The 110,008-nt window shown below is 34.0% G+C and overlaps 6 protein-coding genes and 1 pseudogene across 6 annotated transcripts; 5 read left to right on the top strand and 2 right to left on the bottom strand.

Moving 5' to 3' along the window:
- Nucleotides 1-16,259: 16,259 nt before the first annotated feature.
- Nucleotides 16,260-22,066, bottom strand: LOC145569213 (uncharacterized). Its single transcript, XM_081628566.1, has 4 exons — nt 21,703-22,066; nt 21,188-21,590; nt 18,609-18,736; nt 16,260-16,961 (listed from the first exon to the last, which is right to left on the bottom strand). The coding sequence occupies exons 1-4, from the start codon at nt 21,796-21,798 to the stop codon at nt 16,503-16,505; spliced, it is 1,086 nt and encodes a 361-aa protein (XP_081484692.1). The 5' UTR covers nt 21,799-22,066; the 3' UTR covers nt 16,260-16,502.
- A 17,677-nt stretch (nt 22,067-39,743) lies between these two features.
- On the top strand, nt 39,744-41,158 carry LOC145569212 (ethylene-responsive transcription factor ERF061 pseudogene; annotated as a pseudogene).
- A 2,632-nt stretch (nt 41,159-43,790) lies between these two features.
- LOC145569211 (uncharacterized) lies at nt 43,791-50,426 on the bottom strand. Its single transcript, XM_081628565.1, has 17 exons — nt 50,295-50,426; nt 50,042-50,178; nt 49,912-49,962; nt 49,631-49,806; nt 48,895-48,972; nt 48,699-48,810; nt 48,211-48,295; nt 48,062-48,113; nt 47,901-47,962; nt 47,713-47,828; nt 47,469-47,590; nt 46,923-46,991; nt 46,754-46,811; nt 46,444-46,517; nt 46,186-46,234; nt 45,821-45,900; nt 43,791-44,071 (listed from the first exon to the last, which is right to left on the bottom strand). Exons 2-17 carry the CDS (start codon nt 50,163-50,165, stop codon nt 44,009-44,011), a joined length of 1,371 nt encoding a protein of 456 aa, XP_081484691.1. The 5' UTR covers nt 50,166-50,178; nt 50,295-50,426; the 3' UTR covers nt 43,791-44,008.
- Nucleotides 50,427-67,447: 17,021 nt separating this feature from the next.
- LOC145569210 (putative polygalacturonase) lies at nt 67,448-73,306 on the top strand. The gene is made up of 5 exons (XM_081628564.1): nt 67,448-68,002; nt 70,375-70,495; nt 70,585-70,759; nt 71,199-71,269; nt 72,481-73,306. Exons 1-5 carry the CDS (start codon nt 67,679-67,681, stop codon nt 73,116-73,118), a joined length of 1,329 nt encoding a protein of 442 aa, XP_081484690.1. The 5' UTR covers nt 67,448-67,678; the 3' UTR covers nt 73,119-73,306.
- Nucleotides 73,307-83,006: 9,700 nt separating this feature from the next.
- Nucleotides 83,007-83,852, top strand: LOC145566862 (inactive serine/threonine-protein kinase ZRK12-like). Its single transcript, XM_081626144.1, has 2 exons — nt 83,007-83,178; nt 83,305-83,852. The coding sequence occupies exons 1-2, from the start codon at nt 83,007-83,009 to the stop codon at nt 83,850-83,852; spliced, it is 720 nt and encodes a 239-aa protein (XP_081482270.1).
- A 4,528-nt stretch (nt 83,853-88,380) lies between these two features.
- On the top strand, nt 88,381-89,571 carry LOC145566861 (uncharacterized). The gene has a single exon (XM_081626143.1). It carries the CDS (start codon nt 88,381-88,383, stop codon nt 89,569-89,571), a length of 1,191 nt encoding a protein of 396 aa, XP_081482269.1.
- A 15,358-nt stretch (nt 89,572-104,929) lies between these two features.
- Nucleotides 104,930-106,758, top strand: LOC145566860 (uncharacterized). The gene is made up of 2 exons (XM_081626142.1): nt 104,930-105,056; nt 106,421-106,758. Exons 1-2 carry the CDS (start codon nt 104,930-104,932, stop codon nt 106,756-106,758), a joined length of 465 nt encoding a protein of 154 aa, XP_081482268.1.
- Nucleotides 106,759-110,008: the final 3,250 nt, after the last annotated feature.

Raw genomic sequence — 110,008 nt, 5'->3', positions numbered from 1 at the left:
GAAATTAGGAGCTGAACTGAACTGAACTGAATTGAACTGAATTGAGCTGAACTGAACTGAATTGAACTGAACTCAGCTGAACTGAACTGAACTGAATTTCAACGTAAGAGAACAGACCCTTAGATTAAACCGCTAAATAAACTATCACTTGTAGAGTTGTAGGGTAAAATGATTCAATTTATAAAATTATATACGGAGTACATATCTATGTACTCCGTTATAGATTGGAGTATTAGGTAATGTAATTTTTTTTTTTTTTTTTTGATGGGATAGGTAATGTAATTTCGTAAGTAATTAAACATTATCATCTTAAGTTTGAACAAGTATAACATAAAATTTTTTTTTTTTAAAAAAAAAAGCTGAATACAATGTTTTGAGGATAAAATTAAGCTGCCAAATTTTATACTTTGGATAGGAAAAGTGTGGACTAAAAGCATGTGCAGCATGAGAAATACAAAGATAAAATACCACATGAATAACTACCGTTTTTTTAACTCCAAATTTACACTGGACCGACATACTTCACTTAATTAAATAACTTATCTCTTTAGCCTAAATTAAATATTGTTGTAACAAATAATCAATAAAGCAATGCTTAAGAATCTAAAATAATACTAAATTAAAAAACAAAAGTCTAAAAAGAAAAATAAGTGCCTCTAATTTGTCCAAGTGTGGCTACAAAATGAAGTGGAAAAACAAAATGACAAAAGTATAGTTAAGTTAGGCCGTATTTAGCATTCCAATACGCCTATATAATTGACGCTTAATTTTTGGGGTGTGCCGTAAGTTAGCTACTTGTCACACTTAAATAAGTTTCATGTTATATTGTTCAGAGGTTAACGTATAATAGTAAATACAACCGTTTGAAATTACAGGATTCAGGTGCTCGATCACGTACGCGCTGTAATTTCGATCAGGTGACGAATATATAAATGTAATCCCCTGTGTTTATCCAAATACTCAACGTTATTCAATAAATATTTTCGGACGTCCAGAAGAGACGTAAAGAATGGATGATGTAAATGAGATATGATATCGGGTATTAGTACCACTTAAGAGTTCAAGTGACTAATATAATTGATATTCAACGCAACAATAATAAAATTAACATACTATCCTTGTTATATACTAATAAGGGTCTATTCCGACTTAATAAACTGAAGTAAATTATTTATGAGAGAAGGAAATTAAAAACAGAATTGAAATTAAGTTGAAGAGAATAGGTTGTAGTTTATAAATGCATTGTTCTTTAAAATTTATGAAAGACACAATAGAAGGTCTTGTATTAGATCAATCGATGGTAAGATGGTCAAATTAATTAAATAAGATATTAGTAACAAATGAATTTACTTGTAAGTTGCAAGAAAAATTACCCAAGAAATTATCCTTTTAATCACCAACTTTTAACTAAGTAATACTCGTATATGAACCAAGTGTTTGATACAACAATTTTGACATTGTACCATGATTGCATACATTTTTCTAGCAAAAGTTACCCTAGTTGGTAACATATTTACTATCAAGTGTATGTATAGGAAACATATTTACTATCAAGTATATGTATAGGAAGTACTTCAAATTAAAGACACCGTCTCATATAAAATCTTGACAAATGTAGGCATTAGTACCGAATCTATGTAGTTGCGCACATGTTTGTAGTTATGTATGGAGTACTATAGATGTGTAAACATGGTACCGTGCAATTGTTATTTGTTACTCTTTTATTATGTAAAAAAAAATTGATGAGCAACAAACTCCGTAAGAAAGATTTGATTAAGTTAGAATCAAGATTTGTCAACTTCACATTATTACTTTCTATTTCATTTAATAAAAGTACTTTTTGTCAAAGACACCGTTTCACATAAAACCCGCTACCCAAGTGTAGACTTTCACGAATATTATATACAAATATGTGTGAACATAACTCACTATTGTTCTTTCTTGATTTGTTACTCTTTTTAAAATGTGAAAAAATTTGATGACAACCAACAAAGTCCCTAAGAAAGATTTGATTAAGTTAAAATCAAGACTTGTCGACTTCACAAAAGAAGTACGTACTAGTTGAGGTGATAGAGTGATTTAAAGAGCTAAAATAAGTAAGGGTCTATTTTAGAAGTACAAAAGAGAGTAGGATAAGAAGCTACTTTAGAGTAATCGTAAACTTTAAGTCTTAAAATGTACAACTAAGATTGGGCAATGGTGGTTGCAAACATTTTACCTACACAAATATTGATTCGGTTTTATCATATCGGACCACCTCTTCTTTAAGATGCTGTTCCGAGGCCGTAACTTCGATGTTCCCCTACTTAGTACGTGCCACGATTGTTGACATTTCAAAAGTGATAATGGAAGTTTGGTGACTAGAAAGTACACTCAATAGTGAGAATTGATGATTGAAAATTTGCTACGTATAGTAGTTGCCATTTTTTGTTTGGTTTGCAATTACATTTTCTCCGTTGAGAATTGGTTTGCAATATAAGAGATTTTTACTACAAACAAATTTAGTAAGGTTACTTTTTACTATGGATTTATTCATCTTTTATTTCTTCGATGACGTAGGATAATTAGCACGAGTCATAACTTAAATTTTAATATTCTGTAAGTTATATTTTTTCTTGCAGTCGAAAAGTTCAAAACATTTCCATAAGAACCTCGAGTGGACTTTTAACATAAGAATCTCCACCAGACTTATTTATTGACAATTATTCTTCATTTTCTTTCTTTACATGGGTCAATTTGTCTCAAATCACATATGTACATGTTATCCTGTACGTATACAATTTGTTATGTAAGTATGATTGAGAACATACTTCGTACTTAATAACAAATTTACTAAGACATCTTGCACATGCTATCTAGTATTCTAGTTTCTCATAGTCTATATCTCTTCCAACCAAAAAGCTAGCTTCATCTCTATTCACACTAAATACTAAAAGTCTCACTCCTCCATTAAACAAACATGAAAATTCCAAAAATTGACCATTATGCATTACAATTCCCTATCTCAATACCTTATCCCCTTGAAACAAACACCCCATAAATTTACAAATAAGAAGGACAATCTCATCCACTAAATAATTTCCAAGCCTAGGCGTATATGTGGTGTTGTATACTTGTATCATGTGTTACCTCAGCTGATTATTCTTGGGATATCAGATCATGGTATCAAATCCAGGCTTACGGATATAAAACACGACGTATATTCTTGGGAGGATTTTAGCCATAAGCATTCATAGAAAATAATGCAACTAAGATAAAGTACGGACACATTAACAATTTTTCTCGCTAAGAGATTCTCTTAATATGTTTCAATTTTCCTTTCCTTATTAAAATAATGCAACAAAAAAGGTTTACTTAAACAAAATATTGAGAACAGTATTTTAATTTTATTTTCGCACTTATACACTTTAATATATTATATCTTCATACATATCAATGCATAATACTGCTTTAAATATTGATTAGTACGTGATAAATATGTATGTTCTATGTTCTTTTACTATGGAAATGTTTATCTCTTTTAATACATAACTAGCCTTTTGGCCCGTTCAACGAACAGGTTGTAGCTCATTTTATTTTTCTTGAAATGTGTTGCTTATTTGTGTTTTATGTGTCGGTGATTTTTTGTAATAATTTGCTTAATTTTCTTACTTCTAATTTGCAAATTAGGAATATATAAAGATTTTAACATTAAATAATTTCTTATTTTAATTTTTACATTAAAAGGGATATAGAGAGGAGTACAACTTTTTTTATAGTGAAAATGAAATACTCCATTTTCTTACTCAAATTTGCAAGTTAGGAATGCATAAAGACTTTAGCATTCAATAACATTTTATTTTATCTTTTACTTTAAAAGGGAGTATAAAGAGGAAATATATATGAATGTGTTATGTGGCATATGGGTGAATTATGATGACATGTGTCATATAGGTGATTGTGGTTTATCTTTTTAAATACTAAGTATAGATACATAACGTTAGTTGGTAGTCTTGATACAAGAAGTTTAATTTAATTTGAGCACATGTGGAGTATTAATGAACGAAAAGGAGCACCGTACCCATGGCATGCAACCATCACCATTGAATTAATCATTGATGAAAAAGCTGACAAGGTCTCCAACAAAATAGGCCACACAACAAATGAAATCCGTGAGTTACAACATCCAAACAACCCTTAACCTATGTGCACACTTTTGATTGGTTCCCTTGCAATTAGGGATGGCAATCCAATCCGAATCCGACCCTACTCTGCCCCGATCCGAGGTAAAAAATCCGCTTCGAGTCCGAGAAAAAAGTAATCCGAGTTCGACTCCGTTAAAATAATCCGAGTCGGAGGAGGGTCGGAGTCGGATCCTAAAAAAAATCCGAGAAAAAAATCCGACTCCGACAAATGTCCGACTTTGACGGATTATCCGACTCCGACTCCAATAGATAGTGGATTTTTGTGTGGGTCATGGTGGCATTGGGTGTGGGTTGTCAAGGCCCAAATAGCCCAACATCTCAAAGTATATTAAATAATGTAAAAGAAACTCGGAGTCGGGTCGGATCGGAGTCGGAGGTCGGATATTGAAGTCGGAGTCGGAGTCGGATTTCGGAGTCGGATGTCGGATTTAACATCCGACTTCTTGTCGGATCGGAGTCGGATTTAGCATAATCCGCTCCGAGTCCGACCCGTTGCCATCCCTACTCGCAATTGAGTAGTAATTAAATTATAAATTATAAAATATAAAGTAGAATGTATGACACAAATAATAAATGGTCATCTACTTGTATTACTACTATCAACATGGTCTTAGCAACTAACAAGCATGTCATTGAGGCATGCCATATTGCCATGATGTGTGGTACTAGTTATATACTTCGTACTTCATTTAGCACTTTCTTTTCTACAAGATATCCCTTATATTATTTGCTATGACACCAAAACTCCTAAAGTGTAACCGCATGCACTACATTATACGCATTACCAATCATTCTACGGCTTTATGCCTTCAACTTTTATCCATTTTATAAATTTTCTTTTCATCTTTTACTCCTTTTTTGAGTGATTCACCCCCATGGAGAAACTATATTTTTTAAAATTTATATCATAAAATCTTTATATATATACAAGTATATATTAGAAATTCTAGAATAATTTAAATCACTTATCCTAATTTAAATCACTTATCTATAAGGCATTATTAAGCAAAACATCAGTCATAATATAAAATGTAGGTTGGTTATTAGAAATTCAGTTCAGTAAAAATAATTTCAGTTTAGCAAATATAAGGTGAAGTGAACGGGGCCTTAGTTTTTGAAATGTCAAAAAATTAATCAACTTAGGGCATGTTCTTATTTATTGAACTGAACTGAACTGATTGGAGTTGAACTGAATTGAACTGATTGGAGCTGAACTGAACTGAACTGATTGGAGATGAACTGAACTGATTGGAGATGAACTGAACTGATTGGAGCTGAACTGAACTGAACTGAACTAAACTGAATATTTTATGAGAGAAGGAAATTAGGAGCTGAAATGATTGGAGCTGAACTTAACTGAAATTAAGCTGAAGTGAACAGGCCCTTAATAAGTTATGCCATTTTGATAACTTATATGCTCAATGATATATACCCTAGTTTCTTTATGCCTCATACATAATAATTAAACTACATCGCCACATGAAAAGCTCTAACATACAAAAATTAAAAGATTTCACCGATAATATCAAAAGACTTTTAGTTAATTTTTTTTTTTGTTTTTTTTTTTTTTTGTTTTTGTTGTTGTTGTTGTTGCAAATAAAAATAAGTTCAAAAAAATACTTAGAATATAGTTTATATGTGTCATTCACACTGACGCATGTCATCCACAGATCGATAATTTGATCAAAAAATCACAAGTATATGATACTCATAGATACCCTCTAGGCCTCTAAAATTCTAAATAGACGCTTTGCTATGTGCACGTGAGGATCACATCATTCAATTAATGAATTGAAACACACTTGACCCCATATAGAAGATATTCGGTGATATTTTTGATGACCCTATAAAAAAAAAATGGAGTGTATTATCTTAATTATGGAAGGCCCTCATGTCCCAAATCATCCCTAAGTTATTTCACCCATCCAATCGAATTTATAAGACATAATTAGTATTGCAATCAAAATCAAAGTAAAGTTTAAAGGCACCAAGTACCACCGCCATTACTATCCTACTATACTTTTCATATGGTGAAAAATTGCATTATTAGTCACGACGCGAATAGGATTAAAATGGCTTTAAAGTAACAACGTATAAGTAGTAATGTGACAAGAAAAGTTTTATAATGAAATACATGTAGTCTTTCGTATCTAAGTTATCCATCACTATTATTTTACATTTTCAGTTTCTAAATTTAGATTTTCAGATAACTATAGGAAAATAAAACATGGCATAGTTACACTATCTTCATATATGTTATAAAATACGCCCTAAATTTAAAGGGAGAATTGAATCAATTCAATTTCATCCCTAATTATTTTTTTTAGAGCAATTCAACTTTATTTTACTTGATCATTTATAGGTGAGATTCACTTGGTTTTCGACCAACCAAATATGTCCTTTTTGTGATCAAGTAGTTTCTTATATTTAACCTCTTTGGCCGAAGTCAAGGGTCTAGGTTACATACACATTTATTCACTAGCATTGTTAACTCGAAGTGGAAGTTCACCCATGAGCCAATCACGGAAATATAACGCAACTTTTGACCAAACCTTTTCAAATATTATTCAAATCAAACTATAATATAACAATAATCATCATGTTACGCCTAAATTTCAGTATAGTGCACTATTTTCTACTTCCAACTAGTGTTTTCTTGTCTGATTCTTTTGTTTGTCGTAATTTGATGATTGTCAATCTTATATTAGTGGGCGTGTCTCTTTATCTCGTTAAATCACTGTTGCATGCACTTTTAATTAATTTAATTTCATGCACAAACATTACCCACATAATTATTTGAATTATGCATTGACGTACACAAGCACTCACAAATCATAATAATTAGAGGTCACTCTCTTAATAATTATTGTCATTGATAAAAAGGTACTACATGTATTTATATTTTTCTTTTTTGAACTCAAATTGTCTTAATAAACATAAATAAAAGTACATATGTACAAAGATAATTTATGTGGAGAAAGATTTCAATATCTTAACTAACCCCGCAAATAAATTGTGATTTGAACCGCTAATTATATTTTCTAATTAAACAAATTAAACTTGATAATGCATAAACGTCATCATTATAGGGTTTTTTTTAGGGTAAAGAATTAAAGTTTATTAACAACTAAAGTTCAAGATGTTTTTTAGAATACAATTTCGATGTAAGTATGCTGATAAAACTATTCACATTTTCGGATTTCCAGAATAGTCATCAGCCCTGATAGTACCTTGTATACAATGAGTATATATATAAATAAAGAAGTTCAAATCACACGAAAATCATTATCACTTGTGTATTAAGTTACGAGTTTAGATACCAAATCTATGTTATTTGCAACGAACTTATGATTCGTCTTTTGTTAAAATAAAATGTGTAGAATGATCTTATAGCAAAATTCCTAAGAAAATTAAAATTGATTGTTTTCTATATGAAAGGGGAAACTTTAGTGAACCATTTTCAAAAGGGAAACAAATTAGTCATAACTTGGAAAAGCTATTGAAATTAGGTGTATATGCTCTAAACTCTTTCGAAGAATTTCGTGTAAATTTTGAAATTATGCAGGAAAGTGAAGTCATTTTCCAACTAATACCACAAAATTATTCCAGAGGTCGCGCCACTAATTCATTATAGAAATCCTAATACAGTCGTTATCACAAACATATTACGTAGTATAGTAATTGTATATAACAACTAGTATTATTTGATTGAATTGATGAGGAGCAAAATAATATACTACTATTTGGTAGATATATCACTTACTTGATTAATTCAACTTTAAAATGTGATTCTGAAGTTTCATTCACAGAATCATTTTTTAAAAAGTGAACATTATTTTATTTGTTTATGCTTTACTTCACTCAACTAGTGATCCAACGTCCCAAAAACCAAAAGATATTAACAATAATGGCATTTACGAGAATGTTGTTTGGGTGCAGAGACTAGTTGGTCTTAGACTAACTTTTTGTATTTTTAAAACATGATTAGTGACTACTATTTTAGGGCTACCTTTTAATACATATATATTGTCATAACTCTTAATGACTTGACAATTATTGATAAGGATGTGTTGTTATATCGAATGGTGATTTGTTAGTCACATTCCTAGAAAATTGATCGAGTAGGGTGACAACTTACCTTTTTAATCAGCCTAACGAAACCTCTATTAGGAGAGTTATGATCTATATTATTGTCCAACACATACCTTATCTCAAATTGGAGTGCAAAATTACTTTGGAGAACATCAAATAAGATTTCTACCCAATAACTTTTGTTCAACAACAAAAACCAAGAGATTTGACAAAAATGATGAATTCACTGCGGAATATATAAACTTATAGAACTTTGTAAGCTAATATTTTTCATGAAGACAACTAATCAAGAGAGCATATGTACTTCGTATAAGTTATGATTTAATCATGAATCCTCGTTCGGTCAGTACGTAGCCCTCACTACTTGGACTAAAACCCTAGGTTGTTGTTGACTAAAGCTTTTACTATAGATGGCTAACAACTAAAATTACTCCAATATCATGAATGTAAGTGTTTGCCAAAGAAAGTTACTTAAACAAAAAACAAATTAAAGGCAAAGTTTCTTACGAAGCATGCAACGACGATGGAGTACGTAAATGGGGGATAAGAGTAGTATCAAATGAAGAAAGATTGACTGACATTTCAGAATCATCAAGACTTGTTCAATCCTCTTTGAGCCCCACAATTTTTGGGCACCACTACACCCATGCTTCTCACTACTCTTTTATTTTGTATGGAGTACTTGTTTACGGAGGATAAACATTTAGGTCCTGTTTAGTGTTTATTTTACCTTAAAATAATAATATTCAGTAAAAAATAATTTTAGTTCAGTAAAAATAAGTTTAGTTTAGCAAAAAATTATTTCCATTCAGTAGTAATAATCAGTAAAAATAATTTCAGTTCAGTAAAAATAATTTCAATTTAATACAAATAATTTCAGTCCAATAAAAATAATTTCAGTTAAAAAAAAATAAGGTGATGTGAATTGGGCCTTACAAGGAATACTCCGTATTTTTCATTTATAAAATTCATATATTTTAATTTTGTTGATTGTTGATAAAAAAAAAATTATATATCATCGTTATAAATTAGCAAGATTTATGAAAACTATTACAAAGTATTTTTTTTTTTAAGGAAAACAACTCACTTAAATTAAATCAAACCGAGGATAAAGCATCCATAGTTACATATGGTGAAACTTCGTGTGGACAATGATTACCCACACTTGTTCGGTGAGACTATTACAAAGTACTTAATGTTTTGGATAGTATAACAAATAATATATACAACACAAATATTAGAACCAACAAAGAAGAGAGGGGAAAAAAAAAAAAACCTAAACCAAACATCTATAACAAGGATTGATGCAAAAATTTTCGTAGTATTATAAAATTCATATACTTCACCTTTTTTTTCTTGACACCATATACTTAATACTTCACCTTATGATAGGCTCGGAAGTATATCTACTAGGAAGGAGTTATAATTCGTTATAGCTGGAATTGTATATACGTAGTATAATTTTTTTTCCCCTTCAAATAATCGAGAAAAAGGAAAAAACGTAAAAAAGAGAGAGATTAAAATAAAGGCCGACACACAAATCTTAAAGAAACGTATGTGTAAACTGTAATGGATTTCTGGGCCCGAAATTGGTTTGTTTTTAGTCCAGTTTTATTTTGTTAGATTTTGCATGACATAAAATAAAAATAAAAAAGTTAAAATAAAATAGATTATGCAACGGCACTTTTTGGATTATCGGGCAGGGGCATGTTACCAAGATAACCGAATCCTACTTGTGAGTTGTGTGTTGTGAGTTGTGAGTTTGTGACACTTCATGCTCCTTGTTTAAACTATTTTCAAGTTTCTATGTCTCCCTATTAGGAATTACCGGAGTGAAATATTTACTGTTATATGGTTATGTCAAAATAAAAAAAATAAATAAAGAAAAATTATTGTATCTACATTCACAAGTATTTATAAATTATAATGTACAGTATTACGTAAATTTAGGTTAATTAAGTATCAAAATATTAACAATTCTAAACATATTTGTATACTTTTCTAACACCTTTTATAATTTGTTGACAATCTCTTTTGTACATGTTACATGTATGTTCGTTTATATGATAGCACATGAGCATATATATATATTCAGTTCCATTCATTCATTTGTCAAGCTTATGTATATGCTTGTTTAGTTATTGTAAGAGTAATCCATTATTCAATTCACTGACCAAGATATGATGGGATCTTGTTATATTCAATTCATGTTAATAATAATTTTTGAAATAATATATGAAGTAAATCTTTTAATTTACAATTATTATGTATACTTTGAATGTTTGGTTAAGTATTTATATTTTTAATTAAATCGAGGGGTTGTTTGGTTGGATCTTTTAAAAAGGATAAGCTAAGAATGAGTTACAATCCATTCCCATCAATTTTATTATTTGGTCAATCTTTTTAGCTATGGAGCCTCATATCAGGAAGGTTTTGATTCTATACATGGACACCCCTCTACAAAATTCTATTCTCACCTCACTTCCTAAGATTTAGGATACGTGTCATTGACGAAATATAAAAACTATTTTAGCAAATGATCTTCCAATGTGCCATATCATCAAACCATTGTAATACTCATAACTCATTGTTTAACACTAGTTGTCATGTAATCGTAATTCATGGTAAATAACGGCCTGATAAGCCGGCGAATAAATGGAGGTGCCACGTTACCGTGCTCATAAAAGTGGGCCCCAATACCCACGTGTTTCCTACTACTGTAGTACACAAAATTGTAAAGCGACACCGTTGCACGTGCTACAAACACATAAAGTGCCACGTTCACTACTTCACGTGCTGCCTATTAAGCATCAACCGCAGCGTTAACACTATTTAACAGGGAGTCTCTGTCCCATAATATAGTTTTTATTTGTGTTTTTTTACGGTATTTAAGAAGTATGAGGAAAAAATCAATAAAGTACATAAATAAAAGTGAAAAGTATAATCATACACAAAAGTTAGAAAGAGAAAGTGGAAAAAAATACAAGATATGTGCAAAATTCAAGGGTAAATTAGAAAGTACAATAAATAAAGTTAAAAAAAGTGACTGTATAATAATCATTATATACTATCCAAAAATTAAAACAAGAACAATATTTTGGTTCTCCAAAATAGAAAAGCAGGAAGTATATTATGGGACAGAGGGAGTAATTTAATAAGGCTCAAAATATCCTGTTTTTACTATTTTAGAAAGTTTTACAATCTACATAATTACATAACTTTTTGCTTATTAATGAAACTTAACTTTTAATGTTTTTCTTGCTCATGTAAAGGAGACAAAGAGGAGAGGATGAAAGTATAGTAAAGTAGTTAATTATTTGGTAAAATGCAACGTGCAAGTATTGTGTTTCCAAAAGTAATATAATAAAGCTAGTTTAATTAAAGGTTGTGTGAGATTTATTCCATTGGGTAAACTAGTACGAACTACGGATTAAATGATTAATTGTTTGATCACGATCTTTACATGTTACTTTCAAGTTTCATCGTGTTATATTACTAATTTAATCTAAATAAGCATATAATCAACTATAAAATGATTTCATTTTAAGAATATGGATTTAAAGCCAAATTTGTGTGTCATATCAGAATTTAAAATTTACTTATATATAGACTTTCTTTTCATTAAGTAGCATAAACAAGCATAATTGCGTAATTAAGAGCAGGTAAAAGTTTTGCTTGCAATTCATGACAATCGTCAATTGACAAATGAAACTAGGTATATCAAGCTTAACGTTAACTACATATTTCATAAAAATTTACTCTTTGTGTTCTCTAAATCAGCTTGAAATATGTTCTCTTAGCCGTTGAAAAAAATAAAATAAATAAATAACACCGTTGAAAGTTGAAATATATACTCCGTACTTGAAAAAAATAGGATCCATGTTGTATATATGTATATATTTTTACAGTGGGTTTGATCCCACAACTATGATTTTTCCATTAGGGGTCTGTTTATATTTATTGAGATGAGCTGAACTGAACTGATTGAAACTGAACTGAACTGAGCTGAAATGAATATTTTATGAGAGAAAGAAATTAGGAGCTGAACTGAACTAAACTAAACTGATTGAAGCTGAACTGAACTGAAATTAAGCTGAAGTGAATAGAGTCTAGATTAAATTTTATTGGGTTATTTCTTGCATTATATGGTAACATGGATTAGCTAGTACTCTAGTAACTAGTTAGCTACACATACATGCAAAACATATATAGATTATGTTTTATACATCTTGCCTAAATTATTTAATCTGTTTGTTTAAGCTTATGTCAAAAAAAAAAAAAAAAAAAAAAAATAATTTAGTGGACTTTCATGAATATTTTTTTTGGAATTTATTTTATTACTCTGTATAAGACTATAAGTTATGAACCCTTGTTATAAACTTATTTTTCATGAATTAAATGGATATAAAGATAATCAAACGAGGTGTGAAGTTCTTATTAGCACGTACATACATGGATACATATCCATCTTTACGACTTCAATCATACAGTGAATATTGATTGATAAGTTTACATTGTTATCTAGAGTGGCGTGCTAAATTCATATACTAAAAGCTTAAGGTAGAATAAAATGGTAGTACGAGTAACAAGCAGGGGTGAACAAAAATTCCGGGTATCCGGAATTGGAACCGGCGGGTCCGAAATTGGAATTGGACCCGGTGGTTCCAATTCTGGGTAATAATTTAAGGACCCGGTTGTAACCGGTTCCAACTCCAATTCTTAATTTTTCGGAACCGGAACATGTTGGGTACCCGCTTACCCAACATACATTGAACTAAATATATTTAAAAAAAAAAAAAAAAACAAAAATATGTTGAATGTAACTAATTAGTAAAATTAAAAAAATAATATTAATATTTAACATAAATAAATTAGCTTATTGCATATAAAAATATTAATATTAAACACTAAAAGTGAAAATAAACCAATAAAATATTATGATTTGTATTATATTTTAACACTTATGTATAAAAGTGGATACTCGGAACCGAAACCAGTACCCGGTGGAACCAATTCCAATTCCTAAATTTTAGGACCTGGTTGTACCGGTTTCAATTCCGGTTTCAAATTTTAGTACCCGGTCCCAATTAATTCCGAGTTCAAATCCTAAAATTTTGACCGGGTACCCGGTTTACTCACCCCTAGTGACAACATTGGAGATGAGAGTCGAGTGGATGGAGTGAAGGCATGGGTCATGGGTGTGTCTAGGTGAAAAAGACTGGCAATTCAAGTACCAGAATATAATCGTTGTCACAAACATTAAACATGTGTGATAGATTGATTGAATGTATTTCAAGCAATTGATTGATTGAATGTATTTCAAGCAATTGATTGATTGATCGATCGACAACTCCAGTTCATTACTTGGATGTCTTCATGATATGTAGACTTGAATTCAATCATACTCGTAGCGTTACTTTAATTATTAACTTCCATCATATAATCACCTTAAGTATACTCCCTATAAATAGGGCTTGATTGTTTCACTTCTATTAGTTTAATTTTAAATGTAACTTTTAAAAGAAGTTGTCAAGTTGATAATTAATACTACCTTTGATTTTTTTTAGTTGTAACTTTGGGTATTAAAATATTCTAAAGTTGCAACTAAAAAAAATTAGAGGTAGTATTATGAAATTGCACAGTAAGATGATAAACAAGATCACAAAATAAACTTTTTCTTATGTGTTGTATTTATGAAGAGAATATTCAATTTCATTATTATTGAAATTTATATGGCAAGGGAAGTATCATATGGCACTTATACAAGCATTTTTTTATTTTTTATTTTTTTATTTCTTTGTAAGAGTCTTTAATTTCTAAATTCGATCATTAGAAAAATTCTTACATACTACGTAGTTCACTGAAGAGACTTTATCATCAGTAAAAAATAATTTTTATTTTGCTTTTCTTAGAGTAAATTTTTATAATATATTATATGGTAACAAATCTTATACGTAATATTTTGTATGCATTACCAAGTATTTATGTATATATACCGCAAAACGCGTCTATTTTATTTAGAACTTATATAAATCAAACACAAAATAAATTAAAAATAGTTAAGGGGTTGACAGTTGTAAATAAATGTCAAACCGAATAAGATCATAAATAGGAAAGAGAGAAGAAGATTGATTAAGGGCTCCAGCAGTTTAAATGAGAGCAGAATATTTGTGTCATTGTGAAACATTTCATTTATTGTGCATGTAGCATGTGTTCGTGCATATATCCTGTGCAATTCGTGTAAGTTGAGCATATGTGAAATCATGATACACGTCATATGTAGACATAACCAAAATGCAAGAAGTATATCTATTTATAGAGGTGCCACGTTAAAATCTCAAGTAAAACTAAAATTCCACCAAACAAGTATATAACACAACATTTTTGGTGTTTATAGCACGTGGTCAGTGGGATTTTTTTTCATTTAATCCAAAACTCTATCATAATAAAATATGTTAATGTCTTTATTGGTTATTTTGTATAGCTTATAATCAGTTAATTAAATCAATCAATACAATCAACTAACCAAGATGAGTTAAAATGATCAGTTCTAGCTTTTATCTTTTCATCAGCATGACCATTATATTTTTTTATTACTAAAATGTGTGTGTGTGTGTGTGTGAGAGAGAGAGATGGGTTCATTTGAGTTACACAAATTTATAAAATAATAAAGTGTAACATATACTTCCTCCGTTTCTTTTTAGTTGACATGTTTTTTTAGTCACGTTTGTCAATTCATAAATTTAATCATTAATATCTTTAATTAACAATAAGCAAAGATGGTGAAAAGTTGATATTTTGAAAATATATATCATGACGAATCTAACAAGATCCCACATGACTCTATCTTTCATTACATATAAAGCACAAAGCACGGTCAAAGAGGACGTATAAAGCACAAAACACGGTCAAAGGAGAGTATGTGAATAGTGCTAAAGTCCAAACGTATCAATAATAATAATAATAATAATAATAATAATAATAATAATAATAATAATAATAATAATAATAATAATAATAATAATAATAATAATAATAATAATAATAATAATAATAATAATAATAATAATAGCTTAGTCTCTTCATTTACATTAATTTTGAACTTGAAAATTTATAATTACCAAATCTCAAATGAGTATAATATACATATTAAAATCAAGGTAGCTTAATTTCCACCAACAATCAAGGTTTTTTTTTTTTTTTTTGGGTAGAGCTACAAGGACGAGTGATGAAAATCGATCCCAAAATTCCTTAAAATTGGAAACTCTAACCACCTAGACCATCACTCACTCTCAAGCGATGGAATATATGATCCATCCATCTAGAGATCAAAGTTTACAATCAATATTTTAGGTAACTTACATTTTACAACATAGTCACTGAATCGAAAATTTTAACTTTTGTTATCCTTGAAATTTGTTTCTGCAACCTACCGAATATAGCCTGATATTTAGGTTACACTTCTTATATAGTCTTCATTTGTACATAACTAAGTACAAAGAACACATTATACTAGTATCCAAAACCTAAGATCAAATATCGTCTAAATCATTTTAATTTTGTAACTTTACACCTAAAACTATATACAGTATCTCATGATTTAACATGTTTCTTGTAACCTTCACAATCATAATGGACGTCTTGACTAGCACCGCAAAAGGCCAAACAGTTTGATCTAGAAATCCTCAAGGCCCACTACATTTGCACGTGAGGAACGGCCCAAAACAATGTACAACGTTCAAAACTGGCCCACTTCAATCATAGAAGTTGTTAAGGCTAAATTATTTGGGTCATGGCCCACCTCATTATGCCAAATTGGTGTGGGTCATTTAAAGCCCACTTAGGTCCACAACAAACACGTGCGTTCATCAGCCAGGACCCCATGACATTTTCTGATTTTCAGTAAAAACGGTAAAATAAAAACGGAAAATTTCTTCCTATTCCCCTTATTTTTGGGGTGTAATAAGTATAGAAACAAAGTTACAATGTTACACATACATAAACTTTTCTTTTTACAACAGGCTACAACGAATCCTCGACTTGTCACGGTGTTTTCATCTCAAATTCATCGTCTAGAATGTAATACATACGAAGTAATTGACAAATACATAAGGAAAACGAAACGCAAAATATTAATAAATTACCATGTAACCTCAAAAAAAACTTTTAGTTCATCCATCTTTTGTATTTGTAATAACTATAACAAAAATGAGATGTAGAGCGAAATCAATCTTTCCAAGCTTCCTTGTTAAGGCGTCGAGAAGCAAGTCCCCTAGATGAAAGATTTGGTGTAACAGGCAATGATGGAGTTTTGGGTGCCTCTTCGTCATCCCAGTGGTCATCCCAACTGTCGTCCCAACTATCATCTTTCTCTGGACCTAGTTTTGACGCTACTGAAAGTGGTAGCTCCGTGTTGATGGTTTGATACCCGTTTCCTTGATAGAGCTTCTTACACATGCCAGAACACATCCAAGCAGATCCAAATACCAAAAATGCAGACAGGGTTAAGAGTATCATGCACTGAATCCTGGTCAAGTTGCTGAAATATCTGAACTTGAAAACATAACGGGCTTCTATTCTAGATTCGCGTGGAATCAACTCCTTGAAGTCAAGGGTGCAGCGGGTATTCTCTGTTGTCAACAAAATTAAGCTATCCAATGCCTCATATGCCACAGTTACCTTAACCTGCAAAAAAAAAAGTTATAAGAGATCAAAAACATGATAAATTGTACATTAAAGCCACAAGGCATTAAAATGCATTGTTTTCTCTTTTCTGTCAAATACGACTTTTTTGAGACCACTTCAATGTATGAAGAATAAAAATCAACGTTACAAAACAGCAAAATATCATGAATTAATAGATTTGACAATGTGTCCAGAGTCTAACAACCTAGAATTATGCTGATGGGTCTCTGTTCATGAATCATTTGTAACAATGGCAATGTGACAAAGGTTACAGAACAAAAATTGGATTTGGTCATTGTATATAAAACTTCTGATGATAATGAATAAATACATGTTATCAGGTTAAGGGAGATAGAGCAAACAAATAAATTTTTATAGTCAGAGGAAGGATGGGGTAATGCTGATAGACATAGCATAAGATATATTTTATAACAACACTTAAAAACAGAAAATCTGTCAAACAAGATGACAATTACTTCTTTAGGATTAAAATAGTCCAGAGTCTCTAGACCAGAAAATTTACAAATTATCATAAAATATAGTATTGTTTAAAATTCATAATTGGCAAGAATTTGAGGTTTGCTGTCTCTAATTTCTAATCAAATACTGAGCCTGCTTCATTTCACTCCAAGAAAAAGGCAGTAAGTCACCAAGATGGACTGAAAAACTGTAGTCAACAGATTACTGGCCAAAAGAAGCAAGCTTAGAAACCAGCATACATGATAACCTGGAGTAACTTTAAACGAGTAGCTAAAATATGAGTAATCAATTACCTACACAAGTTCATCTCTTGACCAGGACATCTTTCAACTAGGTAAATAACAGGAACACCATATGAACCCATGAATTATTGGGATGAAAAATTGCGAAATTTGATAATAACAACTTTGAGCAACAACACTCTGAATGATACAAGGCAGCTCAGGGGTACGTTGAGCCTTCAGTTTGCGTGTTACACTTTTCTGAGGTTGTGAATTAGATCAGCTAAAAAAAAAATTCCTTCGTTTCACAATTTTATAACACCTCCCCCCCCCCCCCCCCCCCCCTCTCCCCCCCTAAAACCTCACTTTGAAAGAATCATTTTGCCTTGTATTTGAAGCTTTTCAAATTGTTATTACATTGCTTCTCAAAGCTATGTGTTATTTAGAAATTTGGACTAAGATATTTGGTAATTTTTTAAATATGTAATCCCTATGGCAAATAATTTGAGCACTTCCTTTTTCCGTTTGTCCAGATATAGGTTGAACACTCCTTTAAGTTCTGGCATGTAATCACCATTATTAAAAATTCATTCTATTACCTCCGTTTCAAATTATTTGTAACGATTTGACATAAAGTGTGAGTAGAAAATGTCTAATCGTTGCAAATAATTTGAAACAGAGGTAGTATATAAATCATTTCTTACCAAGTAAAACTCTTTTTGGATCCAGTAACTCCTTTTACATCTACTTACAAAATTTACATATATTTTGTACCCCACCCCAGACTTTGTGCACTAATGAGCATTCAAACTAATGTGCAACAGATGTAGTATCATTTTCTCTTATGTTATTTCTGAGCCCATTAATTTCCTAGACCCGCTATGGATAATACTCCCTCCGTGTTTAAATAAATGAAACCGAAGAAATTTTCACAATTTTAATTCACCTTTTTGTCTTCTTTTTGTTGAAGCTGAACTTTTGTTTCCTCCAGCTGAACAAATTCAGGAGCTGTGATTGTGACAGTTACAGGCTCTGATCCTTTATTCTGAATCAGGAGTGAGAGATCTGGAGAATCTGAAAATTTTCAAGAAATAAAATACATTTCAAACAGCGATAACCACAACGGAAGCTAAAACATGATGACGCATTGACCCCAAGGGGCATAAATGCTTGAGGTCAAGGCAATATGCATGCAACTACCAAAATGACATAGCTAGCACCTCTTGCACAGACTGTGAAAGAGTAGAGGCAACTAACTCCATGTATTTATTTGTTTATTTTTATGAAGAACTCCATGTATATAATTACCAATATGATCCAGCACACATGTGTAACAGGGTTGGCAGCATTTGCATGGCACAAATGAACAATCAATCTTTATTCTAGTATCACATTTCAGTGATATCACTATATTGTATACTAGACAACCCGAGAGCAAATTTATTTTGAGATTTTTCAACTGAAGCCAAGAAGGCCCCTATGGGAATCAAAGTGGGATATTCTAGGATTAAGACGTTGATTGCCACCTTGTTCCTAACTCCTATGGTCCTACCACACATTATAGATCCTCAGCAATATATAAGGATCGATGGGATCTAAGGAGAATTCTTCTAATTTCATTTATCTTCACCAGCAGCCTCCAAAAAGAGTCTTATGTGCATGAGTTATTGTAATTGTCAAATGCACAACCTACAGAGAACATACTTTAATTCTTGATGATAGGTTTTGGCGTTTTGCTGTCCCTTGGAGGGATCGTATAAGTATGACTTATTGCTGATGAATTCCATGGTAAATACGGTCTAATGATGTTAACTGATGATGTATAGCCAATCTTAGGAGGCAATTTGGGAATTTCAGAGGCTTTAATTCAATTCTGATTGAGTTTTTCTATGGGCCTTTGTAAAAAGTTGGAAGAGAATGGTTTATGGTCTGTCCAGGAAATTAATCTTAAATGTGGTGTCACATATGGTATTTAAGCCACTAGGAAACTCCAATGAGACTTTTCTTACAATTTCATGGATGGCTTATGTGCGTAGCGCTGTAGGCTGCCTTAATGTCTTGTGATCAGGACCTATTGTTTGGATCAGTTTACAAATCATTGTTGGTTCTAAAACATCCCCGGATATCACGGGAGGCTGTTCAACAGTCAAGGATAATTTTATCCAACGCTATCAACTGTTTAAAACACCTTGTCAATTGGAGTTATGATCATATGACTTATGGCTTCCATTGGGAGACAATCTTAGGCTGGTGTCAAATTTCTTAAGGGCCAAAAGAGTTTCACGGGGTTGGGACGCATAACTAACAGAGCTATGGGGCCTGATGTCCCTTTAAAGATTTCCAGGATAAATAACTTGGTTCATGCAATGGAAGTGAACGAACTATTCTTTGACTTAGGACTATAGATCAATAATGAAAGCATTGACTAAATTTTTAACCTTTAAAACAAAGGATGAGGGCTAACAAAGTTCGTTTACAACTTCAAATATGATTCGGCTAGTTCATATAAGTTTACTTTAAGGTTTAGAAATACACATAAGTTCACATCAAGAGATTTCAAGTGAAGAATGAAGCCTTACTAACAGAAAATCAATTTAAGCCCCCCAAAACTCCCTGCGCTTCTTATTTAAACTACTTCAAAATCACATGTATAATGAAAAGAGCTTCTTTGTGAGAAATATAAAAATGTCTTCATCCAATATCCTAGCCTTTGGCAAGACTTCAAGATTCTCTTATGTCGATATTAATATTGGAAATACCAAATTACAATATGGTCTTCAACTATACTCATCGAATCCTTTGTCTATGGGTTGATAACTTATTATAAACTTCGAATTACCTACCATCAGGCAACATTCCCTTAATGAATTCAGACATTTTGCTTTCAAACTAAGGCTTCACAAAGAAGCTCAGAAGTATAAATAAAGGATGTATGCTCACAAGTGACAACAACTATTACATTCAAACAAGTTAAGAATCCTGTTACTTTGCGTCAGCAATATGATTTCTTTCTCACTCCCCTTGTCCCCCCACCTCTAACAAAGGGCAACTTCAATCACAAAAGGAAAAGCAACGAGTGATCACTTAGATAATCTAAAAGCCACATTTAAATTTCTCACAAGGCTTTAATAACACACGCAACTCTGATTTGCTAAATTACCCAATTAATGGTGATTCTTCATTAAAATATTGTAATGTATCCTTAACAAGACCGACAAAACACCAAACTTAGGTGCAGGCAAAATCATTTTCCTTAGCACCAGCTTTTCTCTACAGCAGCTCCACCAACATAATTATGCTTGAGAACATACAGAAATCAAAATATAAAAAATACGATGTACAAATTCACAAATTTATTTAAAATATAGTCCCAACTAAGCTGTATGAGACAATTACTGTGATGAATTAAAGCAATGAAAAGCAAACTTGCTGCATATGGAACAATGCCAAGTCATCAATCAACAACAAGAAACATTGCACATCAATTGAATTTCAAATGCCAACATTCAATCAAACAAAACTCACCATTGCCAGGAACTCTTAAACAGGCAGTTAGATTCTTCTTTGGGTCAACACACATGTTAGATGGATCACATTCGTCGTCTCGGGACTTCTCCTTCTCCATACCTATCAAGGAGCCATTTGAATCTTCATTGCCATCTCTTTTAACCTCACTTTTAGAATCAACTTCTCCTAACCCTTCTAAGTTGTTGCCACCCTCATCACCCTTATTCTTGGATTCATCCTTTCTACTACCATCATGAATTTCCTGATCCTGAACATCTTTAGACTGTAATGATTCACTAATATTGCTACTTCCAAGATCTTTCTGAAAAACCCCAATTGAATTTTCTAATTGTTCTTCCTTCTTCACTTGCTTATTTGAATTTCTAGTACCATTATTGTTAGCTATTAAAGGACTTTTGACCTAAATTACAAAAAATACACACAATATTACTATAAAATCTAACAATTGAGCAACTAATAATACATACAAGTATACAAAATAAACTAATTGATATAAAAAGGGAAAATTTTACCTTGAACTCGGCATCAGATGAATCCACTAGAAAGAGCAGCAGCAGCAAAAAATTACTAAAAAGAATAAATCTTTTCCAAAATTGAGCAGTACCCATTTGCTTAATTTACCTGAAAATTCCTGGATTATTGTGTAACATTCAATCAAGACCAGTAAATTTCAATTTAAAAAAAAAAAAAAAAAAATGAACCCAGACATATAAATGATATATACAGAATACAGGTAGTATTATGATCGAAAAGTTTGAAAAGCAGAAGGATTCATCCTAATTCTCATGATTTTCAACAAGTAAAAATACAAGTAAGTGGAAGAGAGTGTATGGGGAGCATTTTCTGAAAAATTTAAGATTGTCAACATCAAGAAGGTCGTTGATCTTTTTTTTTTTTTTTTTTTGAAACAAGAAGGTTGGGATTTTTATTTATTTATTTATTTCTATTATGGCTTCAAATAAAATTGTCCAACGGGCCTGGCCTGGTGTAGTGAAATAGATTCAGTTTTTGGGCTAATAATACAGTATTAATTTGTATGATAGTCCAACCTGGTTTTCCGTATTTATTCCAAAGTTAATCATTACTCCCTTCGTTTCGCATTATTTGCAACACTAGCTGAGTAGGCTTGCCTCATAGTAGTTTAAGAAAATTATACACTAGGCTTATGGGCTAATAATATAAAGTATTGTTAATAAGAGATAGAAATAATAAAAATAATAAAATTAAAAAAAATGTGGAATGGTAGATCCTTTTCAAATATAGTAGTGTTGCAATTAATATGAAACGGCCGAAAATGAAAAGTGTTGCAACTAATGCGAAACAGAGGGAGTAATTTTTTATTTATTTATTTTTTTGAGGGAAACCACTAATACTTTAATAGGAGTAACTTCTTGAGCTTAAAGAGATAAATATATAAAAACCCTAAGTTTGGACGCATTTTATTTACAAAATCGTTAATAGAAGTAACTTCTCGAGCTTAATAAAAAGACCAAGACTAAAAAATTTGAAAAAAAAAAACCAAAATACTAGGTAAATACCAAATGCTATTTGACTATATTTTATTATTGAAATTCCTTTTCTTTCATGAAAAAAATAAAAAGTTGTCACGGACTCCTAGTTGTTACTCTTGCAACTCTAGAATGGGCTTTGTGTGTCAAATGAACTCAAGAAGCCCATCATAGTTCCTGCTGAACCAAGGCCCAAGAAACTGATTTTATACTGGCTTTTTTTTTTATCTAGTCTGGATAAAAAACCAAGTGTGAGTGTATTCTATTCAACCATTCCCAACTTCAATCCCAAATTCATTTTCTTTCTCTCCGCTGGATGGTGTTCTTGAAGATATTATCTTTGCTACCTCTTGTTTTTCTTCCATTTGTTGGTCACATGTTAAGCGTGGTGGGAACTATGTTGTCCACCATCTAGCTAGGTTAGTGCCTTTGGGTAGTGAACAACGTTGGGATAATCTCGTGCCTTATGAGATATCTCCGTATGTACTTATAAACACTCTTACTTTGAATTAATATATGCACCAACCGCTTTTCTTCAAAAAAAACTTCAATGCCAATGCTAAGGAAGGTGGGCTACTGCAACAACATTAGCACACTCACCATCTTTCCTACGTAGTACATCATATAACATAACAATAATTATAAACTTTTTAAAACTCAACCAAATCTATTTCTTCACCCCTGGTATATAATTTAATTAAGATTGCTTAATTTGTTTTTTTTTTTTGGACCAATCTATTCAACCCACAAATTGAGTCTTAACTCTTAACTACTCAAATATTGATTAGGGCATATGCATATCATTCCATATTAACAAAATTCAAAACTTAAAAGACTTTTCGCTAATATTGCTCTTACGTGGGATGAAAATTGAAAGGTAGTGTTTTTAGAGGTGAACAGTGAGTCACGCGAAATAGTCTTATAGATTAGAGCACAAAAAACCACACTCATTTGGTAACAGTGGACCAATTAAGATAAATGCAAGTTTGTTTGAGTTGCCTCTTTATGAAAGTTATACTACTAATATAGAACATGTAACATTCTATCTTAGGGCGTACGTAGTAACAAACTATAGAAAATTATGTATACCAGCCTTTTCGTCTTTTCACATCGTAGTTATTAGTAGTATAGTATGTACAAAAGAATTTCACGTACAAAACTAAAAACTACTCACCAAACATATACCACGACGGACACATATACCATTTCACCTGAGATTTGTTCACATAGCACAATAGAATTTTGTTATGTGAATATCAGTATTTGTATTAATTAATTAATGGCTCATCACCACCTTATATATACTTAACCACAAAACACTTGGCTTACATTTTTTCTTCAGAATTTCTAAGTTCAATTGACTTAATTCTCTTGAGAAAATGACAAGGACAAATGACATACTACGGAGTACTTGTTTTCCTTGTCAAAGAGACAGGAATATTAGGAAGACTCTTAACAAAGACCACAAGATCAAGGATTTAATTAACTAACTTATATGGTGGATTGGAGAGGAAGACTCTTCTCAGCTCCCATTAGGTCATTGATTATTCCATAAAAATTATCTACCGTCAATAGCATTATTATTTTTCTAATAAGTCGCGTCGATATTTATTATCTAGAGTTGCAATGTTCCGCTATTTAGTTAAGATGATAAATCATGAAAGTACAATATTAGTTGTTTATTTTTAATATATTTATTAACTAACACTATGTCCTAAATAATTGTGTGAGTAATCTTAATCCACACAGAGACGGTTTGGATAAGATCAAGGCCGGATGGAGAAATAAAAATTATTCGGGGAAAGGGAAAGGAATTTAATTTGAGGAATTGATGATGTTACGAAAAGGGAGTGCTAGAAAAATATGAGAATTTGATCTATTTAATATTTACCCAAGTAAACCAAAGATTCTTCGGCTTGGGTTGGGTTATAAGCCTGGAATGTGTTTGCCCCTTTTACTTTATTGGAAAATTTTAGAAGAAAAATGAAAGGATATTTGTTCCAAACTATTTTCCTATTTAAGGGTGAAAGTAATTCAGATTAAAATCGATTCGAACTAAAGACCAAACAGAATTAGTAATTCGGTTTGAATTTTTTTTAATTCGCATTGGATCGGTTTGGAAAAATTAAAAAATATGGATTACGGATTGGATTCGGTTTGGGGTTTAAAAAAACCGAATTTCGACCCATTACTTTAGGCCCAATTTTCTTTGTCAAAGTATCCAACCACGTTCCCCTTTCATATATAAACTAAAAAAAAAAAACCCTAATTCTCAATTCCCCTTTCTCAATATCTTACTCTCTCACAAAGAATATAGTTAACAAGAAAAGGTTGAGTGATTATAGGAATTTTCTGGGTGAAGTTTGGGTTTCGAGTTTTAATGTTGCATCAGAAGGGAACAAATTATAATTTGAAAAACCGAATTAATTCGGTTTGGTTTGAATTGGATCTAATCTTTATTCAATTTGGATTCGGATTGAGATTTCCAAAACCAAATTAATTCGGATTGGATTCAGTTTTGGCTATAATCCAAACCGCAAATCGAACTTTCATCCCTAGTCCGTATTCCCGTCCCATCTCTTTTTTTCCTCTCCCATTCATCGTGACGGGCACTAGCCAAACACACCATATATTGTATATATTAAGTATATTAATACGAAATGGAAGGAGAATATTGCAATTAGGTATGTAGTCGGCATGCATGAAAGAAGATCTAAACTTTAGTTTATTGGTATAAATTGAGCACAATAAATGAAAGCGGGATGCCATCCATAATAAATCCCTAAACTACTTGGCTAGCTTTGGAGTTGACTAATCCTGCCACGCGGCAAGCTAGCAAGAAGTCAACCTACCCAAATATTAGGGCTAAACATACATAAAGAAGATCGTGACATGCAAGAGCCATGCAAATAATATAATTATATGCACGTAAAATCTTATAAAAATGTAACACTTTATACAGTATGCATTGATTAACTGTCTAGTGCCACTTTCCAACTTTTAACAAAAAACTGATTTTTCCACCTAAAAGCTTCGTTGGTTGTTCATTGGTAGGATATGATTAATGATGCTTCGCATATATTATTTCTTTATATATGTATATACTATGAAAAAAAAGAAAGTCAAAATGTCTATTTTTATAAAGTTGTTATATTATTATATAATTTATATTGTATAATAATTTTTCTAGCTAGGTCTAGAAAAATTTTGAAAAAATTATTGGATTTTTGTCAAACCGCCCATTCTGTTTTTTGCATATATAAACAAGAAAATGTTCCAAAAGAATAATTTAAGGACAGCTCACTTATATTGACATTATATTTTAGCATTTTAGGGGGACCTTATGTGACTGATACGACCTTAAGGTCACCATGAGTCTCTTACAAGTCGGACCATTGCTAGCTAACATTTGACTCATTCTAAGAATATAATACATTGCATGTTATTGTTTGATTTATTGATGTATAAAGAGTTTGAATTGCCGGTGCCAAGTGTGGTTATGAAGATATATAATCAATCTGGTTATCAATTTCTTTCTAATTTAATCTGATTAAGCAAGATAAGGCGTATTCTATTATAAGACGGTAACATGTCATAAATGGCTAAATCTTGCTCATCAAGCAAGGCTATTCATCATGGCTTATTATGCATCCATCGCATAGAAAAATTATATCAATTAGAAGTGACATATATGAAGTATGTATATAAGTTAAGGGATCGATTGCTAATTACTCTATAATAATTTATTTACTTTCAATAAAATTTTAGTTGGGTACGATTATTAAGGATATTGTATTATTAAAAGTGAGACGTCATAAAATTATGATGATAAAGGTTAAGTTAAATCGACAATGTTTGGAGATATTATATTAGTGTTTGAATATTTGATTTTACGTTATCTTGAATGGAGTGGTATTAATTAATTTAATGGCTAGAAATGTTGTACAAACGTCAAACAGAGTTTATATATTGTTTGTATGTGGATGTTATGTTATGTTATGAAGATACTACATCAAAACCCTTCCTAGATAAAATGTGAACATCATGCGGGTTTATTTTACTATGATGCTATTTTTTCAGAAAATTTCCTTTCACTCTAGATGAGGGAGGTTATTCATTGAAGCCTTGAAGGGTGTGCATTGATTTTGTTTGTCAAATGCAGTAAACGAGTAAAAATGAATGTTACTATCAATCATTTATCACAATTAATAACAAAAAAAAAAGTCGATGATCACCCAATTCTTGCATATTTCGGCTTTGCCAAAAAGTCCACGACAAATTACAAAATTTGACCTATTCAACTTATAATCGACTACATTATCACCAATAAATTAAACGGGTATCATTATTGCAAATTACATTAGTCATTCAAAAATATAGTGCATGATTAATCATTATTGTGCTAAAATTACATCCAAATCCTTCAAATTTCCATTAAATTAAAACATAATAAAAATGGACCAAAAATAGCGAAAGAATTAGCTTAGCATATGATGGTGGGTCCATGTTATTTAAAGTTAGACTAGACAACATCAAGATCATATCCATTATAAAGGAGGGGCCATATATAATCCAAAATCATACCTATTATCTCTGTGCTTGCCTTGAAGAAAATGTCTTCAATGATTTTATGTTGCTCGATCTTTGACTTCACCGTTTTTATGATTGTTATCCTTCTATAATTATATGATTCGTTTTGTAACATTACATCATATGATTAAATTTGAAATACTTTGGAATTTTGAAATATGACACGATTAGTTAATTTTTATAACTAATTTAAATATATTATATATTCTATGAGTATCAATCAGTTTTAAGATGAAATCTTACTTAAATGTAATTTTGAGAAGTCAAACACTCAAACTCTCGTTCTTCTCTTCTAATACAAGACAACTCACACGCGTTTAAGTTATAGTAATAGAAGTTGAAAGTAACTATCGAGGTCATATCTAAAGAAATAAGAATGAAGGGACCATTGCATGATCTACTAGTCCAATACCATACTCAAGCCATACCTATCACTCATGTGCCTTGGAAATTTATGGTTCGTGACTTTCTCTTTTATCCCACTTTTTCATATGATTTGATAATTTACCGGATTTGGAGTAGATTTTCAATTAGAAAAAGGGTTTGCAAATAATAAGTTTTAACTTCAAGTTTCTTTGGCCTCGATTTGGATAGCTATTCAACATCCATAGAGTATATCAATATGTCTTTGTTTAGTCATATAGGAGTATATGATTAGTAAATTAAATGAGACAAGCTAATTTAGAAGTATTGGGATGGATGGAGTGCTACTCGGTGACTTTTGTCTTAACATTATTAGCAAGTCGTCAAGCTAAGAATTATCAACTATCAAGCTCGTATCCTGTCAGCCTAAGGTCGTAACGGAATGATGAGCGCAAGCATATCACCTGTGCAGCGCTTGATTCAGGCCAACCTTCCCCATATATACAACTACTTTATTATAAACAATTATATATGAGACGAGAAAACTAACTTACAATGACACTACTAATCTGCACCAAGATGTAAGCATCGATATAGACATACATGCACAAAGATTGATTGCCGCATGTGGGACTTGGGATGTGCCAAATTAAAGCATCAATGAACTATCAATGACACCAAACTCAAGTTTGCGCGAGATTTCAATCAATCACAAAACACTATAAAACTAAAAGCTTTTTAGCAACTAAGTTTGGCAACAAAATTTTAAAACGTTTCTAAATTGCAACGAATATAATTTTTTTCATTGCCTAATTAAAAGCGACATTTTATGCTTTAGTTTTTTTAATAATTAATGGCTACATATTTTTAATTTGTTGTTGTTTAAAACAAATTGTCTTACTAGTTGTTACTAGATGACATCATATTTTTCTCATGTTATCATATAATAACAAACTTTGGTAACAAATATTTTATTTATATTGATTTAGAAACAAATAAAGGTAATGAATTTTTGAATTGTTGCCATTAGAAACAAGTCGTCTAAACTATTGTTGCTAGATGATAATGTATTTTTTTTATTTGTTGCCATTGGAAACAAGTTGTGTTACATTTTGTTGTTAATTTATATGTAGGCCACTTTTTGCTATTATGTATAAAATTATTTAAAGACACTCTTCTTATTATTTGTTGCATAATGACATCAAATAGAGACATATTTCAATTTCGTCTCTAATTTAGAAACGGATTTTTGATTTCGTCCCTAATTTAGAGACAAATTTTTCAATTTCGTCTCTAATATTTCGTTCACTTACTATAAATTATATGCATAGAAGTAAACAAATAGTACTTGGTATAGTTGGTAAGAGATTCACAATGTGACTTTGAGGTCACAAGTTCGACTCCTACCAACTGCGATTCTTGAGACTGGGGATTCAAAGAGCCTTACATGCAAAGTCGAGCCGAGTTGACCTGAGTGAAGTTCCAGATTGGTAAAGGTCGGGATCTGGTTGAACCGAATTGCTAATAGGGATTGGGTTTTTGTCTCGTAGTGTTTATAGCAACCAATATTTATGATTTGTTCCTATTTTTATGAACCAACTGTAATAATTTGTTGCTATTTTTAGGAACTAACATTATAAATTTGTTGTTATTTTAGAAACTAACATTAATAATTTGTTGCTAATTTTAGCAACAATCAATGGTAATATGTTGCCAAAGTTGGCAACGAATGCACCAAAAACAGCAACCATCATGAAAACTATATTTAAATGGATGCAATATTACAACAAAATTGCTTTGCAACTGGTAGCCAAAATTCCATGGCAACAAGCCTTTTAGCAACAATAAATTTTCGTTTCCAACCCATTGCTAAATAGAGTTGGCAACGAATTTTTGGTGAATAGCAACAAATTTTAGTTGATGCTATATTGACTTAATTTTGTAGTGAAATATTATTTAAATTCTTTAGTTCATTTAGGAGGTTATTGTAGTGTTCGTGAATGATTCCATCATCTTATTAATCATGTCACTAGCACATTCATGACAACTTCATCAATCTTATAAACAACAATCGCGGTACTATTAACATTTAATTTGAAATTAATTAAAGTCTTAAAGTCAAACCTAATAACGTTCATTAAACAATTTTGGAGTTTTTCTTATTAACAATCTTGTTCTTGAACATAGAGAAACAAGTTGAGCCATAAAATTTTGTTCATATACGAGTATATATATCTATGGTCAAGTTCAAGCTCATTTATTAAAGAATTTTCAAACATTGCTTGAACGCAGCGCGCTGATTTAAAATGCCTTAGCTAAGAATGACCTTGAGAGCACAACTAGTTTTCACCCATATACTGTGTATAAGAAATATTGTACCATTATTTTACATACAATATGCTCTTGCATATTCCATTTTTTAGTTACGCACGACTTTTGAAAGTTATCAATCTATTGCTTGCTCGAAATAAGTACATACCTCTTTCTCGGTTATAACATTTGAAAATCGACCTCCTAATTTAAGGAATCATGCATTTACTTTTTTTTTTTTTAGAAGAAAATCATGCATTTACTTTAAAAGCAAAGTATATATGTATATCATATTATTTTGTGAAGAAGTAACACACACACAAAAGGGATGAAAAAAAAGGCATCTCTCCTTTTCTTACTTTAAACTCTCAAGGCATTCTTTTCATGCATAATTTCATGTTCCCAATTGAAGCTAAGTAAAATCTGTGAAATCTTATTCCAAGTATCAATTTACACTCATGATTCATGAACTCGTCAAGTTTATAATCAACAAAGCTAATTGGCATCAATTCGGTCTATCCATACTTATTAGTGAAGATAATAAGGTGTCATTTGATTTACATCGGAATTAAATTTCCATTATCAAATTCATGGGAATTTCCTAAAATTGTTTGGCTAACAATGAGGGCATGTTTGGATTGGAGGTAATTAAAGTCAAACTTGAAAAAACAAAAGTAATTTGAGGTGTTGTAGAAGACATGGTGTTTATAAATGAAATAAGTTAATTGTGTTATAAGGAAAAGAGAAAGATGGAGGAATTATTACTCTCATTACCCACGCTTAGTGTAACTATTACCTCCAAAATGAGGGTATTGATTCTTCTTTCTTCACCTCACACCATATACCATCACTACATAAATTTTCTTACAATCACACCATCACTATCTCTTTCTTCCCTATTTTCACATTCATTTTGCTTAGTTTGACTTTTATTACCCAAATCTCCCCAATCCAAGCATGCCCTGAGGGGAGTAATTCTTATAGGAATTTTTACTTACCTAGGGAAATTAGATAAGTAACTTCGTTCCTACATCTTATAGAAAGTGTCAATTTCTAGGAAGTTTCAATTTCCATTTTACAAAATTTTTGTCAGCCAAACAACAAACCTAATTTATAATTTTACGGGGCGTTTGGTAGGAGAGATGAGATTAAGTGGGATAAGAAGGTGGAATTAAAGATGAGATAAGGATAAAAATAGTGTATTCCATTGTTTGGATTGGGTTGGGATTAGATTGGAATAACTAATAAAAATACGCAATTACCCTTACTATCCTTTCTTCACTCTCTTTTTTTTTCATTAAAGGTAGAAATGTCTTTTACTCCTTAAATTTAATCCCCATCCTTTATACCACCCCCCTAGTTATTAATTTGGAGGGATAACTCCCTTTCTTATCCCCATCCTAACCCCCCTCATGATACCCGTCCCTCTAAACAAGCAAAAGACTTTTTAAATTCCTCCTCTTTTATCCTATTCCCCCTCTTTTATCCCTCTAAACAAACACCCCCTTATGTCAACCAAACAATTCCTAAGTCCTAACAATGTGCATTCCTACTTTTTTTCTTAGCTTCTTATATTATCTCTTCCCTAATCTTTGGAATTTTTTAGCAAAAAATGCATTACGGCATATTTAAAGTGTACCTTTTCACCCAAAAAAAAAATATATTTAAAGTGTACCTAAGAAGCTAATTAAGAGTGTTACAAATTTACAATATTAATTTTTATTTAACTCTGCATTTGAAAACACCAAATAAGTAGATATAAACAGTAACATAAATAAAAAATTAATAACTTTAAGAGTAAACGTACCTCTTAATTAAAATATGCGAAGGGCTTGTTCTCATTAAGTGAAGTGAGCTGAACTAAAGTGAATTGAACTGAATTTATCTTATTAGAGCTGAATTGAACTGAACTGAACTTATTAGAGTTGAACTGAACTGAACTGAACTGAACTGAACTTATTAGAGGTAAATTGAACTAAAATGAAAATAATCTGATGAGAATAGGGCCGAAATATATATCCAAGATTCCAAGTGCATAATTAGAGATGTTGCTAATCTTTACAGGCTAACACAATGTTATAACTAGTGGATTTTCTAGAAGGAATAGTGTATCTCCATATACTACGTATAAGAATGAATGAATCACTCATTTGCTTTAGTAGACTATGATAGATCATATTCATGGCACGATCTTAAATTCTTAATGTTAGATAGTAGAACACGTAACCAAACCCACAATCATAAATCATGTTACTGCAAGACTAGATTTTTTCCCATGCCTTTGTGTCTCAAATGATTTCACTATGATATCACACGTTCACACATTAAAATAATCCAGCAAAAAACGCTGCGTTTTAGGCAACAAAACTAGCAAAACGACACGAAATAATAGCTTCTCTGTCACAAAGATCTTCAAAAATCTGGCTTATTTTTAAGTGGCCTCATAGTTTGACGCGTGGCATAAATAGTAAGTATTTTTGGGTCCCACAGTTTAAAAAAGGTTTGGTATTTTATTTTTTTTTTAATTTTTTTACATAAAGTGATAAGCATTTGGGCCGTTAGATACCCTGGCATATGGACCACTACTACACGTCTACACTGCTACTAGCATATAGTCGGCTAATAGTGGGCCCAATTTAGTATTCCCCCGTCCCTTTTTTATATTCCTATTTGTAAAATTACACGAGAATTAAAGAATTTGGAATAAAACAAAGAACAATAAAACAAAGTACAATGGGAATTACAAGACATTAATTGATATCTTTGAGTAAAACAAAGATAGAATAATATTTAATGCTGCACATGTCATCAATTCTTTGAAAAGAAAAAGGACTAATAACATTTTTTGATGGAAAAAAAAGGATCAATCAGATTTATCTAAATTGATGCACATGGATTCTGAAAATAAGAGTGAGAAAATAGAGAAAGCATTAATTACAAAACAGAAATATAGGAATAATTTGAGATATTTGGTAAAAATTTACTTACTAAAAAAGGAAAGTAGGAATGTAATTTTGAAATACCCAAAGAGAAAAGCAGAAATGTAAAAAAGTGACGGAGGGAGTATGACCAAACTCCAAATACGCCAAAACTTACCTTTTTGAAAATTTCTACGAGTATCTACAATTTATTGTCTTCTTTTAACAACAAGATTAGGATGATGAGAGTGAAGCGTACTCTTTTTGTTTAGGTTGATTTGGTGATGGCAATGATGAATTTGATGAGAAAGAGGGAGAAATGGATGGGATATACTTCAAAACAAAGTCACGATAACTTGACTAGGGACCTATGGAGATTTAACTTATTATTTGATTAGTTTAATATGATACGACATATTTTATTTTATAGTGTAATTTATATAAATACAATGTATAAGAGATAATTTGTAAAAATATATGAGATTCATGGACAAAGTCTAGTCGGGGTTTTTGACAAGGACTTGCCAACAGATTAAGGTAGACGGCAACCTCGAACGACCCTGATATATTTTGATCCTTAGCTTCACCTCTGACGAGATCCCAACTATATACATTTGTAATATACAAAGTACCTATGTTTGTAATTATACAGTAGCTAATAGATATACTTAAAAAAAAAAAAAGATTTTATAAGAAATATGTTTATTTATGTTTAATCAAATAATTTTTGTTAGGGTTACTTCAAAACTATTTAAAAAGTAGATTGTTAAGTTTTGGCTTATTTGACTTTTAAATTCTACATACATAAGTATTTGTTTTAACTCGGATAATAATAATAAAATTTAATATGAGTAAATATAGACCGTTTAATGTTAATTTTATCCAAAACAATAAAGCCTTTATATACAATTTGCATTGTGACAAATAGTCCTCTATCAAAGGAAACACTTGTGATACGAACAAATCATATTAAGAGTTAGGTTCCCATGAATAATTGTATATCTATATTTGTCTTAGTTTTTTATTTTATTTTTTATTTTTATTTTTTATAACACATTAAGGAATTAAAAGCTATTGCCCACACGTACACGTAAAGAACCTTTTGATATGTTGTTGTACTTTTCAACTGATTCTTAAGCATGAGTGTACAATATATTTCCCATCAAAGAATTAATTATAAGTGTATAATGTAGTACGGAGTATTAATTTTACACAACAAAACTATGAAAGGTTTTTTTATTTTTAATATAAAGGTAAGGAGAAATACCTTAACTGTATCACACTTTAAGAGTGAGGGGAAGGGTAAGGGATCCCCACCCTCAAAGTGTCTCTAGCGGGGATTGAACCCCTAACCTAAAGATTGGAAGGGGATAATTTTACCACTAGACCAACCTTAGTTTAGTAACAAAACTATGAAAGTTACTCACAAGTTTTTAAATAAGAAATCAAATTGGAGAAAAATTAACCAATAATTACTATACATATATGTAGGTAAATAAACTAATTATCATTTTTTTCCCTGAATAAATCGTTTAAAAAATTCAATTCAGAGTTGAATGTGCTCAACTAGCTCATCAAATTGGAGTACATCAGACATAATGCGATGTTCACTTATTCTACTCGATCTACTATTCTCCATGGTACGATCCATTAAAGTGAACGAACATATAACTTCCACAATATACTTACATCTAATCATTTAATTTGTTAAGCAATTAAGTAGTAGTAAATATCAAAAGTAAATTAGTTAAGATAGCCGTACAACAAAGATGGGGAGCTAGCTAGGATGATAGAATTGAAGTTATTAAACTAAGGAAAGCTAGTGAAAATGACTAATTAGAACAAAGTTAAAATTTAGAAGAAGATCAAAACATGGGAACACCCCACGGATTTGACTTTAGGAGTGGTTAGGCTTTATAATTTCACATGGATATAATTAAATGGGTTTTCAATTTCTACACTAAAAAAAATTGGGTGATTCACGAGCTTTGTCCTTTGAGAGGCCCTCATTTTCCAAGGTTCTCCTTTACATCTTTAATGTCTCTCTTTTCTAACTATCAAAGGGCCCCTCTTCTCCCTATGAATGTGATGTTTGCCTTTCTGCTTTGATGAGCTTATAACTACTTGTCCTACTTCTTATATTGCTTTTGCTAAAAACAACATAACCTAATATTCGGGTCTAGATCAATGACGGATCTGGAAATTTTTTAACAGGGATGTAAATTAATAATTCATTATTATTATCTTTGTTATATTTATTGGTATTTTCCTTAAATCTAAGGTCGGGTGTGAGCCCCTTGACTCTTTCAATTGAAAGGATCAACTCGAAATAAAAAAAAAATAATAAATTTCCTTCACCCTTTAAATGTCATCTAAAATGGCCGAATTTTGTTAAGAACGGATATATTTGCTCGATGCGAGGTCAATATAGGTCCACCTAGTTCAATATCTTGCATATTAAAGTATAGGGACAATTTTGTTTTTATACAAGTGACAAATGACGTAATGTATATGTCATAAAAGATTATTCCTTAGATCACTAAATATGTAACTTCAAATCCTTTTATATTTGGTATATGGTCATTTAAAACCTTACTTGAACAGGATATGTTCTATAGGATCGTACCTCTATATCCTTGAATTCTAATGTTATATGGCCATTTATATTAAGTCGCACCAATGCAGCATACTCTAATTAGTTTCAGCATCCAATTTTTTTTTTTTTTTTCAAATAATGGTCAATATTTTAAATTTTTTTAAGTCTAATGTATCAACATTGATACATTAGTAAAAAGTATGGCCAAGATCGAGATTCACAAACACCTTAACATGTGAGCAAAATAGCGAAATATATGCCTTTTAATTGATACATTATACACCTAAAATAAAGTTATTTCAGCAAAGATATCTCGACCTCTAATCAGAACATAAGGAATATTGACTATTGAGTATATACCATTACAACTGGTAAATATGCGGAGGACAACCTAGTGAAACAATGTAATATCATCAAATAGGTATTTCTTTGAATGAGAGCAATGCAAACAACTCCTTTATTAACATGATAATCTATTTGCCACTGAGAGTATCTTTACACAAGTATATACATAACATAAGCTTAACCACCCAAAACTGATTCCCGAATCCGGATTAGCCCAAAAGGTAAATCAGGTGGAACACCAAAAAAAATAAAATAAAAAAAAAATAAAAAAAAATACATAAGCTTAAGCCAAGGGCCATTCCAAATAACAAATTCAAGGAAATTAAGCCTAAGTCGAAGGGCACAACATACATGAACAAAAGTATACAATGCACCAAATATCATATCGTAACTAATCAACAGATAGTCATCTTTACATTCAATCATGAATTGAAGGTGTTAACCCTAAGAATCAATCAAACAAACATTTTATGTAAATCAACAATTTACACTTCATAGAATTTTATGTTGCGTGTATCAAAATTCAAAATGCAAATTGCATTGGCTACTCTACTACTCAACCATTGATGCAACTACCAATACAAGAAAAATGATGAGATTGACCAAGTCTTTCCATGTTGCAGAACGAGGTGGGATTAATTTCCATACTACTCCATCTGTCCAATAATACATGACACAGTCAATATTGCACACATATCAATGCACTAGTTTGACTTTGTTTTGATATAATTATATATCAATGAAAATTATCTTTAAATTTATATTATGAAACTTTATAGTAATACCTAGATAACAATAAATTTTATGATAAAATATATTTTCATTATTTTAATAAAAATTGTGGTCAAAGCTTCATAAATAGTAAAAAAGGTCCAACATCTCATGTATTATGGGATGGAGGAATACTATATCCCGCACTAGACAACATTGGGCCATATAGGTTAGAATCATTCAATTACTTAAAACAAATATATATAAAATCAAATAAATAAATACATATAAAAACCAAATAAATAATACCCCTACTAGTTACAGACTTACAGTAACAGTAGCATTTACCAGAGCTGAACTAGGTAAACTGAGCTTTTGAATGATACAAGTATTTTAGAATTCAACTTGAAAAATTGATACTCCTTATAAATATAAGAGTAATAATAGGGGAAAAAAGGCCATAATTATAATAAATGTTATCCTGATAAAGGGACCAAAGGAAGCAATAAAGGATAGTACCTTAAAGCAAATGACGCGTGGATACAGTAGTAATGGCCAATACTGTAATAAATCTTTTATCAAATAAATTAAACCAAAAAATATTCACAATAATAATAACAATAATAATAATACTGTAATAATAATAATAATAATAATAATAACAAGTATGGGGCACGTTGTAGGGCTATTGACTATGATTTTCTTCCTTTCTCCTTTTCTTCATTAGGGGAATTAGACAAGGATGTTATTGCGTTGCTGAAGCGGGTTCAGGCGTTCGCAAAGTCTCAGGATATTGGTGCTCGTGCAGCTGCTCACATCTTCAGTAGGATCGGGTTCGCTATAGCTAGAGAGGTGGGGGCCCAGATTGTATCTCGGCTCCCTACCAATTTCTTGTAAATTGATTGACTCTGTAGGTTTTGTTATAATAATAATAATAATAATAGGAAGTGAGGAAGAAGCAGCTCACTTTCGGTTCAAAGTTCTGAGAAAAAAAAAACCAAAGTCAAAATGACACTTTATATCCAATATTAAACCGACGGAATGGACACGGTCAACCCAACCACAACTCTCGATTCACGAGAACCTTTGCCAGCCATTGGCCTGCTTTTTTCAACTAGGTTACTCGCATAGAGTAGGGTCAGGGGTCAAAGGGAGGATTTTTTTCAAAATGATGTGTAATAGTATGTAATTTCTCTGTTACGTAATAATTACAATAATTTGATTTTATTTACGGATTGAAAATTATTAGAGAGTGAAGAATAGTTCAAGTACTTAAAACTCTCTTTTGAATTTTAAACGATATTGAGATCAATTCTCATCATCTACCCTTGTAGCTCTCTGAAAAAAAAATAAAAATAAACTACTACTCGTATTATATACCACCTTCGTTTTATTGTTTACTTGCAATTTTGGGGCTTACCAATGTTTTTATCCCATTATTATGTTTAGTTACACTTGTAAAACTTGTGGAAAATTAAAATTTAAAGTATATATTAAGGACAAATCCAATACCACAAGCAATATTTTTCTTGTAGTATAAATCATTAAAGACGGTTTAAAAGGTTGTGTGAATAATATAAAACATTTAACATAATGATTGAAAAAAAAAAAAAAACAAAAAACAAAAAAAAAAAACCGAGAAAGTATATCAAACTATATATAATATGTTGTTGGATTAATCCCAATGTACTAAGTATGTACATTTTTACAAATATTAATGTATGCTATGTACATAACTGTATAAATATATGGTCAAATTTGTATATTAGGTTGTGCATTAGTTTAACTAGAATTGGCTTCTATTGGTACAGAAGGAGTATTAGACTTTTACTCGATTGAAGTCTTCTGATCTCATAATAAATTAGTGTGAGGTTGTCGATCTCATGTTAATTTACTTGCTTACATACGTTATATTAAATATTACTTTTATAAAATTTTAGAAATATTTTCATGAAAAGTTGTCTTATACTCAATTATTAAGCTCTAACAAGCCCATAATAACGTTTGAGGGAAATTGTCCGCGTATACACATTCCATGCCGTAGGAGATATTGACATTATGTTGAGCTGCATGAACAACAATTGAGTTCCCACTTAATTACATGAAAATTGCTAGGAGAGTTAGAGAGGAAAGCATTAATGGCAATAATAGTCTGAAAATTATGGAGTTTGCTAAGATACAAATTATTTATTACATACAGAAAAAAGACACTCCCTATGTTTTAAGTATAGGTGGTCACTAGTTGGCCCAACTCAACCCTAATTCATCCGTCAATGGGGTTCACTAGGTCTAAACTAATTTTACCTAAGTACAACTCGATCTAGAGTGATTCATCTAATGAAAGGATTGTAGGCCAAACAAAATCTTTGTTTCGACTAATCTATTTCTACAAGATACATAGCTCACGGTATTATCAAGGAACGCCAAAGGGTGATTTTCCACGTATTATTGTTAATACAAAGTTTATAATTGTTCCACTCACATAAAGTGTCAAAATCAATCTTTTTTTTTTTTTTTTAACAGGATCAAAATCGATCTTCAAGTATAAACTCACTTCTCTTTTAAACATTAAAAAATTTACGCTTAATCAAGAAAATGAACATCATGGAGTACATAAATATGTATATGCTCACTAATCTCTTAGCCATTTTTCCGCAAAAACATAATCCATTATATAACTTTATATGTGTCCAATTCAAATAAAATTTGACCTAAAATGAATTTCTAAGCTTCTAGATAAGTGTCAATACAATTACTTGGCCAACTCTACTCCCCAACCAAAGTACAAAGAAACTTGCATAAAAAGTCGTTAAAAGCTCTACCATGACACTTACATCAGCCTCCAAAGCAATGAAGAAGCTCCATGTAAGAATACATTTTCTACCATGTATCATATCTAGCATAAAGTTTGATAATGAGATAACTAAGAACCAAAAAAGATGGCATAAACTTCAGGACAAACAAATTTGAAAACTAAGGGAGAAAATTCAGCAATATCCACTTACAAAATGTGAATAGATAAAATTGATTTGATGGAAAAAAAAAGGTGAAAACTTTTTATCACTTGTAAAAGGGCAAAATTGTCTTGTTGTGCAGAAACTATGCAAAAGTCGTAAACAAGTTGTGAACAGAGCTTTTGAAAGTCTACTCAATTACCCTTGTCTATAAATACACTTAAAAACTTCCTGACACTTATCAAAACTAAACCAACTTACCTTTTTTTCACAGAATTTTTAGATTTTCTCTCTGTCTATAATCCCAAAAATTAAAAAATCTTCTGTGATCTCTAAAAAATTTATAAAAAACTTCATCTTATAATTCTAGTGTTCCTCATTTTTTGGTGGGATCACTGGTTTTTCAACTTTCCTCTGTTTTTCAGATAATCTGGGAAAAAAAAGGGACTGAATTTTTAAAGTTCCCTGATTTCCAGAACTTTTTTAACCCAAATCTCTTACAGAAAAATCCTCTGTTTTAATTTTCTTGGTACAAAAAATCATCAAGAAATGGAAGAAAACAATTACCAATCATCATCAACATCATTTACAACACCAACTGACATTAGAGATTCAGTATCAGCACTTATTCTAACAGCAGGTGCTAACAACACCAATACTTTGGATTCAATCTTTTCATACTTCCCAAATTCCAACCCAAATCCTAGAAATAACAACAACAATTCCATGATTGAGCCATTAGGTTCCTCTGTTTACCTCAAACAAAGGGATCTACTGCAACAATTTTGGCTTGATAACCGGTCGAATAAGACCGGGATTCATGCTTCATCTTTCCTGAACAATCAGCTGTTTCAAAGTAATAGTTCTAGTTTAAGCTCACATATGAACAATCCAGGGAAGAAGAAGCTTTACAGAGGAGTAAGGCAGAGGCATTGGGGTAAATGGGTTGCTGAAATTAGACTACCTCAGAACAGAATGAGGGTTTGGTTGGGTACATATGAAACAGCAGAAACTGCTGCTTATGCTTATGATCGTGCAGCCTATAAACTCCGAGGCGAGTATGCTCGGCTTAATTTTCCTAATCTTAAAGATGGGACGAAGCTCGGGTTTGGGGATGCTGCTAGGATGAATGCAGTCAAGTCTGCAGTGGATACCAAAATCCAAACCATTTGTCAGAAACTGAAGAAGGAAAGAGCTAACAGGATTGCAAAAAAGAAGCAGAAAGAAGCCAGCATTAGTGACAGTGGCAGTGGTGGCAGAGTTGGGAATAGTAATGTTTCTCATAGTGGTGATAGTAACACATTGAATGAGGATGATAGTTTGGTTATCAAGGATACTTATTCTTCATCGTCGTCATCATTCTGCTCAACTGTGGTTAATGACAGTGGGATGGTGTCACCAGCCATTTCTGAAGAGGGGTGGTGGAGCAACGGAAACGGAGCGTCGCCGTGTTCCGATTCCATGACTAGCTATCCAATCATGACTGATGATTTTGGTTTTAATGACTGTTCTTTAGAAAAAATGCCATCTTTTGATCCAGAGTTGATCTGGGAAGTTCTTGCTATTTAAAACAGAGCTTATCTTATATAAAGTAGTTTAATTACTATGTAATATAAAGATTAAGTAGTTTTGTTCGATATATATGATATATTGGCTAGTGTGTTTAGAAGTGAGCATGTTAGTCTTTTAGGTACGACCCCAAGAGCATGTTACATGTTTGGCGTCCCTATATATGTTTGACAAGTTATGGATGTATGGATGGCAAAGGAAGTACTTGTCATATATTCTTGTTTTAAAAATAAAAATCTTTATGTTTAAATATTGTGTTCTAAAATCTAGCAAATGAACATCTCTATCCAATTAAATACAAAGTAGAAGAGTACGAGTAGACGAGAAAAAAGTAATTGTTTTTACTCAGTCATTTCATAACAGTTAGCTAGATAGCCTTACAAGTTTCGTTCGGTCGAAGGATTTAGGAAAATTTTGAGATAGTGATATTCAGCGGCTAGATTGACAAGATATTAGATCTATCATAGCTAATCTAATACTTAGACGTGTTGAGTATTACAAAGTCTCTTGAGTCATGTCACGGTAATTCAGATTCAAGTTAACATGACTCTAATCGAGGAGTGAATTTTTACTTGAGAGGTTAAAAGTAAAAACTCATAATTCGTATCAAATTGGTGTGAGATGACGATCTCACCCAAAACTGATTTACTGCGTATTTATTTTCATGTGCTAATTAAGGTGTTAATTGATGTCCTAATGGTCCCATAAAAACGTTAATTTTCTTCATCACCTCCACTTGATACGGCTAGGATGTGGATAGGTCCAGGATCTCAGACAAGGATATGGTAAATGTTGCACTTTAAAGAGCAACCAAACCCATGACGCAACTTCAAGTATGATAGTCAATCATAATAAATCTAGCGTGATCACCAAATCTACGTTCTTTATTACAGTATATGCTAGTAATAATTTGAGGTTGAAAACAATCTAGCTCGAGTTCGAATTCAAACAGGCTTCATCTACAATTTACCCTAACCCAAACCAGAGATTTTAGCTTTAGATTCAGCACTAATTGGTTGAATATGTTCACAATGGACCACAGGTTTTGAGTTATACAGCTAACAACGACAGCCGATAAGCTTTCTATCTGGCTTATTTATAATCTTCACAAATAAAGGTCATTTGTTAGTGAACCGATCTAGTTGAGCATGAACCAAGTCTGAGGGAAAGCTCAGGTCCAGCCTTAAAGGAGAGGTTTTGAGTTGAAGACGAGTTTCACACGTGATTTTTAAATTAAGCTGAGCTCAACTTGCATAATTATCACTCATAAGTACAACCCAGTTTAAATGGGTGTGACAACTAACAGCTAATGACGAGCAGCTCAGACGCTCTAAATTTAAGGCAACGGAACCCTAATCACGATTATCTACAAAGCAGAGAGCGAAGATACCAATAACCACCTGAAAATCCACATAGGGAACACTTGGATGCATCTATAAACTAGGAAAAGATATCAGGAAAGATTGCAGATAGCCTGTCCTGTAGACAATATTCGGCGTACTCTAAAAACTGACTGGTAACAAATCCAAGCAACAAGCATATATAGTGACAACATTGGGGCATCAAATCACGGGTAAAGCTAAGGAAAAGTACCTGGAAGTAAGCCTTGTTGACAAGGCCGATAATCTGATCCTCTTATTAGCCAAGTGAGAAGAGAAGGGCACAATGGCACACCACTCGGGCGTCATTAAGGAGGCATAGAGTGCCACAATTTCACATGGTGGTCCTGACTTTTACATTCACTGTAGGTTGTGAATAACAGCTTATAATTTGGCATGACCATCCTACATAAAATGACAGCACATACCCAAAAAACTGTTTCGAGCAGTATCATATCTCCCTAGTTGGTACCACAAGACTTTGTGCAGATCTAACTTGAGAAAGATGGAAAACAAAGAAATGGAACAAGTTTAATCAAAGGACAACCCAACATTATCGAAAAGAACAGTACTACTTCGGAAAATAATTAGAATTAATACTCGTCAAGATATATCCGTTGAAAAACAATTAACCTAATGGCTAAGGCTAATTAACTTTCTTACATCTCAAGACTAGAGGAATTGTTGCCAACAAGATAGCAATGTTACTATTGTTAGGTTGGTTAAATTTCACCATATGGTTTTAGAGATTGGCAAAATCATCCAATCTTATGAGATTTCCATTCCAAACATACTCTTAGGGGTGGCAATTTGGGTCAACAGGTCGGATTCGGGTCAAATTTCGGATCGATTTCGGATTATGCTTAAAAACTATCAAAAATATTGTAAAACTTAACATTATTATGAAATATGAAATTTGGGTCAAATCGTGTCAAATTCGATTTATTCGGATCAGGTCGGATCGGGTTCAGGTTTTTCTCAGTAATTTCGGGTCAGGTCAGGGATTCCAAACATACTCCCCTATTTAGTCAAGAAAAACCCAAATACCCTTATATATGTCAGAAATAGCCATTAATGTCCCGATTGTAACCAATACTGGTTTAGGATTACAACTCTTCTTAAGCTTAAAACAGAGTTCAAACACCAGAAGCATGTTTTTCAGTGGAGCCTGACCATTAATATATCAGATGCCTCGGCATAACGAAAAAAAAAATAAAAAAATCAATTAATAAGAGAAAGGCCAAAACCACGATTGACACTCTGGTTTAGGGTGAGGGTTATCTTGTATGCAAGAAACAAAGATACAGACAATCGCATACAAGTCAAGAAGCAAATACGAATGTACTATGAGGTTGAAATTTTCACAACTTATATTGCAATAAAATTTATAGATAGTACAGAAAGCATCCATATCAAATGTTGTAACCTGGAATGCAGGGCATTTCTATAGTACAATACTCGTATAAGTTATCTCCTACTGACTAAATAACAAATTATACATAAACCAAGACACTTAAATAGCCACAGAAGAGAACAGATAAATATTCTACAATCCGGATAACCCAATAGAAACATCTACCAAGTCAGTGAGTCCTTGCTCTGCTTAAGTTTTTTGTTATAAGTATCTTCCAATTCTTCCTGCAATATTGAGGCAAAAGTCAGTTCCAGATAGTAAGTGCAGTAGACTTTTTTTCATGGCTTCCATCGGTCCAACAATTAGCTTACTTGAGGTGAAGAGCACAGTGGCTTTTCTCACTAAATATTTGATACTGACATGTATCTAAACTTAATTTAAAAGTAATGCCTAATTCCTTACTTTGCAGACTTGGTCGCCATCACATTCACATAACATATTTGTTGGTTAATTTGATATTGATACAAAAATAAAGGAAAATTTCCATATTCAAAGCTATGATTTCGCAACATTTAAATAAAAGCTTAAACCTTCAGACCCTATAATGTTTTACAGCAAACAACCAGTTTTACATTTGATTCACTTTAGATAAGACTCTAGAAGTAAATAGTCCAATCAATCACCCAAATAGAAGCACACAAGGGCATCCACGGAAATGAAATATATCATTTTGATTCACTTTAGATAAGACTTACTTCCATTGACAATCCCCATTATCATCAGCAAAGAATAGTTGCTAGTATATATATCTGCCCATTGATATTTAGTCTCTCCCAGAAAAAGCTTTACTGATTTCCTCTCCACAAATTCACTTTATTTTCAAAAGATGTCAGCCGATTACAATCTGGCTTAATGGAAGACAAAGTTGTAAAACTGTCAACCCTCGTCACTTATAAGATTATCTCTAGCCATTGCCGGGAATTGGTGGTGCATGATAAACACCTTTTTCATATGATTCATCTCTATTATAACAGAATACAATGTTAAACAATTATCTTAGCCTCCCACCCCCTGTGGAGCCATGTCCAGGAAAGCACAAGTGATACTCTCGAATTTTAATTCTTGGTCCGAACAAATTCATTAGCAAAATATGCTTCTGTGCCTGTTTCAAGAATTAGAAATCTTTCTACTGCCAAAACTCGGTGGTGCTTGATGAACACCTTTTCCAGATATTTTATCTCCATTTCAAACAAAATACTTGGTTTAACAAATCTCTCACCCTCCAATCCCATAGGACCAGTTCAGTGTGATGATCTCCATTCAAATTCTCCAAAGTCTAGTAAAACAAGTTAAGTAGCAAACACTCTGTACCTATTTCAAGAGATGTAAATCATCACACTCTTGGTAATTCTAAAGGAAGATTTAACACTACCCTTACTACCTTAGTACCATGGTATTATGAGATCTTCATATCCCACACTTAGCTGCAAAACAAAATTTCACATAACAAAACAAGTACTAGCCTAACTTTATCGGACATCCTAATACTTACCTGGAAAACATTACAGCAATACGGCCCAAAGTATAAAACCAGAAAATTGATAGTATATGAGAGCTAATTGTTCTTCCCGGAATTTTAGTTGTGGACACCAACTAAGGTCATTGCAGTTTCATAGTGAACTATACATAAAATAATCACCAACTAGCTCAGATCCTCACTTCAGAGATCCTTACCATAATAAGTCAAGGGCAAAATGACTCTTAGATTAGTTTATAGGCAAAAACGGAAATACGGAATATGCCTCGTGCAAAATTCTGCTCAAAAGAGACCGTATAAAATGAAGATTAACAGCCAAAAAAATCAGCAAATTTGTCGGCCACTGCATCCAAACAATACTTCAATACTAACCCTTCAACCTATTATACTTCGTAAAAGAGTAATAGTAAAGTTCCAAATCATATACATAGCTTTGACATAACTATGATAATTGGCTTCAACAAAATTGGGATAGCTTTTTGAGATGAGAACTTACCTTGCATGATTTCAACAGAGGCTGTAAGAATGATGACCTGAAAAACGCAATTGACTTGCCAAGCGAAGTTCTCTCCAAGTCTGCCACACAATTAAAACAAGCACCGTTTCCTTCAGAAACAACTAGATAGCCTTTTGAAATGAGTTTACTTAATTTAATAGGAAAGAATATTCAATGACTGTAGATTTGAAAATAATAATATACAAAGTAAATTCACACTACTTTCACATGCAGCAAAACAAAGTTTACATATCTGTAGTAGATATATACTCTGATGGTAGATAATTAGATTTGCATAAACTGCATTTAGGTATGTCTCTTCATTTCCTTGTCTATTGAACTAAGAAATATTGACAAATACATACCAGTTTCACCATCCCCACCATGACCTCCTCTGTTAAGTTCTTCCAAAAGCTGCAGTTTTTCAGATCCAAATACATATTCGTGAGGTGTAAACTCCAAAGAAGATTGCAAACAACAGTTGGTGAACATTTGCAACATGATATATAGGTTGACCATGACATTCTAGATTGGCATAAAAAAATCTAAGATACTGAGATACTAGCAGTAAATAATATAGCCATCTACAAAGATAAATCCAGTGGTAGGGATAACAAGCTTACCTGGGAAAGGGTTGGTACACTGGTAGGATCAAAGTCCTCACACTGGTTGGGATCAATAGGAACACATACACGACCTAAACATCAACATATAATAGTTTAAGGAATGAGATTTTATACAGGCTCATAATGCATATATATTCTGGAAACAGATTCTAGGAAGAAATCTAACAATTTGATAAATAAAAAAAACAGATTCTAAGAACCAGTCAAATTCAAGCAGAGGGTTCACACTATTGGAACATAACTCAAAAATATCAAGAACTTGGCAACACCGCAACATATCCTTAAACAAGCGAGAACAGTTGCTAACCTGTTTTTGGATGTACACAGAATGGCGCCTTCAATAAATGATTCATGTGTTTTGAGACCTGAGATATTGAAACATACTTATCTTAGCTTGTCACAGTTGTTGGGAGTACGTAGCACTTGCTCTAAGTTGAGGTAATGACATGTTATGCAGAGAACAGGAATCAGCGTACCTCACTATCTAGCCTGGGGTATGTATAAGAAAATACAATCTCCTCAACACATCTGCGTAGTCCCTGCCCCTGTAACATTAGGAGCAATTAATTGACTTTGACTGGTTATTCTGGTTGATCATTTAAATCCTATCCACATCATCACCTCTCTTCAAAAATATGAAAATAAAAAATCCAATCAAGATTGAGCTAGTTCTAATTATCTGTGTTTGTGAACAATAGTCACTAGACAGAGAGCGGAGGAGAAGATTATAATATAAAAGAGTCACTTCAGCATAAAGAAGTGAAAACAGCATAAAACAGTTTACTTTGAGATCATTTACAGAAAACATAGAGCAAAGCACATAATAACATTGAATATGGATATCCTGGCTCCTATTCAGACCCGTAATCTCAAACCAGCCAGGTCACGTGCCATCCAACCCCATATATGAAAGTATAAAAAAGAATTACCCCAACTTCCTTCACCTATCACTGGTCCTCATTCCTCCAATTGAGTACAAATTCATAAATTGCAAGTGTGTGCATAGCTTAAAGATGCAATACCTTCTGCTTCCCAGCTTGAAGGACGTGCTTTAGTTGCCCCCAACGAGCAACATTGATGTCTTCTCTACTACTGGATGATCTCCTATTATCCTGCCATTTTCCCCGGAAATCAGAAGTAATGGCTGCAAATACACCAAAAACCCATCAAACACAGTTTTTTGACAGAAAACCAAAAGGCTACAGCAAAACAGCATCCCTTCTATCAATGATAAGAATGTTATTGACCATAATGTTGACTACATACATTCATCAGGAATCATCTCTAGAATCTTCTCATATCTCTCTTCAGCAGAAAGTAGCTGCTGACTACAAAGATAGGTCTCCTCAAAGAATTTCTTCAAAACTTCAGTGTATGATCTCCTGCAAGATAGATATGTTTAAGTAAAAGATCAAACTAGAGGGATTAGAATAAGCATGTAGATCCACACTTACACAAGAAATGGATGAAGAGAAGAACCCCCAAGGTAGACCTTTTTCTGACTATTCTCATTGCCCTGCAAAGACAATGAAGAGAAAGAAACGTTTTTTCAGACACTTTTTGACACCAGTCAGCAGAACTATAAGGTCTCATGATCTGTCCAGCAATAAATCACCTTGTACACATGAAAATACTCGGCAATAGCAGCTCGTTGTTCGTTGGTTAGCCTGCAGAAAGAAAAAATGTTTAGAAATTCATGCGTATATAAGAAATTTATACGCATAACTTATTGCTTTAATGCTAGAGTTTTTCATATATCTTTACCTTCTTGCTTTTGCATCACAAACCCAACAGTGTACACCACGCCGACCACTAAATACCCAGAGGATATGTATGAAACCAAAATCATCTGTATATGAAAGTGACAGAATTTCACAATCAAACTTTGTTCTTATATATGCATAGATATCCCCAAAGAACAGTGTTCCTCTTGATTAAGCAGTGTTGCTAGCATTTAGACAGGCAAATTTTTCAAGCATGGTTGACATTTTAATTTAACCCAAACCTCATAAATATAGCAGACCACAAAAGAAGGGTTTGTATAATTATAGTATGAATAATGGAAACTGTCAGATGCAGCACATACATCTCAGCATATAGTGTGGGATAACATATTCTGAGAAGCCTTGTGTTGATTTTTCAAGATTGTCAGACATGTCAAACATCTCAGCAAGCTAGCAACCATCAAACTCTTATAACAAGGATCTTGCAACTGTCATAATACAAGGTTTATAATACTCTGGTTGATATACCTCTGAGAGCAGTGTCAATAATTTTAATAGCAGCTGTCATCAGAGGCCAACAGTCTCGACAGACATCAGCTCCAGAGCAACAGTATCTGATATCATCATAATCTGTCATATCCTGCAGAAAGTAAAACAAAGTTAATCCCACACATCAGCTAATCAACTCAATAAGACAGTAGTATATTAGTATTCAGGAGCTTACAATATCAAATATAAGCTCTCTTTCCACAGGTTTGAAGACATTGTCCCCAGTTTGTGCATAGGCATGTCTCTTTGATGGCTGGAACAAAGTGCAATAATTTATTAGACTGTGAAGCTCTAAAAATTAGTTTTTTTGCAATCAAATTGCAAAGATCACGTTTCCCTAAAAGAGCCAGAAACAAGTTTGTATATAACATTATAACTAATAGTCAACTTATTCAGTCCTTCAAAAAAAAAAAAAAAAAAAAAAAAAAAAAAAAAAAAAAAGTCAACTTATTCAGAAATATAGTAAATGAAGATTTCTAATCCACGGAAAGCTACTGAAACTTCAGGCTTGGCATGTAACAGATTTCATGTATTAACCAGAAACATGGCGAAGGAAGACATAAGAAAGAGCATTACAGTAACATTCACTTCCGATGAGCATCAAAGCATTGAATCCGCCAATTTCATTCCTAAGATTCATGTCATTTCTAATCAACCACACTCAAAGACAAGGGTAGCTTCATTCCAACATGGATTTATATGGTGTATTAAACAACTCAATCCCATGACAAAGAAGGAGGGGTTGATATAATAGAAGAGTTATTTAGAAAACGAGGGAACGTTTACATCAACAAAATCATTTCATCCTAAGATGGGATCAATCAACAACTGCTACCAACATCACGAATAAACCTCAAAAGTAAAGGATATATAAGCAATCTAAATATATAGAAAAATGAAGGGACACTTACATCAACACTATAAACAGGACCAATGTCAATTTTAAAGGGGCATTTATCCTTGACAGCACTTTCAAGTTCCGAAGCACTTTTGAAAGATTGAAACCGCAAGTATATATCATTATCCAGCGTAAATGAAAATTCCCTTCTGCTGAAATAAGACATGTCACATCCTGGGTGCTTTCCATCTGCCATATAAATCATCACCCGAAAAAAATCAATAAACACTACTAACAATACTTAGTAATTCAACATCATACATTACAGAAATAAAATTCAAGATTAATTATTACCATTTCCATATGCCATCCATTTGAACATATCAGAATAAGGAAACAGCTTTGCTGAAATCACAACAAGTATAACAATTATACAACCAAAATTAATTAAAATTAATAGAATAGGCAAAAATTAAAGACTTACAGTAATAAACTTTAAGGTAATTAGCATTAAAGCATTCGGAAATCGAATTAGGGTTAGGGTTTTGATATTCCGGACCGTCAATTAACATGTTATCTCTTCCATTTTCGACCTCTTCTCGCGTCATCTTCGATTTATACCTAGAATTCATCAAATCGTCAGATAATTTGCTCACTATCATTAATTTGTTGAAATCTACAGATATAATTGCAAAAGTTCAGCGGTATTTCGATGAGAGAGAAAAATTGAGTGGTACCTGAATATCGAATTTGTAGATTCGACGACGACAATGACACCAACAACAACAACGACGGTGACGGAAATCAGCAAAGTGGAACAAAGACTGAATCGACTTTCTTCTGAGTTGAGGAGAGAGAAAGAGAGAGAGATTTTGAGGGTTTCAAAATGGCGGGATGAAAATAGCGCTAGAAATGTGATATTAGACTTTTGGCGGGAAGAGTTTTTTCTTTTTTTTTTTTTTTTTTTTTTTTTGTAAATTTTAATTTTTTTACAAACGAGTTATTTTCATCACAAATAAATACTTTAGATAATTCACAATGGCGTAGAAGAGTTTGGATCAAAAAAAAACAATGGTGTAAAAGAGTTGGTTGCAATTATTAAATAGTTGTAACTACAACGATTGCAATTATTAAAGCTATGTAGTTTCACTACATCTAAAGCATTTGTTATTCACTTAAAGTAATTAAACAGTTTGTGATTTTTTTTTTTTTTTTTTTTTTTTGGTAATGCTATATGTAGCCCTAAAGGTTATATATAAGCATTAAATATACCCTTGAAAATTATATAAAATTAGGAATTCATGACAAAAACACGCGTAAATCAGTGTAATTAGTGTTTATATTTTTATGATTTCCTAATTTTATACGATTTTTTAGTGTGTTTTTAATGCTTATATGTAGCCCTAAGGGCTATATATAGCATTTTCCTTTATTATTTTCCATCAAAATTATAAAAGATAGTAGCTTGCCATTTTAGAGATCGTAACTTACCATTTATCTATTGTGGATGCTCTTGTTTTAAATAAATACTTTCTCCTTTTTTTTTTAAAAAAAAAAAAAAATACAATACTTTTAAAACCACATATTTCTAAGAAGTTATTAGAATTAAGTTAATGAGAGAAAATAGGGGGAAAAAAAAAAGATCGATGTGATATGAGGATGATAAAGATAATTTATTAACTAAAAGGAAAAAAGCAATACATCTAAGTTGAAAATAGATTGACTGGACCCCAATAATTTATTTTATTTTTATTTTTTTTAAAGCCACGAATGAAGTTATAGAGTTGAACTTTTCACTACTCCTAACCTAACACATACTATCTCAAAAATGCACTCATATAACCTACACTTATTAATCTTTATTTACTTTTTGTACTAGTTTTTAGGTCCAAGCCCTACACCAAATTGAGTGAGTTATTGCATTGTTATTATTCAAACTAATAATATCGAAGTATACTCTTATACATAAAATTCATGACTGAATCTCACTTATATTTATTTTCATTGTTTTGTTTATTATATTATGATTTATGAATTATACTACGTATTACTTTTGGTAGATGATAACATGTAATAACAACTTGACTCACTAGTTGAATTTCTATCATAAAACTTGAGATCTATGGATTGAGACTCGTATAAAAAAAGAGATCTTATTGGATCATCATGATATTGCTTGGGGATTGTTTATATATCATATATTATGTTGATCTTACAAAGTTCGTATTTTTAAACTATTCACACACTTCTTTTTAACCATGTATTGTGACTTACACGTAAGGATAATAAATATAGTCATACAGGGGTTTGTTAGTTCGTCTCGATATCTTGTTTATTAGCTCACTATATAAACGTTTTTTATGTGCATTATGAAGTGTAATTCCTCGTCATGTTGTAATATTAAAAGAATAGAGGATGCATATATGATATGTGTAATAAAAAACACTCTCCATTAATTTAATACGCACTTACCAAATTAAGTTTAGTCTAATGGGAAAGACTGTACCTTTTAACCTCGTGTTTAGAAATTCAATAATTTCCAACACGTATAAGGGTTAGGATCCTTTAATTACCCTTTAATACCTCTCACTTTCTAAGTGTCTAAACGTAAATAGTGGACCTAAATTACCGTGAGGATTGACGCATGATCAGGGTTCCTCTCCTTACTTTAATTATGTATTTAATTAAGCCGTGTTGGAAGAAAAAGAATTCCATACAAATTAAATACCGGCCAGTTCATATATATAAATGAACTCTAACTGACTACTCTCAATAATGTAATTTTATTGAAACTAAAGACAAAAACATATATAACGAGAGAGGACTGAAAATAGCAAAGTTTTGGTCTAGATCAAAAAAACCTTAAAGTTTAAGATTGGCCTAGTTGAGGAAAAAAAAAAAGAGGGGGGGGGGGGAGACTAAATATTTTTTTTTTCTTTCCATTTCAAGTAAATTTTACAAGTTAAATAAATTCTAATTAGTATGAATATATAATTTCGTTACATCAACTTATGTAAAGAGGTATGAGCAGGCCTAAGTTTATAACCTTGCTGATAAACAAATTATGTTTATCAAATGACATTTTCGTAATAAGTTGCATTGAAATTGTGTTTTTTAATTAAAAAAATATATATTTATTGTTAACTGTGGGCCACTATGACAAGTTGGACAGATTTTCAAAGTTAACACCATTAACTCTCCGTTTGCTACTATTCATCATCTTCTTCCTCCCACCTTCTTTTTTTTCATGTTCATCTTCTTCCTCTTGTTCATATTTTTTCTTCCCACCCACCTTAATCTTATCCTTTCAATCTCTGCTCACTTTCACCTTCTCTTTAAAGTCCGTTCGACTCCATGTCCGGCGACGCAGCTTCCTCGGCAAAATTAAATGAAAACCCTTATAACAAAAGGAGAAATTAATGGCATGGGTAATCCCAAAGGGTAGCTGAGCTTTCCTTTATCCATTAAATCCGACTTCGCATCACCATTTTCGGCGGTTTCACCGCCGGAATTAAACGAAAACCCAAATAACAAAGTGAGAATAACAAGCATGGTTAACCCTAAAGGGTAGATAAGCTTTCTCCCTCCATTGATTTAGACTTCTTCGACGTCATATATTGAAAAGATGTACTTTCCACCATTGAAATTGAAGGTTGAAGGAGGAGGGAGAAAACAAATAAGGTTGAAGGAGGGAGAGAAAATCAGAAAATACCAAAAGGTTGAAAGAAGAGAGAGAGAGAGAGAGCAATAGTAGTTAACCAAAGTTAGATATAATTTATATATACACCCCTTGATAAACAATTCTTGTTTATCAAGGTTATAAACTTGTATTTTCTCAGGTATGTAGTCTTACACGTCAATAATTAATTGGATGTTTTAAACTTTGGTAAGAAATCCGTAAGAAGATTTTCCAAACAACATTTTCAAGCAATTAAGGAAATATTTCAACGGTTATTTTTTTTTATGTATTTATTACATTAAAAATGTCATGAGATTATTGTGTTTTTTATTTAAAAAAAAAAAAAATAGTTTCATAACATTAAATGAACCTATATAAATAAGGAAATAGGCTAATGTGTTTGATTAAATAAATCACACATCCCATCCTTTTTACAAACACTCTAATTCCGATCAATCATGTCTGATGCAAACACTAACATTGAAAACCTTATGAGTGATCTTGTGAAAGAGATAGATGTTTTGTCAATTGAATACAAGGCAAAAACTCTTGTCATATTTAACCCCAACAATGACAAAGAACAAAGTGAGAAGGCTATGGAATTAGAGAATTTGTTTAAGGAAAAACAAATTGAAATGCTTCGAGAAAAGCTCCTCATGTTGAAAGAGAAAAATCATCGACTCAAGATGGAAAACTTGTTCACTTCACTCGGAAAGGGGACAACAAAAATGAAAGATCTATCATTGGAAGAGTCACGAGGTATTGCTGCCTTTGGTAAAATGAAGTTGGAGGAAGTTGATGCAGAGATTGCCAAAAGGACGGCTAAAACTAATCCAAACAAATGTTAAGAATGATGTTGCTTTGTTTCATGCATCTTAAAATATATATGCTCATTTCTTGCGGAAAATGTATGAATTAAAATTGAAATAAAGTTTATGTTTCTAAAGTTTATCTATTTTTTAATTTTATTATCTGTTCAATTAAAGCTTAGCATTCGCAACTCAACTCTCATGCTATATTATCTTGTTACTGTCGTCATAGTAGCACATGACTTTTTATTTTTTATTTTTATTCAAATCAATCAAATTTCAACTTTATGACCAATATATGAATTTTTGATGTGTAAAGTTACAAAATATATGCGTGTGTTAGACATGTAGTTTTTGATATAACAACCAACAATCCCTTTAATTATATAACATATACAGAATACCCTTTATATCAAACAGATATATATAGGGTCAAATCTTAGTTATTAAAAATATTCGTCTTGACGATATCAAACAATTTTGGGTGTATTCACACACAAAACACGTCTTCACATACATCACATGTTTTACGTTATTGGTGTTGTGCATGTCTAGCATGTGATGTGTCCGTAGTTTATGCTAATTAATACTTTCTCTGTTTTATTTCTTATTTTGTCATTATACCATTTGAATTGAGCACAAAGCGTAAGTTTTTTTTTTTTTGGGAAACCTCACAAAGCATAAGTTTAAGAAATGAATAATGTAACAAAAATGCCCATGTGACTAGAAACAATGGGAAAAGATTAAAAATTCAAAAGTGAGGTAACAAGGGTAAATATAAAACGAAAGGGGAATTTAATGAGTATTTGAGGTGTGAACACAAACAAAAAGAGTATAAAGTATATTGCTTGCTTATTATAGAAATGGTGCGATTAATATGCAAATTACTTAAAGAAAACTGTTGTGATTTAAAAAATAAGTAGAGGAAGATTAACTAATACATACATTCAAGTGTACCACATACACTTTCTCGATCAAAAACCCACTCGGCCACTCATTGTGCACATACCAGTTAAGCTTATTTTATTATTCAATATTTCGGTTTTTGAAAATGATGCATTGCATAATGTTTTGTTATTAAATTTAAAAACACTTCTTAATTTTTTTTCTTTTGTTTGTATTTTTGTGTAAATTATAACATGTAATAATATGATTTGATTCAATTGTTAAGTCTCTAACATTAAACTCTAAGATCAATGGATTGAGACAAAAGAGAGAGAGTGCTACATGATATATGAATTTGCAATTGCTTAACAACATTATTCTTAAAAATATTTTTACATTGCTTAAGAGCTTGATACATTAATTTGCTTAAGTTAAAGCCTAGGTACAACAACCTTTTTTTTTTGTCCTTTTCCTTTTTAGTATTATTCCTAACAAACGCTACTTACATACGGAGCGAGTAACATTTTAACAAATTTAGTTTTATCTGCATAAAAATCTACACCGATAAAGTTTTGCATATAAAAAAACAAACATAATATTCATTTGGTGTGTGACGTGTCCATTATTTTGCAATTCTAGATAGTAACCTATATGGGTGCAATATGTACACTTTCCCAAAGATCCACATAAAACTGTACTTCCTATGTTTATTTTTAATATTACATGTAGAGGTGATCAACTACGGCCCGATCCGATAAAAATGCCAGGTTTGAACAAGCAAAAACCACCTTTTAAGTTAAAATCCCAAACCCGATATGAAAAAATAAATCCGCTACTTTTTACGGGTATGACATTTGATGTTAATGCCCGATCCAACTCGAATTTTTGGTCACCTCTAGTTACATGGTGAGAACAAAACATAATTATTTGGTAATTTAATTGATTGGGGTAGATGGGATAGTTTATTGATGAAAAAATAAAGATTTGAGAGGAAAGATTTAAGAATAATTGTTAAAAATAGGAAAATACAATAATAATAATAATAATAATAATAATAATAATAATAATAATAAATAAATAAATAAATAAATAAAGATTTGACAGGGTCTTCTCGTTTTGACACAATCTGGGCTATCTGACTTTGTTTCTGGACGGATTGTGGCTGATGCAGCTAATGGAAGCGGGTCAAATATGAATCTAGTTGTCGCGCAATTGGATATGGATTCCTTCCCTTCTCATTTTCTTCACTTAGGGAATTAAACAAGGACATCGTTGCGTTGCTGAAGCGGGTTCAGAAGTTCTCGACGACTCAGGACATTGGGGCTCGTACTGCTGCTCATATTTTTACTAGGATAGGTTTCTCTATAGCTAGAGGATTGAGGACCTAGATTGTATCTCGGCTTCCCACTAATTTTCTATAGGTTGTATAAAAATATCTTTTTTTGAGATATAATAATAATAATAATAATAATAATAATAATAATAATAATAATAATAATAATAATAATAATAATGATAATAATAATCTATGTTAATATTTAAAGGGAACTCCATTTTTTGGTTGGGAATTTTTGCTTTGCCAAAATTACCCTTTTAATAAAGGTACAAATAAATTTTTTTTGGGAAATTCTCCTTGGTGAACTCCAACTTTTTAATTTTCTAAGTGGTAAACGTTTTTAAATTTTATTATTAATGGTAAACCTAAATTTTTTATATTAATTCAACTACAACATTAATGATAAATTTTAACTAGACATTTAACCATAATTAGTTTTTTTTTTTTTTTACATTTAGTTTAGAAATAGTTTTTTTTAAAAAAAAAAAAAAACTCTTTCCCATTTCCTCCACCGCCGCCCGCCGAGCCCTAATCGCATCTCAAACCACCACGAAAACCAGCGCCTTTCCCCGACAAACCCCCTCCTCTATGAGCTGACCACGAAAACCCTAAAACCCACCTAAAACCACCGGTAAACTGAAATCCGTTTCCTGGGTTTGGTTTCAAAACCCTAAACGGGTTTGGGTATTTTCTGGTGTTTTAGGGTGGTTTTTAGGGTTTGCGGATGGCGAACAGGGGAGGGGGTCGTCGGGGAAGGGAATCGGTTTTGTGGTGGCTAGTGTAACACCCCTAAATCTCCCTCTACGAAAATACTAGTATAATACGTATAATTATACCGTAGAGATAGACTTAGGCGTATTACCGCCGCGTGATTACGCAAGGCTACTCAAAATACTTAACTCAATAACAAAACTTGCAGCGAAAACTCAACTTTCTTTTATTAATACTTATAAAAATAGTAACATTGTTATGAGTACTTAAAATAAAGACGAGACCAACGTTCCTAAACTAGGTGAAGCAAATCTCGGGACTCCCATATGCTCATTCATGACTCCACCTGAAAATAGTCAATACTGCTTACCATTACGGTAAACAGGGCGAACCAAAACAAATAAGAAATACGGATTAGCAAATTATGCTAAGTACAATAAGTGCAAGATAATGTAAACTCAATTTATTTGCAAACATGCTTTTGAAATCAATTCCATCATTCCAATAATTTAACCAATAATTCCAACTCAAAATTCTAAAACCAATTTCAATAATCAATATCACTAGTCAATTCACTAAACCAATTCCTCTTTAAAATCCAATTTCTTTAAAACCAATTCCTTTATTAAGAACCAATTTCTTTTAATCCAATTCCTCACCCAAGTGTACACACCCCCAAGCTAGTCTCTTTATATTACAATGCTATTCTTGAGGAAAGACCCGATCATACAAACTCCAAGGCCTTATCAATAAACCAAATCCGCATAGTAGGATTACCAACAAGCTTATAAAGCATAATAATAATAATTCAATTGTTCAATAAATCCTTTTAATATCCAATAAATTCCAATATAATTCAAACTCCTTTTTAATAATTCCACACACTTTCAAAATCAAAACCTTTTAAATAGATACTTGAGAATAAAATCTCATATTAATAACTTTTCAAAATCAATAACTCTTCCTTGAAAACCCTTTTATTTAATTCAACAAACCTTTTAAAATCAATTCCTTTATTTAAACATGATAAGTAATTCAAACCATTCAAAACATGATTTAAAAATCAATCATTCAAAATACTTTTATTAAAACAAATTAAATATTAAAATCAATACCTCCAACATAATTCAAATCAATTTAATTCAATCACCAATAAAATCATATAAAACATGTTATTCAAACCAATTACTTTCAAAGGTATCTAGCCACCTAAACGTACCTTGATCCTTGCTAGAAAAACCACACAAAAAGAACCTCAAGAACCTTGATTTCGAATATCAGTCAACACTTCGCACTTTCAAAGTTCAATCACGAATACACCTTGCAAATAATATAACCATAAGGTTATCACAACATAAACTCAAATCTAATGTGTATGGACTATAAAACTCTTTTAAAATAATACTTTAATATAAAATTATAGCTTTGAAATAGGTATTTGTATTTTAGAAAACTAACCATGAAGAAGATAAAAGAATATGATTAAAGAGAATTGAATTTTCGTTAGAAAGAATAGGCAGAACTTGCAGAGGTCATAACTCTTTCAATATAACTCCGAATTGGATGATTCTTGAGCCTAAGCTCAAGGATTTTTTGAGAGAAACAATTTTCCGTGAAATAGCAAAACCCCAAAACTGAACAGAAGTGTCCGAAAACTGTTTTCAAAGGTATACGGGATAATATTTGTATGAAAAAAGGAGAAGAAAAGTATGAAAAGGTTTAGGGAAAAGAAGAAGAAGAAGAGAGAAGAAGAGAATTGGATTTTTGGTGTGAAGAATATCAGAGGTATGAAGGGGTATTTATAGGCTAGCTCATGCAAAAATTATGGCAAGAGAATGTCGGAAAAATTATGGTAAAAAGAATTAAGGAATTACTTGGAGAAGAGAATGAAAGAAATATGGAAAGTTTTGATATTAAGGTGATTGTGTATAACAAAAATATGGAAGGTATGTTGTCATGAAAAATAAAATGGCAAGGAAGATTACTCGAGGAATAATCAAGAGAAATAAAAGATAGGAAAATAAGATGATCAAATCTTTGTGAGATGGAAAAATAAAATTAAGGAAAATAAGAGATTTTGAGGAGATAATTGAAAATACAATTTACCAAAATAAATCACCAAAAATCCATCATGGTGGCCGAAAATTTGAGCTTTCCTAAGCTCATATTTTCGGACCTCCCTTTAGATATTTAGGGAATTAATTTGCTAGTTTTAAGGAATTAAAAATAATTGTGTAAATAATATTCATAAACTTTTACATACCCCCAGTTTACAATAAATTTATTGTAAATCGGCGGCGCTTGCACGTGTACGAGTTTATTTTATTTTATTTTAATTTTAATTTCTATAATAGAACACGTGAAAATCAAAGAGCTCGAAGTTAAACATCGCAGAATAACAATGGAGGAGAGAGAAAGTGAGAAAACGTAGAGAGAAAACGCGAATTCGAGTACCTTGAGGCTGGAGATGCAAATTGAAACTCCATTGTTAGGTGATTTTGAGAACTCGGATTCTTCTGTCGAAATCGATTTAAATCGATTGATTATAGAAAATCAAGTGGTTCCTCGTAAATCAATTGATTCAAATTCAGCACAAACATCAAAACCAAATAAAACGGAAGGTAATTTCGATACAATCAACCTTCTAATTAATCAAAAGTTACCGTTTCTTTCCACAAAAAGTACCCATTTCATGCATAAAAGTTACCCTTTCTACCCACAAAAGATACTTTTTTCATTCATAAAAGTTACCCTTTTTACCCACAAAAAGTACCCTTTTCATTCATAAAAGTTACTCTTTTTACCCTCAAAAGTACCCTTTTTATTCATAAAAGTTACCCAATCTACCACAAAAGGTATCCTATTCATGCATAAAAGTTACTCTTTCTATCCACAAAAGATACCTTTTTATGCTCAAAAGTCACCCATTTTATACAAAAAAGTGATCCATAAAAAAACTGAATTCAACCTTCAGCATCTAACGACTTCTTTGTACTCTGATCTTCTACACCATTGCAGAACAAACACTACAAAATACGAAAACAAAAACAAAATAAAAAAAAAGTTATCAAACCTTCATTACAAAACGTTGAACATGAGAAAAACATTCTCCATTACAATCTTCAATAGGACACATTTTCACTTCAACTTTTTTCTTTTTCAAAGATTTTTTATCCACCAATTGAGTTGATTCTAGTAAAAAAAATTAACATGAGAAAGAAAAAAAGAAAAAAAAAAAGGAGAAGAAGTAAGATGAAAATGCAATGAAGAGGAGAGAGAGGATAAGGAGATTATAATTGAATAAAGACCAAAAATAAACTCATAGAAAAGAAAAGAGGAGAGAGAAAAAAATCAAAAAGAGCTTTAGGGGAAGAGGAAAGAATCAGAAAGAGGTAAATAAAAAAGTAAAAAAATCCCAAAACCTGACACGTGAGAAGAGGACAATGATTCCTCCAATTGGGCCACTCCATACAATAAGTATTGTACACCGGCCTTTTTTAAAAATTTACCAAAAACTTTTGCATGCCCCCGGTTTACAATAATTTTATTGTACATCGAACATTTTTTGAAAAATGACCCTTTTTACTTACAAAAGTGACCCTTTTTTTTTTACAAAAGTGACCCATATTTTCATAAAAGTGACCCTTTTTTTTTTCATAAAAGTGACCCTTTTTTTATACAAAAGTGACCTATATTTTTACAAAAGTGACCTTTTTTTTCTTCACAAAGTGACCCTTTTTTTCCGCAAAAGTGACCCTTTTTTCCGCAAAAGTGTTCTTTTTTTTCATAAAAGTGACCCTTTTTTTTCACAAAAGTGACTTTTTTCCTAAAAACAGAGTATCAAAATCAATAAAAATAAACACAAACGCATGCAAAAGTATACTTGATTGATGTCGTATGCTTAACGAAATAATGACAATTAACTTAGCTTGTTTCTGAAATTGGGGCTTGAATAGGGAGCTTCTCCTTCTTTAGCTTGTTTCTGAAACAGAGTATCGACGCAAAATCGGGGCAGAACAATTCCTTATTGAATTCTTTTACAGTTTATTCCTGCTTCAATAGGACATGAGGGGATTTTAAAATCAAGATTTTATAATTTCTTTGGATTGATAACTAATGTCCTTTCTAGGCAAAAATTTGAGATGACGATCTACAAGGAACAATAGATCGGAGTTCAGCCGGATTATTGGGAGATGCTAAGGGAGTTCTACAGTGGCGCGGCAGCTGGGAGTGGCGATAGGGTTGGTGGTTTGGCGGTGGGTGTTTTTTCGGCGGTGGGTGTTTTTTCGGCGGTGGGTGTTTTTCTCGGCGGTGGTCCGGCTGACTTTGGCGGTGACTCCATTGCTTAGAGTTGATGAAGTTACATGCCCAGCCCGATTTACACTAATTTAGTGTAAACCGGATGTTATTAAATATTTGTATTGTATAAAATAACTAATTAAGAAAATACCAATTATTCACTAAATAAATTCACTAAGAAAATCAGATTTTCTACACTAAGAAAATCAGATTTTCTACACTTAGAAAATCCAAAAACCATAGCTTATTATTTAGGAAATTCGGACCTCCTAATTAAATAATTAAAATATAACTTTGATTAGTTAAAATATCTGAAATATATATAAATAATCCGGTTTTTAAAATAAAATTTATGGATAATAAATCTTATCCAAAATCCAAAAATAATAATTGAGTTTTTAAGATACTTTTGGCGCCAAAATTCAAATATCATTTTGGCTCCAAAATTCAAATAGTAAAATAAATTACTAAAATACCCATTTTAAGAGAATATCAATTAATTAAATAATTAGAAATACGTTTCAAAAATAGGGGTATTACAGCTAGACTGGTCGACGGTGGGGCGGCGTTGGGTGGGGGAAATGGGAAGGGTCGAAAAGGGGAAAGAGAGGAGGTGGGGATGGGGGAGTCGGGGCATCACTGGCGGGATTGGGGGAGGTCGGGCATTGCTAGGGAATGAAGGTCGGCGCACCGAGGATGTGGATCGCAGCGTTGGTGGGGTGGGGGTGGGGGAGAGGCGTTGGTGGGGGTGGGGGAGTGGTGCATGAGGTTGATTGGAAATTGATTTTTGGAAATTTTGTCACCAACTACCAATTAAATCACGTGTTTTGAAAACAACTACCTATTAAATTTTTTTTAAAAGAACTACCACAAAGTTATAAAAGGCTTAAATAGCACTACCACTGTAACAATTTTGGCTAGAATCTTCGACATTTGAGTCTCACTTTTTACCACTTTTAACCTTTATGAAGAGTAATTTAGTCAATTTAGATGGTTATTTTATGAGATAAAGGTGAAAAATGGAACCTATATGCCGAATATTCTAGTTAGAATTATTAGTGTGGTAGTGTTACTTAAAATTTTTACAACTTTGTAGTAGTTCTTTAAAAAAAATAAAATAATAGGTAGTTGTTTTCAAAACGCACGCTTTAATTGGTACTTCTTGACAAAATGTCTTTGATTTTTTTTAATTTAAAAAATAACAAACTAACTATAGTTAAGGATTTTCATTAAAATAACAGTTATCAATGGTAATCAATAATTTAGGTTTACCATTGACAATTAAATTTTAAAAAGTTTACCACTTAGAAAATAAAAAAGTTGGAGTTCACCAAAGAGAATTTCCCAAAATTTTTTGTGAAAAAATAAAAGAAAACCGCTACAAACTTTACGTTCAATTTTACATTTCTAGTTTTCTATTAACTATTTTTTTAAAAAAAAATAATTAGTTTACCCCACGTACAAAAATTGTTTTTTAGTTTTTTGGAATACAAATAACTATTGTATCTTTTATCATGCATATAGATTATATTTTTAAAATATAAATTTCTTAAAAAAATAATCATATTTTTTTGAAACAAATCAATCTATCTATATCTTTTTAACCATGGAAAGTTTTTAAAATTAGGAACAAAATCTACTTACCGTTGAATAAAATATCGATCTCAGTTGTTCATCCCTACTAAATTACTACTCTGTAATAAAAATACCGACCAATACCATCTCCCAACAATAACAGTACCCCTTAATTTTAACCCACCCCCCTTTTTTTCTCTCCTCCATCTCTTCATAAATTATATTTCATTAATTCTATGTATCTATTATTTTTCATTAAGTTCCCTAACCTCTTATCTTTAAACAAAAATGTATTATTTTGTCTAATTATAAACGTTAAGTGTCAGCCTACCATAAGTAAAAATCATCGGCTCTATCAAGTAGTCATTTATTTTTTTGAGTTTAATTTAATTGTTTTCATGAGATTGATTATCATGATATTGGTTGAATATGTATGGATTGCTTATATATTGTTTGATGGTTACATCATCAATTCTACTATGTTGGAAGATTCCTAGTTCATGAAAGTTCATTTTTTGATGATTGGCATTATATTCACAAAGGTAAATCATCTACCGCAATTCAATTCTTGGTTAATTTACATTTTTTCTTGGATGAATTGGGTTTGTTGTCCCATTTTTATTTATTTATTTATTTATTTATTTATTTTTGCATCATTCTTATGAAGACCACATATTCCACTGTATAATTAATATGTTACATTTGAGCGAGGTCTTTCGGGTCATTTTTAACATTTTTTTCCGTATTTTGTTAGTAATTTAAAGTTGTAGATGAATCAAGTTCATCAAATATGTATGCTACAATAGTTGTAAAATTGAGTTGTTATAGATAGATTTTAGGATAAAGTCTAATGATGTAAGTTTTTTTTTTTTTATTTTTTTTATTTAATGTAGAACCAAGTTCATCAAATATGTATGTTACAATGGTTGTAAAATTGAGTTGTAAGATTTTAGGACAATGTAGTTATAGTTCAAGAAATGCTACACTCAATGAGGTTTAAGAAGGGTAAAGTTGGTTGGATGGCGGTGAAAATAGACTTTGAAAAGGCATATGATCGACTCCGTTGGAGTTTTATTTTAGAGTCATTGCTTGAACTTCGTCTCCTTCAAGCCATGGTGGATATTGTGATGAATTGTATTACCTCGGCTAAGTTGCAAATTTTGTGGAATGGTGAACCTTTGGAGGCCTTTTCTCCGAGTAGAGGTATTAGACAAGGGGATCCGCTCTCCCCTTACATTTATGTGATTTGTATGGAGAGGTTGGCTCACTAATTGAGCATGAAGTTAGGGTGGGAGGGTGGAAACCGGCAAGAGCAAGTAGAAAGGGTCCGGATATTTCTCACTTGGCCTTTGCGGACGATTTGATCCTCTTGTGTGAAGCTTTGGTAGAGCAAGCCGAGTGTATGAAGCGATGTCTAGACAGATTTTGCCATGCCTCTGGTAGTAAAGTTAGTTTTGAGAAATCTTGTGTTTTTTTCTCGGAAAATACTAACATTGAATTTCGGCTTGCAATTTGCGAGACCTTAAATATGCCAGTCACTGACGATTTGGGGAGGTATCTCGGTGTTCCCATGATCAATGGGAGAACTTCGAAATCAGATTACCAGTATTTAATTGATCAGGTGAACTCCAAATTGGCAGGTTGGAAAGCTAAAACTTTGTCGTTGGCAGGAAGGGCTACATTAGCTCAATCTTGTTTATCTTCGATCCCTTTGTATACTATGCAAACCACTAAGATCCCAAGGGCTACTTGTGATGAGATTGACAGGAAAACTCGTAGATTTTTATGGGGTGGTGATGATGAGCATAGAAGTATTCATCTTGTTGCTTGGGAAAATGTATCCAAACCCAAATTGGAGGGTGGTTTGGGTATTCGATCCATGATACAAGCCAATGCTCCATTTTTTGCTAAGTTAGGGTGGAGGGTGCTTACGGAACCTCAAGCTCTATGGGCATGAGTGCTACGCAATAAGTATTGTGAGGGGCGTTGTGATGTTAATGTGTTCAAGGAGAAATCGAATTCCTCTAATGTGTGGAAGGGTATTGTGACTAATATTGACATTCTAAAGAAAGGTGTTAGTATGACCATTGGTAATGGAAAGAAAACCCTTTTTTGGAGGGATAGGTGGGCTTCTAAAGTGCCACTGATTGAGAAATCTGACCCCGTTCCTCCTGCTGATCTTCAAGAGGCTACGGTGAATGAATTCTGGGATCCAAATACAGGGTGGAGACTTGATCTATTTGCTGAATTCCTACCTAATAGTGTTCTGGAAGAATTGGCTTCTTTTGAAGTTGTTGAAGATGATAGTGCTATGGACGAAGTCTACTGGAATGGTGCAACATCGGGTGGGTTTACTATTAGTTATGCCATCGATATCATTAGGAATTCAACACCTTTTAGTGATGAGCAGAGACAGACTTGGAAGTGTGTTTGGAGAGCCCTGGTCCCTCAGAGGATATGCATGTTTATTTGGCTTGTGATGCATGATAGAATCATGTCTAATATGAACAGATTTTTGCGCAAGCTTACTGGTGATCCAAGGTGCCATGTATATGGTATGGCCGAGGAAAATACTAATCATATTTTGCGCGAGTGCCCTATAGCTATAACCATCTGGATGCAGCTTGGTTTGGGCGTCTCTAGTTTGGATGCGGATATGTCTTGTAATGACTGGATTTTATTCAACATTGGTAGTATCTCTTATGAGGTGGGTGAGCAGCAAGCTATTGTGTTTGCCATCACTATTTGGTGGCAGTAGCGATGGCGAAATGAAAGAGTCTTTGCAAGGGAGGCCAACATTCCCATAGATCAAGTGGCATTTATCATGGCTAGGGTGGGTGATGTTAAACGAGCCTTGGACAGACCTTTATCGAGGAGTGCTGCTGGAGTGAATAGGCGCAAAGAGGTGTTTATCCGATGGGAAGTCCCTAGAGTTGGGTGGGTAAAACTCAATACGGATGGGGCCTCTAAAGGCAACCCGAGGAGGCTGGAGCTGGTGGCCGGGATAATTCGTAGTTTTGATGGTGAAATTCTCGAAATATTTGCTTCTCACTGTGGTGTGTGTTTGAATACTAAGGCCGAGTTGCTTGGGGTGCTTAGGGAACTTGTTGTGGCTTGGAATGCAGGGCATTGAAGGGTGCAACTAGCTGTTGATTCGGAGGTGGTGGTTCGTTTCTTAGTGGAGGATTGTCCTCCACACTCTCCATATATTCATCTTATTCGGAAGTGTAAATCGCTTGTTTTGCGTCAAGGTTGGGAAGTGACGGTGAGTCATTGCTATAGGGAGGCTAACCAAGCGACTAATTGGTTGGCTAACTATGGTGTCAACTCTGACCAAAAGCTGGTGATCTTTGAGGCGGTCCCTTCGGACCTTCGGGCCTTTATTGGAGGACATGTGTGGAGTTGCTCGTGCAAGACTCGTGCCGAGGGATAAGGCCTAGCCGGGCTGGTTTCGAGTAGTTTTGTTTTTTTGTAGCTTTTCTTTAATCTTCTGTTTTTCTTTTGCTTTTGCTTTCCTGTTTTTTTCTTTGTGTTGCTACCTCTTTGGGGCTTGCCCCTCTCTTTCACCACAAAAAAAATAAATAGATTTTAGGATAAGGTCTAATGATGTAAGTTTTTTTGGGGCAAATTAATGTAGTTTTTGTTAATTGTAATTTGTAATGTATAAGAGTATAAGATTAAAAATATTATAAATTATTAAATTATTTTAGTTTTAGGCAATTTAATTCAATTAATATAGTACTTATTATATAAAATGAGAAGATAAATATCTTTCTTTGTTATAGTGAATGGGTAAAGAGGTAATTTTTTCCATATATATAGTGTGGTCATTTGGGTAGTGAGATAATTTTTTTTTCTTGCTATATAGTGAGTTATGAGTCAAACAGAGAAAATTAATATACGAGTAAAATAAGGTATTGAAACAATGTCATTTATGCATGCCAAGTAATATATAAACCTTTAAATTAAAAAAAAGTATAGACATTTTTATAAGAAAAAATGAGTCAAGTAAAAGCAAAAGTAATCATGTACGCTTTGCGTGCGTCTCTAAGCTTGTAATAATAATAATAACATATGATCCGTAGTCGTTTTGAAGTGTTATACCTTGAAAAAACGCTCGTTTAAAAAAAGTGTAACACTTAAATTCTATGTAAAAAAAAAGTTATGTTTTTTAATAATTTGATTCAATCTAAACTTACTCATATCAAATGAAGTTGTGTTTAATTTAAAATAATGTGTAACCTAATTTTTATAATATCTATCATTACAAATTAATGATATATATAGCGGGAAAATCCGCACATAAAATAATACGGAGTACCCCGTATAATATATCAAAAGTTATTTTTCTTGGTATGATATAATTTAAAGTAAATTTATTAACATTGTTTATAATTCAATTGCATACCTATATATATATATATATATATGTAAGTGGTAGAATCCTTGTCAGTAATTAATACAGTAATAATCTAGATCATGTTCCAGCAACTCCTTTCCCCATGTATGTCTCGTGAATTCGTGATCCTTAAGTTCAAAACAAAACAAAACAAAACAAAACAAACGTCTCTATTTCACATTCCTATGCACCCATCCTACTAAACTCTGTATTCCAACCCCTCTCTCCTCACTCAAAAACAATTATATACGCCGACAATTCAAAAATAACAAAATTACACATCAATCAGTGTTATCGATACTTGCATAATCCATTCAATTTCGCATTTTCTTAACCTCCAATTCTTTCTCCTCGAGTTTTCCGAACCTTAAAAAAAAAAAAAAAAAAAAGCAAATTCCCCAAAGTGATCAGAAAATAAACAGGCAGAAATGTACAAAAACACGCTGCCCATCATAATTCTACTCCTAACGGCGACCTCCGCCGTCGCCGACGATTTGATAACATGTTCAGAAATCGTGCCGATGCGAAACCGCTACGATAAGATATCGATAACGGATTTCGGCGGTGTCGGTGACGGTAAGACGGTGAATACCAAGGCATTTAGGGAGGCAATATATAGGATAGAGCATTTGGGAAGAATTGGGGGTGCGTTGTTGTATATACCGCCGGGTGTGTATTTAACTGAAAGGTTTAACTTGACTAGCCATATGACTCTTTACTTGGCTAGTGGTGCTGTCATCAAAGCTACCCAGGTACTTACTTGATTGTTCGTCTCAAATTAGTTACTCCATTTTGTTTTCGTACTTTGGTATCGTATACATTAGAACAAATTTAACAATATCCAACACATTAACATGTGTTTTGTACATTAGCTTTGAAAAGTCGAATGGAACAATTATTTTGAAATCGAGGGGTAACTCATTTGTGTTATTGTACAATGTGTGACTTACATGGGTTTAATTTGAAATTTGAAATTTGAATGTGGGGTAATGGAGTAGCATTTTGGTTGATAAATATCAATTCTTTAGTTCCATTACCAAATATTTAGATTTTATTGGGAACAGAATGCTCTATATAATAATGTAAAGTTGGAGTTGAGGGAATTGAATGGTTCATGTAATTGATATAGAATAATTGACTCGAACTTAAAATGAAAATGTGAAAAATAAGTTAGATCAAGGCATTGTAGAGTGGAATCCGTACTTGGTATATAGGAAGACAACGTATAATTTAATTCATTGCTTTATGAATTGATTTTTGTTGGATTATGGTCCTTCAAAAAGTAACAGGACTTATGGTTTTGTTATGATGAATTTCTTTTTGTTCTAGACGTTTATGTTATTGGATGTCATGATCAAATAAATGGAACACGAATTACTAGTAATGGGAATTCATTGAAAGTCTTAAAGCCGCATTTTATAGATGTCACAAAGTCTTATGATGGCAATGTAGCATTATTTACTAAAACTTGACTTCCAGGAGGTGGGATTACTGAATATGGGGTAATTGTTGTAGGTTCAGTCTTTAATTATGATTAAGACATTGAGGTTCAAATTCTTTTGTATGGTCCTCATGTGTTCTTGGTACATACTGCTAGAGATACTGAGGGTTGGTGGGTCAATTGAAGGGAATGCTTCCATGTGCCTTGCTTATTGGTTTTTAGCAGGGGAGAAAAGGATAATTGATCATTCCATTAGCCATTAGGTCTGTATGCATCGGTCAGGGTTATGTCTATGATACTTATGTTACTCACTCATTCTCGTATTGATATGTCACATTTGAATAATGTGGTCAAGCTTTGATCATTAATATCCTTTCATATGCTACTTGAAAAATCTTATAAAAAAATGTGATTGATATTGCCATTTGATGATTTAGCTTGTTCTTGTTGCTTGGTTATCTTCCTTGATAGCTTAAAGTAGCTGACTGGTAATTCATATCATTATCATATACATAGTACTATAGTTTTAACACTTATTTACGTAGTTAACATAATTTATTATTTGCTACATAGAATATGTAGAGCACTTTTGTTTGAAAAAAAAATAATAGAGTATGTAGACAATGTATTTGTGGCCCCTTATAATGCCAAGATATTCCTTTGCAGTGATCAAAGGCAGTTTTCAGTAGTATTTGCTACTTTGCTTTGTGATAAAGTAACAAAATGCTCAATTTTGGTTCAGCCTTTCTCATAGAATTTTTGGCAATAAGACCTTTTCCTTTGCCCTTCTTAGTGCTTCTATCTTTTTTTTTTTTTTCAGCTGACCCACCATTATTCGTAACTTGCCAAGAAGAAATAATCATACATCTGCTGGCATAGTGATAGATGTGGCGTTATACAACAACTATATTGAAAGTTTTTATGCTGTAAATCATTATGTCCCAAAAGGCTTGATTATCAGATATAATGCAAATTTTGACTTACAAAACTAATTGACTTTTCAAAAGTTTATGATGTGTTGTGTGACTCCTAACCTATCATGATTCCAATTTGGTATCCTTGAGTTTGATTATTCTAACCATTTGTTTACACGAGGCTTAAAAAAGGAGTTAAAGAAGAAATAGGCTTTAAAATTACGATGGTTCATTACTTAGTTGTCTTGAAATTGAACACTGATTTTGGATTATGTTATAAGTGAAACCCCGGCCTAACGTGTTTTTTTAAATTTCAACTGAGCTTAGCTGTCCTATTTCTCATGTCTCTTATAGAACACAAGAACATGTTCAGCTCTCCTCCAAACAGTAATGTTGTACAACTGCTTCTCCTTTGTGGTCTAGTCCTTTCCTTATCCGTGCCTTTTGTCTTTGCTCTCTGTTGAGCTTTTGATTCTAATTTGTGAACCCGGGTGATCTGGGAAAATAACTCATGTGGATAGTCTGCCTGTTATTGAGATTCATACACCTTTTAGTGCTTAATGTCTATTTAAAGTCCAGATAACACCGGTTTAAGACAAGGACCATGTAACACCACGATAAAACCTGCTGCTCAGGGTTGCACTTTAAGAGTTATGCATAAGCTTTGAAGGATTTAAACTTATATGGCAGAAGCAGTTCATTTTATATCCATCCCTAACACAACTTTGATGCTGCATAACTTGTTTTAATTTGTAGTCCTATGCATCAGGATACTTCAACTTGGCCACTAGCTGATCCATTGCCTTCTTATGGAAGAGGGAGGGAGCGGGAGGGAGGGAGGTACATGAGCTTCATCCTAGGGGACGGGGTCCAAGATGTCATAAGTACTGGTGAGTTCAAAAGATCCACTCAGTCATGGATAAATATGTTTTGCAAAACTTCCCTGTCTTAATGTCCCCTGATAATTTGGTATTTACAGGTGAGAATGGAACAATTGATGGTCAAGGAGACATTTGGTGGAACTTATGGAGAAAAAGGACTCTTCAATATACCAGACCACATCTTATAGAATTCATGAATTCCAAAGACATCATTATTTCTAATTTGATATTAAAAAATTCTCCATTTTGGAATGTTCACCCTGTCTACTGCAGGTAGATATTGCTGTCTCCTATGCTAGAGCATGCTAAACATTTAGTCAGCCATTGATTTGTGTCATACTTGAATAAGCACCAAATAGCTTTAAATTTTTTTATTAAAAGTAAAACAAATTGATGGACTCCTTAATAAATAGCCATTGTCATGGCTGTGATGATCAGAATTTTCTGGCTCAGGCCTTTGGATAATAACACTGTAGGAATTGCTAGGAATTGGTCTGCAGTCTGCATGAGTCATCAGTTTTGATAGGATGGGCATGAGTATATTAATTTCTTGTACTTGTTGGAGTTGGAAAGACAATTTGAAATCTTATCGTAGTAGAGCAGATAAATCACTACTTTGTTCATGATAGTGGTAGCATGTATTTTCAACTCTGCCATGATAGACTACTATCACTTGTTGCAAGCTAACTTGATTCTCATTTGGTTTTCTCAGCAATGTTGTTGTTCGATACGTGACTATTTTGGCTCCACCTGACTCTCCCAATACTGATGGTGTTGATCCAGGTACTTGTCAAATTTTGCAATAAAATCTTCATTCCATGCGACATACTGTGTTACACATAAAATTTATATAATCTGAATTATGAAAACACAATGGGCACTAGTATGATACTTTGTAGTATTTAACTATCCATAGAATGTGATGTCCCTGATGCGACATACTCTTCTATGCAACGTGCCTGGTATCAGATATTCCTCTGTATTATGTTACTCTGTATCCAACTATCCATAGAACGTGATATGTGTTACTCTGTATTATGTTATTTCTTGATGTGATATGCCTGGTATCAGATATTCCTCCTAGACAATATACTTCATATTAGACATGAAATGAGATAATTTGGCAACATTGAGAGTATGTATAGACTTGCAATATCATGTTATCACCTGATCATCACTGGTGTTGGGCTGTTCTAAGTAAATCTACTTATAACTGTTTTTGACTTAAATATAGCTATCTCTGCAGCGTGCGTGTCTTCTGTTTCATAAAATCCCGATCAGCAACCTATCATCCCCTCCCAAGTGGGCTAATGAGTCTACCTAAGCCATTGGCTTGAATAAAATAAAGCTCTCAGTCCTGCTAGCTTATGCTTCCGTAAAGTGTGGGTTGAATAATAAAAAGGGTAAGGAAGGGAGAGGAGAAGCTGTTTAGCACTTACCTTCAAAAGGATTAAGGGAAGGGGTTTTGGTAAAAAAAAGGGGATAATGGATCCTAATTTCCCTCCAATAGTCCCAATCCCTGTTGCCCTTTCCATTCTATTTTTAAACATAGATTCTTAACTCTCCTTCCTCCTTTTCCCAACACATTCTTTCAGCCAAGTGTGCTATTGATGTCTCTTCTTGACAAATTCACTTTATCTCAGTTGCTCATGTTCTTATGGGTCCAGCATGTGTGTGGTAATGGGCCAAGTTTATAACAGACCATTGCTCTTCATGTATCCACTGTTGTGCACCTGTGTTTCATCTTGGATAGTTTAGGTAGTTTTTTTGCTGTAAAAAATTTGACATAAGCAATTTAGTCCCCAACAACAGTAACTTCCTTTAAACATACTCCGTTCTATTTTTTCTTTCTATTTTCTAAGCCTCCTGACTTCCGATCAAGCTAGTTTCCTACAAATTGTTCTATACATATCTACTTATCTAGGTATGATAACAGTATGATGGCATCTGCACAATCCAGTATACTAAGTCAGTTTGCTTGATTTTTCAATCAGATTCAAGCTCCAATGTCTGCATTGAAGACATGTACATTTCTAATGGTGATGATATGATAGCCATAAAGAGTGGGTGGGATGAGTATGGACTTGCTTTTGGTCGCCGTAGCTCGGACATCACCATTCGTAGGATAACCGGATCATCGCCATTTGCTGGCATTGCTATTGGTAGCGAGATGTCTGGTGGTGTGGAGAATGTGTTGGCTGAACATATAAACCTTTTCAATATGGGAGTTGGCATACATTTAAAGACCAATTTTGGAAGAGGAGGGTACATAAGAAACATAACTCTCTCTAATGTATACATTGAAAATGCCCGAAAAGGCATCAAGATTGCTGGTGATGTTGGTGACCATCCAGATGACAAGTTTGATCCAAAAGCTCTCCCTGTTATTCGGGATATCAAAATGAAGAGCATATGGGGCGAGAAGATTTTGCAGCCCGGACTGGTGAAAGGAATAAAAAATGCCCCGTTTATTAACATCTGTCTTTCTGATATCAACCTTAATGGCCCTTTTAAAGCGAGAACGAGACCATGGGAGTGTTCTGATGTCAAGGGATCTTCTCTAAAGGTTAGCCCATGGCCTTGCTCTGAACTAATTGGCTCTCTTGATGGCACCTGTTTCACTCACACTTGAGTTCAGCTGCATGTTTTTGTTGTATTTTAAGGGAGACTTCGAGTCTCTAAATATAGAAATGAACACTACTTCTTTATTACTCATTAGTCTTGCAGTATAATGTATTTATTATGTAATATACTTTATTCATGTGCTTCCATTTTAAATTCTTTGATCCTGTTACAAGACTTGCAACTAGGAAGCCTTTTTTTTTCCCCAAATTTGAGGCTACTAGTCCTATCATTTATTTTGTTGCTGTAATTATTAGCTAATTAGATTTAATTAATTGTGGTTTTTTTTTTTGGTATTCATTTAATAGTTACTAGGTTAATCCCGTGCGATGCACGGTTTAAATAATTAAAAACTTATTTGTATGTGTGTAATATAAATATTTTAAGCAAAACATAATAAATTGTGATCGATCCCTTTAGTTAGATTAATTAAGATAAAAAATATTCTAATTAACTTCATAGTTATAATAAAATTTTTAAAATAGCATTCGTTTTTGATTCATTATAAAAAATTTGAAGAATTGATATAGAGGGGAAAAAAAATCCAAACTCTACTATCACTAATAAATTGTGTAATTAGTCATTTTACTAATAAATTGTGTAATTAGTCATTTTAGTCATATAATCTTTTAGAAAAATGTATAATTAATCAATAATTTTTAAATATTAGCTTTGTTATATAATCTTTTAGAAAAATGTATAATTAATCAATAATTTTTAAATATTAGCTTTGTTTTGAAAAGAGAGAGAGAGAGAGAGAGAGAGAGAGAGAGAGAGAGAGAGAGAGAGAGAGAGAGAGAGAGAGAGAGAATGATGTCACAAATAGTTTAGGAGGGAAAATTTTTTATAAGAAGGTGACATGTATATAATGGTGATGTTAGCGATAATTAATTTAGTATTAGTTATAGATTAAATATTGAAAATGCTATACATAGCCCTTAGGGCTACATATAAGCATTAAATTTACACTTGAAAATCGTAAAAAGTTAAGAAATCATAAAAATATAGACATTAATTACACTGATTTACGAGTGTTTTTGTCATGAATTCCTAATTTTATACAATTTCCAAAAGTGTATTTAATGCTTATATATAGCCCGTAGGGCTATATATATCATTACCCATTAAATATAGTTTTCAGCTTTTTTCAGTATTAGCCTAGTTTATAAAATGATTATTTAGAATTACCTCTCCAACAAACCAACCAACCTCCTGCCCCACTACAATACATCCGTACCCCCACCTCCGCCCAACCCAGCCCTCTACCTTATCGGCGCTGCCCCATTTCCCCTCCCCCTTGCCGGAGTAGCAGGAACATCTGAAGGCTCAATTGCCGTTGGCTCGGCCCTACTCAAGATCAACAATAGAATCTAAGGCCCGTGCTATGGGGACAAACCCGATTGGGCCAGTGCCACTAGCATTAGTCTTACCGGAAAATTTGGTAAGAAAATGGAAAAAATGTGGTTCGAGATCGGCGTTTCAAGGGAAAGAGGGAGGGTTGGCGTAGACACATAAAGGAAGGGCGGTCCGACGTCGGCTAGGGGTTGGGGGCGGGGTGGCGCCAACGGGGAGGAGGGGTCTGGGTTGCAGTTGGGGGAGAGTGGTGGTGTTTTTGTTGTTAATTACGGGCAAATACAAGTTTATCTGCCACATTAACAAATTTTGTTAATCTGGTGGATATTTCTATAAATATATTCAAAAAGCGTGGTCATTTATTTTGTACTTTTTTACAACTATCCAATTATTGCTTACAACTTGCATTTAGCAAATTACGCATGTATCCCTCAACTAGTACATGAAAAGACGCATGTATCCCTCAACTAGTACATGAAAAGACGCTTATACCCCATATAAACAAATCTTGTTTATCTGAAAGATAAACTGGGCACGGCTCATTAATTACTCTGTATTTTTTAAGTGTTAATTATAAATTAGAAGGAAAAAAAAAAAAAGTAATCAACGCCTGCCTTCAACCTAGCTAGAATCACCCAAAAAAAAAGTAGCCATGTGTATTAGGAGTTGTGAAACTCATAATACATATAAAATATTTACTAAAAGCATGAGAAAGAATAAAAAACCATAAATGAACAAATTTAGAAGGAGTTTATGTGGAAGAAATGGAGCAGTTATTATAGGATAGTTATGATAAGTTTTTTTAAAAAAAATAATTTTTAATTGTAGATAAGAGATTAGAGTGGTAATTTTGCAAATTGAGAAGAGCATTTTGGGAAAAAGCAAATTTATCACCCAAGAAGCTCTTTCTCTTTATATAGTAGTATAGATAGATTAAGTAGGCTTAATTAGTTCCTAAAATCATAATAATATTTTTTTACAAAAAAAATTAATTTAAACCAATTAGAAAACACCACGTGGCATAAGAAACCAGTTACCGGAAATTGGTGACTTGTTGGGACCATTTGAAGCAAATTCGAGTTAAGATTCGGATTATTAAAAAATAATCGAAAGTTGGGATTATTTTTGGGCGAATCAAGTAAAGTTGGGATTATTCCAATCAATTTTCCTAAAATATAATTAATACAAATCTTAATATTTTTTTGGTTTATTTTCACTTTTAGCATTTAATACTTATATTTTTATATGTATTAAGCTATTTTATTAAACATAAATATTTTTTTTTTATTTATTTTACTAACTAGATACATTCAACCTATTTTTTTTTTAATATATATATTTAGTTCAATATATGTGGGTAATCGGGTTCCCAACCGGTTCCGGTTCCAAAAAATTGAGAATTGGAATTGGAACCGATTGCAACCGGGTCCTTAAATTATTATCCGGAATTGGAACTATCGGGTCCAATCCCAATTCCGGACCCCTCGATTCCTAACCGATTTTGGTTCCGATTCCGGGTACCCGGAATTTTTGCTCACCCCTAGTAGAAATAACCAAGCTATGTCGGAATACCATTGATTTGCCACGGGTTGTTGCGACAGAGGAAGAGGCGATGCCATCATCATGCATCCACGATATAGGCCGGTGGTTGCATTAATCCTCATAGGGAAATAAAAATCCTACCTCAGCTTCAATGGAGGAGTGGAGGAGAGAAAGCTCAGACGAAGATAACAACGGAGATGAGAGAGAATGGGAGGAGAGAGAGGAAAGCTGAGATATCAGGAGCAAATGAGTGGAAGAGAGGAAAAACCGGAGAAAATTATTTGCTTACTCAACAAATGAAGACCTAATGCAATACACCAAATGAATTTCAAGGCTTCAAGGCAGTAAGTTTTTTGCCACCAATTGTACAATGAACTTCATGGACTATGATATGTCTATTTTATATAGTATTTTATCCCCGTCCCTTGGTCATAATTGGTAGTGTTTTTGGCTCTTTAGAGCCACTTTTATTGCTAATTGGTGTTTTCTAGTGTTTTCGTAATTTTGGTTGAGTTTTGTAGGGAATTGCACATTTGGAGCATTTTCCCGGGATTATTTAGAGCGACTACGAGAATTGGAGGAGCACGACCACTTTTCGTAGCCCAAGGCTGGTTAGAGTCATCAAACCAGTGATTAAGGGATCGACTTTGAAGATCCCGAGGCATTGGACCGAGTGATTTAAGCCCCAAGGAGGATATTTGGTTTGGGCCAAGTTACAAGCCTAAGCAAGAAGTTCAATGTGCCCAAGTGGCCTTGCCCGGCCAAAGAGGTCTCGTCCGAAGGAGCGCCCGGCCGGGCGGGGCGGAAGAAGAAAAGAAGTCCTTTGCCCGAGCTCGCGCCCGGCCGGGCGCGAGAGAAGACCTATGATGCAAAAAGGCGGGCCCGATCGGGCGAGAGGACGCCCGACAGGGCGTCTGTCTCTGAAGAAGGTTTAGGCGTCGTTTAGTTTGTTTAAATTTAGGATTTTCTTGCTTAATATAAATACGTTTTCGTTAAGCAAGTTTAGTACTTCTTTTAGCTTTTCTCTTAGACTTTCTTTCTCTACTTAGTTTTATTTCCTCTCTAATTTTCTATCTCTACGACTATATACTTTGTTCTTGATTCAACTCTTTACTTCCGATTACTTTGGTAACGATTTCTTCTCCTTTAATTTCAGTAATTTATTCTCTTTCTTTCATCATGTCTTGTTTAATTGCTTTGATTAGTTTAGATTTAAATTATGTGTGAGTAGGTTTTTTTTCTAGGGTTTGTGGGATCCATAAATAATATGAAGGGGTAATTTATTGTTGTTGATTATCAATGCTTAATTAATTTCCTATTGATTGATTTAATGCTATGCAACTAGACTTGCGTAGGTCTTTTATGTATGAGTTTAGCAATATTGATTCGAAATTCGAGAGATGAGAATTGATATTTAGGCTTAGTTTCAATAGGCGGACTAATTTATAAATGGTTAAGCCGAGATTCGAGAGATGAGATTTAATACCGGTAAATTAACTCTGTGATTGTAATACGTAGCGAAAGCCCTTTAGGATCTGATTAATTGATGCATTGATGATTGATTATTATGTTTTACCTTGGAATATTGTTTATTGGTGAACCAATGCCCTATGTCTTTTATTCATTGATTTTCTCTATTCTTATTCTTCCCTACTTTTACTCTCCTTAGTTTAGATTCCTTTCACCATAATATTATTTTGTTACTTGATAATTTAGATTGCTTTAATTAATTAGGAATAGAAAGACCAGTTTCCCTGTGGATTCGACCCTACTTCTTTATTTACTTTAGTTAGAGGATTTAGGTAATACTTTTGATTAGGTGATACGACTTTAGCCTGTCAGACTATACACTCAAATCACTATTGCTCAATTTTTTTTTTTTTTTTTACCAAGCTTCTACTTTTTAATGGGATAAGATTAAGAGAATGTAAATTATATTTGTTCCATAGTAAGAAGGCAAAAAGACCATAATTTGCTTACAACACTTCTTGTACAATGCCCTCTGCTTTGTTAATCCAACCCTTCATTTTCCCAAACTGTATTAACTTATGTTGAAACTACAAAAGTTATATCCTCGGATTTGCCATATATTATTCCGTCCTTAGATCCATCTCTTGAGTTGTATGAAAGCTCCATCACCTTAGACATATATCTGTTTATCAGGATCTTATCACATACCCTCTCCATCCCCCGATCTTTCACCATCCATTATCGTCTTCACTCAATATTTTTTTGACAAAACCATTATCCTATATGAGATATCATTACAAACACCGCTAGTAAATTGACAGTTCACAAAGACAAGAAATCTTTCATTTAGGAAATTTTTTAACTTTTATATCATCATCACTTTAACTACTATAACAACAGAAAGGATTACAAATTGTTTCTCATATCACAGATTTTTGGGTTTGGGATTTGAAATGAGACAAATACAATTGTGATAGAAGTTTCAATCCACAATATTCAATTTAGCATTTATACTAAAAGGAGTATAGCCAAGTTATGACCAAGGCTAAACTCAAACACACAATCACAAAATGTAAAAAATTAAACTCGGGGTCTGAACCACCATGACATAATCTAAACTGTTTCCCCCTCTCATCATCGCTACCATTGTTTCCACCTCTTCCTCGTCCCTCTCCAAATCTACCGCACATTCTGACGTTGACGCAATTTCACTCCCCCCTTCCATAAATTACGAAGTAAAACCTGTAGTCATACGAGCAATATTACTGAGATCAACATCATCTCTAAGAGGAACTTTTTTTTTTGAAACAAGAATTTTTAATATAGATGCACTTCTAATTTTTAATGAAGCGTTTGTTGAGGACAGAACAACCTCGGTAACCTTTCAATTTTATTTTTGCTTCGGTTTAATTCACTCCAAATCAAGTCATCTAAGCTAAAGTAACATCAACCCACTAATTTATATTGAATTATATAATATGGGATATATGATATTAAAAGTTGAAAAAGTTTATTATGCAAAACACACATATTTATATGTGCAATATATATACAATATACAATATATAATATATAATATGTAAATGCATTTGTGTTTAGGATTTTAAGTTATTATGAAAGTTTATATAAATGTCGTTTATATTAATAATTTAGGAAAATAAAACACACACACACACATATATATATATAATCCACTGGCTTGATTGCTATTATATGAAAGGAAGAAGACTTGATGAGTTTCAGGTGCCTAGCAAAATCACACTAAAAGAATAAATGCTGCACATTCTCATTCTCTTTTTGGCAAAGGACACAGGTGGGATCACACTACAAATGACAAAGAATCATCCTATCATATATCGTTTTTATATGAGTCTCACTCTGAGGCGGAGGAGGTGTCTCGCTAGATTGCTCTTCTGATTGGTTCTCTCCAATAAAGACGTTGCGAGCTGTTGAGCCGCATACCTCACATGTCGTATTGCTTCTTAATGTGAACCACTTTTCAGCACAGTTTACATGGACTATAGACATATCCCCTTTACATGAGCAACCTAATTGAAAGAAATTAAACTCAGGGTCTGACCCACCATGACATATTCTACTTTGTATTCCCCATAGGAGAAACCAGAGAGGAAAGCAGGAAGCTGAGAAACGAGGGAGGGACGCAGAAAGCTCAAACCTCCTCCTCATCCCTCTCCAAATCTACCACACATTCCGACGCTGACGCAATATCACCCCCTTCCATAAATTACGAAGTAAAACTTGTAGTCATACGAACAATATCATTGAGATCAACATCATCTCCAAGAGGACTTTTTTTTTTTTTTTTTTTTTTTTTTTTTAAAAAAAAAAAAAAAAACAAGAACTTTTAATATAATGTCCTTCTAACTTTATCTAAGATCAATATCGCTAACAGTTTCAAGAAAAAAGAACAAAAACAAATCCAGAACACGCCAAACTTACAAGGAGGGATTAAACAAGTAGAACCTTTCTTTGCTATTTCTAGCATTTTGACAACTTGAGCCTAATTCAATTACTTGGTATCGGAGTGAATTAGTGGCTTGATGATATTAATTTAGATTTAGATAACTTGACATTGGAGTGAATTAAACCAAAGCAAAAATAAAATTGAAAGTTTACCGAGGTGACTAGCTTTGTTCTGTTCTCAGCAAACGCTTCATCCATTTCCTGTCAAAAGCTCCAACATCACGACGCCGAAGCTATTAAAATTCCCTTTTGCCGTTTCTTTGCTTGTGGTAATGATGAGTCTATTTTATACATATTTTTATTTCCCGTCCCATAGTCATATTTGTGCTTATTTGAGCTCTACAGAGCTATTTTTATTACTAATATACGTTTTCTAGTGTTTTTGTAGAGTTGATATTATTTTGTAGGAATTTGCATATTTATGATAATTCATGAGCTTATGAAGCCACTACGAAGATATTGAAGTTTGATCGTATATTATGACTGTATATTTGTAAACCAAGACCGAACTAAATAAATTTAGTTTGATGAATAAGGGCTCAATTAGAGAAGAATGGTTCACAATATTGTTACGGATTAACGGACCAAACACTGTAGAGAACTTGGACTCAAGTCAAGAAAGCCCAAGTCCAAGGAAAAGCAAAGCAGCCCAATTCGCTGCCTTTTTGACCGGACCTGATTTAGCGGACTAATGGCCCAATTGGGTGAAGCACTTCAAGTTTTAAGTGTTGGGGCGTGATATTTGAACGGGCCCAAATTCTTATGGGCTGTCTTGTTTTTGAGGTCTCCAAATCATTTGGGCGGTGGGTAGGGCTGAAACTAATTCGGTTTAAAACCGAACCGAACCACAAACCAAATCGAATTAGAAATACGGTGCGGTTTTTTTTTTTTTCTAATATGGTTTGGTTTGGTTTCAAAAAAAAGAAAATTTCGATTTTTGGTTTGGTTTCGGTTTCAAGCTTTGAAAAACCGAAAAACCGAAATCCAAATCGAAATTTCGGCCCATGCCCAAATATAACCTAGCCCAATTCTGTTTTCACCGTATATAAATTAAAAAAAAACCCTAATCTATCATTCCTCTCAGCCTCTCTTACTCTCTCAATTCAATGCTCACTCTCACTCCTTCACTAGGCTCACTCCACCGGCGTCCGACAGTCACCGTCCATCGGCGTCCGTCCTCTCAAATCAAAAGCCCAAAGGTATGCTTCCTGTTGGTTGTTGCTATTAATCTTTATCGATATTCGCTAATTTCAAATGTTCAATTACTTGAAATTTTACTAATTCAATTGCTTATATTCAATTCAAATGTTCAATTTATATATTATAGGCTATTGATGTTCTGCTGCTGCTGCTCGCCTATTTGTTGTTTCTGCTGCTAACTTTCTGGCCTGCTCGCCTATGCTACAGCTGTGTTGTTTACAGATTGTTGTTGAACGTTTTTTTTTAAATTTTTTTTATTTGTCGAAGTGTTATATTGGCAAATTTATAGGCATTGTAACTTGAAGTTAGATCTTGTTTATGTTTAATGTTTGCTTATTATATGATACAATTTCAGATTTGTTTATATGGTTTGGTTTATGTTTATGTTTGGTTCGGTTCGGTTCATGTGCAATATTTTATGTTATGATGCGTTGATGGGAAAAATCGGTGTGGTTCGGTTTTTTTGTTTGAAAACCGAAATTTATATGGTTTGGTTTGGTTTGGTTTCAAGAATAATATGGTGCGGTGTGGTTTGCAAAATTCAAAAATCGAATTATAGAGGTTCGGTTTCGGTTTCGGTTTGGGTTTGGGCAATAAACGAAACCGAAAACCGAACTTTCACCCCTAGTAGTGGGATTTAATGCTATAAGTAGATTAAGTTAGATTTCATGTTTTATTAGTTTTGGTTGACTTTAATTTTTATTTTGGCGGAACATTTTCATTAACTTTTCTTTAGTTTTGTTTTGACAACTTTTGTTTATTTAATTTTATTATTGTTTCTTTGTTTTAACTTTAAATAATAACTAGTATAGCATCTATGCAATTGTACGATTTTAAAGTATAAATACCAAATCTTAAAAAATCAACTAAAGTTAGTTTAATGCATAATAGTGAAATATTTTACATTAATTGATCAAAAGTTACCATCATATTAAAAATAAATTCATTCATTTAGGGCCTGTTCACTTCAGCTTAATTTTGGTTCGGTTCAGTTCAGTTCAACTCTTAATTTCCTTCTCTTTTAAAATATGCATTTCAGCTCAGTTCAATTCAATTCAGTACAGCTCAGTTCGGTAAATGTGAACATGCCCTTAATGAAGACCGTACAATTTACGTTAAAAAAACTAAACATTATAGGGTCATATCTTTAGATACTTAACTACTTAAGTTATTTTTAGCATCATTTTTTTCCCTTACAAAATAAATTAAATTGCTATCCAAATCGGTGCTTTTTTTAAAAGACATGGATTTGCTAGATATGTCCAAATATAAGTTGATCATGATACTGCCATTACACAAGTGTATTAAGGTTTGATAATATAGATGGTAATACTATATGTAGCCCCTAAATGAAATCGAGGTACATCTTCACCAAAAAAAAGAAAGAATAAAAAAATGAACGAGATGTATAAACTATTTTCCACAGTCCACACAGATTTTATTTTTTTATTTTTTTTTATTATGTTTGTATTTGAATTTGAACTCGGACAAACAACCGTTTTCTTGCATATGAGGACTCATACAAAACATAATATATGTGTTGAATACACCACTAGAAGTGTGGTTTTAAGACAAGAAAATAACGGAAAACAGTGATAAGAGAAATTACAAATCAAAAAATGGGATTTGATGGACATTACAACTATGTAGATTAAAAAATTGGGATAGGACAATATTTCGAGTTTTATAATTTCCATTGGTGGTTGCAGGGAGAGGGCATGTACATGATTTTCCGAGGAAGCAAGGAATATTATATGCAGAATGAATCATTTATAGCTGAAGAGAACAATTCCTTGTTTCCTGGTAGAACGAAACCTATCCGTTACTTTTCAATTGATGAGCTATGAAAATGAGAGTGGAATATCATAGAATTTTCTGGAATGAAGATTGCAACTGGCATCAATGTTCTTGGGAAGGGAATGTTGTTTTGGTAAAGTTTCCAAACAGGGCTGCTTCTGATGATGAGATCCGAATGCGTATTCTGCGTGAAATTTTGGTTGCGACACAAATGGCAAGTCATAGTAATGTTCAAAAATTAATAGGATGTTGCCTGGAGACTGAATATCCTGTTCTTGTTTATGAGTGGGTGGCGGAGGAAACACTTAGTTATCGGATATAATTTAATGATAAGAATCAAACCAAACCAGTATTAGAGTGGAAAAAAAGGCTAAGGATTGTATGGGAAATATCACAAGTTGTTTCACATCTTCACAATACTTTTCCAAGACCGATCATTCATGGGTACTTAGAAGCAGATAAAGTTTTCTTGGACCTAGACAACACTGTCAAATTATCCTACTTTAGTCGTTGTATATCTATTCCAGAGGGACAAAACTTTGTGGGAAATTGTATGGAACATGGAAAGGGTGATCACAACAGAGTGGCAGAGTATACAGATGTGTTTTCATTTGGTATCCTTTTTCTAGTGCTCTTGACAAGGGAGTCTGATTATTGGGTATATGAAGAATTAAGAAAAATTCCCTCAAGTAACATTGTAGTAGATCCTGCAATCGTTAAAAATGGTGTGGTCATCGCTGAAATGACTGCTTCTATAAAGCTTGCCCTCAAGTGCACAGCAAAAAGAGACAAAAGGCCAACCATGGTGCAAGGTGTAACTGAACTTAAGAAAATCATCAGATCATTTGACCTTCCAAACAACGGTTTCTCTCTACTATGGGGCTGCCTTACTTCTTAATTGATCTACTTTGATTTCCTCATGTTTTATGTTAGTGTAATTGACTAATTGTGTTTTCAATACTTTAAGTTGCATTAAAAAGTGGTTGAAAAAATATAAGTATATGTTTATCTAACACAAAAGTGCCTTAAAGTTGTATAATTTATTCAACTATTTTCGTTACTTGTGATACTTAGCATGCAGTATATTATCTTTTTTTTCTTCTAGTACAGGTGTAATTCTTAATCAATCAATAGATTTCTACTAAAATTTGTTCTATCAATTAATTCTAAGTACTCTTCTTTTAATTAATCAATTTGTAATGCCATTAATTTATCTGATGCAGGATCTTTCATTTCATAGTTCATACACTCTTATATCATGATTTAATTAGATTACTCTCTCTTTGTTTGATCAATCTGTTTCAGGTATACCTGATATTTGATTGACAATTTGACATTCAATATTTATTAACTCATCTTATTATGATGACTTGAAATATATCTTATCTTATGTATGGGAGGATACCGATAACTGCTACAGTGCCGATAACCAAACTTTTACAGACTAAACGGTTTAGGGTTTTTTTAGTGAAAATACTAATATCGGCACCGTCATATAACGACATACATGTCGGCGCCTCTTAAAACTGAGCACATGGTGTTGATTAATCGACACTTGGCATAAAAGTGGTTTGCATGGCATGCAGCCATCTGGCAGTGGAAGTTATTATAAACAGGTAAGATTAACCATAAAAAAGGTAGCATTTATTACACTCACTCTCTCTCTTTATCTTTCTATATTTCTCTCTCTTCATATCGTCCTCTCTTTTCTCTTAAACACATTCTAAATTTATCATCGGAGTGGTTATCCCCAGATTCACCCCGGGGTTAGCTAATCTTCTTTGCCTATGTAGGTGCTTAGCCAGACGATAGGGTCTTCACGGATCTCGCATACGGGCAATCAAATCTGAACAGGAACAATTTGGCGCAAGTAGGATAATCAACCCCGGAGTTGGAGCGCGGCTAGAGGTGGAAATAAAGGATGAAACCCACACTCTGGAGGAAAATCAGTTTAATATGCCGATAACTCCAGAACGGCATATCGGTGCACTGGCAAATCCCATGGCTGAGTTCACCCCGGAGGATTTGGAGATAGCGGCCAGGGTAATGTCAACCCTGAGCAAGAAAAGAAAGGAAGCCGAGGCAGGAACCACCAGGGCTGCAAGAGGGGTGCCCATTGTAAATCTGGATAGTCAATTCAATCAAGCAGTAAACTCGCCGAGGCAACCCCGTAGAGAAATGTCGCCGCAAGGGACACATGCAACCTCTCAGGAGACAAAGGCACAATCCTTTAGTCGTGCCGTTAACACCAGAAATCAGCGGCAGAGAAGGTCGTCGGATGAAAGGCAGGGGTTGATTCGAACAACTGTTCAGCTGAGGGCATCGCCGTTTACACAGGAAATTCTGGATCAGCCGATGGAAAAGATTAAAATGCCAACATGCAAATATGATGGAAGAGGTGATCCAAGCAGGTTCATAACGTCCTATGAGGGACATATGATTTTGTACACCAACTCAGACGCGGTTTGGTGCAAGGTCGTTCCGACCACCCTAATCGGGACAGCAGCCGATTGGTTCAATAACTTAGAAAGTGATATGGTGGATAGCTTTGAAAGGCTAACAGAAATGTTCGTGGGGCAATATATCAGCAACAGTGTTCGATAGAGAAACTCAGGGGAGTTAATGGCTGTAGGGCAGAAAGCGGATGAGTCTCTCAGGGACTACATAAGAAGGTTCAATAATGAGGCAAATACAATTCCAAAGTTATAACAAGAGATAGTCATCATGGCGCTAATGAACGGTCTGAATGACTCTGAGTTCAAGTGGTACCTAACAAGGAAAAAGTTACCGACACTGGCAGCAGTTTTTAACAAAGCTCATGATTATATAAAGAGCAAAGAGTTGATGAAAACAAGTAGTCGAGTTGTCTCGGCCGATAGGGTACAACATTCATCTGAGGAGGCAGCCTCGGGAAGTGGAAGGCCGAAAAATCCGGCCCCAATGAGGGGAGGAGGAAATCGACAGGAGGTCAGGGGTGCTAAAGCATCGATGCGATACAGTGCATATACTCCGCTGAATACGCCCAGGGCTGCCATATACTCAGTCAACCAGAACAGAGAGGGATGGGTGAGACCCATGCCCATGAAAGCAAAGGGAAGAGATGCTAAGAAGTACTGCATGTTCCACAGAGATGTCAGGCACTATACTGAAGAGTGCACGCAATTGAAGGATAACATTGAAGAGTTGATAAAAAAAGGGTCATTTGACTCAATACCGGCTGCATGCGGAGGGAAATCAACCACAACCGTATCGGCAGCCAGAGCGTCAACAGATAGAGGCAAGGCCTGAAAGGCAGCAGGTGCAAATAAGTCGGCAGGGGGATGGTAGGAAACCACCATTTTCAATTGGGAAGAAGATTGATGTGATAACTGGTGGGCCAATTCACGGAGAAACGATAAGTGAAGCACGGAAGCATTTGTCGGAGCACCGCCACATAGTGAATGCACTGGATGATGACAGCCGCCCTCGACCGGCAGGAATACCTGATGTGATGTGTACAAAAGAGGATGCAAGGGGAATTGTCTTTCCGCACGATGATCCCTTGGAGTTGATAACGACGATCAACAGGGCCGACAGTAAGTGGGTCTTGGTGGATGGAGGCAGTTCAGCTAATGTCCTGTTTATGCAGGTAATTAATGAAATGATGATATGCAGGCAGTATCTGACGCAAGTGTCTTATCTAGTGATTGGTTTTAACGAGTTAACAGTGAGGCCGGAAGGCAGCATAGTCTTACCGGTCATATTCGATGACGGTGCGGCCGTAAGGGATGTCATGGCAGAATTCCTGGTGGTAGATGTACCATCGGCATACAATGTAATCCTTGGAAGGCCGATAATACACGATGTGCAGGCAGTGGTATCAACTTATCATCTCACCATTGCATATGTATCAAATTTGGGGAAGGTGGAGAAGGTGCATGGGGGGGCAGGTAATGGCAAAGTCCTACTATGTGACCGCTTTGAAGAATTTGGTGCGAGAAAGCCCAATTGCAAATAGTTCGAAAAGGGACAGGGAACCGTCGGTTCGGGATTTGTCCATGGAAAACTTTGATACGAGGCCGGTAACAGTACCAAGGCCGGCACTAGGAGGAGAAACAGTGCAAGTCGAACTTCATCCAGGTGATCCTAGTCGGACAGTGAAAATGGGAGCCGACACGGATTCGGAAATGAGTTGTAATCTGATCAGCTTGCTGCGGGAGAATGCAGATGTGTTCGCTTTCTCGGCAGATGAAATGCCAGGGATACATCCCGACGTGATGATGCATAAGTTGAATGTTGATAGAAAATTCAGGCCAGTGTGGCAAAAGAAGCGGAACTTCTCAATAGAGAAGATTGAGGCAATACAGGTCGAGATTAATAAACTCCTGGCGGCAGACTTCATAGAGTCATGCACATATCCTGAGTGGTTGGCTAATGTTGTAATGGTGAGAAAGTCGACAGGAAAGTGGCGGATGTGTGTGGATTTCACAGACTTGAATAAGGCTTTCCCCAAGGATTGTTATCCCTTGCCCCGAATAGATAAGCTGGTGGACTCCACATCAGGCCATGTAGTGCTAAGCTTTTTAGATGCTTTTTTGGGTTATCATCAGGTCAGCCTTCATGAATCAGATAGGGCCAAAACAGCGTTCATAACAGATGCTGGAGTTTACTGTTACAAGGCCATGCCGTTTGGGTCAAAGAATACAAGGGCGACTTATCAAAAATTGGTTGACAAAATCTTTGAGAAGCAAAAGGGTCGAAATGTAAAGGTGCAATGTGGATGATACGATTGTGAAGAGTAGGGTGAAGGAAGATCACATAGATGACCTCAAAGAGACCTTTAGTACTTTACGACAGTATCAGATGAAGTTAAACCCAGAGAAATGTGTGTTCGGGGTCCGATCAGGAAAGTTCTTGGGATTTATGGTGAGTGAACGGGGTATTGATGCAAATCCAGACAAGGTGAATGCAATCCTCTAAATGAAGCAACCGAGAACAATTTGTGATATACAGAGGCTTACAAGCAAGAAGGCAGGGTTGACTAGGTTAATAAGTAAGTCAGCTGATAAGGCACTCCCATTCTTTGTAGTTTTGCTACAGAACAAGACTTTCCAGTGGGGAAAGGACCAGAGTGAAGCTTTGGAGGTGGTAAGGGATCACCTAAGAAAACTGCCAACGGTTGCTAGACCAGAACGAGTAGAGCAGTTACAGTTGTAGATATTGGCTTCACCAAAAACAGTGGCTGCAGCGTTGCTGGTAAAAAGAAAAAAGAAGCAGCTGCCGATGTATTTTGCTAGCCATGTGTTGAACACAGCAGAGCGCAGATATCCAGTGATAGAGAAAATGGCACTTGCTGTAGTGATAGCGGCAAGAAAACTGTGCCCTTACTTTGATGCTCATCAATAAAGGTATTAACTAATCATCCCTTGGAGAGGTCATTGCAGAAAATGGATACGTCAGGTCGGCTATTGAAATGGACAGTTGAATTATCAGAGTATGAATTGCATTACAAGCCAAGGGTGTCGATTAAGGCACAAGCATTGTCGGACTTTATTGTGGAGACATCCTATAATGATGAGGAGGAGCCGTTAGGAACATGGAAGGTATCAGTAGATGGATCGACAACATCAACCGGGTCAGGGGCTGGTATAGTGATAACAGCGCCGGATGGCACAATCTTTGAGTATGCTTTGAAATTCAAATTCAAAGCTACCAACAATGAAGCGGAGTATGAAGCGGCCATAGCTGGAATTCAGTTATCCATAGCGGCAGAAGCCAAGCGCTTAATATTGAAAACTGACTCACAGTTAGTGTTAAGCCAGTACAGTGGAGATTACGAAGCGCTAGAGCCGGCAATGATAAAGTACCTTGAAAAGATTAATCAGCTAACGACAAAACTACTACACTTTGAGGTACAGTTGGTCCCAAGGGCGCAAAATGCACAAGCTGATGCCTTGGCAAAATTGGCAAGCTCAAGTTTCAATGATCTGGAAAGAACGGTAATGGTGGAAATCTTGAAACAGAGGAGTATGAATACAACCTCGGAGAAGGTACTATGTGTAGATAACGGCAGCCAGTGGTATGATAAAATCTTGGCGTATGTCCTTTATGGGGCGTTGTCTCTTGACAAGGGAGAGTCAAGGAGGCTGAGAAAAGATAGTGTGTGGTTCATCATACACCAAGGCCAGCTGTATAAGAGAAGCTTTTCACTTCCATTACAGAGATGTGTCACAGATTATGAGTCTGCAAGACTCATTGAGGAAATTCATGAGGGGACCTGTGGAAATCATCTTGGAGCCCGTGCTTTATCCCGAGAGGCAATGAGACGAGGATATAACTGGCCGACAATGAATGAAAATGTTATCCAATATGTGAAAAAGTGTGAAAAATGTCAAAAGTTCGCACCAGCAATCAATCTCCCTCCGAACGACTTGACGCCGATACTGAACCCAGTACCGTTTGCGCAATGGGGGATGGATATCGTAGGGCCGTTTCCATCAGCCACAGGTGGAAGGAAATTCCTTTTAGTGGGAATTGACTATTTCACAAAATGGATAGAGGCAGAGCCAGTTGCAAAGATATCGGCAGCAGAAGTGAAGAAGTTCATTTGGAAAAACATATTCACAAGATTTGGATAGCCAATGGAAATGGTCTTCAATCATGGATCCCAGTTTGACTACAAGCCGGTAAAAAACCTTCTAGTCCTGTACAAGGTAAAATTTGCATACGCTGCGGTGTGTCATCCGCAGTCAAATGGCCAGGCAGAAGCGGCAAATAAACAGATAATAACGACAATTAAAAAGAAAATCGAAGATGCAAAGGGCTGATGGGCAGATCTCGTGCTAGAAATACTGTGGGCAAATAGAATTACAACCAGAGAAGCAACAGGTGAATCCCCTTTCAATCTGTATTTGAAACGGAAGCTGTGGTACCGGCGGAGGTGGGGTTGCCGACATTCAGGATTCAGCACTATTTAGAAGAGAAAAATGATCTACTTCTAAGGCAACAACTTGATTTCCTACCAGAACTCCGAGAAAAAGCTGTTATCAAATCGGCAGCCTACAAAGACAGGATGTCCAGAGCGTATAACAAGAGGGTAAGCCATCACCAGCTGAATACAGGAGATTTAGTCCTCCGAAGAACGGCAGCCACTAGAAAGGGGAATATTAATGGAAAGCTATCGGCAAACTGGGAGGACCCATACCGAATTAGAGAAATGGTTTTGCAAGGGTCCTACTACCTAGAAACGATGGATGGAAAGCCATTGAAAAATGTTTGGAACTCTGCAGTCTTGAAAACATATTATGTATAGTATGATGTAATATGTGATACTTTTGAATTATCTTGGTTGGATAGTACAGATAAATAATACAAGGTACAACTCTTGGTATATAAATTCATTGGACATCCTCCATTTAACAGTTCATCGTTAAATGGGATGGACAGCTTAAAACCGCTTCCACGACGTTAATGCTCTTACAATCTGATCAGTTGTATTCATTAACTCGTGAGGTTGCTGGTTCAAGATATAATACCGGCAAAATCAAGTACTGGTATATGCCGATCTGAGGCGTAGCCAGAACTATGATCGCCGAGAAGGGTACTCAGCTCACCGTAAGTATAAGGTGGAGTGAGTGACCAATGTTATACTCTGAAGCAGCAACAATGCGTTACATTGTTATTTGAAATATGTAGAGATTAACAGTGTATATAGTAGCTAAGCGAATATATACACTGTGGGGGCAGGAGGTAGTATACCCCATTTTGTGGGTATATGCCGATAATGCCCACCCCTTAAAGCAGATAACATCAAAAACGGAAAAATGAGCCGTTTAAAGCCAATTTTTAAGACGCTGATAAAAACGCCGATAAGTCGCGTCATTTAAATAAGTGCTATCTAATTCCTTTTTTGATGATAGCAGAAGACAAGTTAAAATTTAAAAGTTGAGGCATAAATGTATATAACAGGCAGTAAAAAGTAATCAAGCAAAAGTATATGTGCTAAGTAACAAAGTTCTAGGCAACCATCTAATGAAAATAAAATATTAAAATGACAATTGTAGACACCCATTTGTGTCTCCCCAAAACGAAACCCAGTGATGAATACCTTTTGCGTCGAATGATTATCGAACGAGGTGAAAGTGTAAAAAGTCAGGTGTTGCGGTTAGTTTTATTAAAAATTCTTTCTTTCTGTTTTCGAAAAACAACTCTATTTTATGAAAACAACCAATCCAGTTTAGTTTGGTCCACAACAAGGGTCCAATAATAGTGTTGTTGGATGGGACTTGCAAAGAGCTTTCCAACGATATATTATAAGCCCAATTCCGATGAATAATGAGGAAGTTATGCCCAAAATACTAAACTGGGCCCGATTTGATCTTTACATGCGGCCCAATGATCTAGGGGAGGGCCCAATGTTAATTATTATTCCTAAAGTTATTAGAATTAATGGTAGTCTTCTAGAATTCTCTAGAAGGTTCTTTTAAGTCCTAATAGAATTAGAATTAATAATTATATTTTGATAAGTTTTATTTGGAATAAAATATTGTTTTATGAAAAATACGATTTCAGTTTTCATACGGACTTTACAAGTCGATTTTGATTGATAAGTGGACTCCGTGTTTGAAAGCGCGTAGGAATCCAGGATGTCGCCAAACGACAGGCCTGTCGCCACGCGACAGAGCTTGTCGCCAAGAGACAAGGTCAGTTTTGCGTCGACAACGTGGAGTTTTATTCCTTATCAAATTCTACCTATTTTCGGACTGTTTTCTTATAAATAGGGTCCTGAACCTCCATTTTTATGAATCCACAATCATCTACGATCATCAATTCTCTCTATGCTCTCATCTCTCTAGTTTTTCACAATCAAAATTCCGCATACACGAGTTCTAGAAACACCTAGCCAAGTTCGAAGTTGCCTTCGCCCTAGAAGTGAAAGGTTATAATTTCTGAGGGTTTGGTCCCTAATCTCTATTTCAATTATTTGATTTAATTGTTTGATTTTATATTTTCCTTGAAGTTACTAACGCGTGTATTTTGTTATTAGAAAGAGATACGAGGCATCAAAGTATGTAGTCTTATTGCTCTATTCTTGTAGAAAGCATGTTTAAATTTGTTTAATTCCTAGTATCATGTTAGGATGTCTTTATTGCTTTCTAGTATCATGTTTAGGGTGCTTCCTATGCTTTCTAATATCATGTTAGTATCATGTTAGGGCTAAAGCTTTGATTTTTATTGTTTAGTGACATGCTAGGGTTTGTTATTAATCTTGTTAGTATCATGCCTAGGATCTTGCTATTAATATTATGCTTTAACATGATTATTTTTATAAGTATTATGATTGTTATTATGATTATGATTATAATTATGATGATTGTTATTATGTTGCTTGATGATTATTATTGTTGTTGCTTGATCACGCCTTTTATGCATGTTTAAAGGGAATTTGTACTTGTAATCACGCTTAATAAGATAATTAATAACCTTGTTTAGGGTTAATATGGTTATAATTCAAGTGATCGCCAATAATAGTTTTGCTTGTGCATTAAATTCAACTAACATAGATAAGCAGGTTTAGGGTTAATCCTATTGATTACATGTCAGTCAGAAAGCGCACATGAATACGAGTAGAATGAAGTAGAGGCCTATTTAGGGTAGGTTCAATCTCTTTTAGGTTGGATTTGTACCTTCATCCCCGAACCCTATTTGGTTCAAGATCTTTTGGAGTTGACGATCTCCTGGATCGTTAAGGGGTGTAATCTTCACCTTGTGAACGGTTTACAAGTTCCTAAAACTTGTTGGCGACTCTTTTGCTCTAGCTTCCTTCCCTTTGGACGCCACCATGCTTAAGTGTATGATCACAGTGGGGTTCAAGCTTGGGGTTAATGCTTGAAATATTCCCTACAACAATCGACAGGCATCACGGTATATGCCGATAATACAGCATTGTCAAAAAACTACAAGTTTTTTCAAAAACTAAAAAAATAAACAGTTCAAAGCAAATAAGGCCCAATCACACAAGAGCCACATGAGGATGTCGGTGATGACTGCCCGCCCCTTCAAGCCACAGGAGCCCTTTCCTCTTCCAACGTTGCAGAATTCAGAATGCTGGGGTCCACTGTGCTGTCAGTCTCAGCTGGCACAGTGTTGAGGATGTCTTCATCCGCAAACTGTTGTTGCTTAAAGCCGGAAGGCTTTACGTGAGCCTTATTGATAAAAGCAGCCTCAACCTTAGCCCAATCAGACTTGGTCTAGCCGGCAGCATAAGCAACACATCTCTGAGCAGCAGTCCAGCTGCCATCAAACCGATCTTGCAATCTTTCAATAAACACAGCAGAGTTAAGGTATCGGTTGACGGCCCTGTGACGAACACCTGGCTTGTCGGCCTCCATTTTCTGAATCTTAGCTTCCAAAGTGCTAATGATGTTTTTGGCATCAGAAAGCTCATTTTGCACAGTAGGAAGTTGGTCAGCGACCTTACTCTTTTCAGACAATTGGGTTTTGAGGAGCCTCACCTCTTCTTCAAGGTTGGTAACCTTGTTAGCCTTATCCCGCAAAGTTTTAAGCTCCACATCATCCTTGGCCTTTGCTGCTATGATGTCGTTAAGGGCCTGCTCGACGTTTTTCAGAGCCAATTGGAGAGATTCTCGGTTTGAAGAATCCAGGTGATGCTGTTCCTGGTAATATCGGTACATCTCAACCAGATCTGTCCCAGAGGCAACAACCTGCTCACCAAAAGCAAGTAAGCAAAAAGAAAAGCAATAATATATATAGTAAGTAAAGTGAGAATAATAATAAATAAAAGCATATGAAAACGAATATAAGTAAATAATATATATAACATAATATAATATAATATAATATAAGAAGAAAAAGCCTTAAAACTGACAAGTTATAGGCTGTAAAGTAAAACTTAAACAAATACCTTTATAAGATCGTGCATGTGTTGAGCAGCAACAGGGCCGATTAGGCTAGTTGGTCTGTCAACAAGGGTAGCTAGGTTCCACAAAAGTCGATACCCCAGGTTTCCACCACGAAGTGGATCATCGGTGAAGATAGATTCGTTTCGGAGCACATCCATCTCAGGCTACCACCGATCTTGGGAATGACCTTCTGGGGCAGCAACTCTCTTAACGACCTCATTTGGGATTTTCCCTTCTGGCTGCTCTATCCATTTATTAGCCCGATAAGTAATACCGGGGATGCTAACATCAGAGCTAATTGGGCCGACATGTTGAGGCTCAAGAGGGATTCTGACCGCGACTTGGGCTTGAGGTGGGGAATCAGTAATGTCCTCCACCACCATGCCGCTTGGGATGACATTCCTTGTCGTCACGACACTAGTGTCGTCTTTTAAAGGCTCAGCATGTTGGGGGAGATGAAGGTTTTTACGCCTCTGAACTCTGTTTAGACCGCTTGCTGGCTGCTCATCATCCCTTCTGGAGGTAATGGCAAATGTTCCCCCACCACGCCAGTTGGCAAGAGATACCAGGCATCTATTTCTTCTAGCATTTTCGTCTGCCATATCTTCAGCTCTCCTTTTTGGGTTGCGAGTAGGAGCACGGGTGCAAAATGTCACCAAGGTACCGTAGCTGGGTTTGGGTGATGACGGACAACCAAGGCTTTCTTATCTAACTTATCGACACCTGCATTTGACGACAACACGTCCATCAGTAAAAAGAAGGTAATAATAATAAATGATGATCTACAATAGCAAATAAAATACATATGTATAAAAATAAGACACAAATATATATATATATATATATATATATATATATATATATAACAATGACGATAAATAAGTTTGAGATATAGCCGTAATGTATGAAGGCAAGTTCAAAATATGAGGTAAGTACCGTAATTGTCAGTACAGCATAGACCGACATATGATAACGGAGCATTGCCGAGAATGTACTTCACATTCGGCAGCCACACTTTAGGAACAACTTGAGTTTTTCCACCCTCGATATTAAATTTTTCTGCATCAAAATAATCAAAAGCTCTACGCTCTTACACGCCAAGTTTTCTATCGGCGATATGTCCAAAGCGGGGGTGGGGCCGAAACAACGTTTGCCTGATAGGGAAATCGTCAGGGACGCACATGAAAAAGAACTTGTCTTGCCAACCCTTGCAACTTGTAAGCTTTGGGTTGACTGTAAACTTGTGTGATGCTGTATACAGTGAACACCATCCTTCAGATTACCCATCAAGTTTAAGGGTTAGCAATCTTTCGAAATAAATTTAGGGTTAATGGAAAATTTTTGTACAGCATAACCCAAACTAGAGCGACGATAGCTCGGATGGTAGAAGGAGTAAGTTGGGCAAGGCAGACATTCTAAGCCCTAAAAATTTTGGCGATGAAAGGATGAAGAGGAAAACGAATGCCAAAATCAAAATGCTCGGCATAGATGGCGACATGACCATCTGGGTAGTCAAGGACGGTAGAAGATGAAGGAGGAAATGTGAGCTCATACCCATCCGGCAACCTGTAGAACCTTTTAGCATGCCGGCAGTAATCTTTCTCCTCTGCCAGTGACAATCAACTGTCGCTAACCTTAGCTTCGGCAACCTTGCTATTAGCAGGATTGTTGAGGGGATGCCGATAATCGGCATCATCTGTCTCAGAGTTATACTCCTCGTCAAGGCTTTCCCCATGAGTAACCTGAGCCATAAGCTCAACCATTTCGGCCCTTTCTTCAGTATCGGCATCCTCTACCTGGTTAACCTCTTCACCATGGTCGTCCTTGTCGTTTAATACAGACCTGACGGCAGATTCATGCACAGCAGATTTAGAACTTTTCTCAGACTCAGAATTGTTGGAACTCACAACCTATGCTTGCCCAGGCCTCTTGCTAGGCTCAATTATGTCGGCAGCAGCCTGAGGCTGATAACTTGTTTGCTTAACCCTAAGCATTGCAGTAGTGTTGACTCGGATATTACCAACGTTAGAACCGTATTGATCAGTATTAGGCTTGTTAGGAAAACTACGTAAATGATATCGAACACTAACCGGCTCAATATCGTCAGGAAGATTGGGATTAGTGGGGCGAACCGCTCTCTCGCAGTCCGCCAATATCTTATGACGGTAATAGGCTTATTTTTGTTCTTCCATAGATAACGGCTGAAAGGGGTCGTTAATATTATCAGAAAGAGAAGAAGTAGTTCCTTTATTTTTGCCGATATCTTTTCCCAGTGATTGCCTTATAAGACGACGCCTAACAGTGCTAAGGGTAGGTTGTTCTTCTTCAATACTACTACCAGACATCTAATGCACCAACCTAAAAGCTAAAATCGAAAACAAATTGAAAACATGCAAATTAAAAACTGAGGGTTTGTAAATACCTTAGACGATTCGCTTAGAGCAAAGATATGCGATTGTCCCCTGAATGAAATCCGATTTCGCTTCGAAAGAACGATGATTGTTGTGCGGACGATGAAAATATCTCACAAACTTGTTTGGATTTTGTTTTGCAATAAGAGTGAAGATGAAAACAAAGTAGAGATAACCAGAATTTAAGGGGTTTTAAAAGGTGACGTTTGATATGACAACCCCGTCAGAAATCCAACGGCGGGGGTAATTTTGTGATTTCAAAATTAGAGCGTCAGATTGTTGATACTTGTCAAAGTGCTTTTTAGGTTTCCCGCTCATTTACTTGGGCGATTCATGTTCCAGTCTACAATCGGCGAACAACATAAAATAAATTTAAGCATTGTTTTCACTATAAGAATTAAGTAGACCTTGTTTGCAGTCGGCAAACAAGGTCACTTTGGGGGAAAAACAGAGTTTTTCGCTCCCACTCTTGTATTAAGTAGACCTTGTTTGCAATCGACAATCAAAGTCACTTTGGGGGGAAAACGGAGTTTTTCGCTCCCACTCTTGTATTAAGTAAACCTTGTTTGCAATCGGCAAACAAGGTCACTTTGGGGGGAAAACGGAGTTTTTTGCTCCCACTCTTGTATTAAGTAGACCTTGTTTGCAGTTGGCAAACAAGGTCACTGTGGGGGGAAAACGGAGTTTTTCGCTCCCACTCTTGTATTAAGTAAACCTTGTTTGCAATCGGCAAACAAGGTCACTTTGGGGGGAAAACGGAGTTTTTTGCTCCCACTCTTGTATTAAGTAGACCTTATTTGCAGTTGGCAAACAAGGTCACTGTGGGGGGAAAACGCAGTTTTTCGCTCCCACTCTTGTATTAAGTAGACCTTGTCTGCAGTTGGCAAACAAGGTCACCTTGGGGGGAAAACGGAGTTTTTCGCTCCCACTCTTGTATTAAGTAGATCTTGTCTGTAGTCGAAAAACAAGGTTACCTTGGGGGGAAAACGGAGTTTTTCGCTCCCACTCTTGTATTAAGTAGACCTTGTTTGCAGTCGGCAAACAAGGTTACTTTGGGGGAAAAACGGAGTTTTTTGCTCCCACTCTTGTATTAAGTAGACCTTGTCTGCATTCGGCAAACAAGGTCACTTTTGGGGAAAACGGAGTTTTTCGCTCCCACTCTTGTATTAAGTAGACCTTGTCTGCAGTTGGCAAACAAGGTCACCTTGGGGGGAAAACGGAGTTTTTCGCTCCCACTCTTGTATTAAGTAGACATTGTTTGCAATCGGCAAACAAGGTCACTTTGGGGGGAAACGGAGTTTTTCGCTCCCACTCTTGTATTAATTAGACCTTGTCTGCAGTCGGCAAACAAGATCACTTTGGGGGGGAAACGGAGTTTTTCGCTCCCACTCTTGTATTAAGTAGACCTTGTTTGCAATCGGCAAACAAGGTCAATTTTGGGGGAAAACGGATTTTTTTGCTTTTTCGCTCCTTTCATTAAATGTCCACTAGAAAAGCAAATCAAAATAACCACAATCACACTTCAACAAACCAAAGTGTGCACAACATAAACTGATAACGAAAGTGCTAGACAGAGTGCAAGAAACATATGGCACATGCCTACTTGTCTAAATCCAACAAAAAATTACAACCTTCTTTAAAGTGAGAACATTAGTTGCTCTAACGTCCTCACTTGGGGGGCTAGTTGTATGGGAGGATATCGATAACTACTACAGTGCCGATAACCAAACTTTTACAGACTAAACAGGTTAGGGTTTTTTAGTGAAAATACCAATATCGGCACCGTCATATAACGACATACATGTCGGTGCCTCTTAAAATTGAGCACGTGGCGTTGATTAATCGACACTTGGCATAAAAGTGGTTTGCATGGCATGCAGCCATCTGGCAGTGGAAGTTATTATAAATAGGTAAGATTAACCATAAAAAAGGTAGCATTTATTACACACACACACTCTCTCTCTCTCTTTCTCTTTCTATATTTCTCTCTCTTCATATCGTCCTCTCTTTTCTCTTAAACACATTCTAACTTTATCATCGGAGTGGTTATCCCCGAATTCACCCTGGGTTTAGCTAATCTTCTCTTCCTGTGTAGGTGCTTAGCCAGACGATAGGGTCTTCACGGATCTCGGATACGGGCAATCGGATCTGAACAGGAACATCTTATTCGTTCTCTACAGAGTAATGAAATAAAAATTGGATGTTTTCTTCAGATGACTTGGGATTTGATCTGTTTAAGCTAATACAAGAAGTAGATATCTTAAAATCCGAAGTCAATCATAATTTTCCCATCAATGACTTGGTTGAAAGGGTACAATTTTGTGTAGTAAGCTTATAATGTCCTACGGAGTAGGTCCGACTTACTTTTTTTTTTGTTAGAGTCTATGAGGCATGAGTTCTTCTAATGATCATCGTACCCGTATCAGACACGCAATACACACTCGTATTTGTATGGATATCAAGTACTTTAATATATATAGTTTTATAATATATTTAAAATATCTTTTAATAATTTTTTAATAAAAAAATTTGCTTGAAATTTATTGAATTCGATGAAATTTTGAATGATTTTTTCGTCTTCTTAAAATATTCGAGTATTATACCATACTTAATTTATCGTATTCGTATCCTCTATTATATTTAAGAATATATTATACCATATTTAATTTATCGTATTCGTATCCTCTATTTTCTAAACAACTATATTGGATTGATTGAATTATTTAATTTTTGCCCCTGATTTTGACTTATATTCATGTGCTTCCATTTCCAATTCCTTGTTCCTGTTACTACTAGGAAGTAGGAACCTTATGATTTATTTCCAATTCGAGGTTCGCGGATTAACTAGTTAATGTTGAAACCACAAGTGATATCCTCATATTTGCCATATACTTGTAATAAACATCTGATCATATCTATATATTTATATTAAAAAGCGCTCCTAAAAATATTTATGTGCCACGCCATTCCCTTCTTTCTTGTAATAGCATTATGCCATGTCATCTATCACTCAACTAGCATTGTGCCACATCATCACGTCATCACCAATTAACAAACCATTTCAACTATTATTGATAGATTAATATAAAAACCATTTGATGGGTTTCAAACACAAGACATTGAGGGAACACGATCTAACTCCTTACCATCTTAGCTAATATTAATTCGTGTCAACTATACAAATAAATACAACTATAAATGACGTGCACCAATTAAAAAGGAAAAACTAGCCCGTAAAAAAATTAAAAAAAAATGGGAAAACTAGCTAGATGCGTAGTTTGAAAAAAAAAATTAAGAAAAATAAAATCAACATTATTTCGCAAACAATACATACTCAAACAACTTATGCTTTATCGATTGATAATACTAATAATAAACACAACATGAAAATAAATTTCATAACTAAACAATTTAATCAAAGCAGTAACCCGATGCAACGCTCGGGCTACATACTAATTATATATTATATCTAAAATCCCACAAACATATTTAAAAAAAAAAAAAAAAAGAACACGCACATTTTATTTTTACAAGTAGACTAGTTGTTGGCCCGCGCGCTACGCGCGCGGTCCCCCAATGGTGATTTCGCTTCGGTGATTAGTGTGTAATTAGTTGTTGTTTATGTGTTCATGTAATTGGTACATATATATATATATATGTATATATATATATATATATATATATACATATATTGTGAACAATTAGTATTGTTTGGAAACATGTTATTTTGGGGCGTGTTTATTAATTTGAATGAATTCAATTTCTTATTATGCAACAAATTTATTGATGTTTCAACTTACATGTTGCAGTTGCACTTCCAGTCAACATTTACTTAATACAATACCAACCTAGGTTAGTTAAGAGTCAATGAAATAGTCATTAAGAATATTAATGGTGATTGTAAGTCTGTGACTAAAACTGATTGATTAATGTTGAATGTTATAAATTGTTTATTTATATAGCAGGTTGAGCTATGTTGAGCATGACTTATTCATCTAAGCATTAGTGATTGATAATTCTGAGTTGCCATATGAAATATATTCAGGAGTCAAATATCTAAGACCTTTCAGCTTTAGGAATCAAATATCAAAAGGGTTTTATTCTTTTGTAACACTATACATACATTCTTCTCATAAATTTTAATTGGTTGTTATGATTAAGGAGATTAGAAGATTCGAAAACTGGATGTTATGATCATAGCGTTTGGAGGATTGGAAAACTGGGTGTGGTGCAATGATGGGGATGTGAGGATTGGCAAACTATGTGGTACAATCAAGGCAATTGGAGGATTTGTAAACTGAGTGTTGAGATCAGGGCCATTATAGGATTGACAAACTGGGTGGTGTAATCAAGGTGATTGGAGGATTGAAAAACTGGTGCGATCAGGGAGATTGGAGAATTAGCAAACTAAGTGGTGCGATCAAGGCAATTAGAGGAATGACTTTAAAAGTTGAGTAGTGCGATTAGGGAGATTGGAGGATTGTAAGTTGAGTGTTGCGATTAGGGAGATTAGAAGATTGGCAACATCCAATTTGCCAAATTAAAATTGAAATTTAATGATTGAAAAATAAACTTCAATTATCGATTAACCTTATAACTTTGAAAGTTTTACCAATTGTTTGTGTTGACTGAATTAAATGAATTCAATTTCTTATTGTGCAACAAATCTATTGGTGTTTCAATTTTCATGTAACAATTACACATTGAGTCAACATTCACTTAATACAATACCAACCTTGGTTAGTAAAGTGTCAATGAAATATATAGTCAATAGGAATATTAATGGAGACTATGAATAAAATTGATTGATTAACATTAAATGCTATAGATTGTTTATTTATATAGAAGGTTGAGCTATGCTGAGGCTTACATGACTTATTCATCTAAGCATTAGTGGTTGATAATTCCGAGTTGCTAAATGAAATATATTCAGGAGTCACGACATTCCAGCTTTAGGAGTCAAATATTACGGCTTATATTCTTTTGTAACACTATACATACATTCACCTCGTAAATTTAAACTGGGTATTGTGATCAGGGTGATTAGAAGATTGACAAATTGGGTGTTAAGATAAGAGCGTTTGGAGGATTGGAAAATTAGGTGGTGCGATAAAAAGGATGTGAGAATTGGCAAATTGGGTGGTACAATCAAGGCAATTGGAGAAATTTGGTAAACTGGGTGTTGAGATCAGGGCGATTGGAGGTTTTCCAAACTGGGTGGTACAATCAAGGTGATTGGAGTATTAACAAACTGGGTGGTGCAATTAGGGCGATTGGAGGATTGACAAGCTAAGTGGTGTGATCAAGGCAATTGGAGGAATGACAAATTGGGTGGTGCGATCAAGGCCATTGGAGGATTAGCGAACTGAGTAGTGCGATCGGGGCGATAAGAAGATTGCAGATCGGGTGTTTCGATTAGGGAGATTGGAAGATTGACAACATCCAATTTGCCAAATTAAAATTGAAATTCAATAATTAAAAAATAAACATCAATTATTGATTAAACTTATAACTTTTAAAGTTTTACCAATTGTTGTTACCTTATGTCACTTTTGTTGTAGTGTACACTTTCTCCCTTTTTTCCCTTTTCTCTCTATTTCCGTTTTTCTTTTGTTCTCTCAATCTCTTTCTCTCTCGGGCCTTCTCTCTATCTCCCTTTTTCTTTTGTTCTCTCAATCTCTTTCTCTCTCGGGCCTTCTCTCTTTCTACCGACCTATCTTTCTTTCTCAACCCTTATCTTCCTGTATTGCTTTAGTTCTTTCTCTTTTGATTTCTCATGGTCGTCACTCTCCTAGTCTCTTAATATTGCTCTCCTTTTCTCCCAACTCCTCAACTTTCTTTGTCTCTTTTTTGTAGCTTTTCACTTTGGGTCTTTTTTCTCACTCCTGATCTCTCTTATGTCCGCTCTCTCGTCTTTCTTGACTCCTCACTTCTCCCAACATGTCTTCTCCTTTCCTCTCCTCTCCTCTCCTGGCCTACCCTTTTTACGTTGGCCCTTTTCTTTTTCCTGACCCCTTTTTTTTCTCTCGGCCCCTCTCTCTTCCACATCCCTTCTCTAACTTGGATTCTTCTCCAACAACACATACCTCTATTCCTCCTCCTCTCTTGCTCTCTCGCATGTCCCTTAATGTTCTCTCCTTCTCCCTCATCACCCCCCCGCCCTCCGCCCCCCCCCCCCCCCTCTATCTCTCTCCCCCCCTCTATCACAATTTTACATTAAGGTTGATTTTTTTTCCTAATTATAATATTATTGATCAATTTTCTTTCTATACAAAGTATCAAATATTGAGTTTGAGCACATAAAATTGGCAATTAAGTGACCACATCTCTCTTCCTCACTCCTTCCTTCCATTACTCCATCCTTCCGTACTTTATAATTTTACAAAATTCATAAAGTTAATCTTTACTTGCGTTCAATTCAAACCACTTCTCCAACCCTCACTTGTTCTCCTCTCCTTTTCCATATTCCTTAACATTTTTACACTTAACCTGTATGGTTTTTAAAATCTTAGAATCTTTTTAAAAAAGTAATTTTTATCACTTCTTTGATTACAATCTATAAAAATAGTCATTGAACCACCTCCTTGTTTTTCTTTTTTTCATTTTCACATTCCTAATTTCTCTCATTTATCTATCTCCTTTGTGACAGTTGTATCTTAATTTTAAATACTAAAAATGATCTCTTAAAGTGCTTTGTTCTCACCTACTCTTTCTATTGTCCCAAAGCTCTCCTCTCTTTTTTTGTTTCTCTTCCCCTGACCTTGTCTACTTACTCTTTCTTTGAAAATTATTGATATACACTTGCTTACCTCTCACAATTCCTTCCTTTATTTAACCAAACTCCCTCTTTTTTTACTAATTATTCTTCTCGTAGTTCCCTCTCTCCTTTTTTTTTTTATTTTAAAAATTGGATATAAAATAAAATTATAGGTAGTACTTGTTCACCCTTCTCTTGATCCCCCCCCCCCCCTTCACCCCCCAATCTAGCACAAAATCTTTGTTAAAAATGCTTATAATTCTTGTTGTTACGAGCTATTCAATAAGTGTATCATAATTATAAGTTTTAATTGTTGAACAATTATCTTAAAGGTCTTTATGTTATTATAACATAAATAGCTTGTTCTTGTGTTATTTTACGAAAGAGGTCTAAGTGCTGTAATATCAATAGAGTAAAAATCTTCCATTCATCTTACTTACTTACTTGTATCCTATTTATTTTCTCTAGTAATCTATTTCATTTAGGAATCTCTTTTTAAGTGGTTTATATTCCATCCTCTATTCTCTTTTTATTTGTTAACAATTTGGAGAGTTTATAGTTAAGTGCTACTTGCATATGTACTTTCTTCATTGGGTTTCACATTTATAAGAATATTTATCCATTTCAATCTTATTATTAGAGTTTGTACTTTCTTCCCCTCTATCTTCCTCTGTCTCTCTTCTAAAAAGCACATATGTATAAATCCAGCATAATTCTACTATAAACTCTCATTATTATTGGTGTCTTCTAACCCCACCTTACCTCATCGCTATCTTGTTTCTTTGCTTACCTTCTCCTTTAACTTCACCCCGTCTTCTAAGGTTTTACAACAAATACTCTTTTTCAATTTGTTTGTTTTTTTTTTTTTTTCATTCCCCATATTAAGTACTTAAGTACTTTCCTTACTTACTCGTCTCTTATGATTTTGCATATTTCATTGTTGATTTTCTATTTGCTTTGTTTTTCCATAAAATAAAGCATACACTAAACAGTAAACACTAATGATGTTCTTTTTTAAAAAAATGATCAATATACCCAAATTGGAGGTACCGGTCATTTTACCTCCAATTAAGTCATTAGCCACCAGCTATCATAATAGTTTTTTCATTTTACTTGCTAGAAAAATGGACATATGAATGAGTTTAATTAAGATTTAATGAAGATGGATGGGAGTCAAGTGGAAAATCAAGGTTAAATAAATAACCCAATACGAAGTATTTTACAAGAAAAAAATTTATTCTTAATCAGAAAATGAGTGGAATTCTGTTGTAATAGTGTAATAGCAAGTTACACTTAATATATTTATACGAAAAAACTTATTCTTAATCAGAAAATGAGTGGAACTCTGTTGTAATAGTGTAATAGCAAGTTACACTTATTATATTTAACATAACCAACATTAACCAAAAACAAATACATTAAGTTCCAAAATAATTAAAGCTACCTCTGCATGTTAAATACAAACAATTAAGCCCTAAGAAAGTAAAGAGCCACAAGCTGATATTTCACATTTTGAAGATCAAGTATGGGCTCCCTTGTGTGATCCTGCTTTTTTAAATCAACAATACCACATCAATGAGGGCTATAATCCAACAAAATCTAGATTCAATGGAGCTATAAACAATTCATATAAAGAGATAATCAAGAATTTAGCTGCTATTTTCCAAAAATTTAAGATATTAATGACAATATAACAACAATAATTATGAAATCAAATTATACCAAATTCCAATTAATTAAACAAAAATAAAAACAAAATAATCAATTTAATTGCAAAAAATAGAGAAAATCTCACCCATATCCATACCCATACGCCATGATCGCAAGATTTGATAAAGAATCAATACTTTTAAATCAGGTATTAACACTCCACCAATTATTTAACAATGCAGGGGTCGTGAGCACTATGGCTGCTCTTATGTGGGCTGCGTGGAGAGGGAGGAACCTAAAGCTCTTCCAAGGTGAGAACCTAAAGCTCTTCCAAGGTGAGAACCCAAATGCTGTAATGTTGGCTGCTGGCTATGTGCGATTCAGTACTCCACATTCTAATGTCAATATCAAATAACAAAATGTTCCACAATAACTTGATAATTCCTACCTCCCAGCTAGTATATAGGAAACTAATCACACTTTAATCGAAACAAAAGGTAAAGGCGAACTATGTCTATTGCCGCCTTTTTAACCATGAAATAGCAATCATACAAATGTGTGCCTAAGCCATAATATTTCCGAATATCTAATATTCAAACTTCATACTCCGTATAATCACTGATTATGTAGTTAGTCAGATCACTATCAAGAGTTAACATTTAAAGAATTTAGAATGCATTACCTGTGTCTAGCACCCCATTACAACTTCTACTACTATTGTCCTCCTGGAATAGAAACATACATCAATTCAAAGCATTTATTAATGACATCATGAAATCATACTAATAAAGGGTGTACCCTTACTCTTGCTGAACTGTCATAGCTTCTCTCACAAGAACCTTCAGTTCCACAATCCGTGCTATACACCAAACATGATAAAATGAGTATTATTTTCTCTTCAGTAGATAGGATTTATTGGAAGAATCATAAATGAGAAAGGTAATAACAGATTCAAACAGTAGATTGGTGCTTTATCACTCTCATCTCATACCTTAGCTTTATGACTTTTCTGTTATTAGACTAAGAAAAGTACAAAATGCAACCCCTCACCCTCCCTGCAATGCAAACACTTTGGAGTCCTTCCTACATCGCAAATAGCAGGTCTAGAAACATGATAATTTATGTCGAGATCATATGCAGTGATGCAAGATGTACACACAAACAGACCTAAACTATCTACCTGTGCATCAATCATAACGGATCAGGATATCAGCTCAGAACAGCCTGTTTATTTACTTATCCATTAAGTGAGTTAACTAAGCTATAAATCCATTTACAAGAGCTTGATATGATTTAATTTATTTTCATCAAATGAGAAGTAATTAAACATTTTAACAACATTTTGAAAAACCTTACACGTCCACAAATTCACATTAAAATTTAATGACATTTGCTTTTTTTTTTTTTTTTTTTTTTTTTATTATACAAGTCATACAACTACTTAAATTTAGACTTTTGCTTTTAAGAAATCTATTACCTTGGCTCATAACACTGCCTATATCTTGGAAATATTCTCTAGCCACCAGACTAAAGTTTTTGAAGAAATAGCCACTATAAATCAGCATTAAAAGAATGCAAATAGTGCTGGGAATGATAACATTAATCTAATCATTCAGCCCACATCAGTAGGCAGTAACCACTCCATACCATATGAGCATTCATTTGCAATTGGCAGAAACATTCTAAAATGCAAGTCCAAATCCTAGTCACGGATGGGTCAAGGTAAACTCAGATGCACATGTGCTAGGGGGAAGCAAGGTGGGGCTTGGTGTTGTCATTCGCAATGAGGAGGGCCAAATCCTAGCTGCTGCTGCCAGGGTATCACATTATACTTCCTCAGAGGTGGCTGAAGCTATAGCAATAAGGTATGCGCTGCAGGTGGCTAGAAGGTTTGGGTATGATCGAATTGAGGTAGAAAGTGATGCTCTGAATGCCATTCAAGCTGTGAAGTCTGCTGCTGGTGGGATGTCTCCTATTCACTTGGTCTATGAAGATATTAGAAAAGATAGCTTGCTGTTTGTTGGATGTAATTTTGCTCACATTAAAAGATCTTGTAATACGGTTGCTCACCTCGTTGCAAGGTGAGATACCGGCACTAACTCTGAGCTTCTTCGTTTAGGTCCGTTCCCTCAAAGTATTATCACTTTGGCGGAATTGGACCTCGGTTAATCTTTAATACATGGCTATCTTTTCTTTCAAAAAAAAAAAAAAAAAAAAATTTAACAATGATAACAAAAATTTATCTGATATGCACTTCAAAAGTGAACAGTCAAAATCAAACAGCTAAACAGGGGAAAACCACATAAAGATTACTTTTTATTTAAGAACTCACCTCTCAATATATGTTGGCAATTGCACATCATTGTTTTTCTGAGCAACTTGAAAATAGAGAGTTAGTTGTCAGCCAGACCTATTGGTAATTTTACCACTCAACCCTTTCACACATTATTTAACTGGCTTGAGTTTATTTTACCCAATGACATTCTTTTCATAATCAGAACCAGTGAAGCGAAACCAAAAAAAATAAAATAAAAATCAAAACCGATGACTAATACTTCAAAGATCTCAATTTGATTGTACATTTCCAGTCCAAATTCTAAGGCATTGATTGAAAACCTAATTAACATCAACACATTTTCCCAGCATTAACAACACAAAGTCCAGTAAGTATGATTGCAGATAAAAGCTCAAAATCCCAAAAGTACTACCACCTCATTCCCCTTATAAAAGCTCAAGCTAAACCAACCCACATTCAAAAAGTAAAAAAAATCCATCAAATCACCCAACTAAAACAATAAACAACCACATTTCACAAAAACAACAAGCACCGAAAAACAAAAATCACACAAAATAACGAATTAATACAAAACCATTAATTAATACAAAGTATAAATACTGTATCTAAACAGTGTAGTCTCCAAAGCAAATTTCCTTTCCCACTGTAACCTCCAAAGCCAAATTTTTATTAACATACTTAATGAGGCTAAGTTAATCTCTAATTAATTTATAATAGAAATCTACAGGAAATTAATTTTTGTTCACAATTTTATTAGCTAAAGCTAAAACATAACATACTTAATTAGGCTAATGAACTAATTAACTAACTAAACTAAAACAACATAGCAATGAACTAATTAATTAATTAAATCAACCAAATCACATTACTCATCAAACTCAACAATAATTAAACTAAAATTCGCAAAAAAATGCGAAACAATAACTAACCACACCTCACACATAGCAATAACCAGATCCACAGCTGCGACCAAAGAAGCTCCATCAAACCACTCCATGAAATTAACAGCTGCCAAAACAAAAAAACACTATTATCTATTTACAATTAACAACAAGAAGCGGGAAAAAAATTGTTAAATTTTAAAACAAAGCCACATACCTTACAAAGAACGAAATGAAGAAGATAAAAGCTAAAAATGGTAATAATTCAAGGTCGATCGCCATTTTGGTACAACGGAAGAAGAAATTAACCCAATGCACCTCACATCCGCTACACCCAACACTTCACTGACTACAATACATACACAGCTTCAAGCTTCTTCTTTTTTTAAGTGGGGAATTCCAATTAAAATACGGCAAAAAACAACTAATTCTCAACCTTACTCAAGTAGACCCAACATTCATTAATATTATACTTCAGACAATACGGAGTACTTATATCGTTAAGCAAAACTACAAATCTACTCAAATCAGAGCACAAAATACTAAAATTCATTGAATTGAAAAAAATACAGTAAGACCCACAAAAATAAAGTAAAAACAGAGCAAACCCTGGTGAGCAAAAAAATCATAATTCATGCAAAAAAAAAAAAAAAAAAAAAAAAAAAAAAACAGGTAAATTAAGTAATTAAGATAAAACAGATATAATTAACAAATAAACCCACCTCATTTTCAAGCTTAGCAGTTCTTCCATCCAAATCTTCGAGATCGTCTCCATCCCTAACAGCAATCGCACCTCCATTTTCAGAAATTCGTGCGCTAGAATTAGTATTCGGCACTGGAGTTTTCTGATTCTCTCTCCTCGGCGACAAAGACCAATCCGTAAAAACCTTCTTATGGGGTGTAAACATTGCTTCAAACTACAATTCAATCGATTTACAGCAGAAGAAATGAACCCAGTAACTCAACTTCATCAAAAAAGATGAAGAATTTTGATTAAAGCAAATCAAGATTTGAGTATCTTGAAAACCAACCAAAAACCCTAACCCTAACCCTAACCCTAGAATTTCGAAATCAGGCGAAAAAAAACAAAGGATAAAACAATAAAACCTCCAGAAAACGCCGGACTTAAAAGTTGAAAATCCAATTCACCGGCAAAAAACTCAAAGTAGGCTTCAATGGATCAGAGAACTCAGAGTGCGCTTTAATGGAGAACTCAAAGTGCGCTTCAATGGAGGAGAGAAAGGGGGAAATTTGAGGATGCTTAGGAGAAGTGATGATGAGAGGAGCAAAAGCAAGAGAGAGAAATGGGCAACACGAAAAGACCAAGAGGATGAATGCCACGCGTCAGCTCATTCAGAACACTTGGAATGTCAAAGCAAAAAGACCAAACCACCCCTGGAAATTTGGTCAATCAAGGAAGGGTGCTAAGGGCAAGGGAGGGCAGAAACGTCAATTTCCTGTTCATAAGGAACAGTAAATTTGGAATAGTAAGGGGGTGGATCAGAGAACTCAGAGTGCGCTTTAATGGAGAACTCAAAGTGCGCTTCAATGGAGGAGAGAAAGGGGGAAATTTGAGGATGCTTAGGAGAAGTGATGATGAGAGGAGCAAAAGCAAGAGAGAGAAATGGGCAACACGAAAAGACCAAGAGGATGAATGCCACGCGTCAGCTCATTCAGAACACTTGGAATGTCAAAGCAAAAAGACCAAACCACCCCTGGAAATTTGGTCAATCAAGGAAGGGTGCTAAGGGCAAGGGAGGGCAGAAACGTCAATTTCCTGTTCATAAGGAACAGTAAATTTGGAATAGTAAGGGGGGTTGGGGCTTTTATAAGGGTTATAGATATCAATATTTTGTGTGTCATCCTTTTTTAATTTTTAAAAATAACCCAAGAACTTGCCAATCTTTTCAAATATATGTTTCCCCTTATCTTCATGCTCATCATCTTTATGCTCCTCTTCATTGACCGCCTCTTTCACCTCAACACCCTTAGCATCCTCCTCGACATTAAGATCGCTGTGGTGATGGTGGAGGCGGTGGCGGAGACGATCCCGTGGGATCATGTAGTGACGATCACCCATCCTTTGCTCATCACCCTCAACTCCAGGAAAGTTCCTCGCCACGTGGCGGTGACGAAGGACTTTAGCCTCACCCGGAAA

The sequence above is a fragment of the Chenopodium album genome, chromosome 11 (assembly GCF_948465745.1).
Source record: "Chenopodium album chromosome 11, dcCheAlbu1.1, whole genome shotgun sequence".
Lineage (NCBI taxonomy): Eukaryota > Viridiplantae > Streptophyta > Magnoliopsida > Caryophyllales > Amaranthaceae > Chenopodium > Chenopodium album.
This window is presented reverse-complemented; position numbering and strand designations above follow the sequence as displayed.

Excerpts from the sequence above, each read along its gene's own strand:
- LOC145569213 (XM_081628566.1), bottom strand. The coding sequence starts at position 21,798 with ATGGGTACTGCTCAATTTTGGAAAAGATTTATTCTTTTTAGTAATTTT. Across the intron at positions 21,591-21,702 it reads CATCTGATGCCGAGTTCAAG|GTCAAAAGTCCTTTAATAGC; the intron begins GTAAAATTTTCC and ends TTTGTAATTTAG. Across the intron at positions 16,962-18,608 it reads AACAAAAAGAAGACAAAAAG|GTTAAGGTAACTGTGGCATA; the intron begins GTGAATTAAAAT and ends TTTTTTTTGCAG.
- LOC145566861 (XM_081626143.1), top strand. The coding sequence starts at position 88,381 with ATGGATACGTCAGGTCGGCTATTGAAATGGACAGTTGAATTATCAGAG.
- LOC145569210 (XM_081628564.1), top strand. The coding sequence starts at position 67,679 with ATGTACAAAAACACGCTGCCCATCATAATTCTACTCCTAACGGCGACC. Across the intron at positions 68,003-70,374 it reads CTGTCATCAAAGCTACCCAG|GATACTTCAACTTGGCCACT; the intron begins GTACTTACTTGA and ends CCTATGCATCAG. Across the intron at positions 71,270-72,480 it reads TACTGATGGTGTTGATCCAG|ATTCAAGCTCCAATGTCTGC; the intron begins GTACTTGTCAAA and ends TTTTTCAATCAG.
- LOC145566862 (XM_081626144.1), top strand. The coding sequence starts at position 83,007 with ATGAGAGTGGAATATCATAGAATTTTCTGGAATGAAGATTGCAACTGG. Across the intron at positions 83,179-83,304 it reads GACACAAATGGCAAGTCATA|TATTAGAGTGGAAAAAAAGG; the intron begins GTAATGTTCAAA and ends AAACCAAACCAG.
- LOC145566860 (XM_081626142.1), top strand. The coding sequence starts at position 104,930 with ATGGCTGCTCTTATGTGGGCTGCGTGGAGAGGGAGGAACCTAAAGCTC. Across the intron at positions 105,057-106,420 it reads TGCTGGCTATGTGCGATTCA|GGGGAAGCAAGGTGGGGCTT; the intron begins GTACTCCACATT and ends CACATGTGCTAG.
- LOC145569211 (XM_081628565.1), bottom strand. The coding sequence starts at position 50,165 with ATGACGCGAGAAGAGGTCGAAAATGGAAGAGATAACATGTTAATTGAC. Across the intron at positions 48,973-49,630 it reads GTCCTGTTTATAGTGTTGAT|CCATCAAAGAGACATGCCTA; the intron begins GTAAGTGTCCCT and ends ACTTTGTTCCAG. Across the intron at positions 47,591-47,712 it reads AGAGATGATTCCTGATGAAT|CCATTACTTCTGATTTCCGG; the intron begins GTATGTAGTCAA and ends GTGTATTTGCAG.